This window comes from Staurois parvus, unplaced genomic scaffold (assembly GCF_062004578.1).
Source record: "Staurois parvus isolate SC_StPar_1 unplaced genomic scaffold, SC_StPar_1.0 ptg000017l, whole genome shotgun sequence".
NCBI lineage: Eukaryota > Metazoa > Chordata > Amphibia > Anura > Ranidae > Staurois > Staurois parvus.
In genome coordinates, this window is record NW_028317813.1 from 17,123,274 (window position 1) to 17,229,296 (window position 106,023).

The window sequence follows — 106,023 nt, forward strand, 5'->3', positions numbered from 1 at the left end:
GCTGCAATCAGAGGGAGACAGCCTATATATGTAGTGGGCCCCGTCTTCCTGAGGGGTCTTGGCTTCTTGAACAGGGGTAGACAGCTATGGGTAGCTGGGGGCAATAAGATTCCATAGTAGCTGGACAGGACGCCGTCTCCTAGCAACCCACTGTGCTCACTAGACTGGCCAGCCCTCACTCTCTTCCATCTTACCTCCTTGTCCGAGATTTGTGTCACATGATGATCCCGACTACTGGACGCAGGAGAGGAGTAGGCGCTACCATCTGTTAGCCTGAAGGTACCCAGATGGAGGATGGGGGTTCCATGTGCCCAGATGCAGTCATTGGGGAGTGTATAAGGTTCAGGTAAAGTATTTATACATTTTAGAAGTAGTTCAAAGCCCTGGGAATACACAGAGGAAGAACGATGGCTGAGAGGGGCCATAGATTTGGGGGGGGTAAGAGTAAAGGGGTAATAGATTGGGGGTGTAAGGGTAAAGGGAGATGGACTGGGAGGGAATGGAAGGGTAAAGGGAGATAGACTGCGGTTGGTGTAAGAATAAATGGGGAAATACTAAGGGGTGTAGAAGTAAGGCATGGGTGTATATTAGAGGGTATAAGGGTAAGGAGAGATAGACTAGCTTAGTGTAAAAGTAAACAAGGTTCCTCAGGGGGTGTAAGAATAAAAGAGTAGGAATAAAGGGGGATAGATTGGAGGGGGGAAGTGTTAAGGGAGGATAGATTGGGGGGAATGTAAGAGTAAATGGGGATAGATTGGGGGGGGGGGTGTAAGGGGGTTGATGAAGAGATGTAAGAGTAACATGGTATGGAGGAGATGGGACTGGAGGAGGAAGAGGACATGGGATGGAGGAGGACATAGGATGGAGGAGATGAGACTGGACAAGGAAGAGGACATGGGACTAGAGAAGGAGGACATGGGATGGCGAGGATGTGGGATGGAGGAGGAAGAGGCGTAGAGGACATGAGATGAAGGCGATAGGACTGGACGAGGAAGAGGACATGGGTTGGAGGAGATGGGACTAGAGAAAGAGGAGATTGGAGGGAGAGGATGGGGCTGGAGGAGGAAGAGGACATGAGATGAAGGCGATGGGACTGGACAAGGAAGAGGACATGGGTTGGAGGAGATGGGACTAGAGAAGGAGGATATGGGATGGAGAGGATGGGGCTGGAGGAGGAAGAGGACATGAGATGAAGGAGATGGGACTGGACAAGGAAGAGGACATGGGATGGAGGAGATGGGACTAGAGAAGGAGGACATGGGATGGAGAGGATGGGGCTGGAGGAAGACATGGGATGGAGGAGGAAGAGGACATGAGATGAAGGAAATGGGACTGGAGCAGGAGGAGGACGACATACGATAGAGGAGATGGGGCTGGAGGAGGAAGAGGACATATGATAGAAGAGATGGGGCTGGAGGAGGAGTAGGACATGGGATGGGGGAGAGGAAACTGGAAGAGAAAAAGGACATAGGATGGAGGAGATGGAATTAGAGGAGGAAGAATACATAAGATGAAGGAATAGGAGGACATAAGATGGGGGAGATTGGACTGGAAGAAGAAATGGGATGAGGGAGATGAGAATGGAGGAGGAGGACATAGGATGGGGGAGATGGGATTGGATGAGGAGGAGAACTTGGGATTGAGGAGATGGGATTGGAGGAGGACATGGGATGAAAAAGGAGGAAGACATGGGATGGCACTCAGTGGGAAGGCCAGTAGGTGGATTTGGTGGGACTGCAAATAGATGGGTCCTGGGGAATGTTGGTGGTCAGACCCAACATTTCTGGTGGCTGCCCTGGGATCAGATAAAATGTTAGCTCTATTTCCAGAGTAACCAAAATTATATGTAATGGAAGAGTTTTATTTTTTTTTAATTTTAAAGGATTATGCTGAAGTGTAAACATGGGGGGGGGGGGGGGTTACATTCACTATATTTATTGCAACTGGTCAATACAATGGTCTGTGATCAGGAAAGGCTTTGGTGTTGGCATGCTGGCCTTTGCATGCAGAAAACTCTGATCACCAAATGCAAACTTACTGACATACCAAAATAGAAAAATGAACTTTTTAGGGTTCCTTCAACCTGGGTTTATGTAGACATTTTTTTTCAGAATGTGGTGGGTGATTCTGTCCCTTGTCAAGCAGCCTGCATGTATGGGATCTTTTAGTGTGTACTAAGTCAAGTGGCTCAATCCACAGCATGTAGCCAGAAAAATGTTTTTGCAGCAAAGGCATTTGAACATTATTTATCTCCAACATTTGAATTTCAGCTGCCCAGTCTTTGCTATGGCTTCTTTCCAGCAGGAGAGCAGTTGAGCTCTGCACAGAACTATCTCTGCCCAAAGAACAGACCAAGCATCTAATGCTCTGTGAATGAAGCCCTTGGGCAAATATACTGTATTTTTTAGGTAAAAGTCACACCAAGTTAACTGAGTGAAAATTACATTTACTGATGTAGCCGGGAGTTTAGCTGGCCAGGAAGAGGCAACCACAGAGATACCATGCTACAGCTGCTCTAGGTGCTTACACAGTAGTCCCATGCGGACATAGTTAATGCTGTTTTGCCCCTGTTCACCAGTAGGACATGAAGACCTAGAAAGACTTTGCGACCACGCTGGACTATGGGAAATGCAATTCATGGAAAGGACTTTGTGGATTGGAGCAACACACATATTCGCTTGCTGCTTGTAGCTAGTAGAGGTGCTTTATCATTAGGCTGCAAACTGGGACTTCAGCAGCTGGAGGCCAGAGATGAGCCAGAAGAGTTTCTAGTTACCAAGCATCTAGGCCGAAACCTTCCAAGTGTACAGGACTGGTGAGTGGCTGCTTGTTGGGTTCACATTTCCAGAGTTAACAGAGGGAGAGTGATCTTTATTAGGTAGCACTACCTGCAGTATGCAGAATCTTAAAAGGATGGTAATTAGGTGCATCATCTTAAAGGATGGACCCCACCAAATAGCCAGAAGAAGATTGCAGGCAAAAAGGCAATTAAGTCTTGACTGCCTCATGGTGATCCCCCACTGAGTTTGCCCATAGCCAAGGACACGCCTTGTGAGTTACATATAAGGGCACTTTGGGATGTTCAATGGTTACAGTCTGATATGAACGATGGTGCTGCTATAGGTTACTATAGTAGATACTGCTTTTGCTGATGGTATTCTCTGCTTGATCTATTTTTGTGGAATAAGTATTAAGTGTAAGTCACCATAATCTAATATCATTACTGCTAACTAGTTTAGAGCAATAACGCTCTCACCAACTGAAATTCTTGTACTATTGCTTACTCTTAATTTGTGACAATATACTTTACTTGCAGTCAACCAGGCTGGTGTCCACTTCCTGGTTCTTTTTCATAGCAGCATGCACGACACTTATTTTTGCACATATGTGTTTGCAGCAAACCTCTACCCAGTTAGATGTGTCAGAAAGGACAGAGATGTAGCATGGGAACAGAGAACCCAATACATCCAGCAGCTCCTTCTGGGAGTGTTACACTGACACATACAAATGATTAACACAGAAAAACAATTCTACAAGCATACAACACTTTTTTTCTAAATGCAGTTTAGAGAATGGACTTACAATCTAGAACATAATTTTATTACAGTTACTTATATAGCACAGTATATTTACACAGCGCTATATTGTACATTCACATCAGTCCCTGCCCTCAAGGAGTTTACAATCCAAGGTCCCTAACATTCATGCATATCAATCTATAGTACAACTGCCCTCATTGTGAGGAACTGTCCCTTTATTGAAACCAAATACATCTTCCCCTCTTTCCTTCTCTGATGTCCCTCATGTTGATCTAATACATAGACTTCTATGAGCAACTGTATTCTTTTAGGGACAAGGGTAGGCACACAATTTTGTTTGTGTGCATGCATTGAATGAACTAGGCTGGTATGACAGCATTTATGGGGTATATACATGTTACATGTTTGAAGCTATACTATAAACACAATTTGCAGTGAAGTCCAACATAACTTTATATTCTCCTTTGTGTGCTGACTCTTAACCTGGCATCTTCCCGCAGGGCAGGATTCTAATGCCCCAATTCACTTTTTCTATCAGCCACCCAGTAATTAGCAGGGGTGCAGCAAAGGTTCAGTTATCTGAACATCTGTCATTTTATTAATGTTCATTCCTCATTTTGCAGATGAAGTTGGCTTTTCCATTACACATATGTGTACAATTTACTTATAGCGTTACTTGTTTCAGTCATATAGTGACAAATCAGAGCAATTGGAACGAATATTAAATATTAACAAATCATTCTATTATAATAACCACTTTAGGGAATACAGGGAAATCTTCAGTTCAATGAGAAAAACCTTAATTTGAGGGGTATCCAACTATATATGTTGGAATATCAAAACTTATATTCTTGTGCTATAATGGATAACTCTCCTTAGCTAGGAACACACATTTCATACACCAACAGTATTCCTTTTCAATAACAAAATAGCCACATTGTTGGAAAAAATATATATGTTTATTTATTATTAAGCATTTCATTACCCAGTAGATTTTGGACCAACCTTGGAGTTTGGAGACTATGGCTTGTTTATTTAATTCAACACAATACACACAAAAAAAAAGAAAAAACCCACAAAACCTTGTAAAATATTGTAGAAAGTTTTTTTCTTAAAAGCACATATTGTTTTACATAAGCATTTCACATGTCAGACATTTATTAAGCCAGAAAATATTTTCAACATTATCCTCAATGTACCAAATCAATCCTCCCATTTGCACTCTTTAGCATTGTCCAAACTACATAAAATAGTTTAAGACGTCTAGGGTATGATGGGAGTCTGAATTATGAATAAAAAAAGGACATGGGAGGTCTAAAAATGTACGATTGTATACAATAAATTGCTATAATGGAAAAGGTCTTTCAAATATGTTCAGAAAACATAATAAAACATAACAAGATACATCTACAAATATCTGACCTAAACATAAGGTTCAAACTAAAATGTTTGAAAATACTGATGTTTATGGAAAATAATCAGCCATGTGAGGTTTTCAGCTCCTATTGCAGAAAATGGCAATTATTGCAATGACCATACTACTCTGGTAAATGACCCCAGATTCACACTTGTGCAGCATACTTGTACACATGTACGGCATGCTTGCACACACATCGCAGGTACAGCAGACCAATTAATTTGAATGGGCTGCTGTGCCCACTAGGAATGCAGGGAAAGAAGTCCCCAACTCTATTTTTAAATTGTGCTGCACCAAGTCACATGGTGCTGATGCACCATGCAATTTGTTGTGTGTGTGAATGAATGGCACTCCCCACGTCTACTAAAGAAAAGTGCATTTTACCTTCGGGTCAGGAATGTGCACAATTTTACAAGCATTCCCAACTTGCTCAAGTGTGAACCTAAGCTTAAGCCCATTTGGTATCATATTCATGAATTCCAGTATCAAAAATATAGGCTTGACAGATTAATATGATTTTAATTAGGGAAAAGTCCTGATTTTTTTTGTAAAAACGCTTCAGCGAATTCCTTGGATGGTTTAGACACATTGACAGACTAATGACATGTACTGTATCTATATGTAAGCTAGTAACGGGGTTGATTTACTATGGGAGTAGAGGTAGCTCACCTAGCAAATTCAATGTTTGCATTTTAAAGTGAATGTTAGCGAATAAGGTGAAGCTGTGTTCAGTTCAAGCAACCATCCATGCTAGTGTAGCACCCTCTAGTAAAGATTTTTTATTTGTGCATAGTTAGAGGCTTGCTAGAAGCCTGGGAGCATTAGATGTTATTGCAGGTCAGGGCTGGAGGGCTCTGCAGGTCAGTCCTCTGGTGCCTCCACCTGCTCTAGAAACTTGGAGACGTTTCTAGAAGCAAGTAAGCGGAGGTGTGATCTGCATATTTATGGAAGCCTGGCCAAACCCCAGGCAGGAGGCCTGGCATAGTGGCTAGGTCAGCCCTTAAATATGAGAGAGCCTGGCCAGAGTCGGGTGGAAGATGGATTGAGGAAGGTGCTGGTATAGAGCCTGGTAGGGGGCCCCAGAGAAGGGGGGTCTACTTACAGGCTGGGAGCTTGAAAAAGGGACCTCCGCTGTTCTACTGTCCACCAGGGAAAGACAGCCTGTCAGCAGGGGAAGAAGCAAGCCCAGCGTAAGGCCTGAAACCAGTTTCACCCTTAAAGCTACAGGAACAGGATAGTGTGAGCACTTCTACACCTCCTGAGCCTAAAAAGGAGAGTGCAGTCAGGTGCCATACCAAACTAGTTCTCCCTGGGACAGTATATTCATGCGTCTTGGCATCCCTTGCCCTGGGATACCTTTAATGACAGCCATATGAATGAGGAGATTTTAATCTGGGGTCTTCAGAGGTTCATCTAAGGGGACTGATTGCTCCTAGTAAGGACTATGTGCTGATCCGTTAAAGGCCCTTCCAGAGGGAGTAGAAAGTCCAGGATCTATAAGCAGGATCTATATGTATAAATACTGTATAATAATAATCTAATTTTCACTTTTTGTACATAAGTCTGTCTTCCAAGTTGTTTCAGTACCATTGGGCATCCCATATACCTTTAGACCCTATCCAAATTTTTTAACCCCTAATAAAACAAACTAAACCAAGCTTATGGACCGATCACGGATTTTGGATGCAAGAGTGGAAAATGTGTTGCCTGGCTGTGCAGGAAAATAGGGGGACTTAAGTGGCTCTTAAGATTGTAGTGCTACACTAGCAAAACCATTTTTATTTCATTTTCCCCACACATGGATGGGTTTTTAAAAAGTGAACACCTTATGCACTAGCATTCACTTTGCTAGATGAGTAGTGTGTACTCTTTCAGTAAATTAACTCCATTGTGTCAGTGTGCACGTGTTTTAGTTTTGTCTTGAATACACGTTAATGTTATGTTCCTATGACCCAACAGCTCTCACACTGCCAAATGTTGAGAACTGAGGTTTGAGTTTTTATTAAAATTACAAAAATACCTCTTTGCTGGCAAGTAGGGATAAGTGCTGATAATTTTATATGTGTATGGCTTCTTAGCAATACTCACATAAATGACAGAAAAGTAAAGTAGAATATGAAAGGACCCACTGCATATTGTTAAAAAAGGTAGTCAGAATAGCAGCTCAACAATTGTACACTAATGTGCATAAACATATATTAGAGTGTTTTTTTCTAGGTTTTATTCCATTTATTACTACAAGCCACTTTAATGAAGAATTGCATTTTCCCTATAAAAAGGTCTGTGCAATGTTCTTGTGACCTATAGTGATATGTATATGTTCAGGCTGTTGCTGATATTGATGCAGTCACTCCAGTTTGTGAGCCGGTTTGGGTGAGGAGCGACAAACCATATAGTCAGAGATGGCAGTAGGCAGGTAGGATACAGGGAGGTAGTATAGCTTGCAGTCCCAGCCAGGTGCGTATCTTGTCCAGGGGTGAACTGCGGTCAAGGCATGCTCCATACAGTCTGGCACTTGGTGGATCTTCGGGCTACCTGTGTCAAGCAGGGACAATAATCCCTTGGCATCTGTATAAAGAAAAAAATATATATACTGCTGTTTTGTAGTACAAAAATAAGTTCAAATTTAGATTATTCATTACATAATACAGATCGTAGTGTTTAATAGCCCAAGGAAAACAATCAAAAAGCAGTTGTATTGAAAACTGATTTCGGCTATGAGTGACTGTGCCTCTTTGGGCCAAGATAATAAGTAAATTTAAGAGGCTGTAGTGAGTGTAGATAAAGTGTGACTCAGTCCCAGATATAGTTACAAGGAAAAAACATAAATCAGATAAAGGTCTGAAAGCCTGTCAAAGAAGGTGGATTGTGACTAGAGAACAACCATCCAGCAATGACTGTGCTGGCCAGGAGCTGTGAAAAGGAACTGATCAGCCCACTTGGGGCATACAGCAGGAGGTGCAGATGGAAACTATCAGAGAATATGCACTATAGACAAAACAGCAAAAAATTAGAAAAAGAAATACTGATAGGAATATAAGTGAATAGTGTAAGATGTGAGCATAAACAGTATGCCCAGAAACATCAGGACATACAAGCAAGGGGTCAACAATAAAAAATTTAAATTCTTTAAATTGAAGGGGGCAGCTGGAATTATCCAGTGACTAGTGAATAAAGTGTAAGTAGGACACAGTGTGTCCCTGATCCTATGCAAGACAGGGCTGATCACTTACATTTGGAATCTTTTGGCTAGGCTCTGGGGAAGCCATCAATGGCCTACAGGTATGACATTTAAACTAAAAAAAAACAAAAAAAAACAAAACAAAAACAAAACACAAAACAAAACAAAACAAAACAAAACAAAAAAAACACAAAACAAAACAAAACAAAACAAAAAAAAAACACAAAACAAAACAAAACAAAACAAAAAAAAAAAAACACAAAACAAAACAAAACAAAACAAAACAAAAAAAAAACACAAAACAAAACAAACTTATTTTGAATGATGGACAGCGTTTTTAAAATTACTGGTTCCCCTTAACTGCATGGAAAGGGCCAATCAAGCTTGAAGGGATTCCCTATCTTTATTTGTCCTTGTGACCATCATTAGTGGGACCAGAAGTGATGGGAATTAAAAAAAAACAAATCACCTGACAGGAAGTTCTAGCCTATCCCACTCTAAGAAAACCTGTTGTCCAATTGTCATGCTGATTCTTCTGCTTCTCTATGTATACAAACAATTTTGCAGATAAGGACATGGACTCTTTTCTGACTTTCTGCACGATCTGCACATTAGCTCTAAGTCAATGGATCAGAAAGTCAATGGATCAGAAAGTATTGATGCCAGTGAGTCTTCATAACATTGCAACTAGCATTTCAAGAATGAGATTAGCAATGATTGTCTTTAAGCCTCCCTTTTGACAAATATATCCAAGGGTCCGATCTGGGGGAGATTGACTTCTAATACTGGCGGGGGGGGAGACGGCAAAGACATTCAAAGATATTTTGCCGTCAGGCTGTCCGCAGCAAAATATCATCAGGTCTGGAACCAAGATGGAGGAGACAGCAGGAGGAGAACCGTGCACTGCTGGGAGGAGCAAGGGGATTTTAGGTTTAGACTGTTATTCATCATCTGATGAGGAAAGCTAACGTTTGGGGCTCCTTTATTTATATTTTTCAATATCAAAACCACCTGTAGCCCGGGTTCACATACATGTCTCTTCCTCCCATGTTCATCGCCAGGACTTCTCCAGGGCTTCCTCCATCCTCTGGAACTCCCTACCCCAATCCATCAGACTATCACCCACTCTGCTCACCTTTAGGCGCACTCTGAAAACCTCTCTTTAGGGAGGCCTACCCCGCCCTCAGCTAACACTGAAATCCTCTACTCTTCCAACCATTCAATCCCCCACAGTTATTACCTCTTGTACCACTATCCCCTCCCTCCTAGATTGTAAGCTCCAAGGAGCAGGGCCCTCCTATCCCTCTTGTATTGAACTGTATTGTCTCGTGTATTGTCTCCCACCATAATGTAAAGTGCTGAGCAAACTGTCAGCACTATATAAATCCTGAATAATAATAATAATAATAATAATAATAATAATAATAATAATAATAAAAGGTCCGGTTCCAACTAAACATGTTTGACTTCTGCTAATCTTGAGGTTTCAGATAGAGTAGAGTTTCTGCTGAAACTTTGTGCATTAGTACTGCTTGGACCTTGAAGGGGGTACACCCCAAAAGCTTATCCTGAAAAAGTGTGTGTTAGTGCAAAGTATCACGGACAGTACTCAATTGTTTCTGTTGCAAGTGCACTAATATGGCTAAAATAAACTAAAGCAAAATGGAAGATACTGCGTACAGCTCCATGAAGAAGCAGTTAACCAACCTAATCACAAAAGGAAACAGATCAACAGTGACATCCATCTCTCAAGATGTAAAAGAGGAATCTCATACCACAAGGTCTGCTGATTAAAAATCCTTGTGCATATACACTGCACTCTTCTTATGCAGAAGGACTTTGCAGATGTACCAGTGAAAGATTAAGGAACAATCTCATTCACAAACTGTATGGTAAAAGGGTAAAAAAAAAAAAAAAAAAAAAAAAAAAAAAAAAAATCAGGAACACAAGCAGTCGATGTTTAAAATCCTAACATCATTGGACCCTATCAGCATTAACCAAATTAAGAATGAAATGGAAACTTTACAAAGACAACTGAAAAACTTGCCCTGAATAAAGAAAAAACCTCCAAAAGCAGCGCCAAGAGCAGACTTTTTGGAAACCCAAACATAGAAATACTCTGAGCCCTAATGTCCTGAAGAATTTCACTATATCTGATAATAATTGGAACACCACATCTAGGACGGCCTGTTACCAGTGATCTGGAATCCAATCCAGAATCCTAAGGAATGTATTGTGTAAATGCCAACCTGACTGAAATGTGGTTATAAATAGAGGAACTAGGAATCAAACCATAAACTTTCAGAACCTGAAATAACAGTCCTCTCAAAAGGCCTCAGATTCTGCCCAACCACCAAACTGGATAATTTGCAATTGTCAGATAGAGAGAAATTCTTCAGCAGATTAAGGCTCAGAGCATTTTCATAGTAATGAAAGGAATCCGATGACAATGAAATGCAACAAAAAGAAAAACTTTACACCTCCATAAGACTGTAACTCCAAACTGGACACTATTGACAGCTTCAGACAGATATATCCCTGAAATCCACCCAGCAAAAGAAAATATAATGCAATCTTTCACCACTGGAGAAAAGAGCTATATATGATTTCCGCAGTAATCAGGCTATCACTATCAAACCAGCAGATAAAGGGGAGCAGTTGTTGTGATGGATACAAATACATATAAGAGGGCCAGAGACAGCTGGCAAATGCTACTTACTATAAAAACTGGATTATGATCTGACCCAGGATTTTACTAAGCAATTAAAAGGTCTCATTAAAACACTACCAACCCACCTGCATTCAGAGCTTATCAGTGTGATATCAGATAATCCAGGAATTGGGAATTTCTACATATACTTCCCAAAATCCACAAGCCAGGAAATCCAGGCAGACCCATCATAATAGGTATGAACACACTTACCAAACAAATCTCAGACCTTGTAGAAATTTTTTTAAAACCCATTAGTCATGAATGTTGCTAGTTTCCTGCAAGATACAACTGATTTTCTGAACAAAAACCATATACAACTGTAGCAACCTCCTAGGTAGCTAGGGGGAGCTCTAACTTCAACTCAGAGTAGCAGCCTGGGTGTGATAGCCAGGTGGGTAAAATTTAGGTCAGAGCTGAGAGGCTCTGCAGACCAGCTCTCTGGAATTTCCCCGTTCTAGGACTTTAGAGAAAGATCTAGAAGCAGAGGGCGGAAGTGAGGAGTGACTGGTCTGTACTCAGAGGATCCTGGCCAATCCCCAACAGGAGGCTTGGCAAGGGGACAGGATAGCCTATAAGAGTAACTGAGCCTGCTCAGCAGGAGAGGAAAGTCAGAGGGGAGAGCTGAAGGAGAGTTCAAGTGGAAGAGGAGGATGTGAAGCTGAAGAGCAGGAGCCTGGGAGGGGGCCTAGATGGGAGAGGGGCTCACATCCAGGAAGAATGACCTTGGAAGGAGAAAAGGTTGAGACTTCACCAGCCCCCTGAGAGAGGACCAACTGTGAGGCAGGGATGAAGCGGGCCAGCTAGAAGGCCTGATAACAGCCATTGATCTACTGGCAACTTAGGAGAAGGACCAAGTGAGTAGACCTGCACCCCTTGGGCCAGATAGGGGAAGGAGCACTCTGGTGGGAAAGCAGATTAGCAACTACACAAGACTGTCTTACTTTAACGTGGCAGGCACTAGATCTCCTGCTCAGGGATTTCCCTCAGCTGGATGAGAAGATTCATCTGGGGTCTCGGGTGTCAAAAGCAGAGTTGCTGGCTAGCTCTCCAAAAGAGACAGTTTTGTTGTAAAGACTTGTATTATAGTTCCAGGAAGCTGTCCTCAGTTTCTCAGTTCTATTGGGCATCCTGTACACCCCTTACCCTATCCAAGTTCAATTCCCCTAATAAAACTTCAACAAGCTCAAGGACTGGTTACTGCCTTCTGGATGTAAGTTGATGTAAAAATGCATGTTGCCTGGCTATGCAGGACTATGGAGGGACCCAGATCTCCTGAGGTGGTAGTGCTACATAAAACAATTACCAAATACACTTCTAGTCACTGGATATAGAATCTTTGTATACAGTAGTAACATCCCTCACAATGATGGATTGGCTGCATGTCAGATTCTTATCCTCACCAAAACAAATATAGCTCAGAGGATGTTACACAGCTCATTGAAGATGGATCTCATTATTGAAAGCGAAGTAGTTGTGTGTAAGAATGAATTCAATGTATGGAAACTGCTATGGGAAGTAAAATTGCATCCCAGTATTCAAATTTATTTATGACTGACCAGGAGAATAAAATTCCCGAACAGCACAAACGCCTTACAGATACTATCGCTAGATCAATGATATTTTCATCATAAGGACAGAAGGAGAAGAAAATCTAAAACCATTTTACTTAACTTTCACCCAAACTAAAAATGGACTATTTCAACACATGTCAACTTCCTAGACACCACAGTATACAGAGATGACTAGATGCACACCTCAATATACAAGAAACTGACAGATGTAACTATCTCCTTAGTTCCAGTTTTAGTACTGCTTGGACCTTGAAGGGGGTACACCCCAAAAGCTTGTCCTGAAAAATTGTATGTTACTGCAAGTATAAAAAGAAAAAGGTATCACAGACAGTACAGTTGATTCTGTCAGATAGAATAGGGAAATCTGGTGCTCAGCTCTAGCAGTTTCATTTGTATTCTTTTTGTAGGCGAAGTACATTTCCTGCGAGTACAGAAATCAAGTGTCCTTGTAACTTCCTGTGCACTGAACTGAAATCCTAAATCATATTACCTGGCTAGTTCTCAGTGTGAACTACAGAACACTATGGCTATGTTATGGAGGGGAGATGTGCTTGTAATTCAAGTGGGTGACCTAAGCTGACAAGGCTACTCTTCCAATAGATACAATACAATGTGTGTTAGCAGAATCACCAGGTAAAAAAGGAAAAAAGCCGGAAGAGGAGAAAAGTAATGTTGCTATACAGCCTAAAGACTGGTAAACTGTAATACATCTTAACTCTTTAGCACCCCTTTCACATGGGAGGTGTTCCATTTAGATCAGCAGGGTATCTAACCACTAATCCCCTGCAGAGCGAGCGGATGACAGGTCCATGTCCACTCAGTTTATGCCAGTCACTAAATGGCAGACTGCGGTCCACGAACGGCCCCAGCAGTGCCGCCCGGATCACCAGCCCTCAATGACAGATCCACTGCTGAGCAGGGTGGTCGTCATGGAAACATGACATCACGTGTGCGCTCTGCCCCTTTCAGCTCACCGTCTCTCCGGCTGCTGCTCCCTGCCTGTACACAAGTATCCAGCAAGGATCTTGGCACTGCTCCTATCTGCTCTCACGGTAGTGTGTAGTCTTACCGCTGCACTCTGATGGGCACATTGAATGTTAAGGGGCACTCTGATGGGCACAACATAGAATGTGCCCATCAGAGTGCCCCTTAATATAACATGTGCCAAACAGGGGCGGACTGACAACTCATGGGGCCCCCCGAGCAATAGAGGATCATGGGGCCCGTGTCTTTGTCCAAACTCAAAAAAGCCTATTAAAAAAAAATAAATAAATAATATAGGGAGATCATGGGGCCCCTATGTCCTCGCCCAAACAAAAAAGCCTATGAAAAAGGAACCAGGGGCATCTCATGGGGCCCCCTACTGACCCCAGGCCCTCGGGCAGTGCCCGAGTTTCCAAATGGGCAGTCCGCCCCTGGTGCCAAACAGAGTGCCCCTTAACATAAAATAAGAGGCACGCTAATAAGCACATTTTATATTAAGGGTCACTCTGATGGGCACATCTTATGTTAAGGGGCACTCTGATGTTAATGGACACAAGTCAGTTTACACTCACCAGTCTATAGGGATACATGGACCATCCTATTAGATCCACCTATAAAACAGACAGGTGGATCTGATTGGATCACGCGTGTGAAAAGGGCCCGACTCTTGTTTCTAGTAGAGGTTAGTAGAAGTGTCACTCACATTGATGGTAATACTGTTCTCCAAACAATTCTTTGATGTTTTCAGGGAGATTATTCCATAGGTGCTCCATGTTTTTCCTATGACGATCTTTCTCAATTATTAATGTCTTATAGGTTCCAGGTTCTATTATGCAGACTTTGACTCCAAAATCACGAAGCTCCCTTCTGCAGATATAAGCAACCAGAAACAAATCAAAACCGTACAGTACATCATTAAACCACCAATAAATAGATATCACAGTGCAAAACTCATACACCTATGTAACAGTAAGACCAAAAGGCTATGGCTCCATGCACACTGTGCATTTTAACTTTACACAGCTAACGCTACCAGCATTGTTAAAAGCGAAAGTTTTTCAGTAGTTTAGCATTTTTGCATAAGCGTTTTGCCACGTTTAGCAGTGTTTTTCTGCATTTAAGAAAAAAAAAAAAAAAAAAACATTTTTGCTCAACAAATGCCCCGAAATGCCAGTTTTCCATGTTTTACAGCGTTAGAGCATTTTTACAGCTAAAAAAACTCCTAGAAACCCACTAGTTCTAGGTTTTTTTCCAGCCAAAAAACACCATGCAAAAAAACCAAACACTGATTAAAGCCTATGTATGCATGGACACATAGGATAACATGCTGGGGAGTTTACTGGCTGTAGAAATAAAATCCAAAAGCCAAAAACAGCAGCTGTAAAAATGTCCAGTCTGCATGAGGACTAAGGGTAAATTGTGGATTGAGAAGAAAAAAAAAAAAAAAAAAAAAAAAAAAAAAAAAAAAAAAAAAAAAAAGGGAGCGGAATTGGATGGGAGGGGGTGGAATTGGGGGACAGGAGGTCAGAGTTCCAAGGGGATCCATATATCAGATATGAGTGGCTTAATATTTAGAGGGGGTATACAGTTAGGGCCATATATATTTGGACACAGGCACAATTTTCTTTTCAGGTATTTACCAAGACAGAAGTTATATAATAGATATGGGCTGAAAGTGCACACTCAGATTTAATTTGAGGGTATGTACATCCAAATTTGAGGAAGGGTTTAGGAATTACAGCTCTTAAGGAGTAGCCATTCCCCTTTTTCAAGGGACCAAAAGTAATTGGACAATTGAATCAAAAGCTGTTTCATGACCAGGTGCTAGTTTGATTCTAAGTGTGGTATTTGCATTTGGAATCTATTGCTTTGAACCTACATCATGCGTTCAAAGGAGTTGTTCATGCAAGTGAAACAAGCCATTGTAAGGCTGCAAAAAAAAAAAAATATATCCATCAGAGAGATAGCAGCAACATTAGGAGTGGCCAAATCAACAGTTTGGTACTTTGAGGAAAGAATGCACTAGTGAGCTCAGCAACATAAAGGCATGGATGTCCACGGAAGAAAACCGTTGTGGATGATCGCAGGATCCTCTCTATGGTAAAGAAAAGCCCATTCACAACATCCAGACACGTGAAGGACACTCTCCAGGAGGTGGGTGTATCATTGTCAAAGTCTACAATCCAGAGAAGACTTCCCGAGAGCAAATACAGAGTTCACCACAAGGTGCAAACCATTCATAAGCCTGAAGCAAATTTTTTGCTCTTTTTTTTGTTTATACTGCAAAAAATAAACACCTCAGTGGCGATAAAATACCAAAAGAAAGCTCTATTTGTGAGAAAAAAAAATATAGAAAAAAAATATAGTATGGGTACAGTGTTCCATGACAGTGCAATTGTCAAAGTGCAAGAGCACTGAAAGCCGAAAAATTGGACTGGGCATGAAGGGGGTGAAAGTGCCTGATAGGTAAGCGGTTAAAACAATCCACTGAACTAACCAGAACCAACTCTTGAGGGAGTCTATTCCACATTTTCACAACTCTTACTGTGAAGAAACCTGTGCTTGGAGATTAAATTTCTTTTCCTCCAGACGTAAAGAGTGCCCCCTTGTCCTCCGATGACCTCAAGGTGAATAGCTCTACACAGAGTTAACTATATGAACCAATAATGTATTTATACATGTTGATCATATCCCCCATTAATCTCCTCTTGAGAGAATGAATTCAGTTCCTCTAAATCTTTCCTCATAGCCGAGCTCCTCCATGCCTATCAGTTTGGTTGCCCTTCTCTGTACTCTCGAGAACCCCAATGTTCTTTTTGTGAATTGGTGACGAAAATTGAACTACATATTCCAGATGAGGTCTTACTAATGATTTGTACAGGGGCAATATGATATCTCTCTGGAGTCTATACCTCTTAATACAAGAGGATTTTGCTCGCTTTAGAAACCGCAGCTTAGCATTGCATGCCATTATTAAGCTGGTGATCTACCAGGACTCCCAGATCCTTCTCGACCATTGATTCCCCCAGTTGTACTCCCCCTAGTATGTATGATGCATGCATATTCTTAGCCCCAAGTGCAGAACCTTACATTTATCAACATTAAAGCTCATTGGACACATAGTTCCCCAATTAAACAGTGCATTGAGGTCAGCTTTGCAGTTGGAGACATCCTATAAGGACGTTATTCCACTGCACAGCTTGGTGTCATCTGCAAAGACTGAAATGGTATTTTTAATCACAGACCCTATATGGTTTACAAATATATTAAAAAGTAAGGGTCCCAACACTGAACCTTGGGGTACACCACTAACAACCCTAGACCATGCAGAGTATGAATCATTAACTACTACTCTCTGAATACAATCTTTTAGCCAGTTTTCTATCTATTTACATACAGATTTTTACAAGCCCATAGACTTTACCTTACATGTTAGCCATGTGTAGGGAACTGTGTCAAACGCTTTTGCAAAATCCAAGTATACCACGTCCACCGCCACCCCTCTGTCCAAGGTTTTGCTCACCTCCTCATAAATAAATCAGATTTGTTTGACAACTTCTGTCTTTCATGAATTCATGCTGTCTGTTGCTTAAAATATTTTTTTTTCCCCAGCAAGAACTCATCTATGTGGCCTTTTATTAAACTCTCCAGTATGTTCCTAACTATAGAAGTTAAACAGGTCTTTAATTACTTGGTAAAGATTTTGACCCCTTTTTAAATATTGGCACCACATTGCCCTTACACCAATCCAGTGGTACTATGCCAGTCATTAAAGATTCCCTAGAAACAATGGCTTTGAAATGACAGAGCTCAATTCTTTAAGCAGGCCTTGAAATTTCCACTTGTCTGCTCACCAATGGTGACTGGAAATTATGGTGGGGGCAAGTGTGTTCCCCAGGGCCGTCTTGCTGAGCAGGCTCGGAGCTCAGGCCGGATCTGTCAGTGGCACTGGGAGCCGTCAGACTGCTCAATAGCTGAGCGCAGTGAAAGCAAAGGAAGGAGTGTGTGCTGTGCTCTCTGCCTCCCCCTAGAGTGCAGTACCCGGCTCTGAGTGAACAACAAAGTACTGCAACTTTTTATAGTGCTGTGTGTACCTAATTTCAGCTCACTCTTGTCACATGATCCTCTATGTCAGCCAGTGGTGGCTTCAGGGGAGAGGAGAGAGCACTTAGTGTGCGTGTGACGTGTGTGTTTGTACGTACGTACACGTGTCTGTATGTACGTACACGTTTCTGTGCATGTACATGTATCTGTGTGTATGCCTGTCTGTACGTGCCTGTGTGTATACAGGTGTCTGAGTGTATTTGTTGGTGGCAAGTAACTCTTAAGACCTGGCTAGTAGCTCAGGACTTAATTTTAAGCCCTGCTTTAAGGACCCATGGGTGTATGCCATCTGGTCCAGGTGCTTTATTCACCTTTATTCTTTTTAAATATTTCTGGATCATATCAATTGTGAGCCAATGTGGATCATCTGGAGCTGTGTCAATGCCATGCCCATTATGGACTAGAGCTCCCCCATGCTCCTTTGTATATACAGAGCTGAAGAAGGTATTTAATAAATTTGCCTTCTCTTTGTCCCCAGTCACCCACTCTAGATTATTTTGTAAAGGGCCTACTTGCTTGGTCTTTATTATTAATATATTTGAAGAATTTTTGGGGGTTTGTCCTGCTATCTCTTGCAATCTGTCGCTCGTTTTTAATTTTTTGCGGCCTTTATTTCCTTTTAGCATATTCTGTTATATTCTAATGTTTAAACAATGATAGTGTTCCTTCATATTTATATTTAATAAAAGCTTATATATAGTTTTTTTTAACTTTGGTCGTAAGCCACATAGGTTTGATTTTTAGCCTTTTAAACTTATTGCCCATGGGAATATATTTTGCAGTGTGTTCACATACAGTCTTTGAAGAACTCCCATTTCTGTTGTGTTCATCGATGCCAATATTCCCTCCCAGTCTAAGTCTTGGAGAGCAGCTTTCAGCCTTGGAAAATGAGCTCTTAAAATTGAGCATTTTTATTTTTCCCGCATGCGCTTAACGTTTATAGCCAACATAAAATGAAATCTTATGGTCACAGCTACCCAGATGTTTTTATATGAACATTCGTAATAAGCTCTGCATTGTTTGAGATTACCAGGTTCAGCAGAGCATCATTCCTAGTTGGCGCCTCTTTGAACTATACCATAAAATTGTCCTGTAGTAGGTTTATAAATTTTTTCCCTTTAATGGTTCCTGCAGTACCATTACTCCAGTCAATTACCAGGTAGTTAAAATCCCCCATTATCACTGTCCCAGCCTTTTCAATCTGTGCAAGGAGCAGAGTCTCCACCGCCTCATTAACACTGGGAGGCCTATAGCAAACTCCAAACAAATTGTGAATACACTAAGGAAAAACTACATTTTTCCCCAAGTGTTTAGAGGACTGAGTAACTGAGTTAGAATCGAATGCTGGTGTTAAGCCTAGTAAATGCAAATCGTACGAAAAATGCCACTTTCGAAGCAATAGTACGATAATCTGATTGTTAGTAGTCAGCTTTCGTCCGAGAAATTTTTGTGCTTGTCCCTCTTTGAAAAATTTTGTATGATCCCAGATCATATGAGTTTTGTTTAAATCAGTAAAATTTTCTTTTGAAAATACAATACAAATACATTTTTGTATTTTTATATATACAGCTGCTCTCCAAGACTTAGACTGGGAGGGAATATTGACATTGATTAACAACACAGAAATGGGAGTTCAAAAAGACTATGAAAAAACTGCAAAATATATTCCTATGGAGCAACAAGTTTAAAAGGTTAATATATTATAATACATTACATGACTTTCAAATTTTTATTCTGTCATACAACACTTTTCATAACTTTAGTAACCTCTTTACTTTTGATATAAGACTAGCATGCAAAAAAAATGGATGATCATTCGTCCCATATTCTCATCTAATGTATGGGGCCTTAGCACTTAAAATCAATTGGGAGAAACCAATGCTTATGCTACTTATTCTAAGTAATGTCCGGATTGTTCAATGGTATGTATAACCAAAATAAGGAGGGACGTGTGTCTTAGATATACAAGACTAATAACAGAACACATAGATCTATATTCTCATATTCTAAACGCAGTTTTATTCCTTTTAGTCATCCAGTTGTGATTGATAACAAGGGCTTCTTTGGCTTATGGCAAAAAAGAGTGGGGATAAAAGACATTCCTGGCTCATGCCCCTGACCAATGGGAAAGATTGAGACATTACCACATTATTTCTTAAATTATACCTAGGGGAGGAGTAAATAATTGCAACCTTTTTTTAAAATCTCGGTATCACAGATCCAAGCAGCACACGTATGCCCACAGCAACTAGCTAACTGAGGTATGCACGTCCGGCCGTGAATTGGGGTAAAAAAGGGAATGAGGGGGACTTACTTTGAACATATAAGACTGGACGTGATACACTTTCACAGCCCGCTCTGCCTCTGGCCACCACTAGAGGGAGATCCACTCCAATCCTGCTGGCTGACCACACACAGGCAGATAGGAATCTTATATACAATCTGGTGCACTCTAAGGGTTGGGGAGCAGTCTAGCAATTGGCACACCCTTCTAGGATTCCTCCAGCTATCCTACAAGCTAGAACCCAGGTGTAAATCCCTCTTCCACTGTCCACACGCTCCCACACCAGACACAACAAATGGTAGCTTGCCACCACCCAGTTTGTCCGCAAACTGGTCTGCTGGGCCACCACAAACACACAGATCTCCGTCTGGCAGATCTGCTACTTTACAATCTGCATGCAATCTGCCAACACACAATGCAATTGCATACAGATTGGCAATGAACTTAGACCAAGCATATATAGACACTGCAATACAATCTCTCCAGAGATATGAGCCTGAGCTTAAGTACCCAGAAGTCACTTATTAATTTTATGATTTAATATCCCGAAAGTGGGCAGTGCATAAAATATGTACAAAGTATAAAGAGTTACAGAAAAGACAGACACACAATTGGCTATTCACTATAAAATAAAAGGGAATAAAAACAGAAATAAAACTTTTACCAAGAGTTATCCTGAAACTGGAGCAAGTCAGAGAAAGTTAGCAATTCACCAGTCAAATAGAAATGGCTCAGTATGAATCACCCCATTCATATGTCAGGGTCCTCAATTTATTGAAATATGGATGTGGGCTGGACATTAACCCTTGGCCAATCAACCCTGGGGGGTGTTCCTGTACCAGCCCACAGGACGTTCTAGGCTCTGAAGTGCCCAAAGTCAATAGGACCAGGAACGGTTTGAATCACCAAGTCAGGAATAGAATTTTCGACACCAGCGCATCAGTCCAATCGCGACAGTACCAATCAGTGTTCAGCTGTTGCAATCAGGCACCATATAACCATTTTCTGCATTTCTCTGGGATTCTACAAATCCAGTTTTACATGTAGATGTAGCCTACAGTGTGTCCAATCAGAAGGAAGTATTTTCATCTCTATTTTTGCTTTTATGAGAGATGAAATAGATTCCTCTGATCTGTGGATATAAATCAGAGCTGGCAGACAAATCGGAGCCACTCCTGGTCTCCTGCCGCTTCCCGAAGCCGAAAAGGCCAACTAGACTTTTAGATTTCAAGAAGGTGGCAAACTCTGGCTACATAGGTGACATTTTATTGGCATCTAGGTGTCACCTCCAGCCTAGAAGCTGCTCTGTCCTTTCAGATGCTAATTGGTGCACATATGTCTCTGACTGAATACTGAACACATATGTAATAACACGGAATTAAACTAGATATACAATGACATTTCTACTGATCACACCACATCTCAGCTACCCGAATCCTACATTTATGTTACACTTGGACCAAAGCGACCAAGCAGGCCATCAAAAATGGTCATTCAATAGAATCAAATAAAAACATGAGAGGCTCTAACCTCTCACCACCCTATCAAAACCAATTTTTGGATGGTTTTAGGAATGCTTTGACTGTCTTCTGAGCCCAATGAGTTATTTGTAGTGCAGTACTGTTGGATTACCTTAGACTGTCGGAAAATGCTTCTGTAGCATATTTTGATGGGCAGTATCCTCCTCCAACTATGGCAATTCTTCCTGCAGCACTAGAGACATTGACGATTCGCCCCCTTGCCTTTATGACAAGAGGTGCCATGTTCAGCGTCACATCAACCATTCCCAGTAAATTTATATTCAACACTTTAACAAAATCATCCTTTGTGTGCCATAAATTAGGAGTAAGTCCAGATCCAATACCAGCATTGTTTACTAGACCCCAGAGCCCTGTAAAATAAAGAACACATTGAATTAAACAGACAATTATTTTGAACTGTAGCAAATTATCCATGAATGTTCCAACATTTAAAGGTGCCTGGATAAAAAAAGCCTAAAAACTAGGAAGATAAACCTCAGTTTTTGTGCATATCCCTTAGTCACAAGGTATAGCATAGGGAAATAAAAGCTCAGTTCTTACCCAAAGAGGACTTCAGGAACGGGAAGTTTGGTGTGATTGCCATCTGGCTAAATGCTGGTTTTAGGGCTCAACCTTTGTCACTGTTGTGGATAAAGGACTGTGGCTGTCACATTTTCTGACAAGACAGGCTGGAAAGCCCGATCTATATTGGCCATTGTTTATGAACAATGGCTACAGAAGGGGCCTAAGGGCCCATCTGAAAGCAAGCATCTAAGAGGCCAGGTCAGGGAATATTAGCAGTTTATTAAACCCCATTTGCGAGGAGAACCTAAGTTTGTCTATGAGTAGAGCTTTTTCCACATAATAATGGAGTCTCACGATGACATCTCTTGGGCTTTCTCCCAGTTCTCCACAGGAAAGCAGGTCTTTATGTACACTATCAAATCTCCAAGGAGTGTGAGGTCAGTGACTTTCCAAAAGGATATGAATTATCCTCATGTCTGCCAGATCTGCTTGGATGGTTTTAGGCAGCCCATGGATGGTGTTGTGCCTGTTGGCTGGTGCAGTTAGCTTGCCAGCCATTAGGTGGATCTTTTCCCAGTATACTATGATAAGTGAAGAGTTGTAAATAAGTGTTTGCTCCTTTTTAGTGAAATCCCTCCTCTAGTGTGGTACAGTGGGGTTAGCGCCCACATAAATGCCAGTGGTGGGTGGAGCCCAGACAAAAGGGGGAATGGCAGCCAAACCCCCCCCAGAGCTGTCAAGATGTAATCTACAGCAATATGGACCTAAAGGGCCCTTTGCAGGGGTAAGGTCCCAGGCGAGGTAGTACGGAACAAGGGAAGAGTAGCTGTAGTTGCCCTGTCTTCCCTGACGTTTTTCTGTGGGTTCTGCAGTGGGGTGCTTATAGCCTGGGAGGCCTGGACGGTGTCTTATGTGAATAATGGTGGAACTTTTGGAATAAGTGTGTCTTCTGGGAGCATGCCTGGCTGGGCAGAGCTGTAGAAGGGACAGTAAGAGTTTGGTTTATTAAATGGGGTACGTTGGTCCCCTCCGAGGAGGTGATGGAAGCTTAATGCTGTGACTTCAGTAAACTGCACAAAAATGCTTTACGGTGTGGACATTCTAAAATATTTGGGCCTCGGGCCAGGGATGTTGCGAGCAATCCTATGGCCAGGAGTATGACACAATATACAAGAGTTCTTAACATGTGGGTGGCTGTCCTATCCAAAAAGAAGTGGGCAGGTACTTTCACATTTTGGCGCCAACACCTGCCCAATCCTACTCCCCCTTACATGCCCATTTCTATTCTCTTGATCCTCGATCTTAGAGGGCTTAATTTAGTTATTATTTATTCATTTATTTTTTATTATTTAATCATTGCATTTGAGCAGAAAAGCATTCAAAACCGTGTGACAATACACTGGAAAAAAAGTGATTTTCAATGCATTTCTATGGGGGAAATACTTAAGAAAAATGCACCAGTCTGCCCAAATAAATCTGCAAAAGAAGCTCAAAAATGTTTTGGAGCTTTAGGCATGCAGGATTGGTTGCTTGTTCTTAACAATTGCACCATTTTATGGGTGGGGCCTACCATGCCCATGCACTAGGGGAACCTTTGCCAGAGGGATGCTCACCATTGCCTGGGACCAGGCAGGAACTGTGGTCATGTGTACAGTCTAACATTAAGGCAGTCTCCCAACGTAAAGGTGAACTGGCACTGCATGTAGAATAAAGCAGAGTTCCTGAAAGTCTTGTCCCAAAGCTCTGCACACAGTGTATCATGTGTTGCATTTAGAATGGCAGGTAGAGTTACATCACTTTCACCAGCCAGAGTATCTGTTACCTCACTCCCAGTAACAGAATGGTATCCCACAGACAGTGCAGATCCCATGCGTGTCCTATGTTAACGCTTCATCTTCCTGTTAGGTTCAGGGCCTATGTAACGCTGGTCTGCTCCCAGTTACTATGGGAGATAGACCATTAGGGAGGGAGCCCAAATAGCGACTCCCTCTCTACTGGAAGACACCTCACCTTATACCCAGGTACTACACCTCAACTGGTTGCTTGGTGTCTTGAATGTTACTACATTACCCTTGACAATGACTTTGTTCTTCTTTAACATACTGACTTGACACTATAGATTCTTTATACCCCTCGAATGCTATTACAGGCCCATGTTCTTTTAATACACCAGCCCCATAATGCACCCCTTTGTGAATAATTTCAGACCAGGCTCAAGGAAAACACTTTTACAGTCTTTACTGACCACTTTAGTGCAAACATGACAAAAATTGCAACATTTCCTTCCCTAGCCCTAACTATTAGTTGGCCAAGCATACCTTATAGGTGACAGTTCATTGAGACAGTCCATTGATGGTGGCTTGGTGGCATAGTTCATAGATGGTAGCATCCTGGGGTCCTCACTACAAAGGAAGGATGGCTAGGACTTCTCTTGGAGATGGGAAGAGCACAGTATGGGAACTCTCAGAGGACTGTGTGGGCAAACGAGCCCTCAGACCTCAACCTTCGTCCAATTTATATCACAGGCTGGGCTGGCTGACACTCCAAAAAATAGTCTACACTCAGAGCAGATATTAACCCCTTCCCAACCTAGTCTGGGCCAGTTCCTAAACGTTTCAACCTGCTTACAGAAGATTTTATGGAGTTTCTCTATTCACTATAGAGAATAATTGAGGTGTTCTCCTCCAGCATCCTCGAGCTTTGAGCTATAAAAATGCTCAGGTGTGAATGCAGCCTAAAAACATTCCTTTCTCCACCCCAACAGCCAATTAGAGAAAAATAATCAGAGCAATTCCAGACATAGCTAAAATAGGTGTACTATAATCACTAACCTGCATCTCCAACAATTTCAGCAGCCCACTTTGCAGCAGATTTCACACTTTTGCTGTCAGCAACATCCATAATTATAGTATGTAGTCTGCTAGAAGTCTCCCCTTTCAGATTTTCAGCCCCTTGTGGAGTCAGGCATGCTGCCAAAACTTTCATGCCTCGTTTGTCTAGACGCTTCGCTAGTAGGTTCCCAAATCCAGTGTCACATCCAGTGATAAGTACATATTTATCTGTAAGGTTTTCCAGTATTTGACTTTGTCGGTGCCATCTGTACAGAAGGACCAAACCCAATACTACCAGCAGAGGGAGCCACAGGCACATGACAAAGTGTGAAAGTTTCTGTAATGCAAAAATACAGAAAGTTATTCGGGTAATATTTGTTAATGGCTTTAATTCTATCACAGGTAGATAAAGAAGATTTAGTTTGCTAAAGCACTGTGTATCTTAACCAATTGCCATTCTGTTTATATAAAATATTTGTTTTCACCTTTTTTTCCTCAATGTCAGTGCAGATAACCTGCAGCCTTTTTGCAGCAACGTCCTGTCCACATGCTTGCATTCCAGTAATAATTGTATGTCATTTCTCAGGGCGAGTTTCTGAATGGTGACAACAGTGGATGCTGCTTGTGAACTATGTATTGAAATGGCTACTACATGTGTGACAGGTGACAACGCTGCAGAACTATAGAGATAAGGAGAGTACAGAAGAGGGATTGCCGGAGCAAACACCTTCCTAGCAGGATGACCAGTAGTTAATTTAATGAAGCGCCAGATTTCTGAATATTGAAAATTATTTTTGAAATTACATTGTTTTAAAGTTTACATGAGATTTTAGTGTTTACATATACTTTATCTTATATAAAGACAGTTTACAGTAATAAAAAAATCTTTGTCTTAGAGATTCCATATCTTTTAACCAAAGATAACATGCAGGGCCCTAATAATCAAACCATGCATATTCACTGCACATGCCATGACTCTACATTTTCCTAACTTGTATAATATTGACAGTACTTCTAAAACAGCAATGTTTTGAATATTTGATTATAAAAGATTTACCAAAAGTAAAGTTAAAAAAAAGGTTCAGCTTTTCACTTGGTAAATAAGCTAACATTAGGATTTAAGATCGCTTCACATTCTAGGAGTTAATCTTTGTACGGTCCAGTGGTCCTTCTGTAAGGTTCCAAAAACCCTGCCCTTGGCAATGGAGAGGTTGTGGGGGTGCTTCCAGAGGGTTCCAAAATAAAAAAATTGGGTATCCCTTTAAAAGCACTGGTGTCCAATGTTGACAGGTACTAGACTTTTTGGTACCACCATTTGATTAGAAGATCCTGGAATAGGGATGATGTATGTGCAAGCTCTCCATAGAGGATTAGTAAATTAAAGCAGAGCTCCACCCCAAAGGGAAAGTTCCACTTTAAAGACTGGTCCCCCACTCCCCATTAAGGATTGGCTCCTTTGGGAAGCAGGTACCCGAATTTGGCAGGTACCCATTCCCACTGTGATTGCCTAGGCGGTCGGAAGCAGAAGTCCTCCCTTCCCCCTTTTAGTCTTTTGGGACACGCGAGAGGTCCCAGAAGCCTACGGGACTATTTGGGAAGTGCAGCGCTATTTTCACATGTGCAGTGGGTGCCCACACTAAAGATGCCGGCGCCGTCTGGAACACTAGGCGGCTGGTGAAACGGGCTGCGGGGAGGGCACTGCTGTATCATGGGACAGGTGAGTGGCTGTTTTTGTAGCTGCTGACTTATGTTTTGACAGTGTCAGTGGAACTCCACTAGACGGCTGGTGAAACGGGTTGCAGGGAGGGCACCGTGGTATCATGGGACAGATGAGTGGCTGTTTGTAGCTGCTGACTTATTTTTTGACAGTGTCAGTGGAACTCCGCTTTAAAGACTACCTTTTGATAAGATTGTACAGGGCACCTGTGAACCTTTTACAGGTTCCCCAGAGCAAACAAAAAACTATATACTGGATAATAGTTAAGCAAATTAAGAAAAACAAATACTTTAAACCTACAATAGCTAGCTACAGATGTTCAGATTATGCACTTTTTACATCGTTATATAGTTGGTAAGGTTGAATAAAGACACCAGTCCAACCTGTGTTAGTGGATGGATGTGCGTGTGTTTTTCAAAACCATTTCCTATATTCCTGTATACTGCTTTCGCAAAGATGCCCATTTGAATAATTTTTGAAACTGTTGATACTTCCCACTGACACAAATTGTGGAATGGCGTTCCACCCCTCTATCCTCTATAGAATTTACTTGCTGCAAGTGCATCAGGTGAGAAATACAGAGTTGCTATTCCACGAAGGTTGGCCATAGAGGAGTCTTTTTGGTTCAACCAGCAGTTTGAACTTAAACTAAAGTGACTCGATTCTTACATCCACACAGGTGAATGGTGGAATCCTCTCTGGTGTGCTATTGTAATCTGATGGTGAGGAAACTTCCCTGCCATCACAGTACAATTATTGGTGCTGCCAGCTATAGCCAGTGGCGCTGATCCAGCAGCAAAAATTAGACAGGGCAGTTGTGCAGAATTCAATCTGTAGCTCAACTTCTGTCATACAGCCACCCTGCCTACACATGGATGGAAATTTGGCTGGTCTCTGCTGAACTGGCCAAATTTTGGGCCATGTTTGGCAGGCTTTAACCACTTGCCCTCCTGAGGATTTACCTTCCTTCCTGACCAGGCCTTTTTTTGCTGCACTGTTTCAACTGGTAATTGCGCAGTCATGCAATGCTGTACCCAAACTAAATTTATGTACTTTCACAAATCGAGCTTTCTTTCTGTGGTATTTGATCACCTGTGCACTTTTTATTTTTTGCGCTATAAACAAAAAAAAGACCAAAAATTTTTAAAAAATATTTACTTTCGGCTATAAAAAAAAAAAAAAAAAAAAAAAAAATATATAGTAAACTCAAAGTTAGTCATGAATTTAATCCAAAATATATTCTGCTACAAGTTTTTGGTAAATAAAATTCCCAATAAGTGTATATTGATTGATTTGTGTGAAAGTTATAGCGTCTACAAACTAAGGTATAGATAATGGAATTGTACACAGCTTTTACTTTGACTGCCTCGAGCCACATTTCTTGAGGTGCTAAAATACAAGGACAGTACAAACACCCCCAAATGACTATCTGATGAGAGGCATATTGAGTCCATGGAAGATTTATTTTTCTTCCACAAGTTTTTGGAAACTGACAAACTTTTTTTTTTTTTTTTTTTTTCCCACACAAAGTTTTCACTTAAATGATAAATTGCTCACACAAGCCATGAGTATATGTCGAATTACACCCAAAATACATTCTATTAACTCAACCTGCCTCTCAGCAAATAGTTTGAGGTGTCTACTTTCCAAAAAGTTGTTTTGGTGGGTGGGGGCATTTTATGCCCAGCATTAGAAGTTTATGCCACACATCACTCACTCTTCTAACCACATGAAGACCAAGCCTTTTGACACTTTTTCCATGAAAAAAAAAAAATCTATCTTTTGCTAGGAAATTACTTTGAACCCCCAAACATTATATATTATTTTAAAGCAGATATCCTAGTGAATAGTTGATGCTGCAATTTTTTATGTCACATAATACTCGAGTAACAATTTTTCAATCGCAAATTTTTTGAAGAAAAAAAAAAAAAAAAAAAAACCCACACACTTTTTACTTTTAATGTACAAAAACACAATATATTGGCCAATTATTTGGTAAAATATAAAAGATGGTATGCCGAGTAAATAGATACCAAACATGTCAAAAAGAGAAAAGTTCCCAACTCAACTTGCCAGACAGCTTGCAGACAAACCTAATTAACCTAACAGTATGCGTTAAAAACAGGGGTTTAGTGAACGCTGTGCAGGCCAGTTATAGACTGGGGCAGTGGCCATTTTTTGTACTAGATACCAAATATGACATACTTTAAAACTGTGCATACTCTGTGCAATGGCGACAAACTGCATACATTTTTAATATCCATAAGCAACAATTTAAAAAGCCTTTACAAGCTGCCATTTTAGATTTACAGAGGAGTTCTAGTGCTAGAATTACTGCCCTTGATCAAACGTTCGTCACACATGCATGGTGCAACTGCTGTTTACATACTGGCACGAGTCAACTCTTTAGCATGCAGGTGCGTGGGGGTGAGGGTGTGGTTTTGTTTTGTTTTGTTTTTTTTAAGTTATTTTGATTTTTGAAATTTTTACACTGTCCCTTTCATTTTTTAAATCACTTTTAATGCTATCACATGGAATGCAAATATCCCGTGTAACTTCAATGGGCATTGTGATTTTTTTTTTTTTTAAATCTGGGGTCTATCAGACTCTAAATATCTCCTATGCCCTTACATCATCTAATCTCACCAAGATCGGTGTGATCAGATGCTTTCTCAATTTACAAATGGCGCTGTTTATATTCGGCAAAACTGAAGTGATGAAACGCTCGTAACTTCCGATTTCTTAGATTAGAGAGATGATTGACACCATTCCAGTCTCCAATCAGCTCTATGGTCAGCTGACAAACACTGGCTGCATTCTCAGGTTCCCCCGAATGCACGGGACTGACCGCGAAGGGCCGTGGAAGGCATCTTCTCCCGCTGCTTGTAAAAGCAATCCTGCAGCTAATTAGGATTGCTTTTACATGAAAGCTGATCGCCGTCTGGGAAAAAAAAAAAAAAAAAAAAAAAAAAAAAAAAACATACCCAGGATGATGCCAGCAGCTGCGGGTATCCTGATATAACCACTCAAAGTCCAGTGATATACCAGTACGTTGCTGATCCTTGTTGGGTGTATATGCTATGTTTTTTTTATGCAGCCTGTGGGCTGAATGAAAAGGAAAAAATCTCTGCCAGAAAAAAAAAAAAAAAAAAAAAAAAAAAAGTGTGTGGTATGCCCACCATTAGAATATACCACCCTGCATTCACCATTTCTAATGGCGGTCATACATGAAATGTGCCAAAAAATTATAACATATACATGCTGAAGCATAGGTGCCACCCACCCACTGGTCAGCCCAGGCTTCCACCTGAATTCCGGGTTGGGCAGTGAATGGGGGAAGTATGGGTGCTGCAGAATTTGTGGGCTGCCAATGGGGATTTGCAAGCACATTCAGAAGGATACTAGGGGCTTTATGGGCCTGTGTATGAATTCTTGGTGGCTGCGGGTCACTACTTGTGCTTGCCAACGCACCAGCGTGTACTGCACTTATGGGGCTCGCCACGCAGGGACCTCTTTTCCATTGTCTGAGCTTCAAGGTGCCGCTACTGTCTACAGGTTCGCATTCTGAAGCAGATTGTGTCAGGGAGTCTTCCCCTTTGCCCTCGACATGCTCAGAATCCTATAGGCCTCTTCACTAGAGTACATTTCGTTGGACATTTAGGCCACTAAATTTATAGGTACCTAGTGCGACTTATGGGAAAAAGAGCACCTGGCTCTCAGGGACTGCTTGAACAGCTATAAAAAAAAAAAAAAAAAAAAAAAAAAAAAAAATTACCGGCAAGTGCTAACAGAGATCAGGCCTGATTCTGCGAACACTGCGGTTTTGTGTACAATGTATCAAGTGCATTTTTGGGGATACTATACTAATGTGAATGCTGGTATAGTGCTGGTCAGATCAATTATATTGATCTGTTCAGACACTATACGAATACTAACAATGGAGGTTTATTGTGTATGTGAGCATGTTCCTGGCAATCAAGGGGTTAAATGTGATTTGTGGTGTACTGATGGGCAATCTGAGGCTATCTGGGAGGGGCGCTAACTGACACGAACACTATCTGAAGTCGCAAGCGACACAAAGTGATTAGCAAAAAATGTGTACACTGTACTAATGACACAGGTGACAGGGCAGTGAAGGGGTTAACTGGGGGGTGATTAAGGGGTTAAATGTGTTCTAACTGTAAAAGTGTGCTGCTTTTACTCACGGTGTTGATTCTGCTCTCAGGGCACTGATGATCAGTGTGCATGTCCCCTCCGCAGAAAGCAGATTACCGGCTCTCCTCTCGAGCTGTCAGCATGACAGCTCGAGAGGAGAGAAATGCAGATAACCGGCATTTCCGTGTTTACATGTGATGAGCTGTGATTAGACACAGCTGATCACATGACCGAGCTGACATCTTTAGCTCTTTCCGTGATCCGCTGTGTCCGAGGGACACAGCGCACCGGCGATCGCTGTGCTGCGCACTCCCTGAGCCGCACATGCGCAGCGAGAATAGTAGGACGTCATATGATGTCCTATCAGAATGAGAGAACCACCTTACGCCTGTCCTTGTACTATAGGGCGGGCGGTGGTTAAGAGAAGACGCAAGTCTCAGTGCACCCAAGGGTCGGTACCTGGGTGTCATTCTACAGTGAAGCCCATTAGTCTTTTGTGGGGTGCGCTGAATAATATCAGCAAACTCTTTAAACTCTGTGCCTCAGGTCTTGTGTCTGCCTAATTGCCAATTTGCCCAAGACTGGAGACACAAAACAGAGGGAACAGGGCCAAAATGTTGAGACAGGGGCAAAGAGAAAAATGAAGAGGTGCCAGAAGGTGGACATTTTGTTAGCAACAGCAAGAATAAAAGGGAAAGTGTTTTGGTTCTTTCCAAGTTAAATGGATATTAAAAAAAAAAAAAAAAAAAAAAAAAGCATACCTCCCAACTTTAGAACCTGGAAAGATAGGATACTCAGAGAAGGGGAACTGTGGCATGTGGTGAAAATGGGTGTAGTCAATTTACACTGAATATTGGAGGTGACATAGTGACTGAGCCTACTCACAGTATATAACACATATGCCATAATCCATGTACTCACCAAATTCTCCTTTGGCGCAAATGAGTCTTACAGACATACAAATCCCTCATCAAAATGGATCATTTCTGAAACAAACTTTTACATGCCTTTCTCTGCACAGAATATAGGCAGACAGCTAACACTTGCAGATCGCAGATAGCCGATTGATGGCTTCACTGCGGCTGGCCAGTTCTGGGAAGAGGTCATATGACGTGCTTCCAGAACATGCACACCCTGCAATCTGAGTCCTACGGACACAGCTGATCATATGGTATGGTAAAGGCCAATCACGGCGGCCTCTTACCACGTGATCAGCCGTGTCCAATGACACTGATCACCGGGAAATGCAATTGCCAGTTAGCTGCACTTTCCTCATGCGCTCACAGTTGTCAGAGGAGGGATCAGCACCGATGATCAGTGCCCTGATGATCGGTGCCCAGCAGTGCCACCTACCAGTGCCACCCAACAGTATTGCCAGTCAGTGCTGCCTATCTGTGCCACCTCAACGCACATCAGTGAAGGAGAAAAATTACCTGTTTGCAAAATTTTATAATAGAAAGAAAAAAACTTTTTTTTATTTTTTGCTTTTTTGTTTATTGCGCAAACAAATAAAACACCCAGCAGCAAGTAAATACCACCACAAGTTCTATTTGTGTGAAAAAAAAATTATAAAAATTTCATATGGGTACAATATTGCATGACCGCACAATTGTCATTCGAATTGCAACAGGGCTGAAAGCTGAAAATTGGCCTGGTAAGGAAGTGGGTACAAGTGCCCGGTAGGCAAGAAGAACTTCATTAAAACAGTTTAGGTCTAAATAGCAACCAGAAACTGTTGAGACAATAACTGTAGTTAGGAATATGTAATTACGGCAGTCAAAGCTTTATAATAAACTGCAGTGTATACAGTACAGCAGTCAGATGTACTGTACAGCATAGATTATAGAATGCAGAACACAGAAGTGGAACACAAGCAAAAAGATAGAGAGTGCAAGGGTCAGGTGGAGAAAATGTCATGAGGTAGAGAGGAACAGGGAATGCACAGCGCAGAGTACAGAATGAGGCGATGTGGTACATGGAACGGACAGCGCAGAGTACAGAATGAGGCGATGTGGTACATGGAACGGACAGCGCAGAGTACAGAATGAGGCGATGTGGAACATGGAACGGACAGCGCAGAGTACAGAATGAGGCGATGTACAGAATGAGGCAATGTGGTACATGGAACGGACAGCGCAGAGTACAGAATGAGGCTGTGTGGAATGGGGAAGGTACAGCACAGAATACAGAATGAAGTGGTGTGGAACAGGGAACAGACAGTGCAGGTTACAGAATGAGGTCGTTTAAAAGAGGGAACGCACCCCCCAGATTACAGAATGAGCTGGTGTGGAATATATGACAGTTCAGAGTACAAACGAAACATAAAAGAGAACTGTAGCAGTAGACTTTTGAGACCATATAGTAATTGGCACTACAAAAAGATTTTTTTTTCCCTCAAACCATAGAGTTTATTGTACACAATAAAAACATAGCACCCTGTCCAATGCTTTCTTACAGGGTTCACAAATGTTTTTTTATTTCATAATCCTGTCAGTTCAACACATTTCGAAAGTTCACACATCTTCATCAAGAGCACATGTGAATATTGTCTACATAATGGAACCTGATCTCATAATACCTCCATGATGCACAGTTTGCTGGAAAAAGATTAGGATCCTTTCCAAAAGGGGGCATCTGAGAATGGAACACAATAACCAAATAGTACTTAATCCATACACAAGGGATGTCACAGGTAAGTAACCCTGCCAAAAATCAATTCCGGGATCAGTCCAATCACCCAAAAAGAGAGCACTACTAGTTCTAGATATCCCACCAGGGCCCAGCTTATACAATAATAAGCGGTTCAAATAGCCAGCCTTACAAGGTAATCAAACAGGTCTATCCAGGATCCCCCCTCAAACCCCCCTTGCCCCATTGTTTTCACATAGGAGTATCAATGTACAGCCTTGCACTATGTTGAGGTGCTGTATAGACACTCTTCATGTGTCCCCCATCACCATGTAAAACTCTGGTGAGGCGGCCTAGAGGGGACAATGTTCCCAAGGACTGCTCTACAAAATCCATTGGTGGGGCTAAGTGCCAGAATAAAGGTTTTAGCAGTTGGCTCCACACAACCTAAATTAAAGAAATATTTAAGTAAATTGGTAAATAAACCATGAAAAATAGCTTTAGCCAGTGGAAATATGATATGGGACCATCCAGGCCATGAACTAGAAAAAAAAAGGGCCTGTTTTTACCAGCTGGTATTCAAGCAATATAAGTTCCAAGCAGCTATATCAAGCTTTGCATATACTGGTGTTTACATTTTTCTTCTGGAGCAATTGGGTGACCAAAAACCACTGTCACTGGAGAAGTTGGGGTGGGTGTTGGGGAGTGCTGCTTTTGAGGTTCAAGGCGTCAGGTTAGTGAGGGCAGCCTGACCGTAGGATTGTATGTTTAATATTTGCTACTACCTGCCCTTCTGCTTTTGTCCCTGGAGAACAGAAAGGAGAAAGGAAATGGCTAACAAGGACTGAAGGGGACTTGAAAAGCGTCTGCCAAATGTTTCGGCTTCACAAAATCCATTTGATCCCCCTTACAGCAATACTCCCAGCTGCCAATATTTTTGCTTGACTTGGGCAGGCACAGGATTACAACAGAAAAACATACAAAATTAAAAAAAATATATCTGAAAATAGTTTAACAAAAATGAAAGTACATTTTTAAAAAATACAATGACGGATCACCCCAGCATTACAAGCTTACTATTCAGAAAACTTAGACTTTTGCTATGCTTAAATATGGACTGTATAATGTATTGACTATATTCGTATGTTTCTTTATGTAACTTTACATTTTTTCATTAAAAAAATGATTGAAAGCAACAAAATGATTTCAGGTAGAAATATGTTAATGTGAGACTGCCCAGACCATGACCTGAGGCAGAGGGCTGTTTTTTTTTTTTTTTACCATATACTATTCAGGGGCACTATTCTGTTTGTTTACCCCAGTGTGTTATGCAGTGGAACAGACTACAGGGATCGCAATGCTCTGCAAGCAGCACACGTTGTGGATTTTAAAATATTTAAAGAAAAACATAAATAGTATTCAATTGTTGCCATTATTTAAAAGATTTGTAAATATGCAAATAATGAAAAGTGGGAAAATGTTAAATGTTTTTGTGAGAAATTACATCTATTAGACCACTTATTGTGTGCGTTAGAAGAAACACTAGAGGTACTGTGTCACTAATCCCTGCACCTCATTGCACCTCTAAATTGCCTCTGCAAAAAGGGAGCCAAAATGGTACAGGCACCATAGACTGAGCTACTGGTGAAATGGAAAAAAAAAACAGCTCTCCAGAGCCCATCCTCACTGGGAGAAGTTGAAGGTGGAAGAAGGGTAGGTGGAGGAAGACACTGAGTAATGCTTGCCACCAGTAATGAGCTCAGATCCTAGTCCGAACTTACCGTAGTCATCCCATCAGGAAGCTCTAACTGTGCACCACCAATCATGAACGGCTGAGGGGGGTGGGGGTGGGGTGCCTTGGCCGCTTATAATTGCCAATGTGCAGTTACAGCTTCCTGATGACATAGCTCATTTGGGGAAGGGTGGGCAGCCTATGTCTTTTGGGTTCTAAACAGAATGTTTGCTGCTGCCTGCCCTTCCTCATAGCTGTAAGATTTCCCCTCTCCATTTGCTGCTGCTCTATCTGCCCTTCCCATTGCACTGTGGATGGGCAAACAGCATACGGCCATATATATTACTTTTTATATATCTTTAGCATCCAAACGGTAATAAATTAAGTAAATATTAAAATAATAAACAAATGGCAGCTGGGTGCCTGAAAAAGATTATGCTAGAAAAATTGCAGCTGGACTCTGCTGTGTGCAGCCCAACCAGTGCATTTGCAAAATGAATGAAATTGTGACTGGGAATCCTCTGTGGGGAAAGACAGGCCAGGAAATTTCCACTAGATTAAAAAAAGAAGGGGTTGCAGCCCAAAGAGCTTGGACAAATCAGGGCTTAGACTGACTTAATGACTATAGTGTAGCTTTTTTGCATTTCCAGCATGCAACTGGCTGGCAGCCACTGTGCATTATTTATGGCTCTTGTTTCTCAAATAAAACACTGTTTAGTTAAAGCGGATTTTCACCCTGGCGGTAACTTCTACTTACCTGGTGGTGAGTTCTGCACATTTCAGATACTCACACCCACCCAGGATATCCAGAGTTGTCCAACTGAGATCCTCTTCTCTGGCAGCACTCAGTTCCACACCATCAATGTTTTGTTGTGACATCACTGAGCGGCTGCTGGCTGTTTTAGATTCAACCAGGATACCTCCCGATGATGCACCGCTAGGCCCATCCCTTCTTTTACTGAATCAAAGACCATGAAAATGCGACACCAACTTGGGCTATCAAGCTAGAAAATTATAAAATGTATGTTAGGAGTTACCCCTCATATGTAAAAAGCTGAACACAAGTACCAACTGTCTGACGGCCTCCCATCCCTCCCCAAAATTTACCCACAGCTGCCTTCCCTTCCCCCAACAAAACCATCCTAAGCCAACAAAAACCTCGTGAGCCGCCAGAAATGTCTTTCCATGGCAGCAAGAGGTGTATAACAATGTTAATATACATGAATTAAATAACATACAGTATGTAAATAGCTTTTCCCAGAGAAGATCCTAGGGTGATCAGCATGCTTGCGCACGCTCAACTATTATTATTTATTTCAGGTACTTATAAAGCGCCATCAATTTACGCAGCGCTTTACATATATAGTGTACATCCACATCAGTCCCTAACCCTCAAGGGGTGTACAATCTAAGGTCCCTAACTCACATTCATACATATACTAGGGACAATTTAGACAGGATCCAATTAACCTACCAGCATGTCTTTGGAGTGTGGGAGGAAAGCGGAGTACCTGGAGGACACCCACACATGCACAGTGAGAACATGCAAACTCCAGGCAGGTGGTGCTGTGGCTGGGATTCGAACCAATGACCCTAGAGCTGCCAGGCGGAAGTGCTAACCATTTATCCACTGTGCTGCCCTACTATGCACATATGTGCTATCTGTAAAGGCACCGTATATTGCTATACTGTGGTTATGGTGGGCTAACCCTATTTAGTAAAAGCCCACTACATCTTTACAGATGTGCATGTACAACAGGCAATATAAACCATAGTGGATAGAGAAACAGTCCTGATACTTGCAAATGGGTAGACAATGCATCATTTTATGTCCCGTGGAGATGTAGCATCCTGCCCCAACAAATTGAGTTGTGATTCTGAATTGCGAAAAAAGTATGTTACTGGTACACCAAGGATCTCCAGACCGGGTCCAAAACTGTATTAAGCAATCACATCCTAGTAACAGAAAGCAACATTTCAGAGCCTCGCAGGACCTCTTCATCAGGCATGACCCCCAGTGTCGCTGTAGCACCCACACATTTTGCAGGAATATGTATGTTGGGAATCATATGTTTGATTTTGTGATTGTGAATAGAGTATCTCTGTGGTACCACAGAGGATTATGTCCTCCAACTGAGTAGACAATGTGGACAAATAGTAGTAAAGTCACTATCAACTGGTACTACAAGTTCAGCAGTGGCGGCCAATACCTTTTATTAGGTGGTTGGTTTCAAGGATATAGATATATAATAAAAGTGCAGCGCTAGAAAATAAATGTGACACAGTAAAAATGATAAAAAAAGTCCCAATTATGGTGACCTAGGGTAACAATGCACACTAACCAGAAGTGCACATAAATTGTGCAGTGTAGGAAGGATGGAATTCATAAAGTAGTCTTCGGCATGGGGATGGTAGATGTATTCCCTTGATCAATGAAGGTCCACACGATGAGAACTAGGCAGAAGAAATCCACTAGATGGCAGAAAATGATCACAACTCCACCAAAGAAAACACTGCTCCTCCATTGTACACCATCGATATCGTCCTGTCAGGATATCGTCACTGGTTCTCTCTTTGAAGATGTGCTTGGCACATAACGCCTAAGGAGGAGCCTATGCACGCCTTGACGTCACGCCGGAGCATCGTGGAGCTCCGGCGGCCATCACATCTGACAGGACGATATCTGTGCACTTCTGGTTAGTGTGCATTGTTACCCTAGGTCACCATAATTGGGACTTTGATAATTTTTACTGTGTCACATTTATTTTCTAGCGCTGCACATTTTATTTTCATGTGAGGATTTTTTTGGTTATCCTTTGTGCCTTAGCTGCTTGTTTACTGAAAGCGCTCACTTTTTTATTCTTTGTTTTATGATAGAGAGATAGATATAGATATAAAAGGTGAGGAAGCAGGTAATGCCTCCAATAGCCCAATGTCTATGCAGCAATAGGTACATAACAGTGGGCTAGTGCGGGAAACAGATGCTGCTGTATATCTGACACAGAAATGGTGGGCATCAATACAAGCAAACCTGCCATGTGTAGTGATCAAGCTACTTTATCAGCTGTACCTGCATGGAATGCTGGATGGAATAATGTGCTTCGCTAACTGGCATAACAAAACAGTAAGACCTCAACCAAAACATTCATCCCACATACCGGGCCCGATTTCTTCTTGGATGGTGCTATGAAACCTTATCCCACTGGTCTGCCATGGCTCAATGCCGCCATGTGTAAGCTGACTGACTCCCCTCAAGCTGCCAGTGACTGCCGATTCACCCTAGTACTAGTTCTGACCGAACAGGAAACATGTGGATGGCAGGGAAATGTGCCCTGTAATGTTGTAATGTCAATGTGTTTCATTCCACATCTCTGGAATGTTTTCAGGACAGGCAAAAAAAACAAACAAAAAAACCCCAAAAAAAAAACAACAGTGACTAGCCTCCCAGTATGCCTCATGCCTCAGTTTTGTAATAAGCAGTGCCAAAAACAGCAAGCAAAACTATCAGACCCAACTATGATAAACTAACTATGTATAGCCTACAGTTCAAAAGCTACCTGAAGGACTTAAGACCCAAAGCAAGCATCAGGTGAGACCTGAATTACCATGTGATAAAACTTGGAGAATATATGAACAAAAGACCAGGTAAATCATTGAAACAGTTGTTGATGCTGAAAATCCCAAGAAGCACTCACAAATATACTAGAGTGACAGGAAAGGGTGGAACCCAATCCTTAAGTCCATAAGCTTGAATGATGATTTGTCTGAGCCACTGAAAAATAGTGGAAGGAGAAGCTGGTTCTCCTTTGAAGGAACCATCAAGGATAACAAAAAGTCAATCTTTTTAATGGAAGCAGTAGCTGCAGGGTAGACATGCACAGCTTGAACTAGATCCAGACAGTGAAGGGAGATCTCATGTATTGGAACAGGGCTGAAGGATAGAAGCACAAAGTCTGAAAAGCCTAGGCAAAAGAAGGATCTAGGTCTTAATACCATCTTGTCCTTATGCAAGACTAAAGGGCTTATTATAGGACAAAGCTATTAGTTAAGACACATCTCTCAGGGAAAAAAATATGGCTAGTTAAAATAATCTTTTCTGAGTAAAAGGAAATACATCCATCCTGTTAGGACACAAGCAAAAAATTGAGGATAGCTGGACACTTTGTGTTTGCCGATGTCTAAATTCTCTTGTAGGCAGCAGTAACTCAATTGTCTCAGAATCCTGTGCCCCTAGATGAACCAGGAAAAAAGCCTTTTTACAAGTTGTAACAGTTGGAAAATCTATTATGCATCCAAAGTATGGGATGCCAGAATATGGTGTCATCAGCACAGTGAATGAAAATCATTCTGTTCTGTAACACATACAACATATAGGTGTGAGATGGGGAAACAGCTATCATTATTTGAACACGGTTTGTGTGCAGTAAATTATGGTGTGGAGTAAATTGATGTTTTGACTGACATTCTGCGGTTTAGCCACAAGATGTCACTGTTTTTCTAACAGGCTCAGACTGCATAGATATTTGTATATTCATGAAGAGGTGGGGTTTTTAGTGAACAGGAAGAAGAGACTGCAGCCATGTTTTGGACGATTCTGAATGCAGGAGCCATGTTCTGGAGAATGCTCTGTTCTGGGCCGTGTGAGCTGCAGCTGGGTGAAGCTGATGAGATTGCTGCCAGGAAGCTGATGAGAGCAGAGGAACAACGCAGCATACACTACAATATCGCAGGCCTGTTGGAGAGACATTTGTTCTGTTCAGAGTCACCAGTGGATGCAAAGCAGACCCGGGTCGGTAAGATCGTACACACACCTCATTTCTGTGTTGGCGCCTTGAGACTGAATCAAGGCCTATAGTTAGTGTCTGTTTGTGTCAGGCCACAAGTGTCGTTACTGATCATTGGAAGGACTCCACAACTTAAAGTGACATTTCAAATTGGAGAGCTGATAAAATCCTACAAACTCAAGCCAGACTGGCGTTTTGCTCAGAAGGAATACTCAGGCACGTGCTACAGGACCAGTTATGGAAGAGGGAATACTGTAGGTTTGTGTAAGATTGTAAGCTGTTGTGCTGCACCACAGGCTAGCCCATACCATATACTCATACACCGATTCCTGCTCTTTTAGGGTAATAACCAGGAAGGTGTGGCAGCTTATTTGTGCCCGCCAGTAGGTAAATTACTACACTTTCTACCTTCATCAATCAGAAGGCACTGTGCTGTGCAGCAAAAGGGTCTCAGCCTTTAGGCTGGGTGTATGTAAATTTATTGTATGTTTCCAGCATTTGTGGTTGTGTTTACTTGCCACATCTAAGTAAAATTCTGTTGTGGCAAAAGCTGGTGTTGAGGTTGCTTTCCTCGTTCGTGACTTCACTGTATCCTGGGGAGCCCACCCCGGTACACGGCTTACATAGGCACCTCTCAAGGATGTCATTTAAAGCCCAACTCCAGGATCAAAGATGTTTTTTAGGAGGAATTTAAGACAAAAATTTAGATTTTTCAGAGTATCACTTAAGCACAATTATAATTTCTAGATGCTCCCTATAGCATAGCAGATCTTCACTTTCATACTTCAGCTACATTCTAATAAAAATATGTTTTTGAAAATATACAGTGCACACATACATGTGGAGGAAATGACTGAACAGGAGCAAATTTCTGGCAATGTTTCAGGTAAAATTAGGGAGCGCAAACTGGAACTGGAATAGAAAACAGGGGCATGCCTAAACAAGGAAAATTAACATAACTATTTTGGAACTATTTAGATCAGATTTACACTGCTGCAGTAAATTAATCTGCATGCATTAACATGAGTTAACTCATGTTAGGGAAGCTTATGCAATTAAAGGTAAAAAAGGAGGCTTTTTCCCCCCACACAGGGCACTACAGTACACAGAGTATTCATATATGTGCATTGCAGTACACTAAAATGCATGTGCGTTGGGATGCTATTAAAAACTGAATTGCACCATAAATAATAGTACACATATAGCGCTGCGTGTTAAAGGCTAAAATTCACCTTTGGTAAATAAAAATGAATAAATGCACTTGATTTTGCAGGTTTATTTAGTGTCTGGCAGCAATCAGTAAATGTCCCAATAGTTCATTTTGCATTTATTTGCAAAGGGTGCCTTTGGGACAGCAGTCAGTAGCAGGGGCGGACTGACAACTCATGGGGCCCCCGGGCAATAGGGGATCATGGGGCCCCTGTGTCCTTGCCCAAACTCAAAAAAGCCTATGAAAAAGGTACCAGGGGTATCTCATGGGGCCCCCTACTGACCTCGGGCAGTGCCCGAGTTTCCAAATGGTCAGTCCGCCCCTCTTCAGTAGTTAGACTCCTTGCTTTCAACCTTCTGCTGGCTATTTGGAGGGGCCCGAACTTCATGTTGGTTTACTTAAAGTACTGTCCCTTTAGGAATTCTGCATGCAGTGGTACAGTGTTCCTAAGTGACAGTCTCACTCTGCTAGCACAGGGAGTGAATCGCAACCAGCAGCTGCTCATCAGTCCTGGAACTCCAGATCCAGGGACTCCTCTGGCCATATCCTAAGTGCAGGTCCCTTCTTGGTGTAACCAGTTCCCAACAGTTTATGTCCCAGTCTCAGGCCCAGGATAATGGCCCTCTTATACTGCACATGGCTCGATCCTCCAACAAAAAGACTGTCCTTTATTCTGCCTGGGAAAACGACCTCTGGCTCCTCCATTCTATGTCACTTCATTGGGAATTGTAGTCTTTCAGCCCATCTGCAGTCATAACTGCGTCCTTCTAGTGAACTACATCTCCCATAATCCATCATGATCTTGTGTCAAAGTCTTTCTGGTACTTCGTGTCCCACAGGCTCTCTAGTGGATGTAAGTGGAATGACATTGGCTAGGTCAGCAGAGGCCTTTTGTGAACTCAGAGCAGCTACAGTATGGTGTCTGTAGCTGCTTGGTGATTACCAACATGGTACATGTTACACTAAGTACGGGTGTAACATTTAACATGTTAGTAAAGGTAAACCTATCCTATTAACATGTATTACATTAATGCACAATATAACACATTTTACAGTGCGTTCCAACAATGCAATAGAATGAATGCAGCCCTCAGTTGTCAAATATTTGTGATGGGCAAATGATAGCATATTCATACATTCTGGTGGACATTTGGATTCTTTCTCAAGTTTATCAAGCCAACAAAAGGTACTACAAAAGGACCTCCTACAGGAGAACTTGCACTCTGGTCTCAGCGAACAGCAGTGTGGCGAGATAAAATGAACATATTGGTTATATTTACAGTCACCCTAGGTCTGTGTAGATGGAAATCCAGACAGAGGCCTCCTTAATGGATGGCGGATGCTTGTCAGGTAACAGCTCCCTCCTCTGGGTTGGTGCCACAGGTACAGCTCCTGTATCATCAAATGCTGGGCTCTGGAAGTGAACATTGGCTTGCCAGGGAGCCAGCAAAAAAATGGCCCATAGTGTAGTACTTATGTAAAAAATTCAATTTATTAATCCACGTGGTAAAAACATCAAACAATAAAGAAATGGTATACTGACCATTAATGTATGAAATAAAATGGCCGCTGGACTTATGGTAGGTAGGGAGCCGTTACCCGACAAGCGTCCGCCATCCATTAAGGAGGCCTCTGCCTGGATTTCCATCTACACAGACCTAGGGTGACGTTCCTGCAGCCGCCTACCAGCCAGAGGTAGGAGAGTCCGTTAAGACGGCCCAGCTCATCCATCCCATCCCAAGAGGGGGACTTCTCATTTTACTGATTACATGCGTACTTAAATATAAACATCTGGAGAGTGCGCATTTTTACTATTTATCGACACCACTGGAATGTGAAGTGACCTATCAACCCCTGTATCAAGCACCTTATAACGAACTATCACCTATTTTTATCTATTTTAGATATCATATCATTTATTGATCTTACTATACTTTTAGCGCTGCACTTTTATGTACTTGGATTTTACGAGGTTTTATTTGGTTACCTTTTATGTGCAATAGCTACTATATCTTAGAGCGCTCACTGATTTTACATATATTGTATATTTACAGTCAGAAGAGCAAAGAATTAAGTGGTTCCCTACTACCTATGACCAGGGGCAGACTAACAACTCATGGGGCCCCCGGGCAATAGGGGATCATGGGGCCTCTGTGTCCTTGCCCAAACTCAAAAAAGCCTATGAAAAAGGTACCAGGGGCATCTCATGGGGCCCCCTACTGACCCCGGGCAGTGCCCAAGTTTCCAAATGGTCAGTCCGCCCCTGCCTAGGACACCCTTGTTCTAATAGTGAAGTACTTTACTTATAGATTCTTAATTTGAGAAAAAAATGGTGTCAGATAATCAAGTGGCATGGTTGGGAATATTAGAAGCATTGTGAAGCACATGTTTACATTGAATCATCCAGTCTGGCACAATATATGTTCGGACAAACTGATTTTCCATTGTTGAAATTATATTGAAAGCACATTTTCTGAAAATATGGGGTGAACATAGGAGGGACAAATTTCAAGGATAAACTAGTAATGCTGAGAAGATAAATCTCCCACCAGCCTTCAATGAAAATATTTCTATGCAGTGATCCAGGAGAGAGTGGGACACTGAACTGCATGGATCAGGTCTTTGTGCAGCTGCTTCCAGATTTTTGTATGCAGCACCACTTGCGTATGGTTAGGAGTCTGTTTTCGTCACATCCAAACAAGTGCATTTTTATTGGTTTTAAATAAAGAAAATAGCAGTGAGTACCATGTCGCTTTTTCTTTTCTTTTAGTGGCTGCTTGCTATCCCTCTAAGAGGTTGTGTTCACAAGCCATCTGTGTTAATTAAATTTGAGGATTAAATCAAAATGTGTTGATTCTTATGATCTGCACTTGCACCTGAAAGTTACCTCTGTTGGGTCCATGGAAGAGTCCCCGTTTGATCCCAGGCCTAAAAAGACAAGCGCATTTGACCTTTGCCGTGAGGGTCAAAATTTGAAGGTGAGAAAACACCTGTGGGGGCGCTTATCAGCAAGAGCGCATCACTTTGTGTTATAAGGGTTTGGTTTGCTGTGGATTTATCACCACTTTTCACAGATTTTGATGTCCCATATTTCCTTTGTGGCACAAAGTTTTGATTGTTTTGTATTTTTCACTACAGAGTATGATGTTTCATATTTTGAGGTTTCATTATAATTATCATGATTATATTAGAGCAGCATTTGTTTTTTTAACTTGATCAGGCGTGTTACACACATTGTGCAAACAGCTGTATTTAGGCAGTTGCACAGATTTTTCATTTACACATACTGTATCTCTCCCACAAGGTCGTAATATAAGATCTCATGGTTAGCCTAATATTTTGTTTGTTCTTCATTGAAGAAGTCCATTGGGGAAGTGTGACATCATTTCTCATGTTAGTAGCTACAGTATAGTACAGGGGTCTGCAACCTTTAAGACATAAAGAGCCACTTGGACCCGTTTCCGAGAGGGAAAAAAGACTGGGAGCCGCAAAACCATTGCAACATTTAAAACAAATCCGACACTGCATATATTGCAAAAAGCGCTCTGGTCATGAAGGGGGTTTAAGGGCCCAGTAAGCAAAGGGTTAATCAGGGCCACAGTGTATCGTCATAATCACAATCATAGCCTTAGGTCAGTGGTGGGCAACCTTTTATTTCAACTGAGCCAAATCTCGCCAAAACCACGATTGAAATATATTTTGAGAGCCACATTTTTAAAACTGAAAAACTGAAAATACATCCCCCATAGAGCAATTCATCCCCCCATAGAGTAATTCATCCCCCATATTAAGTCCCCAAGTCCCCCCTGTGTCAATTCACTTACCTTTGCTCCGCGCGTTCCTCTCGCCGTGTTCCCGCGCCGTTCCGGTGTAGCATGAAAATCTGTCTCCTATGAGGATCTGTCCCCCTCGACGTATCTGCGCATGTGCCAGTTTCAGGCATTAGCAGCCGATCGGCGATCTCCGGCACATGCGCAGATACGTCGAGCGGGACAGATCCTCATAGGAGACTGATTTTCATGCTACACCGGTCTTCAGGGCGGACTGTGAGAGGAGCCTAGCCAGCGGGAGCCTAGCTCCGCGGGCCGGATTAAAAGGGCCGTAGTTTGCCCATTGCTGCCCTATTGCCTGTCACCTGGTGGGCAGTGTGCTCCGGAGCCGCAGCCAAGGTGAAAAAGAGCCGCATGCGGCTCTGGAGCCACGGGTTGCCGACACCCGGTATAGTAGATATGAGAATCCAGCATGTGATTGAACTTGCCAACAATCAGAGCTGACAGTGTACATCCAAACACACATTATTCCCTACTCATTATGGAAACGAAGAATAGCATGGGAGTTTTAGGAGATGGTTAATCTGTTTTCTTCAGCAGAACGGCACAGCCTTTAGGGCATTTACTTTTTCAGTAAATACAGCATACTGTGAACATTTAGGGTTGGTTCCCCCGCAGCTGTGATGTGAAAATACTATAATTACTCCTGGATTAACTTTGATTGGATTCAATTTAAACTAGTTTAAAGCAGAGTTCCGCTCAAAAGTGAAAGCTCCACTTATTTGCCTCCTCCCCTGCCATATTTGACACCTTTTGGGGGGAGTGGATTCCTGTTTTTGACAGGTACTCGCTCACTCTGGCTCAGTTTGACGTGTCAAAGTGAACTGGAAGTTCGGCCCCCTCCTCCCTCCTGCAGTCTCCTGGGAACTTTCACAGGTCATATACAGACACTGTATATCAGGGATAGGCAGCCACCAGCACGGATGTCACAAGTCTCACTTACTCCTGACCCCTGAACTCTGCCTCACTTACTCCTGACCTTGCCGCTGTCCCAAGCTCTTCACTGCACATCCATTCCAGATGCTTTTATGTGACATCACATACACATGCCCTGTCATGGTTGGTGGGTGTAGCACCTACCAAGCACGACCCATTGTGAATGATGCCAATCTGCAAGTGTCCTTCAACCTTGCGTAGCATAGCAAACAAGAGGTTAAAGCTGGCAGCGTTTTGCTGCTTTCTCACCACCTGCTTTAACCCCTTGGACACCGCAAAAGCATGCACTTGAGGGGCACTTGCAGAGTAGCCACATTTACTTGAATGGGTCATGATTGGCAGGCCGTAGCACCCAACAAAAGCAACAGGGGGTCTTAATTGCTGCTGCACCATGTGTACACCTTTGGCTACTTCCTCAGCAGCTAAAAGGGGTAGGGATTGGGGGCGGTAAAAGCACAACTCAACCACAGGGTTTGTAACCCCCCCCCCCCCCAACCTTGCACATGAACAAGCCCTAAGGATACTGCTGCCGAAGGGCTAAGGGCTCATACACAAGTGCAGTAGGCACTGCTGCTTTTCTGAAAAGCGATCCGAGTGTATTAACAGGTGGGGAGGAGGTGATTAGATGCCCGCTCATCACCTGATTTAAACCCTTGCAATGCATGTTATTGTGACATAGTAGTACGGCAATTAGAGGTCTAAATCAGGCGTGCCCAGTGATCTTTGACTTCTCACATGTTCAGGTAGATCTCCACCTCTAACCACTTGCCTACAGGGCACTTTTACCTCCTTCCTGCCCAGGCCAATTTTCAGCGCTGTCACACTTTGAATGACAATTGCACGGTCATGCAACACTGTACCCAGATGAAATTGTATTATTTTTTTTGAGACAGAGCTTTCATTTGGTAGTATTTAATCACCTCTGGGTTTATTTTTTGCTAAACAAACCAAAAACTGAAAATTTTGAAAAAAAAAAAATTGTTTTTGTTATAAAATTTTGTAAATAAGTGATTTTTCTTCACTGATGTGCGCTAACTGCAGTGATGGGCACTGATAGGTGGCACTGATGACACTGGTAGGTGGCACTGATGAGCAATGACAGGCATCACTGATAGGCACTGAAAGGCAGCACTCATATGGCACTGATAGGCAGTACTGATAAGTGGGAAAAAGGAGAGAAGCGCCTCTAAGTGCAATAAGTCTTTTAATTCAAGTCTAAATGTAGAAACACTCACATGTGTGAAGTAATCATAAGCATAAAAACCGTGGTTAACAATAGTTAACGGTGGGGTGGTAACCCGGGTGAAGAGCCGTCATCTTACTGCGAGGTGAGGAGGTCAGCTCTCGGCTGGAACAGCGTGGTGGCTGGAGGGGGAACAGCGGTGAGGCCGGCCTGCATGCACGTCCTCCCTCAGAGCCGGATGGAACGCACGCTGGAACGTAGTGGCGGCGTGGCCGTGATGACGTCAGATCCCAGGGTGCACTGCGACGCGTTTCGGAGCATGCACTGGCCGTGGAAGGCGAAAGTGCACTCCTTTTTCAAGCACTCCTTTCTCATCTACAGAAGTTGCTACAGCTTATTTGGAAGCCTTGCCCTCAGTGCCACACGGAATCCTACGCTCTTCATACAGTAGCCACTAATACCACCATCACCCCATACTATCATTTCCCAGGACTTTGCAGTGTTTGCGCTGTTACAACCCTTCCTCAGTACTGATAAGTGGCACTGATGCACTGTTAGGTGGCACTGATGAGGAGTCACTGGTAGGTGGCACTGATGGGCATTGACAGGCATCACTGATGGGCACTGAAAGGCAGCACTCATGGCACTGAGGCACTGATAGGTGGCATTGCTCGGGCTACACTGATCATCAGTTTCCTGATGATCAGTGTACATGTTCCCTCTGAGGAATGCCGATTACCGGCTCTCCTCTCGAGCTGTCAGCGTGACAGCTCGTGAGGAGAGAAATGCCAATAACCGGCATTTCCTTATTTACATGCGATCAGCTGTGATTGGACACAGCTGATCACATGACCGAGCCAACGTCTTCGGCTCTTTCCGTTGATCCGCTGTGTCCAAGGGACAGCGCACCACCGATCGCCGTGCTGCGTGCCCCCAGAACCGCACACACGCGGTTAGAGTGGGAGGACGTCATGACATCCTCCCAGAACAAGAGAACCGCCTTGCGTCTGTCATTGTACTATATGGCGGGCAGGAGGATGTTAAGGTTGCCTACCCTGGTTTACAGCATTTACTTTATAAAAATCCCTTTTTGTGATGGAGAATGTGAAGTCAACTTTTTTTTATAAAGACCGGCACTCTTTTTAAAAAATATTTTTCGGCACACTGCTCAAAAGGTTGCCTACCCCTGCTGTATATAGTACAGCCTGTTACTAGTATTACCTCAACAGTATTTGTTTTTGAGTCCTCACTCCCAACTTAACATATTAAACCTGCCACTAGACACCATATTTTGTCAGGGTGACAACACTATTCTGCAGTGAAATTGTGCACAGTGTTGTCACCTACATACAGGACAGTATTATATATGTACCTTTAAAAGAACTAAGTAAATGACAAAATCTAAAGCTAGGCTCCAGCTAACACTAAGCAGTTACAGTAAAAGTTGTAAAAAAAAAAAAAAAAAAAAGTAAAAAAAAAAAAAAAAAAAAGTAAAAAAAAAAAAGGAAGAAGAGGGTTACATGAATAAAAGCTGACAGCTGTAATCGCTCTGGCAATGTTACAGTTGTGACCAAAATTATTCAACCCCCACTGAAATTGAGTGTTTTGGCCAGTTTGACATTGCTTTTGATCATTCAGTCATCTTGCTTACATTTACATTAAAGAGGCACTTGTAGGTCAGACAAATATAACATAACAGTTATAATGAAATAACCACAAATGTCTTTTCTGTGCTCACAGCATTATCAGTTTTATTCAACCCCCAAGTGACATTCAATCTTAGTACTTAGTACAGCATCCTTTTACAGTTATAACAGCTTTTAAACGTGAAGCATAGCTTGACACAAGTGTCTTGCAGCGATCTACGGGTATCTTCGCCCATTCTTCATGGGCAAAGGCCTCCAGTTCAGTCACATTCTTAGGCTTGCGCACTGCAACTGCTTTCTTTAAGTCCCACCAGAGGTTCTCAATCGGATTTAAGTCTGGTGACTGCGATGGCCACTCCAAAATGTTCCAGCCTTTCCTCTGCAACCATGCTCTAGTGGACTTGGAGGTATGCTTGGGATCATTGTCCTGTTGAAAGGTCCAACGTCTCCCAAGCCTCAGGTGTGTGACGGACTGCATCACGTTTCCATCCAATATCTCCTGGTACTGAAGAGAATTCATGGTACCTTGCACACGCTGAAGCTTCCCTGTACCTGCAGAAGCAAAACAGCCCCAAAGCATGATTGACCCTCCACCATGCTTCACAGTAGGCAAGGTGTTCTTTTCATCATAGGCCTTGTTCTTCCTCCTCCAAACATAGCGTTGATCCATGGGCCCAAACAGTTCTAATTTTGTTTCATCAGTCCACAGAACACTATCCCACAACTTTTGTGGTTTGTCCACATGGCTTTTGGCATACTGCAGTCGACTCTTCTTATTCTTTGGAGACAGCAAGGGGGTACGCCTGGGAGTTCTGGCACGGAGGCCTTCATTACGCAGTGTGCGTCTTATTGTCTGGGCTGAAACTTCTGTACCCACATCTGACAAATCTTTTCTCAGTTCCTCAGCAGTCACACGGGGACTTCTCTCCACTCTACGCTTCAGGTAGCGCACAGCAGTCGAAGTCAGCATCTTCTTTCTGCCACGACCAGGTAGCGTTTCAACAGTGCCCTTTGCCTTGAATTTGCGAATGATGCTTCCTAAGGTGTCTCTTGGTATGTTTAACATCTTTGCAATCTTCTTATAGCCATTGCCCTTCCTGTGAAGAGAAATCACCTCTTCTCTTGTCTTCCTGGACCATTCTCTTGCCTTCACCATGTTTGTAACCACACCAGTAAATGTCTAGAAGGAGCTGAGTATCACAGTCATTTTAAAGCTGCCTAATTGGTGCTTATTATGCTTGATTGCTGCTCGGTGACATCCACAGGTGTTTTCAATACCTGATGGAAAGCACCTGTATGAACCTCTGTTCTTCAGAGTGGTAGTCTTTAAGGGGTTGAATAATTGTGGCAATGAAGAAACCACATAAGAACCATTTACTACTGTATTACATAAACAATTGATGTCATTTTAGTTGCATTTGGGTAGTTACAACGTCCTTGTAGGATTTGATTCTGAATACAATTCCAAATGTACACTATAGTCCCTAAACCCCTTTACAGCATTGGGGGTTGAATAATTTTGGTCACAACTGTATATGGTTTGTTCCATTTACCCCAGCTGCTCCTAAATGTAAAGAAAAATGTAAGTAAAGGGAGCGTGCAAGCATTAGCCTGATCATTGGGGGAGAGCAGAGTGACTTTCAGCAGAGCTAGAGAACTGATCAAGTGTGTTCTCCTGCCTAGTATGGTCAGCTTTTAATAAGAAAGCAGAGGGACTGGCGGGAACACCAGGGATTTCATGCAATGAAAGCAATACAAAAGAAAAAAAACAGGATACTTTCACACACGTACATGATACAGCAGGCACATCTCAGGAATATGAAATGTTGGGTTTACATTAGATTTAATTATAGTGGTCATTTAAAAAAGGAAAATGTGCATTTCGGGGCTCAATCTGTGTCTCATGCATTTTCAGTGTTAAACAGCACGCTACAATCAGGTGTATTCATGAAAACAACTCTGTCGCTTAAAGTGGAACTTCTGCTTGTTTGCCTCCTACAGGGTGTCTTAAGAGCCTCACCCCCTGAGGGAGGGGCGAAACGCGTTAGTTGTGAGACAGACGTGATGTAATTTCCGGATCCAGCCGGTGGAGCGCACAGTGGTGCATGGCTTCCGGTTCAATGATTTTAATGCTTTTCTTTATTATAGCTATGCAAGTGCAACTAATTTTGAGAGTTTTTAATAAAATGGACTTGCACTATGTAGTAACTTTTGCCATTCCTTTTCTATGTGAGAGGATGCCAGCATTCTGACCAGCCAATGATTACTCGCCGGCATCTGGTTATTGCTGAGGATCTCCAGGGGGAGAGGAGTAAATCGGCCCAGATGTTAACCCCTTCATGCCCAGCACCATTCGTACAGGGTCAGTCTTTTTTATTAGCACTGATCACTGTATTGGTGTCACTGGGGATGTCAGTGAGATCAAGTCAGTTCCCCCAGTGTCAGAATGCCTGCCGCAGTCCCACTATAAGTCGCTCATCGCCACCATTACTAGTAAAATTTTAAAAAAAGTAAAAAAATTCCAGTATATATACCTCCATTTGTAAATGTAATAACGTTCATGTAAACCAATTAATTTACACATATTTGGTTTTTTCTAACAAAAACCATGTAGCAGAATACATTTTGGCCTAGAATTATGATGAAATTTGATTTTTAAAATTTTGTTACTGAACATGTTTAATAGCACAGTGTCAAAAATTTTGTTTTTTTTCTCAAAATTGTCGGCCTTTTTTTATAGCGAAAAAATAAAAAGTACAGGCAAATACCATTGTAAATGTAATTTTGGTGCAATGTTGCACCGCACAATTGTCAGTTAAAATACCGCAGTGCCATATCGCAAAAAATGGCCTGGTCAGGAAGGGGGGGGGGGGTAAATCCTCTGGAGGGCAAGTGGTTATTGTGCAGATTAAGGGAGGTGAAGGGGTTAATATACAGGTTACATAGCTTGGAAATTAGTTGCACAGGAGAGGAGGGGCGGGGGCTTAGTTAAAAATACCAATGCCATAATCAATTCAACCAATCACCATGAATCATCTGCTGCTGCTGACTCCTTCATCCACACATTTTCATCGATAAATACTCACTTCCTCTCCTTTCCTCTGTAAATGGAATATGAGGGCTCTCAGATGGAAACACTATAGTGGTTTCAGCTTGTAGTCCCTGTATGAGTTAAAGTTCTGAATTATGCTGATAGAAGAGAGAGTGACAGATGAGCTCATTGTGCTGCTTCTCCTTTCATTGTCCAGTCACAGGCTGGGAAGAGTCTGGTATGACCTGGGCTCAGAGGAAGTAGTATGAATGATGCTGGCCTTCAGGCTGAGAACATCTAGCAACAGAAAAAAGTGCTGCTGGGGAAATTTCTGAAATGAAACTGAAAATTGCAGAAAGCTGCTTTTATTTTTTTTCTTTCAATGGGCATTCATTTTTATCTTGATATTTTTGCCTAGAGGTTAGCACCATCCTGGAGTCAATTTAACTGCCAGCTATACCAGTTCCCAGGACAAGCTGTCTCAAGAACATGTTCCTTCTCCAATACATTTATCCAGATTAATTCATGCAGGATAAAATTATTTCAGTGATCCATGCTAAACAAACAGCGTGCCCACAGTAGGCAGCAAAAGTTATGCAATGAGACTTAGGAACATATACCAACAGATCAAACAGAGTCCCTCCAGGGATCCTTACTATACTAATATCACCAGAAACATTATTCTCCTATTTCCTCACACAGTGAGGTCTATTTTAAAAAAATGCTGTACATTGTGACAAACTTTAGCCCAAACGCAATGAAAAAAAAAAAGAAAAAAAAAAAGCTGTATTTTGTGTACTATAATTATTTCCTATGATTATAAGCACCATCTAGTGGCAATAATGTGGTCATGTGACCGCCGTGACAGCAAATCACTGCGGTCATGACCCTAAAACCCCACCTCCCGGCTTCTGAAACTCTTAAAGGGCCAGGAGGCACTAGCTTCACTGGGTCCTCTCCACATTCACATGGAACTGTATAGTGGCTAGGGCCAGTAGGAATATCCAAAAGAACTATCATTGTAAGATATGGCTTCCTATGTATTCCTTTGTGGGTGCCGGACCGTCTGAGGTGGACATTGTCTGTAAAAATGTGATTAGTGCTTATCTGATGCTTTTCTGTATAAATTCTGTGCGTTTCTCTAATAAAGCAGTTCTTTACTCCAAAACGTGGTGTGGTCTATTTTTTTTGGGTAACTACAGCTATAGCCACGTGCCTCATGTTCCAGGCCTTGGGAAGCAGCTTCTTGATGGAGTTACCTAGTTGGGGTGTCCGGAGTCTGTCACAACATTCAATTACAGTATTGCTTGTGTGGCAAATGCATATGCTATTGTTTTTTTATTTGCTATTTTTCCCACAAAAAGTTACCCTTTAAAGCTGAAGTATGGCCAAAAATGGTTTGTAGCCATTGGCACAGTAAAAATAAGTTAGCTCTGGCTGCTCCAGCATGTATTACAATTCTTACTTTTACCCAGGCAGCAGACACTTGGTACACTGATCAATGCATGTCGCACACGCAAGCAAGGGACCCACAGTGATCAGTGTACAGTAGTCAGAACCATAAGTCTCCACAGGAGACTGCCGTCTGAATTTAATTTGACATTTTTTGCTTAAAGAATGTTTGTTTGATTTTCTAATCATTAGTTGGATCAAAAGACATTCGGTTTCTACAGCAAGAAAATTTGAAAGTGCAAGATGGAATTTTTAACCATTTGCTGACCACGCTATAGCTGAATGACAGCTACAGCATGGCTGTCCAGTTTTGGGAGGGCATCTGGCCCCCGCACACACATTGCAGTGTGCACCCGATGCTCTCTGTGATCACTATCTTTTGGACAAAGCTGGTCACAGATCACAGTAAAGGGCCAATCACAGCAGCCCTTACCACATGATCAGCTCTGTCCAGTGACACATCTGATCACGATGTAAACACAGTTGCCGATTATCAGTAGTACTTTCTTCACACTGTCACAGCATGAGGACAGAAGAGCTGGTAACCAGCAAGTGTGAAAGGGGACATCTACACTGATAATCAGGGCACTTGGTCATCAATGTCCTGATTATCAGTGCAACCCCAAAAGCACCCCTCAGTGAGCACTCATCAGTGAGCGCCCATCAGGGCCACCGTTCAATGCCCATCAATGCAGCTTCATCAGCGCACATCAGTGAAGAAAAATTATCTGTTTACAACTTTTATAACAGAAACTAAAACTTTTTTCTAAAATTTTGGGTCTTTTTGTTTAGCAAAATATAAAAACCACAAAGGTGATTAAATACCTCCAAAAGAAAGCTCTATGTGAAAAAAAAATTATAGGTACAGGTACAGTGTTGCATGACCACACAATTGTCATTCAAAGTGCAACAGCATTGAAAGCTGAAAATTGGCATGGGCAGGAAGGGGGGGGGGGGGGGGGGAGTTCCCAGTAGGCAACTGGTTAATTAACAAATTGCTAACAGTGTATATGGTTTTCATGTGGGAAAGTCAATTCATTCCAAAAATCAAAAGTTACAAAAAAAATTTTTTAAATTGTTTTCCAACTACATTCATCATGTTATTGAATGTAGTGATGAGATGTTTGCCCTAATGTTCAAAAATCTAATAGTGTATGGCCAGAGATATAACAAACACAGCAGTAGCCAGAGATAGGGCACACATCATTAAAGAGATCTTATCTTTACTATGCAAACAGTCCAGATCATTTTGGTCAAACTTCAGCTTTAAAGGAGAAGCAAACACAGTCACAAGTTAGCCTATAGTTTCTTGTTTGTGTGTACTTACCTCCTTGCTGCAGTGCTGTTCCTGATTGCCTTCACATGTATGGTTTACCTGTGCTCACCTTTGGGTGTTGTCTGCTGTTCTCTGGGTTTTATTTCCTTCCCTTCCATCACTTCCTGTCCCACCTCCTAGTTTTCTTGTCTATATAAGACATGCTCAGTCTAGGCTGCTTTGTCTGAGCAATGGCTTAGTGCTCTGAGCTCCTGGCGACATGTGTACCAGCCCTGGCTTTTGTCACCAGCTGTGCTTGTTTCTGCCCGTCCTGACCTTGGCTTGTCTATTTGATTTCCTGTTGTCTCCTCCCATTGTACTCTGCTCACATGAGTGGTCTCTGCATCCTCAGCTGGGTGTACCTGGGGGCTGTGAATTGGTTCCAGCTTTCTGCAAGTCCATCCCCACCATCAGGGGTTCTGGTGAAGAAGCAGGCTGGGACTTAGATGCTGTGCCCTGGGGAACCCCAAGTTGGTAATCTACAATGGCTAAATTGACAAACAATAGTGCAGCGCTTTCTACAAGAAAAACCATGAATACATAGGTGTAAATGAATACCCTAAAAAGTGCCAAAAAATACACAACAAAAGTGCCCAAAACAGTTATATCAATAGGTAAATAAAAGTGCCACTGAAACTGATGTGATTAAAGATAACGTGAACTCACATAAAATAATGACCCCTCAGGAATAGGGGATAAATAAATGTGCTAAGTGCAAAAATAAGTGTCCACACTTCACAAAAACACTTAAATATTCATAAAGTCCATATTTCAAAGGATAGGTGATATAAACTTTCATGCAACGTGCAATGGTGAAAAATCAAATCTATGACTGTGTCAGCACACTTCTTCTATTATGGCTACAATGCCTCCTCACCTCTGGTGACCCCAAGGGGCCAAACAGCTTTCAGGATGACCCTGGATCCTTGATCTTAAAGGCTGGTACCAATCCTCGTGTGATGGGTCTCTTTCAGGGCTCCCGTTTTCCCCAAATATGAAGTTTTCTCTTGTTGCACTTCACTCTGGTCTGTGTTTGAGAAACATGCCCCCCAATTCATGTGATCCTTATCAGTTCCTAATTGGGCTTTATCTGTGGTAGTGAGCCATTCCTAATCTACAATGGCTCACTACCACAGATGCTTGACAAACACCCATTTCCCAAAGAGGTGAACATTTCTGGTTTGATTTACTAAAGGCAAATAGACTGTGCACTCTGCAAGTGTGGTTTCTCCAGAGCTTAGTAAATGAGGTAAAGCTTCACTTTGCAAAGAATACCCAATCACATGCAAGTAAAATACAACAAAAACAGCATTTTTGCTTGCACATGATTGGATGATGGACAGTAGAGCTCTCCCTCAATTATTCAGCTCTGGAGAAACTGCACTTGCAGAATGCATAGTCTATTTGCCTTTGGTAAATCCACCCCTTTGTGTCTTGATGAGCCAGACTTACAAATGCTACTCATAACACAGACAAATTAAAATAAAGACATCCCTAAATGCTCAAAAAACATTTCATCCAATGTAGAGGAAAACAAAGAAACCACAAATAATATGGGAATCGTGCTGTTACATGTTTTTTTTTTCATTTGAATTAAAGAAAAGGGGAACACATGTCTGTAAAACTCTTATTGTGTAAAACAATAAAAATTATTGAAACAGAAAGAGGCTAAAACATTTATCATTTAATCCAGATGGAAAATTGCTGTTCAATCTATACATCCATCTGCTCTCTAGTCTTGATCACCTCCCATGGAATCTGTATAGATTTAATTGTTAGCACTTCTGCCTGGCAGTACTAGGGTCGTAGGTTCGAATTCCAACCATGGCACCACCTGCCTGGAGTTTGCATGTTCTCCCTGTGCCTGCGTGGGTTTCCTCCGGATACTCCGGTTTCCTCCCACACTCCAAAAGACATGCTGGTAGGTGAATTGGATTCTGTCTAAATTGGCCCTAGTATGTGTATGTATGAATGTGAGTTAGGGACCTTTAGATTGTACACCCCTTGAGGGTTAGGGACTGATTTGAGTGTATAATACCTGAAATAAATAAATAAATCTAGAACCTATACAGAAAAATCGGAGGTTCCATTATGTTTTAAATTATGAAGCACATGTTCCCTGTTTTTATATAAAACTGATGTTCAAAAATCCTTTTCTGTAAGGAGCACATTGATTTATGCAAATAAAATAACATTTATGTAAATTTATTTATGTATTTCTAAGCATCCCAAAAAAATAAATCACAAAATCTGTGGAACAAAATGCCCTGTCATACTGCTTCATCTCCCTTTTATTTAGAACCCGTCTATAATATATTAAAAAAATTCACAAATTTTACATTCCAAGGTATTTTTAATTTCACAGTAATCTTTCTTTTTTTGAGAATGTCTTTTTACTAATGTTTAAAAGATTTGGTTGGTCTAAATGTTTTTCAAGGTCTCTATCCTAGTGTTAATTTCATTGTCGAAAATATTTTTGTCATAATTTTTATCAGTGACATGTTTTCAGTGATGAAAACTAAACGAAAATCAATTAAAATTTTCACCAGTTGATGAAAGCTATGACAAAAAGCAAGTCCAATTTTTGTCAATGAAAATGTGAGGGAGGGACGTTTCTAACAAAACTTGGTTTTACTTATAAAGAAGTTATATAATGGCTAAATCTGTGTCTGTGCAGTTTGTTCAGACCTTAATATCATATATAATAACATGTTATACGATTTTTACTATAATAATGTGTTTGGAAATTCTGAGTATATGAGTTTGGTAATTCTAGAGAAATGCTTAAATAATGCATTACAATTTAAACTAAACCCATTAGATATTAGTCAGCTAAAATGTACTGGAGATTTTAGTCAACTAAAATACGACTAAAACTAAAACAATTCAGATGACTAAAATATGAATAAAACAAAAATGGCATTTTAGTCAAAAGACTATAATTAAACCAAAATCAAAATGTGATATAAAACTTATCACTGCTCTCTCCCACAGTTGATTTTAATCTACTGTTTGTAAAATACAGATACATATGTGTGTGTATATATATATATATATATATATATATACATATACATACACACACCACACATTTTATATTTTTTTAAATATTACTATATTTTTTATATTATTTTATTACTCTGAACTGCATGATTACTGTACATAGTATTCATTTTAATTTCCTCATCAATCATTTCTTTTCTTTTGTAATCCTCAAATTAAACCTTGCCAAAACCGAGCACCTAGTTTTCCCCCCAGCCTGCGTCCCCCCCCCCGATCTCTCCATCAGGACCAACAATGCCACCATCAGCCCCACCCTGCAAGCCAGAGTACTAGGTGTCATTCTAGACTCCAATCTGTCTTTCCAGCCCCAGATCCAATCGCTGACAAAATCATGCAGACTCCACCTCCACAACATCTCCAAAATACACACGTTCCTAACTCCAGAAACTACAAAGCAACTCATTCACTCCCTTATCATCTCCCGACTTGACTACTGTAACTCCCTCCTTGCCGGCCTACCCCAACACAAGCTATCCCCGCTTCAGTCTATCCTGAATTCTGCGGCCAGACTCATCCACCTTACCAACCACTCCGTATCCGCCACCCCCCTCTGCTAATCCCTCCACTGGCTTCTGATTGCCCAACACATAAAATTCAAAATATTAACATTGACGTACAAAGCTGTTCATAACACTGCCCCAAACTATATCACCGACCTGATATCCTTATACCACCCACCTTGTACTCTCTGCTCCTCACAAGACCTCCTTCTCTCCAGTTCCCTGGTCTCCTCCTCCCATGCCCATCTCCAGGACTTCTCCAGGGCTTCCCCCATCCACTGGAACTCACTACCCCAATCCATCAGACTGTCACCTTCCCTCCTCACCTTTAGGCGCACCCTGAAAACCCTGAGAAGCATACCCTGCCCTCACCTAATTGCTGATCTCCTCCGCTCTTCTCACCACTCCATCCCCCACAGCTATTTCCTCCTGTACCACTCTCCCCTCCCTCCTAAATTGTAAGCTCCAAGGAGCAGGGCCCTCGAACCCCTCGTGTATTGTATTGTATTGTTGCTGTACTGTCTCGTGTACTGTCTCCCATTATAATGTACAGCCCTGAGCACACCGTTGGCGCTATATAAATACTGTATAATAATAATAATGTTCTTTCCTTTCTCTCTGTTTTACCCTAGGACCATGGTGGGGAACCTATGGCATGCGTGCCGCAGCGGGCATGCAGAGCCCTCACTTCTGGCATGTGAGCCAAGTCACCCCACTACTGCTCTTAAGCCGAGCATCTGGTCCCATGCATGCGCTGTCATGGTGTCGGCCGATGACGTCACGAGCCGCGACTACCTCTCTAGCCGCTCATCAGAGCTTTCAGCGTGCCTTCAGCCAGCGCAGTCAGTCAGCAGTGGATCTGCTACAGCAGCTAGCTGCTACAGACAGGAATGCCGATTTGCTGCACTGGATGTGAGTTTTTATACATATTTAACTGAGACTGACATTCTTTTACTGTTGTGCTGTCTCCCTGGCATTTAAATCTGCAGCATTAGGAACATTGCCCCTCTGTGCCGGTAGTCAGTGGAACATTGCCTATCTGTGCTGGTGGTCAGTGTAACATAGCCCATCTGTGCTGGTGATCAGTGGAACATTGCCCCTCTGTGCTGGTGGTCAGTGGAACATTGCCCCTCTGTGCTGGTGGTCAGTGGAACATTGCCCCTCTGTGCTGGTGGTCAGTGTAACATTGCCCCTCTGTGCTGGTGGTCAGTGTAACATTGCCCCTCTGTGCTGGTGATCAGTGTAACATTGCCTCTCTGTGCTCGTGGTCAGTGTAACATTGCCCCTCTGTGCTGTTGGTCAGTGTAACATTGCCCCTCTGTGCTGGTGGTCAAAGTAACATTGCCCCTCTGTGCTGGTGGTCAATGTAACATTGCCCCTCTGTGCTGGTGGTCAATGTAACATTGCCCCCTGTGCCCATAGTCAGTGTAACATTGCCCCTCTGTGCTGGTGGTCAATGTAACATTGCCCCTCTGTGCTGGTGGTCAGTGTAACATTGCCTCTCTGTGCTCGTGGTCAGTGTAACATTGCCCCTCTGTGCTGTTGGTCAGTGTAACATTGCCCCTCTGTGCTGGTGGTCAAAGTAACATTGCCCCTCTGTGCTGGTGGTCAATGTAACATTGCCCCTCTGTGCTGGTGGTCAAAGTAACATTGCCCCTCTGTGCTGGTGGTCAATGTAACATTGCCCCTCTGTGCTGGTGGTCAATGTAACATTGCCCCCTGTGCCCATAGTCAGTGTAACATTGCCCCTCTGTGCTGGTGGTCAGTGTAACATTGCCCCTCTGTGCTGGTGGTCAGTGTAACATTGCCCTTCTGTGCTGGTGGTCAGTGTAACATTGTTCGTCTGTGCTGGTGGTCAGTGTAACATTGCTCCACTATGCTGGTGGTCAGTGTAACATTGCCCCTCTGTGCTGGTGGTCAGTGTAACATTGCCCCTCTGTGCTGGTGGTCAGTGGAACATTGCCCCTCTGTGCTGGTGGTCAGTGGAACATTGCCCCTCTGTGCTGGTGGTCAGTGGAACATTGCCCCTCTGTGCTGGTGGTCAGTGGAACATTGCCCCTCTGTGCTGGTCAGTGGAACATTGCCCCTCTGTGCCGGTGGTCAGTGTAACATTGCCCTTCTGTGCTGGCGGTCAGTGTAACATTGTTCGTCTGTGCTGGTGGTCGGTGTAACATTGCTCCTCTGTGCTGGTGGTCAGTGTAACATTGCCCCTCTGTGCTGGTGGTCAGTGTAACATTGCCCCTCTGTGCTGGTGGTCAGTGTAACATTGCCCCTCTGTGCTGGTGGTCAGTGGAACATTGCTCCTCTGTACTGGTGGTCAGTGTAACAATGCCCGTCTGTGCTGGTTGTCAGTGGAACATTGCCCCTCTGTGCCGGTGGTCAGTGGAACATTGCCCCTCTGTGCCGGTGGTCAGTGGAACATTGCCCCTCTGTGCCGGTGGTCAGTGGAACATTTCCCCCTCTGTGCCGGTGGTCAGTGGAACATTGCCCCTCTGTGCTCGTGGTCATTGCAACATTTTCCCCTGTGCCCATAGTCAGTGTAACATTGCCCCTCTGTGCTGGTGGTCAATGTAACATTGCCCTTCTGTGCTGGTGATCAGTGTAACATTGCCCTTCTGTGCTGGTGATCAGTGTAACATTGCCCTTCTGTGCTGGTGGTCAGTGTAACATTGCCCTTCTGTGCTGGTGGTCAGTGTAACATTGCCCTTCTGTGCTGGTGATCAGTGTAACATTGCCCCTCTGTGCTGGTGATCAGTGTAACATTGCCCTTCTGTGCTGGTGATCAGTGTAACATTGCCCTTCTGTGCTGGTGGTCAGTGTAACATTGCCCTTCTGTGCTGGTGATCAGTGTAACATTGCCCTTCTGTGCTGGTGATCAGTGTAACATTGCCCCTCTGTGCTGGTGATCAGTGTAACATTGCCCTTCTGTGCTGGTGATCAGTGTAACATTGCCCTTCTGTGCTGGTGGTCAGTTGCTAGTTCTTCAAAATGAAATCCTTAAAGTGTGGAATTCTCTGCCAAATAATTTTATGTCAATGAAAGCACCTGGCATTGCCTTTCTTACTTTGGATCATAGTATGCTTGTGAGAAGCTGTTTTCAGCTTTTAATTATATCAAATCTGATACAGGAAACAGGCTAACAGATGACCTGAGTGCTGCAACAATTGCTCTCAAAAGAAGTATGAGCCACAATTTGACAAATTGTCAGCATGCATACCACAGCAAAGATCACATAAATTGTGCAAAAGCATACCAAATGCAAACTTTTACTTTTCAATAAAAAGCTGTTTGTATCATTGAAAGCTCTGTTATTGTGTTTTTCTTTTAAGACAAGAGATGTTTATGTACAAGTTGTTTTTACTAAACTAAAACCTTGATATTCAGGTTTAATTGCAGTGTTTGCACTTTGCGATAAATAAGGGGGTTTTGGGTGGCAGTTTGGGCACTCAGGCTCCAAAAGGTTCGCCATCACTGCTCTAGGACCATTTTTAGAAGCTTAGTTACATATCATTCAGTTAGGGTTTAGATATACTTTAAGCAAAATGTGTTTCTTTACTTAGAGGGAATACTATACATGTAATAGAGAGGAGCAACCAACCATGCTTTATGTATCCAGCCCACTCAATTGAGTATTTCTTCACAATTTTAGCTTTTCTTCTGTCATTATCAAACTGTGTCCAGTGATGTAAAACCAAAAAAGGTCCTACTGTTGCTTATTGGCGTGGGCATGAGCATGACTGTGTGAGCATATTGTCTTGCAGATAGGGGCTATAGATTGTAAGCTCTAACGAGCAAGACCCTCTGTTTCCTCTTGTACCAAATTATATTGCAACTGTAATGTCTACGTTCATTTTGTAAAGTGCTGTGCAAACTGCTGGCGCTATATAAATCCTGTATATTAATAATAATACAGGTGTACCTCGGTTTACGAATGCCACGGTTAACGTAATTTTTGGTTTATGAATGAAAATCCATTGAAAATAATGGCTCGGTTTATGATTTGTTTTCTCAATACGAACAGATTAATTGGTTTTTAATGCATTTACAAATTTTAATCAAGTTCCTGTACAGTACTATGCCTTTAAAGTGCACTTTATAAAGAGTTTTGAACAGATAAGACTTTTTTCTACCTCCGGAACGGATTAATTGGTTTTCAATGCATTTACAAATACATTTTTAATCATGTCTCTGTAAAGTATTTATGCCTTTAAAGTGCACTTTATAAAGAGTTTTGATCAGATAAAAGACTTTTTTTTTACTTTTTTCTGACCTCTGGAATGGATTAATTGGTTTTCAATGCATTCCTATGGGAAACCGGGTTTCAGTTTACAAATGTTTTGCAATACGAAAAGTCCCGCAGAACTCATTAAATTTGTAAACCGAGGTACGACTGTATAGACATTATCATCATTTTATGCTTTTATTTTCACTTACAAAAAATGTCATTGCTTGCAAATATATTAAAAAAAGTACCTATAACTTTATATTCATATCCCCCTTCATACCTTAATGTCTGAAGTTATGAGCGTAGTAGGTCCTCAGCAGTTGTAGCCTGGAAGGCGAGGGAGGACACTGCATTAAAACTGTTTTTATAATGTATGATTCATAGGAGGAGGGAGGGAGGGAGGGAGCAGTAATAAAAAATCTGGAACCAGTCTGTTTAGCTTTGGCAGGAAAAAAGTTAACGATTGAGTACATCCAATATTATTATTTTAGCTTTGGATACTTATTGCTCAGATGGAATGCTCCCTGGGAACTCTAGATTTATGGCGAAAAGCAACAATAACATATGTAATGTAATTGATCAATAGCATTATAGAGGACCGGAGCTCAAAAAGTAGAGACTGTTGCTGTTATAGGGACCATCTAGAACTGTTAAGTGTGCCTAAGCTGTACCTTGTGAGTTTGCCTATCGCCACATTATTATTATATTATTATACAGTATTTATATAGCGCCAGAAGGTTTGCTCAGCTCTGTACATTATAGTGGGGGACAGTACATGAGACAATACAGTAACAAAACAATACACGAGGAGTTTGAGGGCCCTGCTCTTTCGAGCTTACAATCTAGGAGCCACATAGATGTTTGTCTGCAGTGTGAGATCTAAGGCACTGCTGTCTTGGGTTTTTGTTGGAGGTTCTGACAGGAGGAATATATCTGCCTCTACCAAAATGGTCAATTCCACCAGAGATACAGTGCATCGCAAGTAATACTGGGAAAACATCAGACGTGTCCTTTGCCCTGTGCCTGCCTTTTTTGGGGGGGCACAAATTCCAGATTTCAGTATTTTTTTTTTAAAGCAGAATTGTTTTTTTTCTGAATCTTCCCTGTAACTTTATATGAGCAAAAAAAAAAAAAAGAATGAAACCAAATCCAGAAGTTATAGCAATAGATTTGTTTCTTTTTGAAAATTATCAAAAAACAACAATTGTAAGCACCCCTGTCAGTGTAATGGTTTGCTTCAAACTCTGTAACTGTCACTTTTGCTTGACAACCTAATTTGTCTGTAAATGTAGGGAAAATGATAAATATAGGCATGTGAAATAAAAATGTGAATTAATATACTAAATAGTGCTGAAAGATAGTTCAAACCTGACACTTCGACGCTCTGAAATGGGTAGAGGTACTCATGGTATAAGCCAAAATGTCACAGTGACCTTTCGCAACCAGGACTGGAAAGAAATGGCGGTGCAGCCCTCCTCGGACCAGAGAAATCCAACACTGCACAAAAATACAAGAACAGAGAGGATGCAAACGCCTACTGCATTGCCTTAAAACTATTTATTGCAGAAAACAAGAAACAAATATTATACTCACAAGACAAGCAAGCTAAAAGCATGTGACTGCATAAGCACACAGTGTAGACCATTCTCCACCTCCAGATGGAGAAAAGATGGTAATAATTCTGATGCATTTTGGAGACCCTATCCCCTTCTGCCTTTGCTCTGAGGAAAGGGATAGGGTCCCTGAAATGCATCAGCAGTTATCACCATCTTGCCTCTACCTCCAGATGGAGAAAAGATGGTAATAATTCTGATGCATTTTGGAGACCCTATCCCCTTCTGCTTTTGCTCTGAGGAAAGGGATAGGGTTTCCCGAAGTGCATCAGCAGTTATCACCATCTTGTCTCCATCTGGAGGTGGAGAATGGTCTACACCAGGGGTGGGCAAACTTTTTGACTTGAGGGCCGCAATGGGTTCATATATTGGACCCGGGGGCCGGACCAAGAGTAGATGAATGATGTGTATGTGTCATCCATAGTAAGTATAGTAATATTCCCCCATAGTAAGCATAGTAATTAATCCCCCATATAGTAATTCATCCCCCATAGTAATTCATCCCCCATATAGTAGTTCATCCCCCATATAGTAATTCATCCCCCCATAGTAATTCATCCCCCCATAGTAATTCATCCCCCATAGTAATTCATCCCCCATAGTAATTCATCCCCCATATAGTAATTCATCCCCCATATAGTAATTCATCCCCATAGTAATTCATCCCCCATAGTAATTCATCCCCCATATAGTAATTCATCCCCCATAGTAATTCATCCCCCATATAGTAATTTATCCCCCATAGTAATTCATCCCCCATATAGTAATTCATCCCCCATAGTAATTCATCCCCCATAGTAATTCATCCCCCATATAGTAATTCATCCCCCATAGTAATTCATCCCCCATATAGTAATTCATCCCCCATAGAGTAATTCATCCCCCATATAGTAATTCATCCCCCATATTAATTCATCCCCCATATTAAGTCCCCAAGTCCCCCCTGTGTCAATTCACTTACCTTTGCTCCGCGCGTTCCTCTCGCCGTGTTCCCGCGCCGTTCCGGTGTAGCATGAAAATCTGTCTCCTATGAGGATCTGTCCCCCTCGACGTATCTGCGCATGTGCCAGTTTCAGGCATTAGCAACCGATCGGCGATCTCCGGCACATGCGCAGATACGTCGAGGGGGACAGATCCTCATAGGAGACAGATTTTCATGCTACACCGGTCTTCAGGGTGGACTGTGAGAGGAGCCTAGCGGGAGCCTAGCTCCGCGGGCCGGATTAAAAGGTCCGCCGGGCCGTAGTTTGCCCATTGCTGGTCTACACTGTGTGCTTATGCAGTTACATGATTTTAGCTCACTTGTTTAGTGAGTATAATATTTGTCTCTTATTTTCTGCAATAAATTGTTTTAAGGTAATGCACTCTGTTCCTATGTTTTTGTACTAAATATCGCTATAGCGGGCCTTTTAGGCAGTTTATAATCCCCGACCTAACCAAGAGATAGTGGTGACATAGAGGCAAAGGGTGAGACTAAAATGCCTGGTGGAGGTCGTAGCCTTCCAACATACCTGAATGTGGAAAGCTTCTACGAATTGGAAGCAACACGATGAAGTATAAGGCTCCATGCACACTAGCGTTTTTTTAAACTCAAAAAACACTGGAAAAATGCTGGATAGAAAGTGTTGGTAGTTGCATTTTAGTAGCTTTCAGAAGCTTTTAGGAGTATTAGCTTTTTGTTTTCCAATAGTGTTTATTAGTTTTTTCATAAGAAATTACAAGTCAATAAAGAGAAGCTATACATCCATCCCCCCCCCCCCCATCATCCCATACAAACTGCAGCCCTTTCAGGCCGGGAGTATTAGCTTTTTATTAGTGTTTTTACAGTACGTGTAGAGAAAAAAGACAAGCTCAAAAAAAGCTGATAGGAGCAGTTTAGTAGTGTTTAGAACGCTCCAAAAAAACTCTATAGGGCACAGTTCCGGTGGTCACCAGAGGATGTCTCCCAGCAGATTGGCTGTCCAAGTTATTAGGCTATGCCTGACGTGGGCTGCTGGGAGGTATATAAGCCCACCCTTGACTGAAGATCAGTGCTTCAATATTCTTCCTGTAAGCCATGTCCCTGCCCGAGCCTGATCCTTGTACCTGACCTTGAGACTGGCTCCTGTGACCTGCTCCTTGTGTCCCTGCTCCCTGTGTCTCCTGTCCCCATCCCAACCTTGTCCTGCCCATGTGTGTTCCCACCAATTTGTATATAGTTAGGCTATCATTTGGGGTTTTTGCACTGTGACGTTTATGTATCACTTGCATCGTTTATGATTTACTGGTGTTGGTAGTGTGTCATTTGTTTTAATAAACTTATTTTACCCTTCTTCAGTCCCTGATTCCTTAAGATACAGCCCACTGATCTGATCACCCTTGCTGGATACCTGTGGTATCCCTGACAGTGCGCTGAAGCTCAAAAAATACTAATAGCCTAAGGGCTTTTTCACACGGGCGTTCCGTACGTCTGTTTTTCATCTGTCTGTTTATGGATGAAAAACAGACACCCATGTATTTCTACGGATTAGCAGATGATCATCTGTTTATATCTGTTAAAGTGTTACTAATCCCACAACAGTAAAATCAGTCTGTATATGCAGTAAAGCATGCTTGTTATACTCACTGTGGAACCTAAGGGGTTAATCCTCTGCATTGAGCAACAAGGCTGTTTAATCCTGACTTCTCTGCCCCTCCTCATGTTCAAATGTCCACCTGATACAGACTGGACCCGTGGTCACATGCACATGCTCAGTTCGGTGAGTTTTTTTTTCTTGGGAGGGTGAATGTTACATAGTTAGTCTGGCTGAAAAAAGACAAAAGTCCATCTAGTTCAACCATAGAAAGAAAAAAAGTTATAATCCTATACCCACAGTTGATCCAGAGGAAGGCAAAACAAAATGTGATCAGCACAGTCCAGACAGAGGGTCAGAGGTTTCACATCCTCCTAGAGCAGAAAGAAAACGCCTCCTACAAGCTTTTACCAGTGCTCTGCTGAAGTCACAAGACTGCTCTAACTGCTGATGAGAAAAGGTATTTAGCAGTTTATATTTACTAAAATAATTGCATTTCCATGTTGTGTGTACTGTGGGAGACTGGATATAGTGCATGCAGGGTACTGGATTTAGTATCACTTTAATGTCCGAATCTGTTGACATCCATTTTTTTGAATGGGAAAGAACGAACGGACGAAAACAGACAAAAAACTGTTGTAAACAGATGTAAACGGACATACGGTCTGTTTTTGCATTGGAAAAGTATGTAAAAAACCAGAAGTAAACTGATGAAAAACGTATGTAAATGGATGTAAACTGATGAAAAATGGATGTAAATGGGTGAAAAATGTAAACAGAAGTAAATGGACATACGGTCCGCTTTTGCATTGGTAAAGGATGTAAAAAACAGATGTAAACTGATGAAAAATGGATGTAAATAAATGTAAACAGGTGAAAACGTAATCAGATGTAAACGGACATATGTTCCGTTTTTTGCATTGTAAAGAATGTAAAAAAACAGATGTAAAGTGATGAAAAACGGATATAAACTGATGAAAAAAATGGATGAAAGATGTAAACTATCTTTAATCCATTTTTTCATCAGTTTACATCCGTCTTTCATCCATTTTTTCATCAGTTTACATCCGTCTTTCATCCATTTTTTCATTAGTTTACATCCATCTTTCATCCATGTTTTCATCAGTTTACATCCATGTTTCATCCATTTTTTCAAAAGCCTGAGGTTGCGTCAAACCCAGGGGAGAAAGGGGGTTACTCAACAAAGGCAGGAGAGGAAGAAAGGGAGACAGCAGCTCTAGCTTTAAAAAATAAACAACACTCCTCAGACTGCTTATACAAAGATACAATGTTACATATTCTTTCATGTGTATCTTCCTGTTCCTTCATCTGTAGATTGTGATGAAGCCACATGACCAGTGGCGTGACAGGTACGGCAGGGGCTTTGATGTCACAATGCTCGATGGTTCCATACTGACACCCGCTGGCAATTTTAGGATTTCCACCACTGAAAAAAATCTGGAGGACACATTTTGTGCACAGAGCGGTTTATATACAGAGTATATGTTTTAAAAGGATAATACACTATGATTTGATGCATTCCTCTATATCAACCACCATGAAAGGAGAGCCCATCGATTGAGTGGAGGAGGACCCCAAACAGCAAGATACCACCCCATCCATACTTTGGCCCATTTAAAGGGAAACAAGCGTTATATGACCTTACTTAACGGTTTGGTCATATAGTTGAGGTGAGAGCACAACCGGTAGGGAAGCACACTAATGCAAGTTTTTTTCACACAAAAAATCAATTAAGAAGCACAGGATATTTTATTCTACAGTGAACTATGCACATTCTGAGGAAGTTCATATACGGACCCCTTTTTTGACTGTTTTTGACAATTATATGGACATTGCTTTTGGAAATGGAGATTGGTTGATTCATTTATTTTAACTTTATTTATTTTGATATGCATTATAAATAGTAGCAATTGGATGCACATATTATTTAATTTGAGCAATTTTAAGTGAAGTGCAGCACATTTTGGTAATTAGTTAAACTTCAATCTGCAGATGATGCCAGTTAGAGCGGAGCTCCAGTCAAACCTCAAAAAAATAAAAGTCAGCAGCTGCAAAAACTGTAGGTGCTGACTTTTAAAAAACAGTCACTCACCTGTCCTAGGATCCAGCTGTGTCCTCATCACAGCCAGTTTCACTGGCCATCCTCGCTCCCTGGTGCCAGCATCATAAGTGTGGGCACCTGGCTGTGACAGCTTGCGCTACTGCGCTGCGCATGTAGCACTGTACCTTGTGAATGGTCCCATAGTCTTCTAGGACCTGTCATGTGTCCCAGAAGACTACTGGGAAAGAGGGAAACTTCCATTCGCCTAGGCGGTTGCAGTGCAAGTGGGAGCGGGTACCTGTCAAAATCGAGTACGCTCTTCCCCTGTTCCCCAAACGTGCCAAATCCTCACTGGGAACCAGTCCTTAAAGCTGAACTTCCCCTTTTGGGTGGAGCTCCGCTATAAGCAACCTTACAAGTAAAAAATAAAATGTTCCTCTGTTCAACCCTTATTAACTTTTAGTTTACGCTGATCTGCCCTAATTGAACTTCTTCGTCTCCTCTCCAACTAGTCTTTTCCTGCTGATGTTTTGGTTTTTTTTTTCTATTTTATTAACTATTAAAATTATAAACCTTTTATTGTTTTTATTTTGTTTAATATTTTTACATATTTAACATATATTTACATATTTCCCATTTTAAAAACGACGACATTGAAAAAAAAAAACTTTATTTCATTTGTAAATAACTTTGCAATGCTTTGTACCAGAATCATCCTTTTAGTGTCATTTTAAACAAGACAAATTACAAAATAAAGTGCACTCATTTTATGTGCAGTAAAACTATTTATTTTTAAGGACTGCAAAAAAAATATTTTTGCAAGACAATAGAATGAAAAGAAAGCCTTGTTTGTTCTTTACCTTTTGTTCTACAGCTGCCCAGTTCCCTTTAGGACACTAAACATTTTGTTGAATAAATTAAAATGCTTTGGGTGGAGAGAAGATGTCTTGGCACTTGTGATGTCCAAAGTTTAAAACCATGCATTCCTCACAAGTTAGGTTTACAGGCAGTTAGATATTAAAATCAAAGATGTTATCCCAAAGTTATGGAAGTGCATATTGTTTTATGTTTGATGGTTATTTCTACCTTCAAAAGGTGTGGAGCCACGGCAGGAGCTAGATTTTCTCCCCCGTATGCAAATCTATTTATGGGTTGGTGGGAGTAGTCATACATCTGTGGAGGTAATAAATAGAGATGAGCGAATCAAACATGACGAAGTGGAATTCGTTCCGAAGATTTGGAAATATTCTATTCGCGACGAATCCGAAGATTAGCAAACTTCGGATGCACGAATCGAATTTTCCCAAAAATGGCGGCGACATGTGTGGCCACGGAGAAAATGGACAGAGAAGATGGGGCGGGGATCTCTGGGAAGGCGCGCTGACCCATAATGCATTCATGACATGTGATCGCATTAGCCAATCAGCAGCCAGCCAGCACTATAAATCGCGGCCATCTTAGAATTCTCCATTAGCCTCCGGTCATTCAAGGGAGACAGACCTGTCTGTATTAAGGGACAGAGTTAGGGCCACAGAGACTTTAGGGCCACAGAATCGTTACTCAGGGACACAGAATCGTTACTCAGGGACACAGGATTGTTACTCAGGGACACAGAATCGTTACTCAGGGACACAGAATCGTTACTTAGGGCCACAGCTATCAAAGAATCGAAAATTTAAAGTGACATACACCCTTTTTTTTTTTGGTGGCTGTCGTGCACAGTTGGTGCTGCAGTTTGCCGATTGTGCAAAATAAACTGACTTTCTGCTTCACAACCACTATTGTACGTTCAAAGAGTTAAATCCATTTACACGCTGGCTGGCGGTAATATTTTTTGGGTGATTAGTGCATTCCAGTGACACAAACGTACAGTTTCCAGCCAACGGCAAGCTGCAATTGACCGATTGTGCTAAATAAACTGACTTTCTGCTTCACAACCACTATTGTACGTTCAAAGAGTTAGATCCATTTACACGCCGGGTGGCGGTAATATTTTTTGGGTGATTAGTGCATTTCAGTGACATAAACGTACAGTTTCCAGCCAACGGCAAGCTGCAATTGACCGATTGTGCTAAATAAACTGACTTTCTGCTTCAGAACCACTATTGTACGTTCAAAGTGTTAGATCCATTTACACGCCGGGTGGCGGTAATATTTTTTGGGTGATTAGTGCATTCCAGTGACATAAACGTACAGTTTCCAGCCAACGGCAAGCTGCAATTGACCGATTGTGCTAAATAAACTGACTTTCTGCTTCAGAACCACTATTGTACGTTCAAAGTGTTAGATCCATTTACACGCCGGGTGGCGGTAATATTTTTTGGGTGATTAGTGCATTCCAGTGACATAAACGTACAGTTTCCAGCCAACGGCAAGCTGCAATTGACCGATTGTGCTAAATAAACTGACTTTCTGCTTCACAACCACTATTGTACATTCAAAGAGTTAAATCCATTTACACGCCGGCTGGCGGTAATATTTTTTGGGTGATTAGTGCATTCCAGTGACAGAAACGTACAGTTTCCAGCCAACGGCAAGCTGCAATTGACCGATTGTGTACAATAAACTGACTTTCTGCTTCACAACCACTATTGTACGTTCAAAGAGTTAAATCCATTTACACGCCGGCTGGCGGTAATATTTTTTGGGTGATTAGTGCATTCCAGTGACCTAAACGTACAGTTTCCAGCCAACGGCAAGCTGCAATTGACCGATTGTGCTAAATAAACTGACTTTCTGCTTCACAACCACTATTGTACGTTCAAAGAGTTAAATCCATTTACACGCCGGCTGGCGGTAATATTTTTTGGGTGATTAGTGCATTCCAGTGACAGAAACGTACAGTTTCCATCCAACGGCAAGCTGCAATTGACCGATTGCGTACAATAAACTGATTTCTGCTTCACAACCACTATTGTACGTTCAAAGAGTTAAATCCATTTACACGCCGGGTGGCGGTAATATTTTTTGGGTGATTAGTGCATTCCAGTGACATAAACGTACAGTTTCCAGCCAACGGCAAGCTGCAATTGACCGATTGCGTACAATAAACTGATTTCTGCTTCACAACCACTATTGTACGTTCAAAGAGTTAAATCCATTTACACGCCGGCTGGCGGTAATATTTTTTGGGTGATTAGTGCATTCCAGTGACATAAACGTACAGTTTACAGCCAACGGCAAGCTGCAATTGACCGATTGTGTACAATAAACTGACTTTATGCTTCACAACCACTATTGTACGTTCAAAGAGTTAAATCCATTTACACGCCGGCTGGCGGTAATATTTTTTGGGTGATTAGTGCATTCCAGTGACCTAAACGTACAGTTTCCAGCCAACGGCAAGCTGCAATTGACCGATTGTGCTAAATAAACTGACTTTCTGCTTCACAACCACTATTGCACGTTCAAAGAGTTAAATCCATATACACGCCGGCTGGCGGTAATATTTTTTGGGTGATTAGTGCATTCCAGTGACATAAACGTACAGTTTCCAGCCAACGGCAAGCTGCAATTGACCGATTGTGCTAAATAAACTGACTTTCTGCTTCACAACCACTATTGTACGTTCAAAGAGTTAAATCCATTTACACGCCGGCTGGCGGTAATATTTTTTGGGTGATTAGTGCATTCCAGTGACATAAACGTACAGTTTACAGCCAACGGCAAGCTGCAATTGACCGATTGTGCTAAATAAACTGACTTTCTGCTTCACAACCACTATTGTACGTTCAAAGAGTTAAATCCATTTACACGCCGGCTGGCGGTAATATTTTTTGGGTGATTAGTGCATTCCAGTGACAGAAATGTACAGTTTACAGCCAACGGCAAGCTGCAATTGACCGATTGTGTACAATAAACTGACTTTATGCTTCACAACCACTATTGTACGTTCAAAGAGTTAAATCCATTTACACGCCGGCTGGCGGTAATATTTTTTGGGTGATTAGTGCATTCCAGTGACCTAAACGTACAGTTTCCAGCCAACGGCAAGCTGCAATTGACCGATTGTGCTAAATAAACTGACTTTCTGCTTCACAACCACTATTGCACGTTCAAAGAGTTAAATCCATATACACGCCGGCTGGCGGTAATATTTTTTGGGTGATTAGTGCATTCCAGTGACATAAACGTACAGTTTCCAGCCAAAGGCAAGCTGCAATTGACCGATTGTGCTAAATAAACTGACTTTCTGCTTCACAACCACTATTGTACGTTCAAAGAGTTAAATCCATTTACACGCCGGCTGGCGGTAATATTTTTTGGGTGATTAGTGCATTCCAGTGACATAAACGTACAGTTTACAGCCAACGGCAAGCTGCAATTGACCGATTGTGCTAAATAAACTGACTTTCTGCTTCACAACCACTATTGTACGTTCAAAGAGTTAGATCCATTTACACGCCGGGTGGCGGTAATATTTTTTGGGTGATTAGTGCATTCCAGTGACATAAACGTACAGTTTCCAGCCAACGGCAAGCTGCAATTGACCGATTGTGCTAAATAAACTGACTTTATGCTTCACAACCACTATTGTACGTTCAAAGAGTTAAATCCATATACACGCCGGGTGGCGGTAATATTTTTTGGGTGATTAGTGCATTCCAGTGACATAAACGTACAGTTTACAGCCAACGGCAAGCTGCAATTGACCGATTGTGTACAATAAACTGACTTTCTGCTTCACAACCACTATTGTACATTCAAAGAGTTAAATCCATTTACACGCCGGCTGGCGGTAATATTTTTTGGGTGATTAGTGCATTCCAGTGACCTAAACGTACAGTTTCCAGCCAACGGCAAGCTGCAATTGACCGATTGTGCTAAATAAACTGACTTTATGCTTCACAACCACTATTGTACGTTCAAAGAGTTAAATCCATATTCACGCCGGGTGGCGGTAATATTTTTTGGGTGATTAGTGCATTCCAGTGACATAAACGTACAGTTTACAGCCAACGGCAAGCTGCAATTGACCGATTGTGCTAAATAAACTGACTTTATGCTTCACAACCACTATTGTACGTTCAAAGAGTTAAATCCATATACACGCCGGGTGGCGGTAATATTTTTTGGGTGATTAGTGCATTCCAGTGACATAAACGTACAGTTTACAGCCAACGGCAAGCTGCAATTGACCGATTGTGTACAATAAACTGACTTTCTGCTTCACAACCACTATTGTACGTTCAAAGAGTTAAATCCATATACACGCCGGGTGGCGGTAATATTTTTTGGGTGATTAGTGCATTCCAGTGACATAAACGTACAGTTTACAGCCAACGGCAAGCTGCAATTGACCGATTGTGCTAAATAAACTGACTTTCTGCTTCACAACCACTATTGTACGTTCAAAGAGTTAAATCCGTTTTTATTTTTGGGGTGCTTATTGAATTAAAGAGTATGTCAGACAACACGCAGAGGAGGCAATGTTTCAGGAGCGAGCAGACGTGGCAGCAGAGGAAGGGGTCGAGGCAGCACTAGTCGCAGCCAGAGGCCCGTGCTCCCGGTGTCATCCAGCGGTCGTGTCTCCACCGACAACCCTGCCGTCATCGATTGGTTGACTCGGTCGTCTTCCTCTTCCCAGTTCACCTCTGACACCTACAGCCAACGGTCGGTGGGTATGTCAGACACAACCGTTAGTTGGCATGGCCCGGGAGCAAGCCCACTGAAATCACGTGTCCTCGACCTGCCCCTGTCCTTTGGTGTTCCCTCACCAAGCGAAGTATCGCATGCTGTGGGCTCAGCCCCACTGTACAGTGAGGAAGAGCTAACAGAGGGCGTTCAGGAACGGGGGGAGACATCCGCCTCTTCAGCAGCCAGGCGAAGAAGTACTGGCGAGGAGAGTGGCTCGGTAGCCGGTCTAGAGACAGGTCTGTCTCCTGACCCACACGCAGCCGAGGGGGCTAGTAGTGACGCGGAGACCCTAATTGATGATGATGAGGCTGATCGCACTTGGCAGCCTCGTCGTCATCAGGCTATTGCTTCCGCATCATCAGGAGAAGAGAGTGCCAGCTTGCCAGCGAGCAAAACAGTCGGTGGGTTGCCCAGGAGGCAGCAGGGTCGCAGCAGTGTCAGTGGAGCCAAACGGCCACGGAGTAGAGCACCAGCTCCACTGCAGCCTACCACCACGGCCAGTAGTGGTGCCGGTGTGCACGGAGGAAGTAGCAGTCAGCCAGTGAGGAGTAGCGGGGGCAAAGTTTCCTACTCGGCGGTGTGGCAATTTTTCGTCAAGCCGCCCGAGGAAGTAAACGTAGCCGTATGTCGACTATGTGGCCAGAAAGTCAAGCGTGGCCAGGGGGCCAATGTTGGGACTACAGCGTTGCGTCAGCATATGCAGCGTCGCCATTCGGTGGCCTGGGAAAACCGTGATAAAGATACGGCGGTTCTGCCTGCCCCAGCCCCCGCTCCATCACCCGCTCCGTTACTTGCTCCGTCACCCGACGTCAATCGCCCTCTATCAGCCAGTCAAGGCTCCAACACCTCTGCTGAGGGGAGTTGTCGCTCGTTGGCATCTTCCGCTCGTTCAGATGCTCCTTCTCCTGCTACTCCTCTTCACGGATTCCGTCAGCAGTCTTTCTTGGAATCCGTTTCCAAGAGACAACAGTTTGCGAGCACGCACCCGACGGTGCAGAAGCTGAACGTCCTCCTGTCCAAGTTGCTGGTGCTGCAGTCCCTCCCTTTCCAAGTGGTGGACTCAGCACCTTTCCGAGAAATGATGGCTTGTGCCGAGCCGCGGTGGAGAGTGCCAAGCCGGCATTTCTTCGCCAAAAAGGCAGTGCCAGCCCTGCATTCACATGTAGAAGAGATGGTGGGCCAGTCTTTGAGCATGTCGGTCTCTGCCAAAGTGCACGGCAGCGCCGACGTGTGGAGCTGTAACTACGGTCAGGGACAGTACATGTAATTTACGGCCCACTGGGTGAACGTGGTGCCGGCACAGCCGCACCAGCAACTTGGTCAGGTCACGCCGCTTTTGCCTCCACGTTTGCACGTCCTTGGTCCAGCAAAGATGTCCGCCTCTACCACCTCTTCTTCTGCCGTGTCCTCAGCCGCCACCCCCGTGCCAAGTCCCATTACCCGACCGGCATATCACATGTGCAGGGCGCAACGGTGTCACGCTGTGCTGCACCTGGTATGCCTTGGCGAACGTAGTCACACAGGGGAGGAACTTCTGAGTGTAATGAACAGAGAAATCGACAGATGGCTGTCTCCGCGCAAACTGAAAATCGGAACCATGTTGACCGACAACGGAAAGAACATGGTGTCTGCTCTGCGTCAAGGAAGGTTGTGCCATGCGCCATGCATGGCTCACGTGTTCAATCTGGTTGTCAAGCGGTTCCTAAAATCCACCATCCCACTGCAAGACATCCTTAAAATGTCACGTAAACTTTGCATGCATTTCAGCCATTCCTACACCGCAAAGCACACCCTCCTTGAGCTGCAGCGGCAGAACGGAATTCCACAGCATCGCCTGATCTGCGACGTTGCAACAAAGTGGAATTCAACCCTACATATGTTAGACCGCCTTTACGAACAGCGAAAGGCCATCACCGATTTCCTGATGTTACAAGCGGATAAAGGTACTCCCCTGTGTAACTTAGATGTCAGCCATTGGCAGCTCATGCGTGACACCTGCCGCTTGCTCAGGCCCTTTGAGGAGGCCACGCTATTCGTGAGTCGGCAGGACTATGGGATGAACGACGTCATTCCTCTGTTGCACGTCCTGGAACAAATGCTGTTAACAATGGCTGGTCAGGGTGCGGTAGACGTGGCGCACAGATCTCAACGCCACATGACCCCTGTGGGGGCAGGACAGGAAGAAGAGGAGGAGGTAGAGGAGGACATTGGTGCTCAGGAATTATTGAGTGAAATGGGTGGTTTTTCCACTCAGCGGACAGGAGTGGAGGAGCAGGAGCATCTGGTAGAGGAGGAGGAGGAGACAGAGGACCCAGACGCACCGTGGCAGTATGCTGTGGAGATGGAGGCAGGGAGTCCCTCGCATTCCTTGGCACAAATGGCCCATAGCATGCTCGGTTGCTTGCGTAGCGACAGCCGAATAATAACCATCAGACAGAGGGATGACTTTTGGCTATCCACCTTGTTGGACCCTCGCTACCGTTCAAAAATGGTGGCCTTTTTCACACCTGCTGAGAGGGAGGCCAAAATAAAGTACTATAAAAACCACCTATGTAGTCAGTTGGTCTCTGCCTTTCTGCGCCAACGTCCATCCTCAGACACTGTGGGCCCTGTGCGCTCGTGGGAATTGCTTTGTATATCTGTCGCCTTAGGGGCCGCTGTCTGGCGACATAATTTTTTGTCACTGTGTAGACATCTATTTATAGGCCGATGTTTGGCCACAAAAATATATTTAGTAATAACCTAGCTGTTCAGGCCGCTCCCTGAACACCTCGGGAATTGCTTTGTATATCTGTCGCCTTAGAGGCCGCTGTCTGAACAGCTCATGAATTGCTTTCTATATGTGTCGCCTTTGAGGCCGCTGGCTGGACAGCTGATGAATTGATTTGTATATATGTACTTATTGTCCGCTGTCCGGACAGCTCATGAATTACTTTTTGTATATAGCCTTCCAAACCACTCTCAGAATAAGTCATGATATTCATGCTGTGTATAGCCTTATAGGCCAATGGTCAATCAAGTCATGATTGTTATAGTGTGTATAGCCTTATAGGCCGCTGTCTTTACAACTTTATAATTCCATGCAGTATATAGCCCTATCGGCCACTTTCTGGCATCCAGTTGCTGTAGCCCCCATCACCACACTGTGCCACGGGCCCCTGTACCGCCTTCTCATACTGCTGCCAGATCCATCCTCTGCCATGTGCGTCTTTGTCGTCTGCTCACGCTGCTGGGTTCCAGTTTTAAACCTAGGCCTGTGTATGGCTTCCGAATACTGCTGCCTCCACCGCCACCCTGCGCCATGTGCCTCTGTCGTCTGCTCACGCTGCTGACGGCTTCCGCTTTTTAACCTAGGCCTGTGTTTGGCTTCCGAATACTGCTGCCTCCACCGCCACCCTGCGCCATGTGCCTCTGTCGTCTGCTCACGCTGCTGACGGCTTCCGCTTTTTAAACTAGTCCTGTGTATGTCTTCCGAATACTGCTGCCTCCACCGCCACCCTGCGCCATGTGCCACTTTCGGGTCTCCTCACACTGCTGCCAGGTCCATACTGATTCATGGCCCCCTGTACCGGCTCCTCATGAACGTGGTTCAGCGGGTTTGCATCACTTAACGGCAAATCGTTGACAAATGCTGGGACGTTCAGTGTTGTGCGCATTAAGCCAGACACCAAAGGGCAGCACAGACCTGTTATTACTCGCTCAAGCATGGCTGAACAAAACCAGTCTCTACCGCAAATTGGACCCAGACCTGCCCAGGGTCTCGTAACTAGATTGCACGGAGGAGTAGAGTCCGTTATCGGAATTAAATAGACAAAACGCCACACCAAAAAGAGTGGCCATTTCCAACACTTATTCCAGAAAGAGGAACAACCCGTTTCATATACGGCCCGTAGACGTTTCACGTCTGCCACATTCAGTCGATTTAAGACGCAAGCTCCACTTCCTGTGGTCTCTGACCGTCGATATAGCTTTAAGTGTCAGCTTTGAAGCTATATTCCCTCCGGAGCACTGACACTGGTGCCCTTCCGTCAACATGCCTTTAAGTTTCAGTTTTCAATCATATTCCCCACAGAAGCCAAACTCTTGGGTATCCCAGAAGCTGCTCAGCGGGTCAGGGCAATAAAGCTCCCGGTTCGCAGGTTGTTCCGTCTTATGGATGGAAGTACGACGGTATATGATCTTCTTCGCACCCACGGCATTACCTCATAAAATTTCTGCATTGCATCTGCAATCACAACGCTGACTTCCCGGATCGCCACTCAGCCATTGGACTCTTGATAGTCGTCTCCCCACACTGCTGCTGGGGGGACTTTTTAACCTAGGCCTGTGTATGGCCTTCAATTGAAGCTGCTTCCGCTCCGCCACTCTGCCATTGGACTCTTGATAGTCGTCTCCCCACGCTGCTGCTGGGGGGACTTTTTAACATAGGCCTCTGTATGGCCTTTAATTGAAGCTGCTTACGCTCCGCCACTCTGCCATGGGCCTCTTGGGTATCCCAGAAGCTGCTCAGCGGGTCAGGGCAATAAAGCTCCCGGTTCGCAGGTTGTTCCGTCTTATGGATGGAAGTACGACGGTATATGATCTTCTTCGCACCCACGGCATCACCTCATAGAATCTCTGCATTGCATCTGCAATCACAATGCTGACTTCCCCGATCGCCACTCAGCCATTGGACTCTTGATAGTCGTCTCCCCACACTGCTGCTGGGGGGACTTTTTAACCTAGGCCTGTGTATGGCCTTCAATTGAAGCTGCTTCTGCTCCGCCACTCTGCCATTGGACTCTTGATAGTCGTCTCCCCACACTGCTGCTGGGGGGACTTTTTAACATAGGCCTCTGTATGGCCTTCAATTTAAGCTGCTTACGCTTCGCCACTCTGCCATGGGCCCCTGTACCGCCTCCTCTTGCTGCTGCCAGGTCCAGAGTGTGTCATGGGTCCCTGTACGGCCTCCCATTGCTGCTGACTTCTTCGCCAGACTCTGCCATGTGCCACTTTCAGGTCTCCTTACACTGTTGGTGGGTTCCATTTTGTGATAGGGTGCTGTATGGCCTTCCATTGCTGCTGCCTCCACCGCCACCCTGCGCCATGTGCCTCTCTCGTCTGCTCACGCTGCTGACGGCTTCCGCTTTTTAACCTAGGCCTGTGTATGGCTTCAGAATAATGCTGCCTACACCGCCACCCTGCGCCATGTGCCTCTGTCGTCTGCTCACGCTGCTGCCAGGTCCATACTGATTCATGGCCCCCTGTACCGGCTCCTCATGAACGTGGTTCAGCGGGTTTGCATCACTTAACGGCAAATCGTTGACAAACGCTGGGACGTTCAGTGTTGTGCGCATTAAGCCAGACACCAAAGGGCAGCACAGACCAGTTATTACTCGCTCAAGCATGGCTGAACAAAACCAGTCTCTACCACAAATTGGACCCAGACCTGCCCAGGGTCTCGTAAGTAGATTGCACGGAGGAGTAGAGTTCGTTATTGGAATTAACTGTGAGGGACTTTTAAACCTAGGCCTGTGTATGGCCTTCAATTGAAGCTGCTTCTGCTCCGCCACTCTGCCATTGGACTCTTGATAGTCGTCTCCCCACGCTGCTGCTGGGGGGACTTTTTAACATAGGCCTCTGTATGGCCTTCAATTTTAGCTGCTTACGCTCCGCCACTCTGCCATGGGCCCCTGTACCGCCTCCTCATGCTGCTGCCAGGCCCGTAATCTGCCATGGGCCCCCGTACCGACTCCTCATGCTGCTGCCAGGCCCGTAATCTGTCATGGGCCCCTGTACCGCCTCCTCATGCTGCTGCCAGGTCCAGAGTGTGTCATGGGTCCCTGTACGGCCTCCCATTGCTGCTGTCTCCATCGCCACACTCTGCCATGTGCCACTTTCAGGTCTCCTCACACTGCTGGTGGGTTCCATTTTGTCATAGGGTGCTGTATGGCCTCCCATTGCTGCTGCCTCCACCGCCACACTGTGGCTCCACACTCTGGTTTTGGCCCCGTGACTGCCCAAATGAGTGAAGTGTGCGGTGATTCTAAGATCGACGGCACTCATCTGCATGTCATACTGACTGACAGTATTATTTCTCTTCCCCAGCAGACTCCAAGGGCATTTAAATTAAAGGTACAGTGTTCTGCACTAATATAAAGGCTCTCTGAAGCCTAGAAACACCCTTTTTATAAGTTAAATTCGCAGCGAATATATTCGGCTCGAATCGAATTTATGCGGCGAATTCGGCGAATCAGCCGAACCGAATTTTTGAATAATTCGCTCATCTCTAGTAATAAACTATTCAGGGTGTGTATGCTATATAGATGATTTGCTGTTTATTTGCACAGACAATTTAATTTGGATTCATTTTTGTTATGTTTGAATGACTTTGACCTTAATTTGTAGTTTGCTGGGCAGCTTGATAAAGATAGCATCCTGTAGAGTGAGCTCAAAACAGCAGTTGGGAAAAGGAACCCTTCCAATCAGAGAGACCTGGAGCAGTTGGCGAAAGAAGAGTGGTCCAAAATTCCAGTAGAGAGATGTAAGAAACTCATTGATGGTTACAGGAAGCAATTGATTTCAGTAATTTTTTCCACGGGGTGTTCTACCAAATATTAACTTGAGGGTGCCAATAATTTTGTCCAGTCCATTTTTGGGGTTTTGTGTGGAATGTGTCAGATTTGGCTTTTTGTTTCTCCACTTTTTTGTATCATACAATACAAACAAAAGAAATAAACATGTGAATGCCTAAGCATTTGTAATTGCAACAATTGTATGGGCGAAGTGGTGCATTATCTGACAGAAATGCAGGGATGCCAATATTTTTGGCCAAGTCTGTTTGTGTGTATGTATGTATGTAAATATATATATATATATATATATATATATATATATATATATATATACAGTGAAGGAAATAAGTATTTGATCCCCTGCTGATTTTGAAGGTTTGCCCACTCACAAAGAAATGATCAGTCTAAACCTCGAATGGTAGGTGTATTGTAACACTGAGAGACAGGATAGCAACAAAGAATTCAAAAGAAATGCATGTCTAACAAATGATGCACTGATTTGCATGTTCATGAGGGAAATAAGTATTTGATCCCCTTCACAAAACATGACTTAGTACTTGGTGGCAAATCCCTTGTTGGCAATCACAGAGGTCAAACGTTTCCTGTAGTTGGCCACCAGGTTTGCACACATCTCAGGAGGGATTTTGGCCCACTCCTCTTGGCAGATCCTCTCCAAGTCATTAACCTCCCTAGCGGTCTGATTATGTCTATATTTCTGTGCTGAAAGCGGTACTTTTTTTGCATGGAAATATGTAGTTTTTTTATTGTAGGCCTGTAATTTTTAAGAATAACTCACTGAAATCTGTCCGAACAAGAGTCTAGTAAACATCCCGGGTATGATAAAATTTGAAACACGAAATCATAAATTATAATTTAATAAATAATCATAAAAAATAATAATATAATAAATTTAATTCAATAATATAATCAAACCAAAAACCCTGAAATTTGAAATATATAGCGCCAAGTTTGCACATCACTGAGCTCAGTCGCAGAATCGTTTTCAGTGTCTGATGACGAATTTCCCCATAAATCATTATCACTCAATTCTGCAAGTAGTTCTGATTTACTATCGCTGTTCTCTAGCTGGTCTAAAACCGCTTTTGACATAAAGGGACGCTTTTTGGATGCCATGGACATTTCTAAGTTTCCAGGCAGAAAGAACAGTAAAAATGCAAGCAGGGCACAGGACAAAGCAGTAGGGACAAAATATATGTGAAATGCTTTGAAACAGTAATGTTTTACTATGTAATTTTAGTTTATTAGAAAATGTAATTTTTTTAAATTTTCAAATTTGCCGCCGGTTCCGACCCCCGTACGTCCCATATGTTCCGACGCTTGCAGGGACCAGAACACGGAAGCCGGATGCCGGCATCGGCCGGAGGAGATGGCCGGGGACGCTGCAGGGGGGACATCTCGGGAGCGAAGGACAAGGTAAGTGCTGCAGGGAATCCCTGAGCAACGCCACATGGTAAGCCCAAGTGTAGCTCGGGGTTACCGCTTTTGGTACTGAAACTTTACCCCGGGCTACACTCGGGAATACCGCCAGGGTGGTTAAGGTTTTGTGGCTGACGTTTGGCAACTCGAACTTTCAGCTCCCTCCACAGATTTTCAATCGGATTAAGGTCTGGAGACTGACTAGGCCACTCCAGGACCTTAATGTGCTTCTTGAGCCACTCGTTTGTTGCCTTGGCTGTGTGTTTTGGGTCATTGTCATGCTGGAACACCCATTCACGACCCGTTTTCAATGCCTTGGCTGAGGGAAGAAGGTTTTCACCCAAGATTTGACAGTACATTGCCCCGTCCATCGTCCCTTTGATGCAGTGCAGTTGTCCTGACCCCTTAGCAGAAAAACACTCCCAAAGGAGAATGTTTCCACCACCATGTTTGACTGTTGGGATGGTGTTCTTGGGGTCATAGGCAGCATTCCTCCTCCTCCAAACACGGCGAGTTGAGTAGATGCCAAAGAGCTCGATTTTGGTCTCATCTGACCACAACACTTTCAACCAGTCCTCCTATGCATCATTCAGGTGTTCAGTAGCAAACTTCAGACGGGTCGGGACATATGCTTTCTTGAGCAGAGGGACCTTGCAGGCACTGCAGGATTTCAATTCTTGTCAGCGTAGTGTGTTACCAATTGTTTTCTTGGCGACTGTGGTACCAGCTGCCTGAAGATCATTGACTAGATCCTCACGTGCAGTTCTGGAATGATTCCTCACTGTTCTCATGATCATTGACACTCCACGAGGTGAGATCTTGCATGGTGCACCAGACCTGGAGAGACTGACAGTTGTTTTGTGTTTCTTCCATTTGCGAATGAATGCACCAACTGTTGTCATCTTCTCATAAAGCTGCTTGCCGATAGTTTGGTAGTCCAGTCCAGCCTTGTGTAGGTCTACAATCTTGTCCCTGACATCCTTAGACAGCTCTTTGGTCTTTGCCATGGTGGAGAGTTTGGAATCTGATTGTTTGATTGTTCCTGTGGACAGATGTCTTTTATACAGGTAATAAAATGAGATTAGCAGCACTCCCTTTAAGCGACTGCTTCTAATCTCAGCTTGTTACCTGTATGAAGGACACCTGGTAGCCAGAAATCCTGCCGAATGATAGGGGATCAAATACTTATTTCCTTCATGAACATGCAAATCATTGCATAATTTGTTAGACATGATTTCTTTTGAATTTTGTGTTGCTATGCTGTCTCTCAGTGTTACAATACACCTACCATTCGATTTTTAGACTGATCATTTCTTTGTGAGTGGGCAAACATTCAAAATCAGCAGGGGATCAAATACTTATTTCCTTCACTGTATATATATATATATATATATATATATATATATACACACGTATCTCACAGAAGTGAGTACATCCCTCACATTTTTGTAAATATTTGATTTTATCTTTTCATGTGACAACAACGAAGAAATGACACTTTGCTACAATGTAAAGTAGTGAGTGTACAGCTTGCATAACAGTGTAAATTTGCTGTCCCCTCAAAATAACTCAACACACAGCCAGGGGCGGACTGACCATTTGGGACCTCGGACACTGCCCGAGGTCCCGGGGTCAGTAGGGGGCCCCATGAGATGCCCCTGGTACCTTTTTCATAGGCTTTTTTGAGTTTGGGCAAGGACATAGGGGCCCCATGATCCCCTAATGCCTGGGGGCTCCTTGAGTTGTCAGTCCGCCCCAGTACACAGCCATTAATGTCTAAACTGCTGGCAACAAAAGTGAGTACACCCCTAAGTGAAAATGTCCAAAGTGGGCCCAAAGTGTCAATATTTTGTGTGGCCACCATTATTTTCCAGCACTGCCTTAACCCTCTTGGGCATGGAGTTCACCAGAGCTTCACAGGTTGCCACTGGAGTCCTCTTCCACTCCCCCATGACGACATTACGGAGCTGGCAGATGTTAGAGAACTTTCGCTCATCCACCTTCCATTTGAGGATGCCCCACAGATGGTCAATAGGATTTAGGTCTGGAGACATGCTTGGCCAGTCCATCATCTTTACCTTCAGCTTCTTTAGCAAGGCAGTGGTCGTCTTGGAGGTGTGTTTGGGGTTGTTACCATGTTGGAATACTGCCCTGTGGCCCAGTCTCTGAAGGGAGGGGATCATGCTCTTCTTCAGTATGTTACAGTACATGTTGGCATTCATGGTTCCCTCTATGAATTGTAGCTCCCCAGTGCCGGCAGCACTCATGCTGCCCCAGACCATGAGACTCCCACTGCCATGCTTGACTGTAGGCAAGACACACTTGTCTTTGTACTCCTCACCTGGTTGCCGCCACACACGCTTGACACCATCTGAACCAAATACGTTTATCTTGGTGTCATCAGACCACAGGATATGGTTCCAGTAATCCATGTCCTTAGTCTGCTTGTCTTCAGCAAACTGTTTGCGGGCTTTCTTGTGCATCAACTTTAGAGGAGGCTTCCTTCTGGGATGACAGCCATGCAGACCAATTTGATGCAGTGTGCAGCGTATGGTCTGAGCACTGACAGGCTGACCCCCCACCCCTTCATCATCTGCAGCAATGTTGGCAGCACTCATACATCTATTTCCCAAAGACAACCTCTGGATATTACGCTGAGCACGTTTTACTCAACTTCTTTGGTCAACCATGGCGAAGCCTGTTCTGAGTGGAACCTGTCCTGTTAAACCGTTGTATGGTCTTGGTCACCGTGCTACAGCTCAGTTTTGGTCACCGTGCTACAGCTCAGTTTCAGGGTCTTGGCAATCTTCTTATAGCCTAGGCCATCTTTATGTAGAGCAACAATTCTTTTTTTCAGATCCTCAGAGAGTTCTTTGCCATGAGGTGCCATGTTGAACTTCCAGTGAACAGTATGAGAGAGTGAGAGCGATAACACCAAATTTACACTCCTGCTCCCCATTCACACCTGAGACCTTGTAACACTAACGAGTCACATGACACCAGGGAGGGAAAATGGCTAACTGAGCCCAGTTTGGACATTTACATTTAGGGGTGTACTCACTTTTGTTGCCAGCGGTTTAGACATTAATGGCTGTGTGTTGAGTTATTTTGAGGGGACAGCAAATTTACACTGTTATACAAGCTGTACACTCACTACTTTACATTGTAGCAAAGTGTCATTTCTTCAGTGTTGTCACATGAAATGATAGAACAGAATATTTACAAAAATGTGAGGGGTGGACTCACTTCTGTGAGATACTGTGTATATATATATATATATATATATATATATATATATATATACACACACACACACAGAAAAGTAGCAATGCTGAATTGGGAAAGATATGTTTCCCTTCAGGCCAGTCAGCTAGATACACTGTATATGTCATTACTTGTAAGGACTTTGAAGTACAGAATGTATATGTGTATCTACATGGAGTAATCAAGTACAGAATGTACCTACATGGAGATTGAGAAACTGTTAAGCAATCACTTGTACGGTATCACTAAAAACAAACTCAAAATCAGACAAGTGCTGTTATACTTTTTAATGAATGTAACAACAGAAATATTGCATCACTGGAAATGTATGAAATAGAAAATATTAAACATTTTAAAAGGGATGGAAATATTATTCTTAAATTGTGCAAAAGTGTGTTACTAGCCAGATCGCCAGGTGAAAATAAAGGAAAAAAATCAGAAAACTAATGCACCCACCATATTAGTGACAAAAATAAAGCTGACAGGGGTTATAACCCTCCCTTACACTATCCAAAATGGAAAAAAAAGTTTTGCTTTTAGTTCTACTTTAAGCTGAAGAAAGTTAATTTTTTGTAACAGTAAAAAAAAAGTAGAGACCTGGGCCAATTTCAGATTCAAAGGTCAAACCTTCAATGTTTATATTAAAATCATGTATAGATACAAAACAGAAAAGAAAAATTATATTTCCACAACATGAAACTCTAAAATGTGTAACAAATATCCACCCAATGATGCTTAGTATTTCCTTGTCTGGAAGCCAGAGCTATGTATTACGATTGAACCCAAGATATTTTTTGTAGTTCACTGGACACAGGAGCCTGAGACAGAGACACTTAACTGTTGATACGAGGCAGCACAGTGGCTTAGAGGTTAGCACGTTTGCCTTGCAGTAAATGGGTCATGGGTTTGATTCCCGACCATGGCGCCTCCTGCATGGAGTTTGCATGTTCTCCCTGTGCTTGCGTGGATTTCCTGCGGGTGCTCTGGTTTTCTCCCACACTCCAAAAACATGCTGGTAGGTTAATTGGATCCTGTCTAAATTGGCCCTAGTATGTGTATGTATGAATGTAAGTTAGGGACCTTAGACTGTACGCCCCTTGAGGGTTAGGGACTGATGTGAATATTCAATATATATGTGTAAAGCGCTGCATAAAATGACATATATAAGTACCTGAAATAAATAAATATGATGGTATTCTGCAGTGCATCGCACACTTTATGGATCAGGATGGACACTTAACTATCCCGCAGTGCATTCCCTGCCTCAGGACTCTGGTAAAACTGTGTCTATTTATCTGCTTTTTCTATCTACTCATGAACTGTTTTGAACTTACTCCAGCACTCACTTTGTCATATACACGGGCAGCCATACTTACACATTTCTGCCTGTAGATATGATGCTATATAGGCTATAATGCCACTGGGAAAAGTTATAATGGTGAAACCTCATGGACATTTATTCATTCATTGTGATTAATGAACAGCAACTCCTACTGTATGTGAATATTAACTAATCCTTAGATGTTCATGCCTAGTCCTGGGATATACTACTACATTTATATTACTACTACTATCTTTGTATTAGAAGTGCATTGATTTTCATAACCCCAGTTCCTTAAAAAAAGTATTCATATCCCTTGAAATTTTCCACATTTTGTCATGTTACAATCAAAAACATAAATGTATTTTATTGGGATTTTATCTGATAGAGCAACACAAAGTGGCACATAATTGTGAAGTAGAAGGAAAATGATAAATGGTTTTAAAAATATTTTTTTACAAATAAATATCTGAAAAGTGTAGCATGCATTTATATTCAGCCCCCCCTGAGTCAATACTTTGTAGAACCACCTTTTGCTTCAATTACAGCTGCAAGTCTTTTTGGGCATGTCTCTACCAGCTTTGCACATCTAGAGAGTGAACGTTTTGCCCATTCTTCTTTGCAGAATAGTTCAAGATCTGTCAGATTGGATGGAGACTGTCTGTGAACAGCAATTTTCAAGTCTTGCCACAGATTTTCATTTGGATTTAGGTCTGGACTTTGACTGGGCTGTTCTAACGCATGAATATGCTTTGACCTAAACCATTCCATTGTAGTTCTGGCTGTATGTTTAGGGTTGTTGTCCTGCTGGAAGGTGAACCTCCGTCCTAGTCTCAAGTCTGCTGCAGACTCTAACAGGTTTTCTTTTAAGATTGCCCTATATTTGGCTCCATCCATCTTCCCATCAACTCTGACCAGAAAAGCATCCCCACAACATGATGCTCCCACCACCATATTTTTACGGTGGAGATGGTGTGTTCAGGGTGAGGTGCAGTCTTAGTTTTCCGTCACACATAGCATTTTGCTTTTAGGCCAAAAAGTAAAATTTTGGTCTCATCTGACCGGAGCACCTTTTCCACGTTTGCTGTGTACCCCACATGGCTTCTCGCAAACTGCAAATGGGACTTCATATGGATTTCTTTCAACAATGGCTTTCTTCTTGCTACTTTTCCATAAAGGCCAGATTTGTGGAGTGCATGACTAATAGTTGTCCTGTGGACAGATTCTCCCACCTGATCTGTGGATCTCTGCAGCTCCTCCAGAGTTACCATGGGCCTCTTGGCTGCTTCTTTGATTAGTGCTCTCCTTGCCCCGCCTGTCAGTTTAGATGGATGGCAAGGTCTTGGTAGGTTTGCAGTTGTATTATACTCTTTCCATTTTCAGATGATGGAGTGAACAGTGCTCCGTGAGATGTAACAAGCTTGGATATTTATTTTATAACCTAACCCTGCTTTAAATGTCTCCACAACTTTATTCCTGACCTGTCTGGTATGTTCCTTGGCCTTCATGATGCTGTTTGTTCACTAATGTTCTCTAACAAACCTCTGAGGGCTACATAGAACAGCTGTATTTATACTGAGATTAAATTACACACAGGTGGAATCTGTTTACTAATTAGGTGGCTTCTAAAGGCAATTGGTTCCACTCGATTTTAGTTAGGGGTATCAGAGTAAAGGGGGCTGAATTCAAATGCACAACACACTTTTCAGATATTTATTTGTAAACAATTTTGAAAAACATTTATCATTGTCCTTCCTCTTCACAATTACCTGCCACTTTGTGTTGGTCTATCACATAAAGTCCCAATAAAATATATTTTTGTTTTTGACATGGGTGGAGTCAGGGGTAGGCGGATATATACGGACAAGAGTCCATTTACATTTTCTTGCCCATAGACCTGCATAAAGCACCTGATCCAGTCTGCCTGAAAAAATGACAGGTGGTACAGATCACAAGGCCTGTGTGAAAGAACACTAAAGGTGCTTTCACATGAGCATTGTCCGTTCTGTAACCAAAACTGAAATTAAAATGAAAACTGAGATTTCCCAGTTTATACCAGTTTGTTCATTTGTCTTGAGTTCAGTTGAATTCCATTCAGTTCAGTATACATCAGTTTTTCTCATGTTTGTGTATTTTTCCATAAAAAGGATTATTAATACTTTACAGATACAGTGTTCAATATACAGTACAGTTACTGAGGACATAAAGCAACAAATGAAACAGCAGATCATCAACACTAATGGTGTACATTGCATATCTCAGTAAGTGAACTAATTTTAAACAGATAGATACATATCAGCAGAAAAGAACCGTAAATAAATGAATTCATGATGAGAACTAGATGTGCCCCAAGCCCTCTGGCCAGGGCAGTCCTACAGAGACATACTGGTCAACTCAGGGGGGATCAATGAAGTACAAACCACAGTTATCCATTCCCATGGAAGATATCCTTGTATAACGGGTGTTGGTTGGAAGGGGCCCACATCTCAAAATAGGAGTATCGGGTCATAAGGAGGTAGAGAGCATTACAGGAAAATGTCCTATACAGAGGTCTACCCGTGCCGCAATTCGCAGCCTCGGCTATCAATCACCGGGTCCCAGCTGGTGATTCCCCGCTGGCACCAGGTGATTGCCGAGCATCTCCGACGAGGAAGAGACCTGTGTATAAACAACACAGATCTTTCCCCTGTCAGCTTCTGCACACTGCTTTGTATGTTTCTGCATAGCAGAGCCATACAAAGCAGTGTGCTTACAGTGTAAAGCACACACACAGCACACTGTTAACCCTTTGATCGCCCCACATGTTAACCCCTTCCTGCCCAGTACCATTAGTAGTGTCAGAATGCCCACCGCAGTCCCACAGTAAGTTGCTGATTGCCGCCATTACTAGTAAAAAAAAAAATCCCAGTATATATACCACCATTTGTAAACGTTATAACTTGCACGTAAACAAATTAATTTACATGTATTAGGATTTTTTTTTAGCAAAACATGTAGCAGAATACATTTTGGCGTAAATTTATGAAGATATTTGATTTTTACATTTTTTAAAGTGTCGGTCTTTGTTTGTTTATAGCGCAAAAAAAAAAAATGCACAGGTGATCAAATACCACCGAAAGAAAGCTCTGTTTGTAGGAAAAAAGGACGTAAATTTCATTTGGGTGCAGCGTTGCATGACCGCAAAATTGTCAGTTGAATTAAGGCAGCGCCATATCGCAAAAAATTACCTGGTCAGGGAGGGGGGTAAATCCTCTGGAGAGCAAGTGGTTAAAAAAAAAAAAAACATAGTCATGCGTGTCTCCACCTAGCCGCACTATTCATTCACAGAGTCCTGTGAATGGGAAAGCTACAAGTACTGTCAGCCATTGTATTGATTATAGTTCTCAATGACCTACCAGGGGGTACAGGCAGACAGCTACACTGACGATCTGTTGACTGCGGGTGCAATGCTTTACAGGCTCCTAAAAAAAATAATAATAAATGCACATTTATTTACCTGCAAAAAGATGTGCATTTATTACTTTTGTTAAAAAGGTGAACCTACCCTTTAACACATATTAATAAAGCCTATTACAGATAAACAGAACATTAAAGCTGAAGTATGGTTGAAAACTATTTTTGTACGTTTGCACAATAAAATTAAAGGAGAAGTACAGCCAAAGCTTTTTTGGCTGCACTTCTTCAGTGGATCACAGAAGTGCAGTTCTTTCCGTACTCCTGTGACCGGTTTTGAGCTGACAGTGGACTAAAGTCCACTGTCAGCTGACGTCACTCAGCCGGTCCAGGCTGGGGAAAGATCCCGACTTCAATGTCAGGATCCACCCCAGAGTCTGGAGCAGCACCTGGCTCAGCCTCTCAGCTAAGCATTTAGAGCCTGAGCCAGCTGTTCCCTCCCCCTCCAGAGCCCAGTGCTCCAGTGAGTGCTGGGGGGCAGAGCAGACAGCGGTGACTGACAGTTCCGCTCTCTGCTCTGAGCAGAGAGGAGAACACAGAGATCAGCAGTCACGTGATTGCTGAGTTCTCACCCTTAGAGACAGCGGGGGACAGAAGCAGTATTGGACTGATGCTGCATCCACCTAGGCCCTTCTTCTCTTATAAGATACCTCTAATGAAGTATCCCCTGTAATCATAGTCTCTTCTTCTCCAAGCACAAAACTCATTGCATTCTTTGAAAAGAATGAAAACCTTTTTCAGAATGGAAAAGGTGCAGAGCAAAAGACCCCTTGCAACATTTGTACTACAGTCAGAACTACCAGACTCACCACTAGACATCTGGCAGAGGCAGGGGACTTTGGTTGGAATAAAAGTAAAAATTGTAAAAAGTGCTGCAGCAGCCAGAGATGCAGCACACTTCATCAGAGGTACGATTTCTTTACTGTGCAAACGCAGAAAAATAGTTTTTGGCCATACTTCAGCTTCAACTTTTCAATAACATTTACATCCTAACTATGGTGATTTATTTGTAGGAGGAATCAGAATCTGGAGACTATGCCCTAATGATGCTCAAACTAATGTCTAATTATCTTTATTTTTGTGGATAATGATATGAAATGATAAAACTGCACTCAGTTCTGTTTTTCCAATAAAAGTATCTCCTGTATGTTTTTATTCCAGCAATAAAAGAGGTTTTAGGAACATCTGTTTCTTAGATCACAATGCCCACCACAACATGAGCAAAACAAAAAATCATTAACCATTTCGGTCTCTGCTATCAAATGTCAAAAGTCAAATAAATCAGTCTTCAGACTGGTTGTAGACATATAAATAAACTGTGATCTCATACTGCCCTTTCAAAAGTTTGTAGAAAGCAATTTCTGCAATAACTTATCCATTACACATTTTTTCTTTCATCTAAAGTAAACCCCATTTACTGAAAATATTAAAATCTTCTGAGCGAACTGCAGAAATGTCAGCTGCTTGAAGACAGAAACATATTTTTTCCATAGGTTGGAAGTTTGTCACAGGTCGGAACCCGGTGATTGACAGCCGTGGCCGCTAATGGTGCCCCGGGTAGGCTGCACGCGTGCCCTACCCGGAAATACAAAATCATGTATATATATATGTGATGTTGCACACCTGTGCTGCCCTGAGCAGTTTTTCTGCTATAGGGCAGTGGGGAAGCGGTTAAATATAGGCACCACATTGGCCTTACACCAATTCAGTGGTACTATGCCAGTCATTAAAGAGTCCCTACAAATTAGAAACAATGGCTTTGAAATGACAGAGCTCAATTCTTTCAGGACCTGTGGGTGTATGCCATCTGGTCCAGGTGCTTTATTCACCTTCATTCTGTCTAAATATTTTTGGATCATTTCAGTTGTGAGCCAATGTGGATCATTTGGAGCTGTGTCAATACCATGCCCATTGTGGACAAGAGCTCCCCCATGCTCCTTTGTATACACAGAGCTGAAGAAGGTATTTAATAAATTTGCCTTCTCTTTATCCCAAGTCACCCACTCTAAATTATTTTGTAAAGGGCCTACATGGTCGGACCGGACCTTTTTACTATTAACCAGTTCCCTGCCGCACTATAGTCGAAGGATGGCTACAGCATGGTTCTCTGGTTCTGGGACGACGTCCATGGACAGCATTCCAGAACGAGCCCCCAGCGGCGTGCACCCGGTGGCGCCGGTAATCGCTGTGTCCTACGGACACAGCTGATCACGGAATACGGTAAATGGCCAATCACGGAGGCCTTTTACCACGTGATCAGCTGTGTCCAATGACACAGCAGATCACTGGATAAATACAGTTGCCGGTTATTGTCTGCACTTTCCTCACACTGTCACAGCTCGAGGAAAGTACTGCCGATAACCGGCAATTGTTAGAGAAGCGATTGGCATTGATCATCAGGGCACTGATGATCACTGCCCTGCAGTGCCACCCACCTGTGCCCATCAGTGCCACCCACCTGTGCCCATCAGTGCCACCCACCTGTGCCGTGCAGTGCCACCCACCTGTGCCCAGCAGTGCCACCCACCTGTGCCCTGCAGTGCCACCCATCAGTGCTGCCCTGCAGTGCCACCCATCAGTGTCCATCAGTGCCGCCCCTCAGTGCTGCCTATCAGTGCAGCATCATCAGTGCCACCTATCTATGCCGGCTATCAGTGCCTCCTATCAGTGTCCATCAGTACTGCCTATCTGTGCCACCTCATCAGTGCTGCCTATCAGTGCAGCCTCATCAACGCACATCAGTGAAGAAGAAAAATTACCTGTCTGCAAAATTAAATTTTTTTTTTCAACTTTTTTGCTCTTTTTTTTGCTTATAGCACAAAAAATAAAACACCCAGCAGTGGTTAAATACCACTAAAAGAAAGCTCTATTTATGTGAAAAAAAATGATAAAAATTTCATATGGGTACACTGTTGCATGACCGTGCAATTGTCATTCAAAGTCTGATAGCGCTGAAAGCTGAAAACTGGCTGGGCAGGAAGGGGTATAAGTACCCAGTAGGCAAGTGGTTAATATATTTGAAGAATTTTTTGGGGTTTGTCCTGCTGTCTTTTGCAATCTGTCGTTTATTTCCAATTTTTGCTGCCTTGATTTCCTTTTTACATATTCTGCCATATTCTTTGTAATGTTTAAACGATGATAGTGTTCCTTCATTTTATATTTAATAAAAGCTCTTTTCTTATTATTTATAGCTTTTTTAACTTTGGCCATAAGCCACATAGGTTTAATTTTTAGCCTTTTAAACTTGTTCCCCATGGGAATATATTTTGTAGCATGGTCCCATACATAAGTGTTTTTATTTTTCCCATATGTGTATGATACAAACATTCCATTATATTTTCATGCAATCATTATCACATATCAATAAACAATATATGGGCGTGTACCATTCGAGGTGATCCAAGCAAAAAGCAATCTCATTTAAGTATGTTAGGCAAAGACCTGTACAAAGTCTGTACTGAAGAGTCCCTGTTGAATACAGAAGAAGTAGACAGAAGTAATAGAGAAGGAGATAGAGAAAGAGAAGACAACAGAAAGATCACTGGTCCTACCATGTTGTGACACCCGGTACATGGCATGAGCATCCAGTCATTCAAACCCACATCATTACAAATTCTTGTTGAAATGCCACATCTTCTGGACTTTGTTAAATTGCTCTAGGGTTTCATGTAGACATGCTTTGAGATTTTCTGTTAATTTAATGTCCCCAATTCTAGTGTACAATTCTGGAAAAATGGGGATTCTGTATTTTTCCACTTGATACAGTCAGGTCCATAAATATTGGGACATCGACACAATTCTAACATTTGTGATTCTATACACCACCACAATGGATTTGAAATGAAACAAACAAGATGTGCTTTAACTACAGACTGTCAGCTTTAATTTTAGGGTATTTACATCAAAATCAGGTGAACAGTGTAGGAATTACAACAGTTTGCATATGTGCCTCCCACTTGTTAAGGGACCAAAAGTAATGGGACATTTGGCTTCTCAGCTGTTCCATGGCCAAGTGTGTGTTATTCCCTCGTTATCCCAATTACAATGAGCAGATAAAAGGTCCAGAGTTCATTTCAAGTGTGCTATTTGCATTTGGAATTTGTTGCTGTCAACTCTCAAGATGAGATCCAAAGAGCAGTCACTATCAGTGAAGCAAGCCATCATTAGGCTGAAAAAACAAAACAAATTCATCAGAGAGATAGCAAAAACATTAGGCAAGGCCAAAACAACTGTTTGGAACATTCTTAAAAAGAAGGAATGCACCGGTGAGCTCAGCAACACCAAAAGACCCTGTCAGGGACCACGGCTCCAGGGTCCGCGATCGCGGCTCCGTCCCTCGTGCATGCGCAGTGGCGGCGGATCGCGCCGGGACACGGGCACTAGGTCCCGGCGAGCCGCGGCTGACAGGACGCCGCGCATGCGCAGTAGGAGCCGCGGGCGCGCCTCAGGCGTCCAATGACAGCCGGGGGCGCGTCCTAGCCGGCCAATGACAGTGCAGGGCGCACTATTTAAAGATGCCCTGCACTGTCACAGATTGCCGCAAGGTCTTCTGTGATCCTGAGTTCCTGCACCTATCCTGTGACCCTGATTGACCCTGACTATTCTGCCTGCTCCTGCGTTTGACCCGGATTGTCCTGACTACTCTGCCTGCTCCTGCGTTTGACCCGGATTGTCCTGACTATTCTGCCTGCTCCTGCGTTTGACCCGGATTGCCCTGACCATTCTACGGATTGACTTCCCTGCTGACCCTGCGTGTGACCCGACTACTCTCGCCTACCGATTCTGTACCCCGCTTACCCTCACGGGCCCACAATCCGTTACTACCCTGCTGGGGCCGCCATCCTCTTCATATCTGGCTCTCCCGGTACCTGTCCCCAAGGCCTGCTCGGAGGTCGTGACCTGGCCCGGGACTGTTTCAAGTCCATCCCCACCATCAGGGGCTCTGGTGAAAGCACAGCCCGGGCTTAGACCCCACGCTCTGAGTAGGTCTGTCAGTTGGCAGCCTGAGGCACCACCTGGCGGATCATAACAGTACCTTGCGGCCATGACAGAGCCAGGAAGTGGACCGGCGTCCCTAGAGGATATTTGTCAGCACCTGGCCACCTTGACCCAAGCTTTTCAGAACTTCCACAGTCGCTGCGCCCGACTGGAGGACCGCATGGAGTCAATAGCCCCCCTGACTCCCCCTGCTCAGAGTCCACCACCTGCAGGACCTCCCGCTAACCCGGTATCCGGAGCGGTTGCCACATCCCCAGCTCCTGAACCCCGCGTTCCTCTGCCGGAACGGTTCCGTGGTGATCGGAGCCGCTTCCGGGCCTTCCGGAACGCCTGCACCCTATACTTTGACTTACAACCCCGCACGTTCACCACTGAGACCGTCAAGGTGGGGTTTATAGTCTCCCTCCTTCAGGATGAGCCCCAGGATTGGGCTCACCGTCTGATGGAGAAGCACGACCCCCATCTTGAATCAGTGACCGAATTCTTTCAGGCCATGGCCGTCTTGTATGACGACCCTCAGCGAGCTGCTTCCGCTGAAGCGACTCTATACTCCCTGCGGCAGGGCCGCCGGACAGCCGAAGAATACGCGTCCGATTTTAGGCGTTGCATGGGCGACACCAGATGGAACGATGCGGCCTTATGCCACCAGTTCCGCATCGGGCTGTCTGAGCCTCTCAAGGACGAACTAGCGCGAGTAGGCCTACCTGACTCCCTGGAAAAACTGATTGAGTTGGCCATTCAAATTGACCGTAGACTAAGGGAACGTCGGCTGGAAAGGAGCGGTCAGGGTCAAAGGGTGGCATGGATTCCTTCCAGAGATACAGCTCCAACCCCAGGGAACCATCCGCGAAGCACGGAAACAGGGGACAACCCGGAACCCATGCAGCTGGGATTGGCCCGTTCTCACTTATCGGTCGAGGAACGTCAAAGGAGACTATCACAGAACCTATGTCTGTACTGCGGGGAAGCTGGTCATCAGGTGCGCTCCTGTCCTGCTAAAATGAGTAAGTCCACGCCCGTTTCTTTTTCTCTACCCGCAGGAAGGGATGATCTGTCGAGTTACCTGGCCATTCCTGTGTCTTTACAGCTCCCCGGAGGAACATTGTCGGTGACCGCAATCGTTGACTCAGGAGCCTGTAGTTGCTTCATCGATCTGACTTTTGCCCACCGGCAAAAAATCCCTCTCCAGACCAAAGAAAGGGGGTTCAACATCTTCTTGGCAGATGGGTCTCGTATAAAATCAGGGGTGGTGGACCAGGAGACACCACCCATTTTCACCACAATGGCAGACCATCACCAGGAGTTCCTCCGTTTGGATGCCATCGCATCCCCCCTTTTTCCAGTTATTCTGGGCCTCCCTTGGCTGAGGGCCCATAACCCCCAGATTGACTGGGAAAAGGGAACAGTTCAATTTTGCTCACCCTACTGTTTAAGTCACTGCCACGTCACAGGATCCGTGGTCCCCCGGTTCCTCCTGTGCTTGGATGGTGACACCGATCTTTCCCAGGTTATTCCCCCGGCCTACCATGACTTCTTAGACGTCTTTAGTAAGCGAGGAGCTGACGTTCTCCCTCCGCACCGTTCCTACGACTGCCCCATAGACCTCCTACCCGGATCTGAAATCTCTTTCGGCCGTATCTTTCCCTTGTCCGAAGCAGAATCAGGAGTACTGAGGGAATACATTGATGAGAACCTTCGGAAGGGATTTATTCGTCCATCCACATCCCCAGCCGGGGCCGGGTTATTCTTCGTAGAGAAGAAGGACAAATCGTTACGGCCCTGCATAGACTACCGTGACCTGAACAAAATAACGGTAAAGAATCGTTATCCTTTACCCCTAGTCCCCGAGCTCCTCCAGAGATTGAGATCGGCAACGATATTCACTAAATTAGACCTGCGGGGGGCCTATAACCTTGTCCGTATCAGGGAGGGGGATGAGTGGAAGACGGCGTTCCGTACGAGATTCGGTCACTACGAGTACTTGGTGATGCCGTTCGGGCTCTGTAATGCACCGGCGACCTTTCAGCACTTTATCAATGATGTTTTTCGTGACCTTCTTGATATTTTTGTGGTGGTTTATTTGGATGACATCTTAATTTTTTCCCCTTCACTGGAGGTTCATCGGGGTCATGTGATACGGGTATTAGAACGGTTGCGTCAACACGGGCTATACGCAAAGGCAGAAAAGTGCTGTTTCGAACAGCACGAAACCACATTCTTGGGACTGGTTCTCTCTTCCGCGGGGGTCGCGATGGATCCCCAGAAAGTCACGGCGATCTTAGATTGGCCAATACCCGCCGACAAAAAGGGGGTACAGCGTTTCATCGGTTTTTCCAATTTTTACAGGAAGTTTATTAGGAACTTCTCCGGTCTGGTCTCCCCGATCACGCAACTGACGAAACAAGGGGTCCGCTTTAAGTGGACTCCCGAAGCGCAGACAGCCTTCGAAAAGCTCAAAGAATTGTTCACCTCTGCTCCCATTCTCTGCCATCCAGATGCTTCTCTCCCATATGTGTTGGAAGTGGACGCCTCCGGAAATGCTGTAGGGGCAGTTTTGTCCCAAAGGAATGGTACCAAGGAACTTCTGCACCCTGTGGCGTTCTTCTCCAGGAAGTTGACTCCAGCGGAACGCAACTACGACATTGGAGATCGGGAGCTCCTGGCCATTAAAACTGCTCTTGAAGAATGGAGGTATTTACTGGAAGGAGCCACACACCCAATCCTAATATTCACAGATCACAAAAACCTTGAATATTTGAGAACGGCAAAACGACTGAGACCTCGCCAAGCGAGATGGGCGCTTTTCTTCTCTCGATTCTCATTCCATATAACGTACCGACCCGGTACTAAGAACACTAAGCCTGACGCTCTGTCCCGCATGTTTGAGGACCCCGACGACGCTGTGCTACCTGACACCATCTTACCTTCTGGGAGTTTCCTCGCTCTATAAACGGAACTTCGCTCTCGACTTCTTGATGCTTCTGTAGGACTACCAGTTCCGTCAGAATCACCCCTCCAGAGCCACGGTGGGCTAATTTGGAAGGAAGACCGGATCATGGTCCCAGAAGAAGTGCGAACCCTGGTCCTAGGGCACTGCCACGACCATCCTATGGCGGGCCACTTCGGGGTAACGAAGACGCTGGATCTGCTACGGCGCTCGTTCTGGTGGCCAGACATGATCAAGGATTGTGAGCAGTACGTCCGAACGTGTTCCACCTGTCAAAGGAACAAGCCCTCCAGGAGCAGGGCATGGGGATTGTTACGTCCATTACCCATACCCAAGCGGGCTTGGCAAATGATAGCCATGGATTTCGTGGTCGAACTTCCACCATCCCAGGGCTACACTGCAATAATGGTGATCGTTGACCGCTTCTCAAAGATGGCACATTTCGTACCCCTGGAGAAGACCCCATCAGCACCGGAAACGGCACGGATCTTCATCAGGGAAGTGGTTAGGCTTCATGGTGTTCCCGAAGATATAGTATCAGATCGGGGGGTCCAATTCACCTCCAGGTTCTGGAACGCCTTATGTAAATCGCTGGGAATCAAGCTGTCGCTTTCATCCGCCTACCATCCACAGACCAACGGCCAAACTGAAAGAACAAACCAGACGCTGGAACAGTACTTACGGTGCTACACATCCTACCTTCAGGACGACTGGCTGTCGTTGCTGCCTTCCGCGGAATTCGCGTACAACAACTCGAGTCACTCAGCCACGGGTCAATCCCCGTTCTTTTCCAATTATGGGTATCATCCCACATTCCTCCCTGATCTGATGCTTGAGAATCCGGTACCAGCTTCTCAAGACATCTTGACCTTCTTTTCTGTCAATAACAAGACAATTCAGGAAGCCATCGCTAAAGCCCAAGAGGACAGTAAGAGGGCATTCGACAGAAAGAGAAGAGGAGAATTACTGCTTCAACCAGGGGATCAGGTTTGGCTGGCAACGACCAACTTGAAGATGCTGTGTCCTTCAAGGAAGCTGGGACCCAAGTTCATCGGCCCCTTTCCGGAAAAACGAGTGGTTAACGAGGTGGCCTACGAGCTCGAGCTTCCGCAGACCTTCAAGATACATCCTGTCTTCCATGTATCTCTCCTGAAGCCATCCAGACCGGATCCCTTCCCGGACCGTGAATCCAGACCTCCCGAGGCAGTCACTATAGGTGACCAGGAGGAATTTGAAGTGGAGACTATCCTCAGTTGCCGAAGGAGGGGGGGCCAGACACAGTTCCTGATAAAATGGAAGGGGTATGGCCCTGAGGAGAACTCATGGGAACCCGCCCAGAACGTCCACGCGCCCAGGCTCATCCGGGAGTTTTTTCGTGCTCACCCGCGGTGGAGAGATCAGTGGGGCTCCCGGAGGGTGCCCATTGGGGGGGGCAATGTCAGGGACCACGGCTCCAGGGTCCGCGATCGCGGCTCCGTCCCTCGCGCATGCGCAGTGGCGGCGGATCGCGCCGGGACACGGGCACTAGGTCCCGGCGAGCCGCGGCTGACAGGACGCCGCGCATGCGCAGTAGGAGCCGCGGGCGCGCCTCAGGCGTCCAATGACAGCCGGGGGCGCGTCCTAGCCGGCCAATGACAGTGCAGGGCGCACTATTTAAAGATGCCCTGCACTGTCACAGATTGCCGCAAGGTCTTCTGTGATCCTGAGTTCCTGCACCTATCCTGTGACCCTGATTGACCCTGACTATTCTGCCTGCTCCTGCGTTTGACCCGGATTGTCCTGACTACTCTGCCTGCTCCTGCGTTTGACCCGGATTGTCCTGACTATTCTGCCTGCTCCTGCGTTTGACCCGGATTGCCCTGACCATTCTACGGATTGACTTCCCTGCTGACCCTGCGTGTGACCCGACTACTCTCGCCTACCGATTCTGTACCCCGCTTACCCTCACGGGCCCGCAATCCGTTACTACCCTGCTGGGGCCGCCATCCTCTTCATATCTGGCTCTCCCGGTACCTGTCCCAAGGGTCTCCTCAGCCACTGGCGGGCCTGCTCGGAGGACTGTTTCAAGTCCATCCCCACCATCAGGGGCTCTGGTGAAAGCACAGCCCGGGCTTAGACCCCACGCTCTGAGTAGGTCTGTCAGTTGGCAGCCTGAGGCACCACCTGGCGGATCATAACAGACCCGGAAGACCACGGAAAACAACTGTGGTGGAAGAATTCTTTCCCCGGTGAATAAAACACCCTTCACACCAGTTGGCCAGATCAAGAACACTCTCCAGGAGGTAGGTGTATGTGTGTCAAAGTCAACAATCAAGAGAAGAGTGAATACAGAGGGTTCACCACAAGATGTAAACCAATGGTGAGCCTCAAAAACAGGAAGGCCAGATTAGAGTTTGCCAAATGACATCTAAAAAAGCCTTCACAGTTCTGGAACAACATCCTATGGACAGATGAGACCGAGATCAACTTGTACCAGAGTGATGGGAAGAGAAGAGTATGGAGAAGGAAAGGAACTGCTCATGATCCTAAGCATACCACCTCATCAGTGAAGCATGGTGGTGGTAGTGCCATGGCGTGGGCATGTATGGCTGCCAATGGAACTGGTTCTCTTGTATTTATTGATGATGTGACTGCTGACAAAAGCAGCAGGATGAATTCTGAAGTGTTTCAGGCAATATTATCTGCTCATATTCAGCCAAATGCTTCACAACTCATTGGACGCCGCTTCACAGAGCAGATGGACAATGACCCAAAGCATACTGCAAAAGCAGCCAAAGAGTTTTTTAAGGGAAAGAAGTGGAATGTTATGCAATGGTCAAGTCAATCACCTGACCTGAATCCGATTGAGCATGCATTTCACTTGCTGAAGACAAAACTGAAGGGAAAATGCCCCAAGAACAAGCAGGAACTGAAGACAGTTGCAGTAGAGGCCTGGCAGAACATCACCAGAGATGAAACCCAGCGTCTAGTGATGTCTATGCGTTCCAGACTTCAGGCTGTAATTGACTGCAAAGTATTTGCAACCAAGTATTAAAAAGTGAAAGTTTGATTTATGATGATTATTCTGTCCCATTACTTTTGGTCCCTTAACAAGTGGGAGGCACATATGCAAACTGTTGTAATTCCTACACCGTTCACCTGATTTGGATGTAAATACCCTCAAATTAAAGCTGACAGTCTGCAGTTAAAGCACATCTTGTTTGTTTCATTTCAAATCCATTGTGGTGGTGTATAGAGCCAAAAAAGTTAGAATTGTGTCGATGTCCCAATATTTATGGACCTGACTGTATATAGAACAAATCGAGATCATCATAAATCAAATTGATGATGATTTGGATATGTTATATATATTTGTTTTTTGTTGCAGTTACTACAATAAAACAGCGCTCTGTAATGCCAGCTGATGATACAAACCTCCCGGATGCTCTTTGGACTTCCTGGCATATATTATTGCCTTTATGATCACTTTGCCATTACTTTCTTGTTTAATTGGTTCTAAATGAGCTGTTGGCCATTTATATGGCCATGTTTGGCCATGCTTTACAAAGGTTTTTTCCCCCTATTGATTCCCTGTCATTTGATTTACAGGGACATGTTTGGCCATGCTCTACTAAGATTGTTTCCCCTTATTGATTCCCTGTCTTTTTATTGTCATTTATCTCTTCTCTGGGCTTCTTTAGGATGGCCATGGCGTTTCTGACATTTTGCGTCACGCTGCGTGACGCGATGACATCAGACGTCATGATGTCACCGCTGTGCATCACTGACATCATCATGCATGCTCAGTACAGCCCCAATGCTGCCATTTTGGCAACAATTGACCACTATTTAAAACTGTGTAGGCTTGATCCAATTCAGGACTACACAGGGGAAAGAGGGGTTGAATTTTCTCCCTTTGTTGATGAGAAACAATCTTAGCCCCACAGTACCCCATTTTTGGAGCATTTGGCCAAGGGATTCCTAATTGTGTAATATATATGTGGATGGGTTTGGGCTCACACACCTATAAATATGTTTGTACATGGTTGCTTATTTATCCAAGTTGAATCTGATTTGGCGATCTGACTAATACTTATTGTTTATAACAATTTTCTTCTTTTCCCTCCCACCCTCTCTGAGAGTTTGGACTTATGACCAATTTGGGGAGTAGGGGTGTAGTTGGGACTCTATTGGGGGGGGGGGGTTCTCATCATCCTTTTTTGATCAATGTATTTTGTGATTCCCTAGAATGACAATTCTGCTGTTTTACAAGTCTACAAGTGGACATAGATCCTTTCTTGATCGATGATCATTCTTTGTAGTTGCTGGAGGCCCCCCTCTTTCCATCCAGATATGGTTGACAGGTCCTATATTTTGCATGAGCCATCTTGGGATGTGCTGTCATCATCAACTGGTAATTGGTGTTAAACCTTTTATTTATTTTTGTGGTTTTTTGTATATGGTTATATGTTGATTATATGTCTTTTGTTCTGTTTTTGCTTGCTGCAGGAATTTGTGTTTTGTTTTCCCTGATGAAGCAGGCCTTGTCCCATGAAACTCGTTGGAATTTTGAAACAAAGTATCTACTCATGGTCCTAAGTGGAAACTATATGTTTATTAACACCTATGATTCTGTTTAGATGTTCTATACCAACCATTTCACTACATGTTTCCATTGTTAGCCATGTACCATTATGTCTATCTTTGTATACAGCCTAGCCTTTATGTCTTGAGGCTATAGCTGTTGGTTATATGTAGCTGATGCCCTTGATGCCCTCTTGTGTCTAGGACATCAGTAAAATTTACTGTGGCCAGGTCTCATCAATTGTATTTTATGATTTTCCATGTATATGTTTGACAATCATGCTCCACCTGTTGGTGGTTCCTTTTAACCTAATCAAAGGTGTTCAATTTTATAAACTGTCATTATATTTTTGTATCATTTATGCTCATTGGTTTGGTTTGGTACCTCTAAAGCCCCACTAGTTTTTCCTGGTTGGGGTCAAATTCAATATCGTCCTCATAAGGGGTGTAGTACCAGTAAAACTGTGTTTACAAGGGTATGGAGAGCCATTTTGTTTCCATTTCCCACTCCCTATACATTTAATAGATTAATGTAATATATGAGGACTGCATGTCACACTGTAAATTGTTCTTGTGGAGGAAGCCATTAACTTGGTTCACCATATGTGGGAGAAGAATTGGAAGTAATGTTTTATAGTATTCATAAGCATTACTTCCAGTTCATCTGGTATCCATCTGGTCTGGGGGTTTTATGGGTGGGTAACATTTTGAGGGTTGCTATGATTTCCTCCTCATCAATGGCTGCACTCATTGGATGAAGATTAGAGATTTAATTTTTAAGGATACCGCTATCTGCAAGATAACACTATATTCATTTCAGGAGGTCTCTAGAATGTGGGTTGTGGGATATATTGAGTTTGTTATAAAGATCGGAAGAGACTTGGGCTATACTTGTAGGGTGTAATTTGCATAAACCAGTTTTGTCCTTAATAAAGGTGTCAATATGTATGTTTTTTCTTTCTGCTTTTCAGCCTTATTGCCCTTGTCTTAAAAAAAGTCTGAGATGTCAGTCATTGAATGGGAAATTTGAAATTCAGAGGGAAATTTTTTATTCACGTTTCTATTTGTCAAGAATTCTAGTTGCATTAGCTTTGCAAATGCTGATAACAAAGCTAAACACTGGTCTCTCATTACTGTCCTATGGGCTTAACAGAGGGTATAGTGAGATATATGGGGGTAGAGTTTTCTGTGACGTGGTGTGGCAAAATCAATTTTAATACCTCCCTAAACAACTTGTGTTTGAGTAAAAAACGGTTACGTTTACAATGACATGTTTGGAGTGCATCACAATTCAACATTGTAAGAATAGGGGCTAGGTCTGACCAGGATGTGTGACTGGTTGAACAAGACAGGGTTTTACAATGGCCAACAGTTTGTCTGTCTAAGGTGGTAGAGTATGGCATGTTGTAGTCCCCTCCCATGATCAAGAATTTATGTTCAGTTCTGAAAAACAGTTATACACCTTTGATAGGAATGTGTTCTAGTTTTAGTGGAGTACTGTATGCATTACAACGATTGTTGTCATCAGCATTTCATTTTCCCCAAAGGATAATATAATGACCATTAGAATCTAAGAAAGAACTTACGAGATGGAATGGCGAGTCTGCCTTAATGAGGATGGCCACCCCTTGTTACTGCTTTTGGTAGAAAACCACAAAAACATCTGGTATATAGGTTACATTTGTTCTTCATTTCCTATTCTTATCATCCTGGGAATCTACCAATTACTGAATGCTGTATGGAGATTATGATTAATTTCTTCAAGAGACTTAAATATGTAGTGTACAAACATCTCATTGTGTAACTTGTTATTCCATTTATTTTTATACTTCCCAGGCACCTTGTAGTTGTCGGTCTCAGCTCCAGACAGCAATACTCGCCCTGTAGTAAGTGATTCAGCAGATTCAGATATTAATTGAAATATTCTGGTAGCACAGGGGTTTAAGGATAAGTGATCATGAACGCAACAAATACATTAAAATTGGCCATGATATCCAAAGAAACATTACAATTTTTTTAGGTTCCAGGTATAAACACCAATAGAAAGAAATTAATTTTGAGCATTAAACTGGATATTTAAAGCCCAACTCCAATAAAACCATTATACTTCAAAAATTGTGCGCATAAACAAACTGAATATAGTACCCTCCTACATAACAGCTGTTCAGAGCTATCAGTGCAGATAATAAAATTATCACAAAAAAAAGAAAAAGAAAAACAGCACTAAAATATATCTACCACTCTGTTAAATTATATAAATATACAGTCATGGCCGAAATTGTTGGCACCCTTGATATTTCTCCAGGAAATCATGTATTTCTCACGAAACGTATTGCATTAACACATGTTTTGCTATACACATGTTTATTCCCTTTGTGTGTATTGGGACAAAACAAAAAAAGGGAGGAAAGAAAGCAAATTCGACATAATGTCACACAAACCTCCAAAAATGGGCTGGACAAAAGTATTGGCACCCTTTCACAACTGCGGATAAATAAGAATGTTACAAGCATGTGATGCTCCTGTAAACTCACCTGGGGCAAGTAACAGGTGTGGGCAATATAGAAATCACACCTGAAAGCAGATAAAAAGGAGAGACGTTCACTTAACCTTTGCATTGTGTGTCTGTCTGTGCCACACTAAGCATGGACAACAGAAAGAGGAGACGAGAACTGTCTGAGGACCTGAGAACCAAAATTGTGGCAAAATATCAACAATCTCAAGGTTACAAGTCCATCTCCAGAGAACTAGATTTGCCTTTGTCCACAGTGCGCAACATTATCAAGAAGTTTGCAACCCATGGCACTGTAGCTAATCTCCCTGGTCGTGGACGGATGAGGAAAATTGATGAAAGATTGCAACGCAGAATAGTCCGGATGGTGGATAAGCAGCCCCAAACATGTTCCAAAGACATTCAAGCTGTCCTGCAGGCTCAGGGAGCATCAGTGTCAGCGCGAACTATCCGTCGACATTTAAATGAAATGAAACGCTATGGCAGGAGACCCAGGAGGACCCCACTGCTGACACAGAGACATAAAAAAGCAAGACTACAGTTTGCCAAAATGTACTTGAGTAAGCCAAAAGCCTTCTGGGAAAACGTCTTGTGGACAGATGAGACCAAGATAGAGCTTTTCGGTAAAGCACATCATTCTACTGTTTACCGAAAACGGAATGAGGCCTACAAAGAACAAAACACAGTACCTACGGTAAAATATGGTGGAGGTTCAATGATGTTTTGGGGTTGTTTTGCTGCCTCTGGCACTGGGTGCCTTGACTGTGTGCAAGGCATCATGAAATCTGAGGATTACCAAAGGATTTTGGGTCGCACTGTAGGGCCCAGTGTCAGAAAGCTGGGTTTGCGTCCAAGATCCTGGGTCTTCCAGCAGGACAATGACCCCAAACATACGTCAAAAAGCACTCAGAAATGGATGGCAAAGAAGCGCTGGAGAGTTCTGAAGTGGCCAGCAATGAGCCCAGATCTAAATCCCATTGAACACCTGTGGAGAGATCTTAAAATTGCTGTTGGGAAAAGGTGTCCTTCCAATA

General features: G+C 43.3%; 1 protein-coding gene across 1 annotated transcript; it reads right to left on the reverse strand.

Moving 5' to 3' along the window:
• Nucleotides 1-4,476: 4,476 nt before the first annotated feature.
• On the reverse strand, nt 4,477-62,438 carry LOC149473376 (retinol dehydrogenase 7-like). Its single transcript, XM_089680970.1, has 5 exons — nt 62,357-62,438; nt 24,670-25,006; nt 21,426-21,684; nt 14,109-14,272; nt 4,477-7,524 (listed from the first exon to the last, which is right to left on the reverse strand). Exons 2-5 carry the CDS (start codon nt 24,986-24,988, stop codon nt 7,304-7,306), a joined length of 963 nt encoding a protein of 320 aa, XP_089537096.1. The 5' UTR covers nt 24,989-25,006; nt 62,357-62,438; the 3' UTR covers nt 4,477-7,303.
• Nucleotides 62,439-106,023: the final 43,585 nt, after the last annotated feature.

Bases quoted from the DNA above. Each gene is read 5' to 3' on its own strand.
- LOC149473376 (XM_089680970.1), bottom strand. From the start codon at position 24,988: ATGTGCCTGTGGCTCCCTCTGCTGGTAGTATTGGGTTTGGTCCTTCTG. The intron at 14,273-21,425 runs GTAATCCAACAG...TTATATCTGCAG, and splicing joins GCATTTTCCGACAGTCTAAG to AAGGGAGCTTCGTGATTTTG. The intron at 7,525-14,108 runs GTGAGTGACACT...TTCTTTATACAG, and splicing joins AGAACAGTATTACCATCAAT to ATGCCAAGGGATTATTGTCC.